This window comes from Sarcophilus harrisii, chromosome 6 (genome assembly GCF_902635505.1).
Source record: "Sarcophilus harrisii chromosome 6, mSarHar1.11, whole genome shotgun sequence".
In the NCBI taxonomy this organism is placed as follows: domain Eukaryota; kingdom Metazoa; phylum Chordata; class Mammalia; order Dasyuromorphia; family Dasyuridae; genus Sarcophilus; species Sarcophilus harrisii.
In genome coordinates, this window is record NC_045431.1 from 119,455,134 (window position 1) to 119,575,532 (window position 120,399).

The 120,399-nt window shown below is 36.2% G+C and overlaps 1 protein-coding gene across 2 annotated transcripts; it reads left to right on the forward strand.

Annotated features, from left to right (window-relative positions):
* Positions 1 to 38,771: 38,771 nt before the first annotated feature.
* Positions 38,772 to 107,238, forward strand: FAM149A (family with sequence similarity 149 member A). 2 transcript variants are annotated; one of them, XR_004230431.1, is made up of 15 exons: positions 38,772 to 40,186; positions 74,962 to 75,072; positions 77,726 to 77,864; positions 78,859 to 79,001; positions 81,272 to 81,397; positions 83,475 to 83,624; positions 84,488 to 84,678; positions 86,887 to 87,041; positions 94,214 to 94,317; positions 95,257 to 95,484; positions 101,033 to 101,153; positions 104,607 to 104,735; positions 105,127 to 105,205; positions 105,953 to 106,019; positions 106,755 to 106,838. XR_004230431.1 is itself a non-coding variant. In XM_012552067.3 (14 exons), exons 1-14 carry the CDS (start codon positions 38,976 to 38,978, stop codon positions 106,841 to 106,843), a joined length of 2,976 nt encoding a protein of 991 aa, XP_012407521.2. In that variant the 5' UTR covers positions 38,773 to 38,975; the 3' UTR covers positions 106,844 to 107,238. The 2 variants fall into 2 exon arrangements, 1 of the variants encoding a protein (XP_012407521.2); XM_012552067.3 differs by lacking the exon at positions 105,953 to 106,019 and having other exon boundaries at positions 38,773 to 40,186; positions 106,755 to 107,238.
* The last annotated feature ends 13,161 nt before the right edge of the window (positions 107,239 to 120,399 follow it).

A 120,399-nucleotide genomic window follows, 5' to 3' on the forward strand; every position in this document is an offset into this window, starting at 1 on the left:
CTATGTCAGTGCTTTAGAAACAACTGACTTTAGTGCCTAGTTATTTCTGTCTATGGCTTTTACCAATAGAAAACAACTTTAAAACTATTCTAGGTAAGTTGTGTTATCCATTGATGGATGAAATACTCACAATAATAAGGTTCCAGGCCCACTGGATAATTGAAGAAGTAGTTTTCTAAACTTAGTAGATACTTTAAAAAGAAATGACAAATAATTCAAAGTTTTGGGGTTTGATTTTATTTTTGAATTATTTGTGTTTTAATATAAAGGCTTGTGTTACTGATTACTTCTAGTAGCTGTATGTGTGTGTGTGTGTGTGTGTGTGTGTGTGTGTGTATTCTCTTTACCAATACAGGTCCTGACTTCCTGGTAACTTGATAGAAATACCTTAAGAGTTGTTGTGGCCTCTCAGGATCAGTCTGGTAATAAGCTTTTTCAAATTTAATGAGGTTTGTCTTTGCATAATAGACTAAATATAATAGACCAAAAAAAAAAAAATATATGAAGACTTGCCATCTTACAAAAATTTAGTATTCTTCCAAAGTCATAATTTTACCTATTTTACATATACCTGGCTTATCATTTTGTTGATAATTACTATGTTAAATGCAATTTAAAAAATAACCAAGAATAGGATTAAGAATGTCAATGGAACATCGAAAAGAAAACTAATAAAGTTAGGCTTGCCCTCTTTGACTTGAGAACAAATTAAATTATTATCCATTTTATCTATTTCTAGGCAATGGAATAGAAAGAAAGATGGATCTGGTAATGAGGAATGTTGTTCCAATTCTCTCTTGGCCTTAAATTTTTTTAAATCTAATATTGTTATGCCACAGTCTCCTTGAATTATCCTACCTCAGTTATTCTGCCTCAGTCCCCAAGATGCAATACCACCCTTCCCTCTTAATCATCAGCATGTTTCATAAGGATCAAGATCTTCTGGCCACATGTCCTCAGCACAAACTCTCCCTTTCAAATAAATTATTAAAATCTCTCTAATCTCTATCTTGCCTCAGTTTCTCCAGTATTACATTTTAGAGGCTTCCCAGTGAAATATGAGAGCAGGATTTGAGATTAGAGACCTTTGGCTCTCCACCTTGGGCCTCCGGGTAATTAAGGATCGGGGTTCTTGACCTAGAGAGGCTGTCCTTATGGATTTTTTTCCAGAGTCTCCCGGGAAAGAGAACAATTTTCAGTTGCAGCCAAGCCCGATGGTGGACACCTCCATTTTGTAGACTACCCAGTGAGAAACTGAAGCAAGACAGAGATTTTTTAATCTCTATAATTTATTTGAGAGGGAGAGATTGTATCAGGGACATGCTGCCCCCAGGGCTGATGTCCAAAGCATCCAGCAGCTAATGTGTGCTTCCCATAAAGTATATATACACGTGGCTCCAAGCTACCAGGGGGTAGACTGAGACAGGGGCAGAGTCAGAGCACTGAGAGCAGGAACACCTGACAGGGTCGGGGAGGCACCAGATATTCTGATAAAATGGGATCAAGAACAGTGGTATAGAACAATGACAGAATGGGGGGAGACACCAAACATTTTGATAAGTAGGGGAGTTCTGGGGTCATGATGTCTAAGATAGGTCTTTATCCTTATCTAACATATTGATGATTAAGAGGGGAGGGTGGTGTTGCAACCTGGGGATTGGGGCAGAATAACTGAGGTAAACATATATATATGTACACATATGTAAACATGTATACACATATATACCTACATATATGCACACACATATATAATGTATATATTTATATATACATATGTTTTATTTATGTTTATATATAATACTTAATAGTATTTTTCCAATTACATGTAAAGATAATTTTCAACAGTCATTTTAGTAAGATTTTGAATTCCAAATTTTTTTCTCCTTTCCTCTATTGAGGTGTAAGAGATCCCCAGGCCAGTATCACAGGTGTTTGTGAAAGAATTTATAGTCCTGAATGCAGGTGAGGTTTTTGCCCCCAAATGGGTTTATTACACTGAGAAACAACTTCTCAATGGGCTCTTCCAGAAGTAATTTAGCAAAGGTAGATTTTGGAAAAGATGAGTTTACACTGAGAAACAACTTCCCAGTGGACCAAATCTAGAAAGGAATTTTAGCATAGGTTTGGGGTACTCCTTTTGATTATATTAGCTTTTTATGGCCTGGGACTAAGAAGTGATCTCCAGATGAATATGAGGGACTAATTTTCAATTCAATAAAGGGTGGTAATTGTTTCTCAGACCAAAATGATTAACAGATCAATTGGGAGTGGGTGATTCCGATGAGAATCAGATAGCTTTCCCAAGGGATATTCAGGTGGGTAGGGATCATTTTCAGGAATTTCCCCAGGCCAGGTGGCCCACTCCTCACAAAAATCAGGGAGACACAGAATCCTCATTACAATCCCTCTTCTGTCCTGTATCCCCAAGACAGTAAATTATCTGATATAAGTTATACATGTACAATCATTTTAAACATACTTCCATATTATTCATATTGTGAAAGGAAAATCCAAACAAAAGGTAAAAACCTTGAGAAAGAATAAAACAAACAAAAGGTGAAAATAGTAAGGGATCCTATTATATTGTCAGTGAAATGGGGGATGATCTATCTAACTGAATGAAGTGAAATGTGAAAGCTGCCTCACAAGATGGAGACAGTGTTCTAAAGATTGAGTGAAGGTTGGCTGTACTCCACGGCCAGGTTTCTTTCTCCAGAGATCATGTGGTTTACAAAAAATGGGATCTTTTCTTTGTGAGACTAAATTGGGGCCACCATGGGATTGAAACTCCCATTTAAGTTAATTTAGTAATCCTAAAGATTTGGTTGGTTTGAAAGTTTTGAACTCCTATCATGCCCAAGTGAAGGGGGATATATGAAAAGATAGCAAGTAATTATTTGTTGATTGGTCAGGAATCTCTTGAATATTCAATATACTCATTTTAGCTCATTTGAACAATATTCTGATCGTTCTCCTTTGTGAATCCTTTTCAGGAGATCTCACAACAATTGGGATAGAAACAAAGGCCAAGGATTTCCCTTTTCCTTGCGATGGAGACAGATTGCTTCTACACCAACAAACCAAAACTGAAGTGGAGAAAGTGTTGGTGCATGATTTTTTGTTTATAGATTATTGTGCACTCAATGCAGCAAAGTATGGATTAAATCTCTGCATTGAGAAAACCCAGGCTCTCCACCAGCCATATGTGGAACCATCAGTTACAGCAAATGAAGACCTTTTGGATACCAAGGATAAGTTCACTAGCTTGGTAGTGTGCTTGCCAAGGATATTCACTTAGATGAGCTTGATGCATACATTGCCAAAGCTAGCTCAGTGTTTGGGAGACTTTGAAGGAAAGTGTGGGAGAAGACAGGTATTATAATGCCAAAGAAACTGAGCAAGACAGAGATTAGAGACCAATTCAATAATTTATTAAATGGAGGGAAATACTGGGACCAATGGATCCATGTTGATCCCAGGGCTAGACACTACCATCTCAGAGTCTAGCCCCGAGTATGGGGCAGCAAGCTTTTTATGGAATAACAAGAACATGACATTACTGATATTCTAATGACATCTGAAATGGATAAACCTTTATCTTGTCAAACATTAAGGAATGTCTATAAAACCTTTATCTCAAACATTAAGAGGGGACGATTATAACCTAAGGCAGAATTACGAAATAGGACAATTGGAGGAACTGGTCACCCCATTAAAAGGGAACTTTGGCATAACAGTATTAGCCTAACTACCTAGCTGAAAGAGCCATTGTGCTTGATGAGTTCTAGATATGGGTTACTTAAATGAAATTAAGGTTTAATTGAGGTCTAGTGGCAGTACTAGGGTACAGGAAGTCAACCCCTTTGGATTCGGCTCAAGGATACGGAGTTAAATGAAGTCTAGTAGCAGCACAAGAGTTCCCTATAAAATAATTTATAGGCCCAAAAAGCTATATTGATGAAAGAGGTTTATTATGGGGTTTGGAAGTAAGGTTAAAGTATAAGGAAATAGGGGAAGGTAGAGATAAGAGGGCACCAGAAACAGGATTCCAGTGGACAGAGATCCCTGGCATGCCAGGTATAAGGCTGGCATGTTTGGAACCTCTGCAAAGAGAGTGTCCCAGCTTGGCTCTTTTATAGAGATTTAGCTAAAGGGACTTGTAGGTGGAGTCCCAAGTTGGCTCAGATATGGGTGGGGCTGGGACAGGCCCATATCTTCTATTGGAATTGAAAAGGACCAGGATTTGTGAATCAAAAGGTCCTGGATTGATAATGCAGCAACTAGGAGGGGTTGGGAATCAGAAAGAAAGGAATCTTAAAGGGACCACACTCGCATCAGTGCTGACCTTCTTGTGTCATGATCTCCAGGTCGCAGGAAAAGTTGAAAATTTGCTATTAGTATAGGCTCATATATAGGGACCATATCCAGGAATTCCACCCAGAGGAAGACTGAGGAGGCGTGAGAAATTGCTCATGGATGTCTTTCATCCAGCCAGCCTTCTGTCAGATTCTCTCAGTGTGAATCTCGACCTTCTTTGAATTGTTAATATATATGCAGCAAGAGGCGTTGACCAGACCTCTAGGTGCCAGGAGATAATCTAAAGCCATTCAGTTATCTAAGACTATGTTAGCAAGAGAGTCCAGGAACTCTTGGATCTCCCTGAGAGAATGTGTAGTTTCTTTGGCAAACTGGTTGATTGTGGCTGTCAGATTGGAGAGAAAGCTTTCATGCTCTAAGTATCCAACCAAGGGAATTAGCATCTCAGTGCCTTTCTTTAAGTACTACAGAACATTTCCCGCAAATCCCAGCTTTTGTATCCTCTGAGGGGTGGGAGCAGTGTTTTAGGCATTGGCTTTGTATACAGTGAAAGGAGTGAAAGGAAAAGAGAGGGTAGGTTTTTATTTCCAGTTCCCCTGCATTACATTGCATAACAAGCAACATTGTGCAATTTAATCTTAATTTAGGGTCCAGAGACAGACCCATGAAAGCCTGAATATAGGGAACTTCAGTCCACTTTGTCTCCTGAAAAATAAGTCCAACTCTTTGATGGTACTGAAATTGATTGATTGAGCCATTCATTGGCCATGTCTTCCAGTTTCTAACTTATATTGAAGCCAGACAGTGTTGCAAAAATAAATGAGCTTTTTTGTTTTTAGGTCTTTCAAGCTGAATTTGTCTCTATATTTTAAGAGAGAGCTTACAGGAGAATCCTTAAGAATGGAGGAATGAAGCTGCCCCATTTGCCAGAAGCCTCAAGCTTTCCCAATTCTATTGCCTGTCATTCTCTATAGCGTCCCTACAGACAAAGATATGACAAAAGCTCTCCCCAGTAAGGGGGCTTCTTGTCATGTCACAGGAGTTTTCTGACCAAACATCCTCGGACAGAAGACTCTGCTTGGGCCCAGCGCCCCAGACAGCCCACAGTGTCCAGGGAATGTGAGCTGCCCTCACTATAGAAAGGGTTAGAGGAAAAGGGCTTATCTCACTCAGCTGGAGAATCTTTGTATGGGCCACCAGATGATGAGGTGGAGATGATGAGGTGGGAATGAATGAGAGAGGTACCTTTTGCTTGGAGACACAAGTTCACCAGTTCAAAGCGAAAAAATTTGCTAACTCTCAGAGGCTATGGCAAAAGAAAGCTTTATTAAAAAAACAAAAACAAAAACAAAACAAACAACAACAACAACAACAAAAAACAGCCAAGAGGTATTCTCTTAGCAAGCATGTCTTTCTCAATGGGGAGATAGATCTGCAAATAATCATTTTTGGAAGACCCATTTTATGTGTAAGTCTAGGGGAACTTTGATATTTTTCAATTGAATATGAAATCTTGCCTGGGATTGTGACTTCCTGACATGATCAATAGGAGCTTGATCTGCTCTTGAATGGCACAGCTTATCTATCATGCTCTGAGATCATTTGGAGGTATAGATCAAAGGCAACATAGTTTCTGTGATTTTACATAATTTTACAGAATTCACTCGGGTCATACAGAGTTCACTCATGTAAGGAGCAGGAAGGAAGAATAGAATTACATATTCAGATATGGGAAAATCGTTTTAGTATCTGAGTGGAGTATGGATTAGACCACAGAGAGAGTTGAAGTAGGAAAACCCAACAGAAGGCTATTTTACTAATTCAAAGTGAGGAAATGATTAGAAAGGAGAATTTGAGGAAGACAAAACAATAAGACTTGATACATTAGATTAGCTAATCTGGGGTAAATGAGTTCACATAAGGATGGAAGAGAAGAATAATTTCAGAAGGATGTAGGATAGGTAAAGAGTATAGACTTAGACCACCATAGATTAATTTACTGATACCAACAGAGGTATTTTAGCTACATCAATATGCTCTAGGGTCCATTCTGCAAAAAACAGTCCACTTCTTGTTCCTTGTCAATTGAAAGTTCCACCAGGGAATTTTGCCCATTTGCTAAGCATTATAATGAAACTTTGTCCCTTGACTTTAGAGATGATTTGAGTCTGTGAATTTATTCTGTACAACTACCCACCTGAATGTATTTTAATACATGGGATATAATCTTGTCAATGAACTTACAGGGAATTTTGCATTGGAAGAGAGAATGAAACTATAGATTGAAAATCAGAAATGCAATTTATCATGTATTTATTCTGTACAACTACCCACCTGAATGTATTTTAATACATGGGATATAATCTTTGGCCACAAAGAACTTGGGATTTTTATGGGGGAAGAGAGGGAATGAACATAGATGAAAATCAGAAAATGCAACAATCATGTATTTATCCAATTCTATCCTATCACCTTCAGCAGATTAGTTCTGTGTGCTTACAGATCAAGCACATATGGATCAGAAACTGTTAGCTAAATTAATTGAAGCCTTAAAGGTCTCAGTTTCCACTTCTCCAGAAGCATGTGATTTTAGATAAGGCCTGGACTACATTCCATTGTCCAAAAAATGGATACTGGTGAGGAAGCGATACCTCTACTACATTCTACTGACCAAATAGGGGAATAGAGACTTATGTGACTAATCACACTATATAGAGGGTGGGATTTGGGGGGTTCTTTGTCTGAAATGTATAAAAGCTGTGAGCATTGTCAAGGGAGTGGCTCTCTCCTGCTGTGAAATCCGGCTCACAGACCAGGATGGGGTCTGCTTCTTGAGATTCTAATAAATAACTCCACTTTTTATGAGTGATCTCTGAGTAGTCTATTTGGGTAGGTCTCTTCGTCCCAAATAGATCTATAATCATCCTTCTTATTCTCTAATTTTTAATTTTTCTCTCTATTGCTTCTTTTACTCCTGCTTGTGAACACTTTCAAATTATCTTCAACCTTAAAAACTTTCACTTGACCTGAGATAAATGAAAAGTCTAAGAGACAGACTTTTTAATAATTAAAAATCAATTTATTAATTAGTCTAGCAAATAATAAATTGGTGGTCAGTAATCTCAGTAACCAAAGATAGAACCATAGAGATTATCAAATGCTTAAATACTTTTGTAAAAGAGTGGGTGCCCCTGACTGGCAGAGATCTACCATCATTGATTAACAATTAATGATAAAGTGGACGAGGAAGTGGGTGAAAGTCCTCAGTTCCTCTAATTTGAAACTCAGATGCCTCTAGCTATGCACCAAAGAATCCATCTCCACTCAGACCATTCAAGTTGAACAAGTGGGGAAAGGGGAAGAGGGAAGGTGTTTCATAGTCATTTGCCAATTGTTTTTAGGGCTGGAACTCATGTAGTTTAAATTCCATTTACACTTTAATGAGAAGTAAACTCTCCTGGTTAAGTGGTATCCTCTCCAAGACTGAGTTTAAAGAGGATTAGGCCAATCTCATCATCCTTCCTGTCCTTCTGAGACTGACAAGGGCTAGTCCCTGAATACGGAAATAAATAAGGAAAGAAAATAGAAAACAATCTCAATCCTAATTTAATAATTGGTTATTAATTTTAAAAACAATTTCTCTCAGTATCAATCCATCAAGAATCACTATTACATTTCTCTCTTCCATAGGCAAATTCCCACTGTCTGCATTCAAGTGCTTCATTTCCTGTACTTGCATTTGATGAGGTGTGAGAATTGAGGATAAGATATCCCCTAACAGCAATGAGGTCCCCTTGGCCAGTGACAGGCTTTGCAAAGGAAATTTGCAAACCCCAATGAATACAGGCATGAGGTTTGTGGCAAAGAATGGGATTTATTTACACTAAGAAAACAACTTGCTAGGATGACAGCCTTCTTAGTGGGCAAGGTCCTGTTAGAAATATAACACTGAGAAGAAAATATCTTCAGCAGCGGGCAAGATCCTGTTAGGATTTCTGCAAAGATTCAGGCTTCAGAGTTGTCTTTTATTAGCCAGTCTGAGGCCTGGGGCTTCAATTCAATTCAAAATTGAATGAAATTACTTAACTGGGAGTTTGAGTCACTTAGTGGTGACAATGCTCCAGGCCAAAATTTGCATTTGAAAATAGATTACTTATTTTGGGAGTTTCCCTTATGGACAGAAGGATATGCCCCTCCTAGAGGAGAGTTTAAGACCTCAATCATCTTTCCTCCATGGATTAAAAGGGACACAGTTCACACCACGACCTCTCCAACCCATCCCCCCCAAAGGTCTCAATTTATATCATTTTATATCAAATTCATTTCTTAAACTTTTGTACATTGGCTTCCAACCTCATCATTAAATTGAAACTGATTTTTTAATTGCTAAATATAATGGTCTTTTCTCAAACCTCTTCCTTCTGGAGCTTTGTAATACTTGACATTATTGATCACACTCTTTTACTTTGGATACCCTTCTTTCTAGTTTTCACCACATTTCTCTTTCTTGGTTCTTGACCTATCTGATCACTCTTCAATTTCCCTTTTTGAATCATTAATTACACATATATGGTAATTGTAGGTATTCCACAAGGCTTTAGAATGAATCCTTTTTTCACCTCTGTAACTTTTGTCTCTTCTTGAATCCACTGATGTACTATAGCTTCTAGGGGAGACAGCAATAACCTTATGGGGCTTCTGTTCTACCTAAGTCAATGATTCCCAATCTTCTGGCTTTGGAGTCTGCAGGGAATTCCCACAGCCAATCTAAGAATAACAATCTGTCTAATTCTGAATAGAACGCCCTTCAGTTCTTTGCTGACTGTCAGAGAGCTTCTGGTCTCAGTTTAGTCCCACAGACTAAACTCCTGAGACAATAGTGATAATCTGTTGGTCAGTGAGAACCAAATTGCAGAGAACACTTCTTGGTCCTAACTCTATAAAATTAGTATATCTATAACATGAAGAACTAGATAAATTGTCTCCTTACTCCTGTTTCTTTACTAAAATTCTGTTGAAATTTAGTCTTGGAATTACTGCTTATAATGGCGTTACAATAACAACAAACTTTGCCCCTTGACCAGGAAATGGGTTGAAGCCTGCAAATTCTTTTGAGATACTTCATGACACCAATCTGCAACCCTAAACTTTTGGGGTTCCTTTCCCAACCTCAACACCACTAGCTCTCAATGCAGATGACTCCCAAATCTACACATTCAATCCAGTAACATCAACATCAACTTGAGATGTTCTATTAACATCTCAAGCTTAATATAGCTAAAACAAAACACATAATTTTCTCTTCTGAACTAAATTTTTTTTCTGTCTGAAGGACCACCTTCAGGGTTCATAACCCTGAAGTCATTCTAAATTCCTCATCCTCTCAAACCCTATTTAGCCCAAGGAGCTTTGGCCTTCCTCAAAGTAGTATGTAATCAACATCCCGTCTTCCCTGAAATAGTCAGTCCTGGGCCTCATCTCCAACATAGCCATATTTACTCTTCGTTCATTATCCTGAAATAACCTTCCACTCAATCCCCTTCCTTCCAAAATCTCTACCTCCCCTTCTAAACTGATACTTGCCCTTCAGAGAAGTAAAGCAATTATAACCCCACCACCACTTACACTGGTGCCATTGGAAAAATTCTCTCTCCCCTTAGCATATATAACCCTGTTGAGGTTAAGAAAGGGGACCCCAGACTATTGTCACAAGGTATCTCAAAAAAATTTGCAGCCTTGAACCCATCTCCTAGACAAGGGGCAAAGTTTATTAAAAGCAATGTGATGCCATTACTGAGCAGACTGAATTCTTTTTTTTTTTTTAATTATAGTTTTTTTTTTATTTACAAGATATATACATGGATAATTTTACAGCATTGACAATTGTCAAACCTTTTGCTCCAGTTTTTCCTCTCCTTTTCCCCACCCTCTCCCCCAGATGGCAGGTTGACCAAGACAGGTTAAATATGTTAAAGTATAAATTAAATACAATATAAGTATACATGTCCAAACAGTTATTTTGGTGTACCAAAAGAATCAGACTTTGAAATAGTGTACAATTAGCCTGTGAGGGAAATAAAAAATGCAGGCAGACAAAAATAGAGGGATTGGGAATTCTATGTAGTGGTTCATAGTCATCTCCCAGAGTTCTTTCGCTGAGTGTAGCTGGTTCAGTTCATTACTGCTCTATTGGAACTGATTTGGTTCATCTCATTGCTGAAGAGGGTCACGTCCATCAGAATTGATCATCATATGGTGTTGTTTAAATATATAATGATCTTCTGGTCCTCCTCATTTCACTCAGCATTAGTTCATGTAAGTCTCTCCAGGCCTTTCTGAAATCATCCTGTTGGTCATTTCTTACAGAACAATAATATTCCTTTCCTTAACAATTTATTCGCCATTCTCAATTGTGGGCATCAGTTTCAATTCTGGCCATTACAAAGAGGGCCACCACAAACATTCGTGCACATACAGGTCTTTTTCCCTTCTTTAAAATCTCTTTGGGATATAACCCCAGTAGTAACACTGCTGGATCAAAGGGTATGCACAGTTTGGTAACTTTTTGAGCATGGTTCCAGATGAGCAGACTGAATTCTAAGAAAATGCAGTAAAGAAACAGAACCAATTAGGATCATTTTATCCAACTTCTACCATAAATATGCTAACTCTATAGCATATAGAAAGGTGTGGTCTCTGGAAGGAGTGGTTCTCAGTTTTTCAGATTGTTACTGACAAGATTGTCAGTCAGTAATGTATTGAGGAATGGTCTTATTCATTATTGCCTCAGGAGTTTGATATGTGGGAGTTTCCTAAGGCCAGAAACTATCTGGCTCAGGAGTGATCAGAATCAGATAAATTGGTGTGCTCAGTTTCCTGAGACAGATTCCAAAGCCAGAAGACCTAGGATCACTGACCCATTAGAACAGAAGCCTAATCGTCGGGGACCCCAAAAATCACATTTCATGATCACTTCCTTCCTTCCTTCCTTCCTTCCTTCCTTCCTTCCTTCCTTCCTTCCTTCCTTCCTTTTCTTCCTTTCTTCCTTTCTTCCTTTCTTCCTTTCTTCCTTCCTTCCTTTCCTTCCTTCCTTTCTTCTTTCCTTTCTTTTTTTTTTTTTTTCCTTTCTTCCCTTCCTTTCTTCTTTCCCTTTCCCTTCCTTTTTTCCTTCCTTTTCCTTTTCCCTATAAGGGCCCTGGAAACATTGGAGGAGGATGAGATTCGAACAATTTGTTATTAATTTATTAAAAATTAAAAATTGATTATCAAAGCTTTTCTCAAATATTTTAAAGAATTTTTGGAAATTTAATAACCTTAAAAAGGTTAAGGAAGTTAACTGAAAATTTAAAGGACAATTTAGGAAACTTTGGGTTTTCCAAAGGACATTAAAAAGAACTGGTCAGGACATTAAAACTAACACTTCCTTCCTTCTTTCCTTCCTTCCTTCCTTCCTTCCTTCCTTCCTTCCCTTCCTTTCTTTCTTTCTTTCTTTCTTTCTTTCTTTCTTTTTTCTTTCTTTCTTTCTTTCTTCTTTCTTTTTTTTTCTCGTGGGTTTGTAGGGGAGAAGAAAGTTGATAATTTTTTAAATAAAGTTATAAATTCCTTTTCAAATTGTTCACTGTTCCATTTGTCTGATTGTCTGGCCTTTACCTGTTCACTTATTGTATTCTTCCAAACCTTTAAAACAGTAGTTTTCAAACATTTTTGATTTTGTACTCCATCAGTAAAAAAAAAAAAAAAAAAAAGCATGCACCTGCAATTTATGTATATTTACTTATTCATAAATTATATTTCTATATTATTATACTAATATATCATATATAATAAAACAGACAGAAGTATACATTCAGAAATGATGGTAAAGAAGATAAACATTAAAAATTTTTATTTCATTTTAACTTTTTTTTCTTTAAAATGAAAAATTTTTTCTCTTTCTTAAGATACACTTAAAATTTTAAGATTAAGGTTTTAATGAGAGAAATGTAAAAATATGCTCTATTATTTTAAGAAAAAAAATTTTTTGTATATCCTGAGGGTAGGGAGAAAGAAAGAAAGAAAGGAAGGAAGGAAGGAAGGAAGGAAGGAAGGAAGGAAGGAAGGAAGGAAGAAAAGAAGGAAGGAAGGAAAGAAGGAAGGAAGAAGGAAGAAAGAAGGAAGGAAGGAAGGAAGGAAGGAAGGAAGGAAGGAAGGAAGGAAGGAAGGAAGGAAGGAAGGAAGGAAGAAAGGAAAGGAGGAAAGAAAAAAAAGGAAAGAAAGAAGGAAAGAAGGAAAGAAAGCATTGATAAAGGAAGAAAGGAAAGAAAAAAGGAAGGAAGGAAAGAAGAGAAGAAAGGAAAAAGGAAAAGAAAAATTGAAGGGAGGAAGGAAGGGAGGGAAAGAAGGAAGGGAATAAACAGGGAGAAAGGAAGAAGAAAAGAAAGAAAGAATGGAAGGAAGGAAAAAGGAAAGGGGGAAGGAAAGAAGGGAGGGGAAAAAGAAGAGATGAAGGAAGGAAGAAAGAGTAGAAAGGACTAAAGGAAGGAAGATCACAGATATTCCTATGTATCACATAAACATAGCCAGATAAAACAAATTACCATTGTTCACATCCAAAAGCTCATTTCTCATTCTGTATATTAAAGATCTGTGTCTTCATAAGTGAATAATGTCATATAATAAAATGTTATTTTTCTTTTTCTGGAATCATAGTTAATCATTGAATTGATAAGAGATCTTTAGTCTTTCAAAATTGTTCATTTTTATAATATTGATGTTATAGTATAAATTGTTCTACTTCACTTACCGCATCAATTCATACAAATTTTCCCATGCCTCTTAGAAATTATCTATTTTCTCACTTCTTATAGCACAAAATATCTCATTGCATTCCTATAGTACATTTTTTTCAAGCATTCCCCAGAAACATCCTGAACAAAATTAAATTTAAACATATTTGTTTTTTAGGCAGTGGGGGTAGTTACTTATATAAGGAAATATTTTATTGGTAAATTTTACTCATAAAAGAATGCAAATTGAAGACTATTTGACCATTTACAAAAGAGGTAACTGAGTAATAACAGAGTTTTATTTGCAGGTGAACTGGGATTTGCTATTTCCAAACATGCAGCAATTGCTTGTGAAGCTTTCACCTCACATTTCTGTTTTGTTTTGTTTTTGTTTTTCAACTCAAATAATCTTCTGTAAGCAATGAAATGTAAAACTATGGATCTGTAGAGTTATACATGGTCAATATCATATGATCTTTCACATATGTAGCAATGTTGTCAATTGAAGTCAATTCTTGAATTTGAGGGACAGCCTAATAAGCATACATTTGTGTTGGTAGAGAAAGTTTCTCCCTACACCAATGAAACCATAAGTTTGGTCTAAGTAGTCCACAAAAGTATGAATGCTAATGTATTTATGTGAATGTATGAATATACATACATATGGAGTATATAAAGTGTGACAGTATAAATATTATATGTCTATATTCATATCTCTATATAATATAAATATAGTATATGAACCATATATTTAGAGGGAAAGAATTAGGATTCTCAGGACTGTCAGGAAGAATGAAGCACTGCTATTTACATGAGAAAACACCTTTCTTTCTTACTCTGGCAGAAGTCTAGGCATGATAAATAGACCTATAAAGTTAGATAGTACCTTCAAAGTCATTTATACTGACCTGTACCTAGTCAGCAGATTATGCAGGTGGCATAATCTGGAGTCAGGAAGACCTGAAGTTTATAAAATAGGTATGACTCAGGGCAAATCATTTAACTGTGTTTATCTCAGTTTCTTTATCTGTAAAATGAGCTGGAGAAGGAAATGGCAAACTTTTCCAATATTTTTACCAAGAAAATCCCAAATGGGGTCACAAAGAGTTGGACATGATAAGACTGAACAACAATTTTGGATCTAGCCATTAAACTGGTTCTGAATCCACTGAACTATGCTAACATTTAATTTTCATCTTTCCATCTGGTCCACAAGAATAGGATAATAAACTATCAGATGCTTTGCTAAAATAAAGGCAAATTATAGTCACAGAATTTTTCTAATCTAAAAGTCTAGCAACTTTTTTTTTTTTTTTAAAGAAGGAAATGAGGCTAACAAAACATGAACTGTTCTTAATGTAGTCATACTGGTTCTTCCTGATAATCACTTCCATTTTTCTACATGTTCACTAACCACTCTATTAACAATATATTCTGGAATTTTGCTAGGACTTAAAACCAATTATTTACATTCTTTCCTTTAAAAATAAAAGGAACACTTGCCCTTCTTCAATGCTTCTGTGTGGGGCAGCTAGCATAGGAAGAATTGATTATAATTTTATGTTGGAAAAGTCACTGAAGAAGATTAGTAAATAGTCAGATTGCTGCTTTTAGCAATAAAAAATAAAACATAGTGAAAGTCAGCTTGCCACAGAATATTATAGTCACAGAAAATTAATGCTTGTGGTAAACTGTATTTTCACATGAGAACAATGAAGGAGTGAAAGGAAATTGTGTTGAAGGTCTTGTTAAAACCCTTGCCTTGAGCCTCTTCTCCTGGTGTGGTCATCCAGATGTGTGCATTATTTACATTTATTTTTTAAAATTTTGTTTACTTGTCTCTTCTACACAGTGTATATGTGTAGAGTAGGCAAACTAATATCACTGAGGGGAGATCTCAGAGCACTGTGGGTAGAATCTTTGGCTAGAAGACAAAAGACATATGTGAAGGGGTACTGAATGATTCCTGCTAACTTAACAGAATCTTCTCTTTCTGGGAAAAAAGTAGAATCCAAAAGTGTTTTTGTCTTTGTGTCAAAGTGTTCTTGCCATCACATACTACATATCTTAACATTGCTAATTTACTCAATACCTTGACCATTTCCTTAGTCAAATCTGTCTCACATGTAGAAAAAACAAAACAAAACAAAACAAGGAAACTAGGATTTATTAGGCATCTACTATGTGTCAGATACTGTGCTAACTGTTTACAACTATTATTTGATCCTCAAAATGATTCTGGAAGATAGGTGCTTTTAATGCCCCCATTTCACAGTTGATATTGAGGCAAAGGTTAAGTGACTTGCTCAGGTAAATTTGAACTCAGAAATGCCAGCTTATTTTTAAGAGGTATGTGTGTGTATGGTGAGGGGGAGGGGGGATGTATGTGTGAGAGAGAGACAGAGAGAAAAACAGAGTGAGAAAGAGAGAGAGACAGAGACAAAGGGGAAAAGCAGAGACAGAAAGACAGAGAAACAGAATATGATAGACAAATAGATAGTTTTAAACTAAGTGACTTTTTTGTGTATTCCTCCATTCCTCTATAAATCTGCAAACTTAATAAATTCCATGACTTGCCATGGCCAAAAAAAAAAAAAAAAAAAAAAAAAAAAAAAAAAAATCAATGACTGCCTTTTTGATGAAAACCCTGAGAACTTAGCTAAGTTCTCATCTACTCTTCAGATGACAAAAATAGTCCAAGTCAGCATCATGGCCATCAAATGACATGATATTTCTTTTTTTTTTTTTAATTTAAATTTTAATTTTTTTCATTATTATAGATTTTTATTTACAAGATATATGCATGGATAATTTTTCAGCACTGACAACTGCAAAAGCTTTTGTTCCAATTTTTCCCTTCCTTCCCTCCCTCCCCGAGATGGCAGGTATTTAACATGTTAAATATGTTAAAGTATATGTTAAATGTAATAATACAGTTTATGTATACATATCCATACAGTTATTTTGTTGCATAAGAAGAATCGGACTTTGAAATATAATGTACAATTAACCTGTGAAAGAAATCAAAAATGTAGGTGGACAAAAATAGAGGGATTGGGAATTCTATGTAGTGTTTCACACTCATTTCCCAGAGTTCTTTCGCTGAGCGTAGCTGATTCTACTCACTGTTGAACAAATGGAACTGATCTGGTTCATCTCATTGTTGAAGAGAGCCACATCCATCAGAATTGATCATTATAATGATCAATAGTATAAGTGTCGTTGTTGAAGTATATAATGAACACTGATTCTGCTCATTTCACTTAGCATCAATTCATGTAAGTCTCTCCAAGTCTCTCTGTATTCCTCCTGTTGGTCATTTCTTACAAAACAATAATATTCCATAACATTCATATACCACAATTTACCCAACCATTCTCCAATTGAGACATATTTCATATCTGTGAGTAGTAAAATGAGTTGGCCTTAAGGTAAAATCAAATAGAATGCTGCCATTATGGGCATGTAGAAGTACAGTTCTTGTACTGGAAAGTTCTAAGGAAGAGAAAAAATAGAAACTATACATGGTAGTTAATAGACCGACCTGTTGTGTTGAATGGTGCCGCAAATTCAATTCTGTGATCTAAGGCTGAGGTTTAGCAAGAGCACAATTGAGAAAATAACAAAGTGGTTATGGATTCAAAAGAGCACACTGTAGAGTTGAATTGATTCACTAAGGGCTCAAAGAAAGTGCTTAGTAAAGGTGAGATGGTTTAGGAGAGAATTGAGGGATCAAGCAATTAAAGATCAAAGTAAGGTTGAGTGAATGGCAAGGGAAAGCAGAAGGAGAGGTAGAAAACCAATATTTTATAGTCAAATAAGGGTCTTTCCATATTCTTGTACATGGATTTAGCATATTTGAGGAGGTTGGCAAGATTACTTTTGAGCAGGATATGGGAAAAGAGTAGTTAAAGAAGGCCATTATTATAATTGTGAAAGATGAGAATTTTATGTTCAAAACAAAAACAATGCAGTTAAAATTAGGACAAATTTAACTAGGGAAAATCTTTGCACAATATGTCTATGATAAGAATCTTATATCCAAGATATATATATGGAAATGATTCAAACTTATAAAAATAAGAACAATTCCATAATAGATAGTCAAAGCAGTTTTCAGTGAAAATAAATCTATCAACAAATATATGAAAAATGTCTAAATCACTAATAATTAGAGGAATACTAATCAAAACAATATTGAGATTTCACTTCATACCCTATAATTAGCAAAAATGATCCTCCCCCCCAAAAAAGAGGAAAATGATAACTGTTGGATGTCTTAGGAAAAAACAGGCATACTAATACTGGATAATTAATAAAGCTGAATGAATCAAGGGAAGGTTCAGCAACAGTTGTTAGGCTACATTTCCCCTGGGGTTGCTTTCCAGAATTATAGTTGAGAATATAAACATTCTCCATGCTATCAGGTTCAGAGTCCTGAATTGTCTCCATTGAAGTGATAGCGGCTGCCTCACTTGCTTAGCACATACTACTTTCCCTTTCTATCAGGGTACTTTTGATGCTTTAGCTACGCTTGTCTACTAAACTAGGTCTTGCTACCAAGATAAGAATAATTAAATTTTTTAATCTCTACTTATGTGCAACACTCTGTTGAAGTATTACATGTTAATTTTGGAATTTCTGTTATTCTGGAGCAATTTTGCTTTTTGGTAGATACAAAGTAATTTGGGACAAAGAGGTAGCCGTTAGGCATCAGAAAAGATATCATGCATAAGATAATGGAACTGGGCTTTGATTTGAGTTAGGGAATTTAAAAGTCAGAATTGAAGCTACATTTCATGTATGAGGGATGAAATTAAGCAATGTGCTCAATTTGGCTAAATATTAAGTATATGAAGGCAAACAATGTATAAATATTTATCCTGGAGTGAAATCATGGAAAGCTTTAAATACCAAAAAAGAAAAGTTTGCTTTTTATTCTAGAAATAATAAGGAGGTGCTAGAGCATTTTTAATAGGACAGTTACTTATACAGGTCTAAACTTTAGGGATATCAATTTAATAGTTATGAGGAAGATAGAATGAAGAAGAGGAAAATCTATTAGAAGTCTACTTCTACAACCCATGAGAGACACAACGGTCTGAAGAAATGGAGGTATAAGGAGAGAGAAAGGAATAGATATATGATATGGTGGAATTAGGGTCTATGAGATGTAGAAAATGATTGGATATAGGGCTGAAAAGAGAATGAAAAGAGGAGAAAGACTATAAGATTTTCAAACTTGGGCAACTAAGAGGCTCATGGTAACTCAACAAAAATAGTGAGGTTTGTAAGAGAAGTGGTTTTGGGGAAGAGGTAATGAATTCTGTTTTAGACATGTTATGTTCCAGATACCTTTTATTAAGCCTGTGGCTAACTGTTTCCCATAAATAACTGTTGGGAGGCACAAGGAAATATACTAATAACAACTCTTTTAGAATGATGGTAAAGGAGACAGTAGAGTTGAATATTTCTCTCTTTTATAGTTTACAGACTTTTAATAGAAATTCTGCTACAGAAACAAGCAAAACTAAGTCTGCTTCCTTAAGATAACATCTGTTTCCTGAAACATTTGTGGTTACTTTGAGCCCCTAGTTCAATCTTGTTTAAGTTTTTTTTTTTAAGGCAGAGAAGCTATATACATATCACAAAACATACATATAAAGTACATATATATAATATATATAATGCATGTGTACATACATGTACATTTACATGGTGCCCAAAAGTCTTGTGGAAGTTTTAAACCTTAGTAGATTAAGTAATAATAAATAAAAGTAATTAAATAATAATAAATAATAGCAATTAATTCTTTAACATATGTGTGAAGATTGCGTATTTTAAAATTAGCCAGAGTCAGGAATTCAGGTTAGGGGAAAATCATCAGTCTTTATTCTCAGTGAAGAAGGATCGGAGGTGGAAGAGAATCGGCGATAGCAATGTGTGCAGCTGAGTCAAGAAGCTAGCTGGATCAGCAGCCACACGACCAGCAGCTAGGAGACTGGAACCCAGGCCCAATCTCTCCCAGCTTCTCTTCCTGTCTCTCTCTCTCTGCCTCCACCCACCAAAATCGTCATTTCCTATACAACACATCAGGACTTGCACGGAGAGTGGGCTGGGACCATTCTTTATCCAATCATGTATATTAATAGAGTATAGCCCAATTACTATTTAGTCTCACGTACTTGGGACCTCAGTGCATCAACTCAAACCTCAGCCCATTACACATATGGATTACATATATGTATGAAACTTTGCCTTAGGAAACTACTCATTTGATTTTTTAAAAAAAGTTAAACACTTGCAAAATTATTGAACTGTTTCAGGTCATGAAACTTCGAAGTGTAGCAGCAGTATAAAACCTTCAGTCAGAATGTCCAGAATTATATTGTAGAAGGCAGCAATCTAGTTTAGTTGTATCCCCCTGTTAAACAACCTGATTACTAAATAGCTCATCTCTTAGACAAGTTGTAAATATGTTCTAGATGCTGTCACCAGTGAAAGTGAAAGACTTCAGACAGCTTTCAGCAGGAAAAAGTAAAAGTGAAAGACTTGCCCTTTTGAAAGCTACAGGAAGAAATTTTCTCAGGTACTAGAATGAAACTGATAGATTTGAGAATTAAGGTCAAACAAATAAATATGAGAGTTGTGTGTTTTTCTCTCTCTACATTTAGCAGGACATGAGTAGGAGCAAAAGCAGAAAAATCATGCCAGGTTAAGACTTGGCAGACGCAATCAATAAAATAAGGAGGCAGGGACTCAAGAAAAGAGGCTAATGTAGTTTTGAATGCATTCACCAAGCAATTGAAATGGAGAAAAGAGGATAGAGTGGCTAGTGAAAAGGAGATGGCCTGGGAGAGAACTGAAGGATTGAAGGAATGGATGTCACTGAATGAATAGTAGGGTTTGATAAGGGCTGGCAGAGAGAGGAATGAGGTGAGCTAATAGATTATGGTCAGGTAAAGGTATTTTGAAATCCTTGGACTTGGAGGTGATGCATTTGTTCATGACAGCAATATTAAAGGTATGAACATCTTTTTGTGTAGCTGAGATAGAGTGTATGAGTAGGTCATGAGAAGTAAGTAGGTAGAGGAATTAAGTACTTTGATGTTTGAGGTAGAGTCAATATTGAAGCAACCTGTTATTAGGGCAGGACTTGGGAAGGGGAGACAAATTCTGATCTATTTACCAAATTCATTGAAGAAGGAAGGGGCATATAGATAATAGGTACTAGAATTTTGATTTGGTGGTAGATGTGAATAGCATGTATATCAAAGAGGACTAACATAATTTTGAATGTGAATGGAATGAACTCACCCATAAAACATAAAGCAAAATCAAACAATACATTTGCAAGAAATATAACGATTCACATTTAGATAAAATAAAAAGTTAGAGCAAAATCTATTATACCTGTTCTAAACACACACACACACACAACAGGGGAAAGAATTATGACTTCACACAAGGCTACAACAGAGCATAAACTTAATAAAAAGAAAAAAGCTAGAAAGTACCTTTTGCCAAAGGGTAATATGGACCATGAATCAATTTTAATACTTAATATATATGTACTTATAGCATACCTTCAAAATAATTGAAGAAAAAACTAAATGAATCATAAAGAGAAATAGATAATAATATTATAATGATAGAGTGCCTCAAGTTATTCCTATCAGTTCTAGATAAATCTAATAAACAAATGAACAAAAAATAAACTAAAGACCTGAATAGAATTTTAGAAAAATTAGATATGATAGATTTTTGGAAATTATTGAATAGAAATAAAGAGTATCCTATATCTTGACTATGCATGGCACTTCTTAAAATTGATTATACTTTAGGATATTATAAAATTCACAAACAAATACAGAAAAATCACAAATATTATACAGATTTTAAAACTGAAATTAAAACTGAAAACAATAAAATAAAATTATATTAAATAAAGACCCTCTGAAACATAGTAAAAGCTAATTAGAGACTAAATAAACTTAATTCTTAGAAATGATTTGGTCAAAAAAATTAATGGAAATAGATTTTGTTAAAAATACTGACAACAATGAGATAATAAAACCTGATGGAAAAATTGGATAGCTATATGGAAGAAGATGAATTTAGACCAACACTTTACATTTTCCATCAAGATAAGTTCAAAATGGGCATATAGACTAGATATAAAAGATCAGATTATAAACTAATTAGCGGAACCTGGAAAAAAAATAACATAAGAACATTTTATGACCAGTCAAGAAATCAAGAGGATTACAAAAGATTCAATAGATAATTTTGATTGCATAAAATTTAAAAGATTTTGTACACATATACAAAAAAAAAAAAGCTTATCTTGAAAGGAAAAATAGTAATTTGGGGTGGGGGAGTCTTTACACTAAGTTTCTGCCAATTGTGGATCTGTGATGACAGGATTTCCAAGACAGATGGTGGGAGGTGGTGGAAGTTGAGTCTCAGACTCCTACTAAGTGCTTTAAGCAGCATTATCCTGGTACCTCCTGGATCCTGTTCTACCCTAAGTCTTCGATTTTAATGTCTATATTTGGCCAGAGGCACAAATTTGTTCAATTTGTGGGGGAAAATCAGAAGAGCTGGAACTTAATAGTCTATTCTCAACCATCTTCCTAGAGTTCTCCAAAGCAGAATATTTTACAAAAGCCCCAAAATGGACTTTGCTGTCCAGAACTGTCTCCCTGAGGCCTTTGGGAGGAATGCTTGGGGAACATCTAGGAAGAAGTTTTGGATTGGGGGGCCAAGGCAGGATGGACTTTAGCAGTCCTCTTTGGAAGAGCACTGACTTTGCCAGAAAAGGTTGGGGTGGCTTCTTGGAGTCAAGAACCTTCTTCCTGGGGCCATTTGGAGGAGGGTTCAGGGACAATTTCAGGGAGTGTCTTGGATTCCATGGCCAGGACAGGATGAACTTTAGTGATCCTCTTTGAAGAAGTACCAGCTGGGGTGCTTCTGATGACAGGCTGGAGTGGCTTTCTGATGATGCTTGGGGAAAACGGGAGGGAATGATTCTACCAGTATTAGAGTCACTGCCAGGATCATAGAAGGAACTGCAAAAGCCAAACTTCTATTCCATGATGGGGTCCCAACGTCCTTTTCCTGCATTGTTGACTGCTATGGGCCAGAACTCTGAACTTAAAACAAAGGATTCTTACAAGGTACAAAACCAGTGAAATTGATAGAGATTGCTTCATAGATGGTGGTTAAATCTAATGGTTAAATCTAATTTAGCATTGATTTAATCTTACAACAAATAATGGTTTCCTAGTAATATAATGATTGGTTTATACTCAGTGTAGAGGATATAAGCGAGAAGCCTCAGCCAGGTAGATTCGAGGAAATTCAGAAGCTGGAAGAGGCAGAGAAGGCAAAGGCCTGGCAGCAGGAGCTCAACTCTCGGAACCAGGGAGAGAGATAGGCCTCTAAGAAAGCTAATCAGACCCCAGGAAAGGAGACAAGACTTTGAAAGAGATAATAAAGAATTTGGAATTTAATCCCTGGCTACTCATGTGGTGATTACTGAACTGAAATGAAGGCTGCTTCCAGAAACCCCAAGAAAATCAAAACAAAAGAACGTTACATTTTGGAGCCTGAACATGGGACCAAGAAATTAGGGTGAATACAAGAAGGAAACTTTGTAAAGGGCTAAAGTAGTATTCCAGTTAAAATGGGACAAATGTTTAGAAAGGAGATTTCTCCACTGAAAGAAAAATTTGTTGAAAGCTTGGTTGAACTCATTAAAAACCAAGGTTTGATTGTAACTTGGGAGCAGATCATTGAACTTTTAGAAACAGTACAGTACACATCTCCTTGGTTCTCTAAGAAAAAAGAATTGGATCCAGAAAAGTGGAAATTAGTAGGAGAGCAATATGTGAATACTACAATGACAATGAACCTGACTCAATTTCCAAAGAAACACTTTATACATATAAATTAATACAACTGACTTTAAGAAATTATATAAGTATTAGAATAAGGAAAAAGAAGAAAGAGCAGGAGAGGGAGGATCCAGACAAACTAGGTGAAAAGGATGAAGAATTAGACAAGAAAGGAGTTAAGTACAATTCTGAGTGTGGTGCTTCACAACAGAAGCCATTAGGACATTTCCCATTTCATGACCCTCCCCTCTCAAATAACCCTTCATGGGTGGAGGAAGAAGGAGGAGGGGGAGAGGCAGTGACACAATCAGCACCATCTATGAAGCAGCCTATGACAAGATTACAAAAGGCACTGGTTAAGGCTAAAAAAGAAGAACAAGATATATCTGATATGATAAATGCATACCTTGTAATTGAAGAGCTTGACTCTTCAGGTCAACAAAGGAGAAGATACATTCCTTTTGATCTGGAAAAAATTTAAGGATTTGAAAAAGGGTTGCACCCTTTATGGGACTACATCATCTTATGTTAAGATGTTACTAGAGAATTTGGCTTATGAAATCTTAATCCCTGGTGATTGGAAATCCATAGCAAGGACATGTTTAGAACCTGGACAAAACTTGTTGTGGCTTTCTGAATATAGTGAATTATGTAGGATACAAGCCCAACAAAACAGGCAAACTGGAGTCAATATACAAGTTACGACCTTTGACCAACTAGCCGATAAAGATCAGTATGCAGACACTTCAGTACAGATTAATTACCCTTTGATGGCATTTGAGCAAATTGCTACTGCTGCTATCAAAGCATGGGATACCCTCCCAGGAAAACAAGATAGAGGGGAAGGGTAGCATCTCCTTAAAGCTACCCTAACCTTGTAGCTCCCCTTTGAGCTACTCTTAATGCCTGTCCATCAATGGCACAGCTAGGCCACACTTACCCGTCTTCAGGCACCAATCTGAATAACATAGAGACAGACCACCCGGAGGTAGGGGTGAAGTGAAAGAGAACTTTATTCTTAGATAGCACATATTTATATCCTCCTGAGGATCTGAGGAAGGGGGAGGTCCTCTAGGAACCTGGTGTAATGGGATTGGCCTGAGAAGAGAGATGGAGGTGTGCTAGGCTTTGAGGACGCTAAGGAGGGAGTCATGGTACCTGGGGTCAGACACTGCCTCCTAGGGCTATGCCCCACCTCCACACTGGACTCACCAGCACCTCAGTTCCTCTCATCCCTCAGATCCTCCCACATGCCTTGAGCCAAATTCCTTGCTTCTAGAGGCTTTTTAACCTTTACATTTCCCCCTCTTTTATTAATAAGACTGAATATTCTCATGTTGATGAATGAGAAGCCCTTCCATAAGCATGTCTAAAGAATTTTTTTAAAGAATATGTATAAAGCATCCTAGCAAAGTATGCATAAGCAAAAGAAGCAACAATATAAAAATGACTACATAGAAAGGGATGGGAAAGGATGTGTATTGGATCCATTCACTAAGCCAATCTGGCCAGGGCAGTCATCTCTCTGCTATGGTGCTGTTTTGGGTGTCTCCTGGGTCATTTCCTTCTCTTCTTTTTCAGCCCTTATTTTAATAGGGGCAACTTTCCTTATTCTTTCTGGAATCCATCAGCCTTTTCCATCAGGACCTGCAAGACATAAATATCCCGGCTCTCTCCAAAGTACTAAGGATGAACCTTGCCAATGACCTTTCACATCCTTCCAAAGGACCTTTTGACTGTTCTCTGGCACTTGAAGCGCTGTTTTTGTGGAGCTTAGTTTTCTGTCCTGTCTATAAGATTGTGCCAAATGTATCATTCCTGGAGAGAGGCTGGCATCCCTATCCAGACACAAAAAATTCTAAGTATATAAGGTCTTATCCACATTTGCCTGTGTGGGCCATCAGGGATTCTATCTACTTCCTCCCCCTTTCTGTTTAATAAGGATCACCTTCTGAGTATGATGAGTCCGTTTCACTAGGCCCTGGCCCTGTGGATTATACGGAATCCCTGTAACATATTTAATGGCAAATGTGGCAAGGAAGATGGCCATTTGCTTAGAGGTATAAGCTGAACTATTGTCGGTCTTTATGGTTTTAAGAACTCTGTGAGAGGAGAAGCAACTATACAAATGTTTAATGATCAAAGGAATGTTCTCATGGAAGGCCACTATGGCCCAAATGAATCTAGAAAAGGTGTCAATACAGATGTGGATGGCCACACAGCCCACATGTGTCACAAACGGTTGCCACAAATCATTGGGGAATAAATCCTGGGGATTAACTCCTTTACTAAGTAGAGGAGGGAGAAACTGAACAAACTGAACACACTGCTTTTCTATCTGTCGAGCTTGTTCCCAGGTGAGGTCATAAAGGTGACATAGAGAATTAGCGGTCAAGTGTAGAAAATCATGGGCATGTTCAGGGGTGTAGCGACCTGTGTGTAGTGTGAGCACTGTAGGAGCATTGTAAAGCACAGTCCACTACCTCATTGTCAGCCAATATGCCTCCTGCACAGCATTGGTGAGAGTATCCAGGCAGGATGTAAATGAAATGCTTCCTAGTCTGTAAAATCAGCTGCAAGTCAGCAAGAAGGTCAGCAATTGAAGAATTCTGAGGCTGCAGGACAGCATCCTCAATGCCTCTGAGCACTCGGAGAGCATATAAGCTGTCTGATAGGATGTTTTTAAGATGTCATATAAAGAATGCATCAAAGAAATAGGAATAGGGGCATGAGCCCTTAACTATTGAATTTGTCCAACTAGTTTCTGAAATAGGTTCAGAGTATTTACCTTGTCTAATTGTAAGTTAGGTATCTGATTAGTAAGTGCAGAAGTCCCCATGCGGAGTCCCAGGTAAATGATGGGATACTTATGTTGGGGCTTTTCTGAGGCTACCATTAGTCCATGTGGAGTGAGAACGCTCATGGTCTCTTTAAGCAGGGCAGAGAGATCTTTCCCACTGCTTGTTGATAACAGTTTATCATCCATATAGTGCAGTATCATGGCATGAAGCCATGCCTTCCTTAATTGGTTCTAGCACTTGCGTAATATACACGACACAAAGCGGGACTACAACACATCCCTTGGGGGAGAATTTTCCATTGGTAGCTCAGATCAGGCCCCGCATTGTTTATAGAGGGAATGGTAAAAGGAAATCTTTTCTTATCCTCTAGAGCCAGAGGGATGGAGAAGAAACTATCTTGTATGTCTATTACTGTAACTGGCCAGCTGGTGGGTACTAGATTAGGAGATGGCATGTCAGGCTGTAGGGCTCCAGCCCTTATGTTCAATAGTAGCATTAACAGCCCTAAAGTCCACTAGCATTCTGAATTTTCCAGATTTTTTCTTTATAATAAATACAGGGCTATTCCATGGGCTGGACATTGGTTCTATATGTCCGGCTTTCAACTGTTGTTGCATAATTTCATGTAAGGTTTGGGCTTTAAAAACTGAGAAAGGCCATTGGGGTACCCAAACTGGGGTGTTAGATTTGCATATTAATGGTGTGGACGTGATATGAAAGGTGGTGCCCAAACCCCCAATGACTCCAATTAAAAATCCTATGGAGGTGGTATATAAACTGAGACCCCACAAGCCTTCAATATGTCCTTGCCCCATAGATTGTACCTGAGACCTGTGACCACCAGAGGCTGGAATACCCCCTGTTTGTCTGAAAACTTCCAGGGCAGGTCTTTTGCTGAAATCCTTTTAGATATAGCAGCCGCGAGGGCATCCATTTGAAAGGCACTGGAGCTGACATTTTCACATCTCTTTATCATCTCTTCCAGGTCAGCCTCCCCATCTACAGTAAGTATGGCCTTCTGGTAGTTAGGATTAGCATTCTACCCTGCCAATTTCTGTATAAGGAGGTTGGAGGTTTCTCCTCTGCCCACTGACCTCTCAACAGTCACCTGTAGGCAGGCCACAAAATCAGGAAAAGGTTCATCTGGTCTCTGTTTAATTTTAGTCATTGAGGGCTTCTGCTTTCCAGAAGCTTGAATTTTGCTAAATACTCATTGGGCACATTGGGACACAGCTGCATATACTGCTGCATCATATTGCATTTGATCCTCATTTCTTTTATCTTTTTCAGCTTTCTGTATTATTTGTTCTAGACTTGTCTGGGAATCTCCAAAACCTTCACAAAGGGGTGCAGAGGGAACAGACAGGAGACATATCTGCTCAGGGAGAGCAGGGGATGAAGAAGTACATGCCTTGAAGACAGAGGCAACCTTCCCTTTGTTTGCTTTTTCCCCCCTAGTCTTATCACCGTCTTTTTCCTCAAGGTCATATGTCTCTCTGTTTACTTTCTCATTACATTAAAGTCTCATGTCTGTAGACTTTCTCACATCTATAAGCTTCTTTCTATGGTACCTCCTGGTCTGGAACCCTAACAACAATTTGTCCCATTTTCCTAATTTTCTACTAACTCATTAGAGCAGAATTCTATCACTCTTCCTATCTCTAGGCCTGCTACAAGGTGAGGTCCTAGCCAAAATTGTCCCTATTTGGGTGCTACTTGTTACACCTCCTTTGGACTACTTTAACCTTTGAGATACTCTTAATGCCTGTCCATCGATGGCACAGCTAGGCCACACTTACCCATCTTCAGGCACCAACCCAGATAACATAGAGACAGATCACCAAGAGGTAGGGGTAAAGCGAAAGAGAACTTTATTCTTAGATAGCACATATTTATACCCCCCTGAGGATCTGGGGGAAGGGGGAGGTCCTCTAGGAACTTGGCATAATGGGATTGGCCTGAAAAGAGGGAGGAAGGTGTGCTAGGCTTTGAGAGTGCTAAGGAGTGAGACATGATACCTGGGGTCAGACACCGCCTCCTGGGGTTATGCCCCACCTCCACATAGTACTCACCTGTGTCTTGGTACCTCTCATCCCTCAGGTCCTTTCACATGCCTTGAGTCACATCCCTTGCTTCTAGAGGCTTTTTAATCCTTCACAAAAATAGAGCAAGGTCCCAACGAACCTTTTGCTGATTTTGTGGGATGTTTACAGACAGCTGTCACAAGAACCACTGGGGAAAATGCAGCTACAAGAATTATGATAAGGCTAAGGAAAATGCTAACGAGGTTTGCAGAAGAATTATATGGGGACTACACAAAGATGCTCCTTTAGAGGAGATCATAAGATGCTGTGCCACAGTGGGCACAAGGACTTATTATACCCAGATTATGATGAACATGGGAAGACAGGGTCCCTCTTAGCAAGGGATTTCTAGAGAGACTCACCAATGATTTCAATGTGGAAAAGTAGGACATCTGAGAGCCCATTATAGGCATAGAGATAGAGTAAGAAGACAGAGTGAGAAAAGACCCAAAACCCTGTGTCCAAAATGCAACTGAGGCTTCCACTGAGCCTCAGAATGTAGACTGACTCAGGGAAGTGAGAGACAGATCCAAGATCTCAATCAAAAGACAGGTGGGGCATGATGGCAGCCGAGGTTACACCTTTAGAAGTTATGGGCTCTGATATGATCCATATCTTATTTTGAAGTGAAGAAACAAAATGGGAACAAATACAATATTTAAAATGAAGTAAAGTTAAATCAACAAACTTACCAGTATTTCAATGGGAACTATGGGCCTGCTTTTGGCTAATGAGATGGTCAATGTCTGGTTCCATATTTGTCACTGCTAGTCATGACAAGTGATGCAAGTGTGTATCCGTTAGTCTTGATCTGGTTGGAGATTTCAAATGTTTCATTCTTGAAAATGCTGCCAAAGATGGTTGCCATTTTGAGTGCATGGTTCTTGAGATGAGGATACGTCTCAGAGGGGAGAGATGCATAGAAATTATGAAAGCTGTTTGACTTGAATGCGTCTTTCAAAGAGTCACAATTCTGCAGTTCAGCCAGTTCCATTTGGTAAATCGTATCCACATTTTCAATGTCAATAGAAAATGGGTTATGGAAAAGCTGTATGTCCTGTTCATGGAGAACTCCTTTTGCAATTTTTCCAGTGAATCCACATATGTTTTGTTTGGGAATGCAATCAGCGGTTTTCCACTAACAGATTTTGAGTTGTGGGGAGATGGCAGAAGTTTTCCTCCTTCACTTGTTTGATGAGGAGGCCTAATTTTACTTCAAATGCTTTGACATGTGATTGCATATCACAGATGAGCTTCCCCTTTCCTTGAAGTTGCATATTGAAATTGTTGAGTAGCTCTATTACATCTCTCAGAAAGGCAAGGTGCCATTTCAATTCCGCATCATTGAGCTCTGGTACTTCTTTGATTTTTGAAAGCAGAAAAGTTGTAATCTGTGGAAGTAAGTCAGAAACATTTCAAAACTCTCCCTTGACTCAGCCAATGGACTTTTGTGTGATATAGAACATCTTCATGCTCAACATTTAGCTCAAACAGAAATTCCTGAAATTGTCTGCGATTTAGTGCATTAGCAATAATGAAGTTAACACAATACCACGATTTCCATAACAGAAACCATAACATAACCACTTCAGTGATTTACTACACAGCGCTTGTTGATGGATGAGGCGGTGTATAGCTATTGGATGAGAATGGTTATGTTTGTCCATCTCGTGGTTAATGTGAGCAATTACTCCTGTCTTAGACCCCACCATGCTAGGAGCACCACCAGTTGTCACACTGGCTAGTTTAGCCCAGTCCAGCTTCAAACTATTCATAGTTTGGCAAACCTTTTCATAGATATCCTCTCCTGTAGTTGTTCCTTTGATGCTTTGCAGTGCAGCAAGCTCTTCTATGACTTCAAAATAATCATTCATCCCACAAATAAAAATTAGAAGTTGTGCAGAATCAAGAACATCATTGCTTTCATCGAGTGCCAAGGAAAAATATGAAAATTTTTCATGTAGTTTTGCAAATGATGATGCAGATTGTCTCCCATTTCTTCAATTCTCCATGTAATTGTAGGTCCTCAAAGACTCACTGTACTAAATAAATCGCCCTTCTCTGGACACATCTCTTTGATAAGAGAAAGAAGGTATTCTTTAACAAATTCTCCCTCCATGAATGGTCTGCCAGTGCATGCTATTAGCTTGGCAACTTGAAAACTTGCTTGCAGTGATCAAATATTTAGCTGCTTCTGCATCACAAAAGTATTTTGCTGAGTTGTCAATGTATTTTTCAGCTTTAATACTTTATCTTTCTCACTTCTCCAACCAAACAATCATATTTATCTTTATGTTGAGTTTCATAGTATCGACGCAAATTATATTCTTTGAACACAGACACTATATTCTGGCATATCAGACATATAGCTCTTTCCTTTTACTGCATGAAAAAGTAATCATAAGTCCACTGTTCTTTGAATATCCTACACTCCGAGTCAATTTTTCTTTTTCTTGACATCATTATTTCCTAGGGATTCCAAATTGCTATTAGTAAAATAATATATATATATATATATATATATATATATATATATATATATATACAGTGCTACAAAAACAATATACCAGCAATAACTTTGCCCACACAGAGACATACAGACTGCAATGCCCAACTTCCTCCAAGCTACCTCTGTGCTGTGATGCCTCCATTTCCCACACTCTCTCCCACTCTTCATGTTCTCACTTCTGACCTTCACTGCTGCAGTGAATTCTCCCTGCAGTGGCCATGACATCCGCAGCATGCACTGTACATCCCCCGCACCTGTCTGTTGTGGTGGCTGCCATTACTGTACAAGGCCACAGGTTGTCAGTTCTCTGTCTTCTGCATCTCTCTCCCTTCTCCACATCACACACCCCGGCCTGGGAACTCACCTCACCTTAGTATCGCCTCACATTCTTTCTCCACTGCCTCAGCCCAGTGCCGGAAGTGTGCGATGCTAATGCGAGTTTAAGTCAAGCGTCACTTCCCCTCTGATTTTGCCATAACCTGGCGGGCTGCATAAACGTCCTCAGCAGGCTGCATCTGGCCCACGGGCCATAGTTTGAGGACCCCTGGTGTAGAGCATATAAACTAGACACCTCAGCCAGGTAGATTCGGGGAGATTCAGAAGCTGGCAGAGGCTGAGAAGGCAAAGGACTGTAGGCAGGAGCTCAAGCTTTCAGAACCAAGGAGACAGATAGGCCTCTAAGAAAGCTAACTGGGTTGCAGGAAAGACAACAAGATTTTGAAAGAGATAATAGAGGATTTGGACTTTAACCCCTGGCTACTCATGTGAACTCACTGAATTGAAATGAAGGCTGCTTCCAGAGACCCAACAGAACCGAAACAAGAGACCATTATAGTTGACCTGGCAGAAATGATGCCCTCCTGGACCTGGAGGTCAAACAGTTGCTCATTGTTGCTTATTGACAAGAGGGCAATATGGTGAAGGGGTCCTCTGACAATAAGTGATTCTGCCTTCTGATATAGGCTCTTTTGCTGCTCCTGGACCAAGTCTGTGAATGAAAAAAGGACTATATGAGCAAAGGAGAAGGAAACAGGAAACAGATTGTCATAGGGAAGATTGAAGCAGCACAAGGTTTTTGATCTCCCAAGAGTAACACCTGGCCTTTAGAGGACAACTGGGCCCTTGTTAATGTGCTCTTGCATATGCTCTCCCTCATTGCATACTTGGCGGAAGCCCAAGAGACATCTTCATTACTTTCAATTTTTCTGGTAAACCACTTACTTGTACAAAGTTGTTTGTATGGAGTCACCCCTTTAGACTGGGAGCTTCTCCAGTCCAGGGCCTGGCTTGGGACTCTCTTTGTATCTTCCCAGTGCTTATCATGGAGCTTGGTCCACAGTAGATAATTAATAAATGTTTATTGACTGTGGCCTCCACTTATTCTCCCCTCTTTCTCTCTCTTGAAAACTCTCTGCACTCTGGTTTCTCACATTCTCATTCAGTTGAGTTTTCCTAATTGAAATGCAAAGTTACTATTATAACTTCCAAAGTACAAAAGTGAATGAAGTTTTTAAAATTTTCATTTATTTATTTAATATTTTATCCAAATTACATTCAAAAATTTTTCGTTTACATTTGTTTTTAAGATTTTTGCTTTGTAAGTTGATCAGTGGAATAGGTTAGGTTCACAAGACAAAATAGTCAAGTATAACAATCTAGTGTTTGGCAAACCCAAAGATCCTAACTTTGGGAATAAGAATTCATTATTTGACAAAACTGCTGGGAAAACTGGAAATTAGTATGGCAGAAATTAGGCATGGACCCACACTTAACACAGTATACCAAGATAAGATCAAAATGGGTCCATGATTTAGGCATAAAGAACGAGATTATAAATAAATTAGAGGAACATAGAATAGTTTATCTCTCAGATTTGTGGAGGTGGAAAGAAATTTGTGACCAAAGATGAACTAGAGATCCTTATTGACCACAAAATAGAAAATTTTGATTACATCAAATTAAAAGCCTTTAGCCTAAACAAAACTAATGCAAACAAGATTAGAAGGGAAGCAACAAAGTGGGAAAACATTTTCACAGTTAAAGGTTCTGATAAAGGCCTCATTTCCAAAATATGTAGAGAATTGACTCTAATTTATAAGAAATCAAGCCATTCGTCAAAGGATATGAACAGACAATTCTCAGACGAAGAAATTAAAACTATTTCTAGCCATGTGAAAATATGTTCCAAATCATTATTAATCAGAGAAATGCAAATTAAGACAACTCTGAGATACACTACACACCTGTCAGATTGGCTAGAATGACAGGGAAAGATAACGCGGAATGTTGGAGGGGATGTAGGAAAACAGGGACACTGATATATTGTTGGTGGAATTGTGAACACATCCAGCCATTCTGGAGAGCAATTTGGAACTATGCCCAAAAAGTTATCAAACTGTGCATACCCTTTGATCCAGCAGTGCTACTACTGGGCTTGTATCCCAAAGAGATACTAAAGAAGGGAAAGGGACCTGTGTGTGCCAAAATGTTTGTGGCAGCCCTGTTTGTAGTGGCTAGAAACTGGAAAATGAATGGATGCCCTTCAATTGGAGAATGGTTGGGTAAATTGTGGTATATGAATGTTATGGAATATTATTGTTCTGTAAGAAATGACCAGCAGGATGAATACAGAGAGACTTGGCGAGACTTACATGAACTGATGTTGAGTGAAATGAGCAGAACCAGGAGATCATTATATACTTCAACAACGATACTGTATGAGGATATATTCTGATGGAAGTGGATTTCTTCCACAAAAAGAAGATCTAACTCAGTTTCAATTGACCAAGGATGGACAGAAGCAGCTACACCTAAAGAAAGAACACTGGGAAATGAATGTAAACTGCTTGCATTTTTGTTTTTCTTCCCGGGTGATTTATACCTTCTGAATCCAATTCTCCCTGAGCAACAAGAGAACTGTTTGGTTCTGCACACATACATTGTATCTAAGATATACTGTAACCTATTTAACATGTATAGGACTGCTTGCCATCTGGGGGAGGTGGAGGGAGGGAGGGGAAAAATCGGAACAGAAGTGAGTGCAAAGGATAATGTTGTATGAAAGAGTATTCCAAATCACTATTGCTGTCTCCCCCTCATTTATTCTCTCTTTTCTCTCTGTCGCTTCTCAAAAGTGTTTAGCTACTGATCATTGACTCCCCCAAAATAATCTGTTCTTTCATCACCCCCCCCTTCCCATATTCCATTCTCCTCCTATTTTCCTGCAGGCAAAGATAGATTTCTGTACCCCTTCTCAGTATTTATAGCATCTCCTATTTGAGCCAATTCTGATGAGAGTAAGGTTCACTCAACCAACCTCTCATCACCCTCTGCCCCTCCAAGCTTTTTCTTGCCTCTTTTTCTTATGGCAGATAATTTGCACCATTCTATTTCTCCCTTTCCCTTTTCCTGTTACATTCCCATCTCACTCCTTTTCATTATTTTAAAAAAAAGATATTATCCCTTCATATTCACCTCATACCCCTTATCCTCTGGCTATGTATACTCCTTCTGATTTCCAGAATATTGAGACTATCCTAAACAGTTAAACATGTATCATGCTTCTATATCGCAATGTAAACAAATAAAGCTTAAACCACTTCCAGCTATATAGATTCTGCCTCAGTCTCTCTCTTGAGCTCTTCTCCCTAATTCTCACATAATATCTGTTGGACATTTTGACCCGATTTCCCAATTGCTCCTGAATCTCAATGTGTCCAAAACACAATCTGTTTTTTGTCCCCCATCCTCTGCCCCTCTTCTGAAATTCCATTTTCTTTCTCCAAGGTTTGCAGGCTCAGTCATCCACCACTCTTCCCTTTGCTTAGCCCACATATCATCCATTGAGGTAGGCATCTTTCAATTCCTTACTCAACAGTTTCCCCCAGAGGTTTTCTTTTCTTCTTTCCCATAGCTAACAATTTGGTCACCTTGTACACCTCTCTCCTAAACCATTCTGATAGCCTCATTATTCCATTAGGATTATGCCTTCTTGATGAGGTTTAGATTTGGGGTACCCAAATGAAATTAGGGTTTCTGGAGAAGTTAAATGAGGTCTAGTGGTGGTGCAAGAGTCCCCTGTAAAGGAATTTACAGACCCGAAAACCTAGCTTGATAAAAGAGGTTTATTACGGGGATTGGAAGTAAGATTAAAGCCTGGTTAAAGTCTAGTTAAGGAAATAGGTGAGGATAAAGAGAGGAGGGCACTGGAAACAGTATTCCAATGGGCAGAGAGAGGCCCTTGGCATGTCAAGTGTGGGGCTGCCATGTTTGGAATCTCTGCAAAGAGAGGATTTTAGTTTGGCTCTTTTATAATAGGGGGCTTTGGCTACAAGCTGAAGATGGCTTGTAGGTGGAGTCCCAGGTTGGCTCCTCGGTGGGTTTCAGCTAGGGCTAGAATTTGAATTGAATTAAATGGGTTTTGGGATTGAGCCAACCTCACCCCCTCCCCAAATAACAAAGATGAGACTGTTTGTGCTTGGGGTGGACTCCCCTCACTGAGGCAGAGTTGAAAGAGATGTTCTCCTTCAAGGATTTTCAGAGTTCCGGGGTCCCCTCTTCATTCTGATATTACTTATTTATACTGTATTTATCTGGCATATTCTAATTTATGTACTTTTGGTACTCCTTCTTAGAATGATTTTTTTTGGGTATCTTCCTCATTTAATATAGTGACTGATATAATAAAAACTATTACTTTATGTTTGTTGATTAATTGATTCTCATTGTGGGGAAATACACAAATTTTTTTCACTGTGTTGAATTTCAGGGATTTCCTAAGGGAAAAGAATGTCAACAAATAAATACTAAGCTTTGGTTTCAATAACTATCTTATCTTTCCAGTTAATGGAGTAGCAAGCAGCCCAAGAAGGCCCTAATAGCTCATGTTATGGACCTGTGAGGCTTACAGTCCATGGGCTTCCATCCATGCTTCTTCTTTCCCCAAAGAGTTCTCTCATATTTGTATTCTCTAATCCACAAGACCTAAAGGCAAAGTAATAACTACAGTGTGGGCCAGAATGAGAGGCCTGAAAGTCCTAACCTACACTTCTACCCTGGATAAACCTTTCTTAACTCTTTTCATGCCTTGAAGCACACCAGCTCTCTAAAAAGAAATGACAGATTGGCTACCCAAGTACACAGAGAAAAGGATTTTTCACACCTACATTGGATATCTACAGGTACAATAAACAACTGTGTCTGCCCTCTTCAATTAAAAAAAATGGAATAGATATGCATTCTGAAATTTCAGAGAATTTTTTTTATGAATTTAAAATATGGTTTGGAGAAAGGTGGGATAGACTTCAGTAATTGTCAGAAAAGGGTTAAGAACTTTGATGCTGCTCTGCCTTTGATGCTCTCTGGCTAAGGGGATTCACAAATCTCTGATAGTTCAGCTTAATCCCCCAATGGGGGGAAATGTTTGAATGCTCTAAGCAATGAGAATCCAGAGACAGTCTCAGGGTCACATCAGGGAGAGAGAAAGTGAGAGCAAATATATCTCTTCTGCACTGTACTTGGCAGCCTTTACCAATATACCATTTCATTTGATCCTTAAATCAACCCTGTGAGGAAACAGAAGTAAATAGGTAAAATGATTTGCCTCAAACACACTGACCGAATTTGAAACTCGGATCATTGTACTGGAATTGCCTTGGATCACTGAACCACTGAGAAGAACAAAGTCTTTCATAGTTTATCATGGCACTCATCATTTCTAATAGAACAAAAATATTCCATTATTCACATTAATATTCACATACCATAACTTATTCAGCCATTCCCCAATTGGTGAGCATCCACCCACTCAATTGCGACTACAAACAAACAAAAAAAAGCACCCAAAACCCCTGCTTTATGCATGCTTATACACATGAGTCTTCTTCCCTCTTTTATGATCTTTTTGAAATACAGACTCATACTGCTGGATCAAAGGGTATGCACAGTTTTATAGTCCTTTGGGAATAGTTCTAAATTGCTGTTGGATCAGGTCACAACTCCAGCCAATCATTATTGTATGTCATCAGTGTCCCAGTTTTCCCACATCTCTTCTGACAATTAATATTATCCTGTCATCTTAGCCAATCTGATAGATGTGAGGTGGTGCCTTAGAATTGTTTAAATTTGCTTTTTTCTAATCAATTGTGATCTGGAGCATATTTTCATATGAGTATAAATAGCTTTAATTACTTCATCTGAAAACTGTCTAGTCATGTCATTTGACCATTTATCAATTGGGGAATTACATTCCTATAAACTTGATTCAGTTCTCTATATATTTTAGAAATGATACTTTTATAAGAGACACTGTCATCCAATTTTCATATCTCAATTTGGCTTCACTCACCTCCATAAACCAGCCTTGACCAATTGTACATATTCTTAACATGAAAAGATTTGTATGAATTGATGCAGGGTGAAAAAGGCACTAACAGAAAAACAATTTATACTGCAACATCAAAATTATCAAAAAAAAATACTCTTGAGGACTATTATAAATTAAGTATAAAATGAAATTAGCAGAGTCAGGAGAATATTTTCTACTACCATAGAAACAAGAACTATGATCTGTATAATGATTATTCAGCATTTTGGAAGACTGATGATGTAACATCTCCTTAAAGAGTTGATGGATTTAGGGTGCAGAATGAAACATGTATTGTTGTCAACAGATATTAAATAAATTTGTTTTGCTTGATTATGAATATTTGATACAAGAAAATTTCTCTCTATCACTGTTTTTAGTGGTGTGGGAATTAGAAGGAAGAGAAAATAGATTTCTTGTTTTTTAAAAGAATTAACTGGGGAGGCAGCTAGGTGGTGCAGTGGACAGAACAAGTCAGGAGGATCTGAATTCAAAAGTGACTTCAGACACTTAACACTTCTAGAAGCCTGATCCTAGGCAAGTCATTTATGTCACCCCAATTGCCTGAGGGAGGGGGAAGAATTAATGGGAATATTCATGCATCCTAAGATGAAGTCACTGAATCATTAGTTTTATTTACTTATTTTGATTTGTTGTGAGAGACTTCTCATGAAATGAGAAAGCACATTAATAAAAAAAATAAATGAAGACTTTCCATTTGGCAGTTGGTGATGCAGTAATGGGGTTCAGGCAAGATAGACTATGGTTGAATATATTTTAATGTCCTCAGGGGAGAGGGGAAAGTCACATACAGATTCCTTTTCTTTATAGTCAGTTCCCAAATATTCAATTGGGTATTGCCCTATTTAATCCCTTCCAGGAGCTCAGTGTCCTAGCCAAGAAACTACATTGTTTCTTAAATTCTCCTTACAATTTCTAGTCTTTGGGCCTTTGCTCATGGTCCATACCCTGAAAATCCTTTCTCATTTAACTTATCACTAATCAGCCAAGAATTATTGTGCCATGTGCCTGGAACATGGTTGTTTCCTTCCATCCCAACCCTCCTCTTCCTTGTATATGAAATGACATTTTCCCTTACATCTTCTACCTGGAGGTAGAGTTAAGGACCTGAGAGAGGCTTCTGTCAATATTGTTTTAGGGTTATTGCCCTTTCAGAAAGAGTACTGCAACACTAAGGTTAAAGAGAGCACAGTAACACCCACTTGTTACTGAGGCTAGAGGTTGTAGAATTGAACAAAGAGGAAGAAATCCAGGGAGTTGAGTGAATCAACCCAACCAGCAGAGATGGGACGCTATAAAGACCCCATTGCAGAACAACCTGTTCACATCAGTTTGGCCTTTCCAAACTGGGAATCAAGGAAGAAGACAGCCTCTTTGGCATTATACTTCCAGGATAATCCAATACTTAGTGCTGAAACTCTGCTCTGCTTTCACATTGGGCCCTGTGACAGCTACAGCTCCCTGCTTCACCCCACCCAGCCAATCGAGCTCCTATCTAGAGTAAGGTTAGGACACTGGGGACGTTGATTACTATTTTTTTAAACTACACCAATCCAATTGGGAATCCTTTGCATCCACAGTGGACTGCAGGTCTGGTGCCTAATTAGCGGTGAGTTCAGTTTTTGTTTAGCTTAGCAACCGCCTTCCTTTTCCCTCTGCTGGGTGACACCTGTGGAGGCCCACAAAGGGAGCGGGGCAACAGCGACGGTGACGCCGGCGACTGCAGATGCCAGTCCCTCTGGGCACCTTCTCATCGCAGCCAGGACTTCCTGCAGCTCTGGCTGTGAGCTTTCACCTCCCAGGAAGGCTTTGCTGCCGTGGCGAGAGAGGCAGAGGCAGTTAACTGCGTCCCAGTCCTCCTTCGCTCAGTCAAGGACCTGATTGTGCCGCCGCCTTCTCACATTCGTGCTTTTCTCCTTTTGGAGAAAGAGGAGCTGGGGAGTACGTCAGTCCTGAAGTTGGGGGCACTTTTTGCAAAGATGTGAAGAGTTGATGAACCCATTAGGACGCACGCACCACTTTGTTCGGAGCGGGAGAAGTAACATGCACTGACTGGGGCGTCGCTAGTCCACTCGGCCTTTTTATCTGGAGTTGTCGCTGATCTCCCAGAATCCCCTCCCGGCTACGGAGGTGGATCGAGCTCAGCTGCCAAGGGGTAGGCTCTGCGCCTGTGATTTAACTGGACTTATTCGGGACACGTTTGCAGGGCTGAGATATGAAGATCGCAGTGTTGGACCTGGGATCTCTCTTTGCCAAAATCTTCAAAGCATCAGCACAGCCGCAGGCGGTCGCTTCCCCGGCAGCCTCTGCTTCCACCTGCAGCGCCTCAGCTGTGGCTGCGACTGGTCAGTCCGGCTCTAGCGTGAGCAGCGCAGGCAGCACCGCCAGCACCGGCCTCGGTGCTGCTCAGACCGTCACCCTCTTCCCCACGGTGGCTCCCAGATCCCCAACTGCCCCTAGGATACCCTCTGTTCCGCTCCCTTCCCCGAAAACTCTGCATCCTCTCCTTACTGCCTCCTATCCCAAGGTTTCCTCCGTGAGAAAAGTAACAGAAATAGTGGGAGCCCCATACTCCTTGCCCAGTAGCCCCAGGACAGACAGGTTTGAACCCCTGCCCCTGCCTCATCCCCTGTCCCAGTCTCAGACTCTACTATCATCCCCATCCCAGCTTTCATCCCAGCCCCAGTCCCAACCTCAGCTTCAACCCCTCTCACAGCCCCCTTCACAACCTCATCTTCAGCTTTTGTCCCATGACCAGCCGCAGGCCCTTCCCCAGTTTCCTTCTCAGTCTCATCTTCAGCCTTTGCCCCAATCCCAGCCACAGCCCCAGTTTCAGCCCCTCACCCAATCTCATCTTCATCTTCTATCCCGGTCCCTCCCTCTTCCCCTTCCCCAACCTCAGCACGAATTCCTGCCCCTTCCTCAATCCCAGCTCCAGCCTCTTTCCCAATCCCAGTCTGCAGCCCAGTTTCAGCTCTTATCCCATACCCAGTCTCAGCTCCAGCTGGCGTCTCAGCCTCCACCGCAATTTCTCCCCCAGCTCCAACCCCAGCCCCTGCCTCTTCCCCTTCTGCACTCTGCTGTCCAGACCCTGACCCGGCGAGGCAGTGGCGGCGGCGGCAGCTACAGCAACAGCAGCGGATCCAACTCTCCAGCTCTTTCTCTTCCTGTGGCTCTGTGGCGGCCGCCCCCGGGCTCGGGAGGAATTGGAGTGGTCCTGCAACCCATTACAGGCACCGGCGGTAGTAACAGCGGCTTATCTGCGAGTCCGGCTCGCTCTCCGCGCCAGCCTGGCCCAGGAGAACGAGAATCCAGTGGTTGGATAGTGTCTGGCCCCGGCCCTAAACCTCTCTTCTTCACCCTCCCGGACATCGGTGAGGAGTGGGGGACTGATAGTGAATCAGAGGATGACGGTAGCAATGAAACGTGAGTTACTTAACCTTTTTCATATCCCTCTCTCCTCTGCCACCCTTCCCAGAAATCTCCACCCCTCAAGTCTTTCAGGATCTACCGCGGCATCCATCCTTCCTTCCGCATCATCCAATAAACACGATATTTGGTCTTGCCTACCAAACTGAGCTAAAAGTCCTCCTTTTCCTATGCTTTCCTCAGTCTTAAGAGTTTGGTTGTACTTTCTTCAGACCTCTTCTCTTCCAGCTTATAAATACCTCCGCCTCCTATATTCTTTAAGGGAGGCAGAAAAGAAAAGGGAAGGGACAAGGAGGGACAAAAAGAGTTTTCATTTGTTCGTTTTTTGAAATTTTGACGTTCTTGTATTTGCACTTGCTATTTAAATTTATATTGTCTTCTTGTTTGCTTTGAGCCTTTTATCCAGAAGCTCCAGGCCTTGAGAAAGCCTTTCTCTTCCTTGAAAATTGGCAAGAGTGACTTTTACCCTGAGTAACCAAACACAAACACTGACAATGTTGAATTTTCTGCAAAACAAACAAAATTATCTTCAGATTAAAACAACAACAATAACAAAATACTTCTAGTTTTTACCCCAAATAAGCCAAGACTACGTTGGAAGTGTGCGTCTTTTTGACACTAGGACACAGAGAACTTCAAACTTTATAGCAGATATTAACACGTTCCCTCTTCTTCCTCCTCTCTATTAATGCTTTTTGCTTGACCTCATTTAGGAACATACTTCACAGATCAACGATCCCCATAATATTAAAAACGTTCTCATAGCTAAAAAATTAGGTTTTTTATAGTCATTTTGAAGGTCTAGAGTTGAATTTAATTTTTTTTTTACAGACAAAACATGTAAATCATTTAGTAAGTACAAGAACTTTCACTCCTCAAAAACTCGACAAGCAATTTGAAAAGCAAAGAGTACACTAGGTAGAATAGCTTTCATTTAGATGGAGATGCCCCTCTGAATCTAGAAAGACTATGAACAATAATTCCTAACAAATTAAGTTCACAATGGAGAAAACTGTATTCTTACAACTAAATGCCCTAGTGATTTGACTTCAAAATATGCCTTTAAAAATACTAATGCTATGTGTGCTTGAGCAATAGTATGCCCACTATATATGGAAGAATTTCACCAAAAGAGACAGAATCTTTTCTAAGACAATTCTATTTCACTTGAGTAAGTAGTTGGATGAGAGTCTCAGGAACAAGATCTTTGTTTTCTTCTACTGGTCCTTAGCCTTTATATTATTAATGTTTCATGAGTAAACAGAGCTATACACCTGCTTTAAACTCTGATCTGACTGTTCTTCATGAGAGATCCTGAATACTCAACAGGAGATTTGAAAAGAATTTGTGGAACAGGTGTTTTAGGGTTTTGTAATTTTGTGAATGGAGATTGTTTTCATCATCATCAACCAAGTTCTTTCCTTTCTCCCTCCTTTCTTTGGTGGTGAAGAGTTTTGAATATAAGGAATACTCTTCTCATGGAGTTTGTAAACTTTTCTGTGGAAGATATGATGTGCATTAATAAACATATACAAGTTCAAAGGTGAAAGTAATGTATGTTAGGAGATACAAAGTACTATGAGATCTAAGGGGAGGACTCCTAACATAGGGTTAGTCAGTAAATCAGTCAATTTGCATTTATTAAATGCCTACCATATACCATGTACTAATAGATATGTGTGTATGTATATGCACATATTATATATAATATTTTGATTTTTCCTTAATTACATGTTAAAACAATTTTAATATATTTATAAAAAGTTTTGAGTTCCAAATTCTACCACTCCCTCTCTCTGTTCCTCCCCTCTCCCTTCTCTGAGATGGTATACATGTGCAGTAATGTAAAACATTTCTGTAGTAGTCACTTTTTGTAAAAGAAAACTCAGGTAAAAAAAATTAGGAATGGAAATGAAAAATAGCATGCTTCAGTCTATAATCAAACAATATCAGTTATTTCTCTGGAGGCAGATAGTATGCTTCATCATTAATCCTTTGGAGTTATCATTGTATTGCTCAGAATAAGTCATTCACAGTTCTTCATCACACATTACTTTTACTGTATACAATGCTTTCTTAGTTCTATTCACTTCACTTTGCAATCAGTTCATGTAAATCTTTCCCGGTTTTTCTGAAATCATTCTGCTTGTCATTTCTTACATCAAAATAATATTTCATCATAATTTTATACTACAGCTTGTTTAGTCATTTCCCAGTTGATGTCTCTCTCTTTGATTTCCAGTTCTTAACCACCACAAAAAGAGCTGCTATGAATGTTTTTGTACAAATAGGCCCTTTCCTCTTTTGTGGGATGTCTTTGGCACATAGACCCAGCTGTGGCATTGCTGGATTAAAAGATATACACAGTTTTATAGCCTTTTGGACATGGTTTTGAAGTGCTCTCCAGAATAATTTGATCAGTTCACAACACCACCAACAAGACTGACTTGTTGAAGAAGGCTGTTTGAAGCAGTGAAAGAGCTGATCAAAGCTCTCAAATTGTAAGAAAACTCAGAGACCACCTCTTCCAATACTTTCATTTTACAGATAAGGAGACTAAGAAAAGTCTCATGTGGGTTTTAATTTGAACTTGTGTGCTATTAGTAGTTAAGCTTTTTGAGGTCAAGAACTGTTTGCTGCTTCATTTTCATGTGTCCAAGGCCTTGCATATACATGAACTTCAACTATGACATAACATCAAGACTACACTTTGGTGTTGTGCCTCCTACATAGAAGGTGGTACTTTTGAACTGAACTGAATTCTAAGTGAAAGAAAGTGAGCCTAGAGTAAGTAACTTATAGCATAGGAGTATAATAGAAAAACTCAGGGCAAGCTCAGCAAATAGTATATAATCCAATTTGCTTGAGATATCCAGGAGATAAACTGGAAAAATAAGTGGGATCCAATTATGAAAGACTTTGAATGCAAGAGAAAGGGAGGTTGAACTTTATTTAGTATTATTAGCCGAGCATGATGGAGAGCTTTAAGGTTTGCAAGGTACTTTATAAATATTGTCCCATGGGACAGTGGGGAATGGCTGAACAAGTTGTGGTATGTGAAAGTAATGGAATATTATTATTCTTTAAAAAAGGATAAACAAGTTGATTATAGAAAGGCACAGAAAGATTTACATGAACTGATGCTGAGTGAAACAAGTATTATTGTACACAATAGCAGCAAGAATGTGTGATGGTCTACTATGAAAGGTTTAGTTCTTCTCAGTAGTTCAGTGATCCAAAATAATCCCAATAGATTTTGGACAGAAAATGCCATATGCATCCAGAAAAAGAACTAAGGAGACAATGTAAATCAACACATGCTATATTCACTTTTTTTTCCTGTTTTTTTTTTTTTTTTTAATCTTTGTCATGGTTTTCCCCTTTGATTTTTCTCTCCCAAGATGATTCATGAATCAATGTGTAGTAAAAATAAATAAACTTACAACAATTAAAAAGAAAGGACAACCCCAAATGGAGTCACAGATTCAGATATGACTGAAAAATGACTGAACAACAGTAGAAATACTGGAGTCTAGAAGATCAGTTAGGAATGTATTACAGTAATCCAGGTGAGAGGTAACAGAGGTATTTGCCACTGGAAATTAAAAGGTGAGTTGATCACAGAGGTAGAATTAATACAATACAACAACTGATTGCTTGTCATGAATGGGGGAAGAAAGTTATAGAGAAAGGAGTGAGTGAAGATTCTAATATTTCTAATCTAAAGCATAGGGGAGAATAGTATTATTAATAGAAATAGGGAAGTCAGGAGGATGTCTTTAATTTGTAATACAAGTTACAAAACTGGGGGGGAAGCTATGATTTTGTTAGTGTAGGTTTTCTATTTACTGATATGCTGAGATAAATTGGGATTCCTCCATATCACTCCCCAATCAAAACAAAAAAAAAATTTAGTAGTTGGTTTTCATAAGTTATTATTAAAAAAGATCATCATCTGAGCGTCAGCCTTCTGATGAATTTTTCCTCCATTAAAAAGATGAATCTTTAGATGAGAGACCTACAATCCATCTTCAGCTCTGTATTCATTTCATCTTGCCTTGTCTCAAATTCCAGGGGTACAGTATTTGAGAATCAATGGCAACCTTCATTTTTGTGAAGGGTTTTGCAAACATAAAAGTGCTGTATAAAAAAAAAAGTTAGTATTAGTAAAAAACACTGAAATAGCCTGAAAATCTGTTGACTTTTCAGTACATAAGATCTCCCTGATTTTTGCCTCTAGAGTTGTAGATATTGTGACTTTTAACAGTAAAAATAACTAGCAATTAAATGCTTTTATAATTATTATTTCATTTGAACCTCACAAAAACCCTGGGAGGAGTTTACAGTTGAGGAAACTGAGAGCAGACTAAAGTTGAGTAACTTGCCCACTCATGCCCAGGGTCACATAGCCAGTAAATATCTGAGGTCATATTTGGACTCAGTTCTTCTTGACTACAGGCTCAGTGGTTTATCCCCTGTATCTTTTAGCTGCCTAATTATTATTATTATAATTATGAAAACAGATTTGAAAATCAGATTTGGAGGTTCTTAAGGCTTCTGTCTCAGACAGCTGAGAGACAGCTGTCTTGTAAATAAAACACTGTATTTCACATGTACATTTTTTCATAGAGATACCATAAACGGTGTTAGGAGTGAATATACAAACCTTCTACTTGTAACATTTACTTGGATATTTTGTTTGGAGCCAAGTTCATATAAAGGGAAAGCAGTAAGGTGTCCTAGACCACTGAACTGGAACATTGGAGTACTAGAGTTGGAACAGACAATCAAGTGCAAACTTATTTTACTGATTAGAAAACTGAGGAAGGTTAGTGATACTGAAACTGAGAGAGGTTAAGTGTCAAAGTCAAACAGGTAGTAAATGTTAGCATTAGAATTCAATTCCTCTTACTCAGGATTCAATTTTGTTTTTTAAATTGTATTTTCTAGGCTTACTATGAATCCCATCTCCAAGAACTCTTTTACTGGAGCAACTGATGAATGTCATAGTAAAGGAGCCCTACAGCTTCTTCAACAGTGAGGGACTAAGCTATGTACCCTTCTAAATAAAAAAAAAGAATGATCTTAAAGCTTTGCCATCTGTCCTGACTCTGTCTTTTTTAGACTAGTCAATGCCATCCATTCTACAGATGGTTCTTCCTACATGTATCATTCCTTGATTTTATTAGAAGGACTGATCTATAAAATCATCTCCAACACTTGGCATTTGGTTGATTTTTACATTCATTCATTTACAAAAGGTTTGGAGGGAAATATCTGGACAAAAACATTTATAAATTGTACTGGTTGGAAAGAGTACTTACTTGGATGAGATCATGACTTTATTATAATAATAAGTTATTAAAAGAATCCAATGCAATGACAGTTCCAAAGTAAGCACTCAGTTTTGGACTATTATTAATTTTCATCACTTCAAGACAAAATAAAAACAATAACAACAAAAAACCTGTCATGCCCAATAACTTTTCCTGAGCTTCCAGCTTGGAAGACAATAGGAGAGAAGCTCCAATCTAGTCAATGGGGGATCACTAAGGTACAGGTTGTCTAGGTCTTTGTTTTTTTTAATCTGTAAAATGAGAGAGGGTTAGACTAGATGGCCTACAGATTCTCTTTCAACTCTATATCCTTGGTCTTATAATGTGGGAACACATGCTCCTTGGCTCAGGGATATAAAAGGAATTTCCTTTTTTAAAAATTAAATTAAATTAAATTAAATTTTTGTAGTATATTATTATTTTCAATTACATATATAGTTTTCAACCTTAGCTTTTATAAGATTTTGAGTTCCATATTTTTCCCCTCCCTCACTTTACTCTCCCCTCTACAAGATGGCAAGCTATCTGATACAGGTTATACATTATAATCATATTAAATATATTTCCACATTACTCATGTTGTGAAAGAAGAATCAGAACAAAAGGGTAAAATATATGAGAAAGAAAAAAAATGTGAAAATAGTATGCTTCAATTTGTTTTCAGACTCCATAGTTCTTTTTCTGAATGTAGATAGCATATTCCATTGAGTCTTGAAATTGTCTTTATCATTGCTTTACTGAGGAAATATAAAAGCTGATCATTGTTCAATGTTGCTGTTTCTTGTATAATGTTCTACTGGTTCTTCTCTCTTCACTCAGCATCAGTTTATGTAACTCTTCCCAGGTTTTTGTGAAATTTGCCTGCTCATTATTACCTAGAGTACAATGGTATTCCATTACATTCATATACCACCTTTTCTTCAGCCATTCCTTAACTGATGAGCATTCCCTCAATTTCCGATTCTTTGCTACCACAAAAAGAGGTATTATAAATCTCTTTTCCACTTTTTATCTCTTTGAGCTGTAGACCTAATGTTGGATCAAAGAATATGTGCAGTTTAAAGTACTTTGAGCATAGCTCCAAATTGCTCTGAGAGGAATTTTCATCAAAAGTTCTTGCCTGGGAAGGGAAAATCATTTAAAGAGTAAGGATGCCCCATGTGTTTGAAGTGTCAAATTTGCAGTGTTTCATAAACCAAAAACTTGATATTTTGAGATTTAGAGGAAGTATTTTTTTTTGAAATTTTTATTTATCTTATTTTTAATTTATGGAATAAAGTGAGGACTTCTATAACAATATGATTTTTTTTATTGCACAAAAAACTGCAAATCTGTTATGTACAACTTATTCCTTTAAAATATAATAAAGTTATTGTGGACTTTCATTTTTTCTTTTTTTTCTTCCCTACAGATACTTACCATTAAACACATATAAATATAAGTAAAACACATATATGTAAAATCAGTCTATATATATATCTGATATGTATATATTCTATACATACTTTATCAGTTCTTTCTTTGGATACAGATAGTATCTTCCACCATATGTCTTTTGTAGTTAATTTGGATATTTATAATAATCAAAATGACATATTTACTAAAAATTATTCTTAAAATAATATTGCTTTTTAGACAATTCTGCAGTACCACTTCACACCTTTCAGATTGGCTAAGATGACAGGAAAAATGTCAGAGGGGATATGAGAAAACTGGGACATGGTTGGCATTGATGGTGGACTTGTGTACTGATCCAACCATTCTAGAGAGCAATTTGAAACTATGCCCAAAGGGCTATCAAACTGTACATATCCTTTGATTCAGTAGAGTCTCTTCTGGGTCTATATCCCAGAAATGAGAAAAAAGGGAAAAAGAACTACATGTGCAAAACTGTGGCTGTCTTTTTGTAGTGGTAAGGAAGTAGAAACTGATGCCCATCAGCTGGGAAATGGCTGAATACGTTATAGTATATGAAGGTAATAGAATAATATTATTATTCCATAAGAAATGATAAACAGGCTAATTTCAGAAAAGCCTGGAAAGACTTAACATGAATTGATGCTAAGTGAAGTGAGTAAAACAAAGAGAATATTGTACATAGCAATATGATCATGTGATGATCCACTGTGATGGACTTGGCTCTTTTCAACAATGAGGTGATTCAAGGCATTTCCAATAGATTTGAAAAAGAACCATCTGCACCCAGATAAAGAACTATGGAGATTTGAATGTGGATCAAAGTATAGCATTTCCATCTTTTTTTGTATGTGTGTGTGTGTGTGTTTTTTTCTTATGTTTTCCCCTCCTTTATTCTAATTTTTCTTGTGCAGCATGACAAATATGGAAAAGTTTGGAAGTATTGCACATGTTCAACCTATTTTTGGATTGCTTGCTGTCTATGGGAGTGGGTGAAAGGGAGGAAGGAAAAAATTGGAACACAAGGTTTTGCAAAGGTGAATATTGAAAACTATCTTTGTATGTATTTGGGGAAAAAAACAATTAAAATAAAAAAGAGAAAATAAAAGGGGAAAACAATATTGCTGTTATTGTATATAACATTCTCTTGGTTCTGTTTATTTGCTCTTCATTTTTACATGCAATTCTATCCATATTTTTCTAAGATCATTGAGTTCATAATTTTTCTCTTTTTTCATCTATGCCTAGTTTCCCTTTCCTTTTTTAATCATAATTTTTTAAACATTAATTTTTATATAAAATATTGTGTGAAATTTTGAGGAAAATATTCCATGAAGACTTAAGAACAACATAGCATAGTGTCCAGAAAACTAAACTCAAGAGACTCCAAGATATTGGTTCAAGTCTTACCTCTGTTATGTATTGGTTATGTGAACAAAACTCAACAAAAATCATTAAATTTCTCACTGGTGCAGGTTTCAGAACAGATGTTAGCAAAGGGCACTTCCTCATGGGGGTTCCTTAACTCAATGAAATCACAGGTCTAGTCTGGAATACTCAGAAGGGTCTATGTCGTAGTAAAAATTGAGTAGTCAATCAGATCTGAACAAAGAAGAAAAGGAGGATGATGAAAATCTCAACAGTGTAGAAAACATGATTCCTAGCCTTGAAATGCAAAGTCCTTTATGGAAACAGTATAAAATACTAAGTGGGAAAATTCTCTTTCCCCCCAGAATCCTCCTTTTTTCCTTTCTGATTACCTCAGGAAAACCCAAGAGCATTTTAAATCTCCCTTATCTCCCTAATTTATAACAATTGCTGTCTTGGGCTTTTTTTTTTTTGCTTTGTTACCAGGGAGACTTTCTGAATTTCTTGATGTTTTCTGCTGGGACCTTGTATTTCCATAGGGACCTGTTGGAGAGTGAGCTCACCCTAAGCATCATCATATGACTTTCCATTTATTGTTAAGGATAGAAATGACAAGGCTGTTGTGCTTTCAACAGGAGATAACAAGGTGATTTTTTTCTTTCTTGTCTTATATAAGAATTTCTCACTATTAAATCTCCCTTGTTTGGATTTGCTTATGAGTCTCATACTGCATATCTTGAAGCAAAACATAGATGAACTTGAAACCTTAATATGTTTCACAGCTGGCTAAATTTCAGCATTTTCAAAAAGTGAATCCACTTATATCAAACTAATACTTATACTTTTGAGTGCTGAGCAAGCATATATATGTCAGGTTGGTCATGGATAATAATGTCATTGAATAATATTTATCATTCTCAGCATAAGGGTCTTCCTATGTACCTAATTATTGGCTGTGATACATAAAAATTAGGTGGTTGCTACAAATAAGGGTGACAATACAAAGATTCTTACACATTGAGAGGCAGAATATATATAGTGGAGAGATTATTAGACTTGAAGGCAGAAAAATCCGATGTTTGTAAAACACTTTGTAAACCCTGAATTGCTATGTCAATGCTTGCTAGCTACTATTACTAAACGTATGATTTAGTGACCCATATTCCTACTAAGAACAGAGTAAAGTCATATCTTACTTCAGTTTCAACCCACAGAAAGTTTTTATAAGGCCCTAATGATCTAAAAGAACAGCACATACTATACAAACATATACGATGGGACATGATTCAATTAAGTATTAACACCAAATGGAAACAAATGATGTCTTGTTCCCTGTGGAAGACAGAAAAACTCTAAGGATTTAAAAAACAAACAAAAAAACAGAAGCTGCTGCCTCATAATGCCTAGTGACAGTGACATGATCTGAAAAGGCTTGCAAATACTTTTATTTGGTAAGGTTAGAGTTTAAGCATTTCTCAGGGTTCTCCCACACCCCTGTATCAGGGTCTAAAAGGAAGCCAAACATGTTCCTCCTCAGTGAGTTTAATGGTTTAATTATTTAGGCTTTAATGAACTCAATGAAGAAAAAAATTAAAGGGGCAGCTAAATAGACCACTGGCCCTGAAATTGGGAGGAACTGAGTTTAAATCTGGCTTTGGACACTTAACTAGCTGTGTGACCCTAAGCAAAGTCATTTAACCTCAACTGCCTCATTTCCCCTCCCCCCCAATTTTTTTTTTTTAAAGAATTGAACTAAAACAAATGAAATATCCTTTATTGCACTCTTTTTTGATGGCATTCATACAAACTTAGGGTTATTATTACTGATTACAATATACTTCCAAATTATAATGAAATCTCCTTGCAATACAATAAGTGGGTCTTCTTAACTTCTTAAACTTTTTTCCACTTGATTCCTTTTTGCCCAAGAAATTTTTATGCGAATCCAGCTATACAGGTATATAAAATAGGAAAACAAATTGGTTGGTTAGTTGGTTGATTGGTTGTTGTCTTTTGTTTTCAAAGACCAAAATGACATCACTATGTTAGAATCGAGTTACAGTGTCTTACTGCGGCTGATTAGATCAATACAAGCATAGAATACTTAGCCACAGGTTGGGCATAAACAATCCATGTGAACATTTAGGATGGATTTTGTAACTTTGAACTGCTCAGTTTTGCTTTATTCATAGAACACAATGCTTTCTTTTATGAGGATGTGCCATGTTGGGTGGTCCAGTGTCAGTATCTCCCATGTCATGCAATCAGTCATAGATTTACTGATAATAAATCATAATTTCACAACCTTCACATTTAGTCACAAGACCCCATATGACATCATGATGATAGTGAAGTTACAGAATAGAGCATCAGACTCTGGGGTGAAAAAAAACCCCAAAGATTAAAAACTATGCCTTCTCTAATAGAGAAAACAGTATGCAAAAAACTAGGTACCTACAGGATATGTAGGGAGCAGATAGAAAGTGCCTCAGAGGGAAAGTTACTTGGAGCTGAAGTGGGACTAGGCAAGACCTCCTGAAGACCAGAGGATTAGAAGGAATCTAGAGAACCAAAGAAGAGGCAGTGCTGTGGCTGTGTATGCATTCTTTTTATGGGAGATGATCAATGCAAAGGCTCTGAGAAGCAAGATGGAGTGTTGTGCTGGAGGACGAATAAATAGCCCTGCAGAGCTTTGTTGTAAAGTGCTTAGAGGGAAGAAAAGTATCAGAAGAATAGAAAGGTACCAGAAGAATGATAAGTTTTTACATGCCAAATGGAGCGTCTGATCCTGGAAGTACTAGAGAGCCAGTGCAGTCTCTTGAGTAAGGTCATCCATTTTAGGCAACTGAATAAAGGATGGAAGGGGGGAAGGGAAGGCGGGAGAAATGAGACAAGGTGAAGGCTATTAGAATACTCCTGAAGAGAGATAATAAAGGCCTGAATGAATATTGGTGGTTATATGAATGGAGAAAAGGGAAAACACAGGCCACATATTATAAAAAACAAGCTTTAGCAATGAATTAATGAGATTAATGTATTAAACTTTTATAACAGGTAATTGTGTTCAAAGGGAATTATTAGATTCAAAAGGTATATTTTTTTCAGGGGCTTGAGATGGGATAGTCTATAATTTCACTGGGGTAAGGAACTCCTTGTTTGGAAGTTCCTTCCTCTAATGAAGCTCAGCAACTTGTCTATTACGTATGATGCTATTCATCTAATAAAAATTTACTAATGTAAAATTTTCCAAAATTTTGTAAAATTTGTAAAATTATAAAAAAAAATTGTAAAAAGAGTATTTTAGCAATTTATGTTATGCAATTTAAATCCACTTCCCAACTAATATGTCAGAGGTATGCTGGCAAACGTTTAATAATCACACTTTTAAATTTAGCCTGCATTATTAACATTTGCTATAATACTTTCTTAAGTAATGAATCTGATTTGTAGTGTGTGGTTCAGACAGCATTTAATAAAAAGACTGGAGAAATATCTAGAAGCAAAGAAAAGTTTATTATACGTTCTCCTGAATCAGGCGTCCCACCCATTGAGCAGACAATCGAAGGGAGGAAGCACCGTAGGGGGCAGGGTCAACACTTTTTATCCCTAACGCAAATACCCCCTTCCCACCACTGACCCTCATCCTTATTGGCTGAGGATCTTACATTCTAAACGCGGGAACTACCCAAGAAATTGAACTTGACCAATAAGTACATAGTTGCCCATATTTGACCTAAACAGAAAGACACTGATGTCACAGGAGGATAACAAGGGGATTTAAGTATGCCCTTAGGGGATAGCAGGGAGGGAACTTAAGTGTGCCCTTGACTTGATGCTTAAAGTCCTTCAAGCCTACTCAAACTTTGAAATAGATGAAGCCTTACTCGATTTTCACAAAAGATTATTTGTCTATAGTAAAAGTGTTAAGTAGCCTAGAGTTTAGCCCTTTCATTCTTAATTTCCAGGAAAGCTAATTTCTCCTGGGGTTGGTATTAAAGGGTGTGGACTAAGAAGTCAGGGTAGGCAAGAGACCTATATCTCTAGTCAAAATCTCAAGGGGGCAGACATAGTAAAGTACTAGCTAATTAGGTTGGGAGGAGTCTAATATTTAAGAAGGGGAAAATCAGGAAAGGAGTGATGATTAAGCTGCATCTTAGAGGAGGAGAGGAATTCTATGATGAGGAGAAGATGCATACTGAGTGGGATAGCCAATGCCAAATTACTGAAGCTGGAAATGTAGTGCCTGACATGAAGAACACAGAGAAGGGCACTTTTGCTGAATTACAGAGAAAAAACGGGAATTATATGTAATAACCCTGGAAAAATAAGTGAGTGCTAAGATAGGAATTTGGTCCTAGAGACAGTAAGAAGCACTAGTGCTCATTGTTTGGCACTGTACTTTGCATCAAGATTGGAGGCAGGGAGAGTTAAGTCATAACTTGAGAGGGATACAGAGGTATCATGGAAGAAAAGGAAAGAGAGAAATATGGAAGGAGAAAGGGACAAATGAAAGAAAAAGAAAGGGTAAGTTTGTATTACTCCAATAACAATAACTTTTATATGGCACCTACTATGTGCCAGACACTGTGCTAAGTGCTTTACAATTATTGTGTCATTTGATCTTCACAACAGCCCTAGGAGGTAGGTGCTAGTATTATTATTTTACAAATAAGGAAACTGAGAACTGTTTGTTAATGGATTAAACTAGGGTCATATAGCTACTAAGTGTCTAAGGTTGGATCTGAACTCAGGACTTCCTGACTTCAGGTTCCACTCTGTCCAATGTGCCAACTATCTTCCCCCAAAGTCCTACAATTTCAAATCCTAGTTACTATTTTATACACACACACACACACACACATTTATATATGTATGTGTATAACATTGTATCTTATATATGACAGTATAAATTATATACTTAATGTGTATATGTAACCCATCATATTTGTGTCTATATAAATATATACATATATGTGCATCTATATTACATATAGATAGATCGATCAATAGGTAGATATAGATACACACATAAACACACAGAGCAATTAGTGTAGTTACAAGTTGAGAATCAATAGAACATAGTGGACAGCATATTAAGTTTTGAAGTTAAAAGATCCAGCTTCATGTCCTAGTACTAAAATTTACTATTTATGGGATCATAAACAAGCCATTTAACCAACTATTTAGTCAAGTAACTTTAGTTTCTTCATCTGTAAATTGGAGGTAATATCAGTAATATAGAATTCAATTTTGATAAGTTTGTTGAAAGATTTAAATGAAATTATGTATATAAATGCTTTGTGTGAATTTATATGCTTTGTAAATTTTAAAATTCTATGCAAATATTAGTTATATTTATTATAAGTAGCTAAGAGCAGATGAACTTTTCATAATCCTTCCTGGGTAGGATAATACTTTCTGAGCTGGAAGGGACCTTAGAGATCAGGTAATCTACTATCCTTTAATTACAAAAAAGAAAATTGTTTTTTTTTTTTTTTTACACTTTTAAATTTAATATGCTTTATTAACATCTCCATCATTTTCTTAAATTGAGACAACAAATCAAGCCAATTCATAGTGTTTGTGTGATTTCAAAAGTGTAAATGCTAGCCCTGAATATTAGTAATCTATTCTTCCTAGTTGGTTTGAATTGAATCTAACATAACCTTACATTTATTTCAATTAAATTTCATATTTTATCTGGCCCATTGATCTAGTTTGTTGAGAACTTTTTCATATCTTACAATTTCATGAATTCTGCAAATCTAGTAATGATGTTATCTTTTCTGTTGAGGCAATTGGGGTTAAGTGACTTGCCCCGAGTCAAATACAGCTAGGAAGTGGCTAAATGTCTGAAGTCATATTTGAACTCAGGTCCTCCTGATTTCTGGGCTGGTGCTCTATCCACTGCACCACCTAGCTGCCCCTGACATTTCTTTTCTAATTCTTTTTTCTGCCACTTTAAATTTACAACTAAGAAAATTGTTTTTTAAGAAATAAATGAGCTTCCTGTGATCCCATAAGTAGCAAATTGCTTAACCAAGATTCAAACTCAGGGTCTTTGACTCAAGTCAGCCCTCTTTTCATTGTTCCATTCTTTGGGACTTATCAGATAAGGGTGATTTCATGAAGATGGTTTCCCCAGGGTGAGGCTCATCCACAGGGTTGGCCCCTGTGATTTTTCCAAATGCGGCATGCAAGACTGAAGTGAAAGATTGGTGCATGACAGAGTGTAACAAAATATGGATTAATTCTCTCCTGGTTGTGCTAGTTTTAGCTTAACAATTAGCACCAAGAAAACATAGGTACCCCCTCAGCCAGCACTGCAACATCCATATGTAGAACTACCAACTAGTTACTGCAAATGGAGAAATTTTTAATATTATGGATAAGTTCACTTCCCTTTGCAATATACTTTTCAAGAAGTTCAAGTAGATGGTGAAGTTGATGCACACATTGCCAGAGGAGCTCAGTGTCTACCAGGCTGAAGGTCCACAGAGCTGCTATGCTGACCATGAGATTATTGTGAAACCTGGGCAGTATACCAGAGCCATGCCAGGAAACTGAATCACTTAGATTTTGAAGATCACCTGGCAGGATAAGGTACCAGACACTGAGGTTTTTTCTTGAACTAAATTGCCAAGTATTCAAACTCTATGGCAGAGAGAACAATTCTAATACTCTGGCCACGTTGTCAGATGCCAAATGCCCGTTTACTTAAATGACTGTTTTATGACAAACTCACCAAAGCAAGTGTTCACATGGTGGTCAGAAGAAGTGTTACATGGACACTTTCAAGGCCTATCTGAAGAAGTTTGGAATTGATTCTGAGATATGGGAGACACTAACAAAGGATTGCCTAGCATAGTGTGCCTGCATCAAAGAAGGTGACGTATTCCATGAATGAAGGAATTGCAATAGCTCAAAAGAAAGACAACATGCACAAATTTAGGGACATCTCCATTCCAAATGTCCATGGGGACTATTTGTGCCCACCCTCTGATAGAGCCATTTGAGTTCATATTGGTCTGACCAGCCACAGTGAAAAACACTATACTTTGACTCTGACATAGTGATATCATTTTAGTCCTATTCAAGAATAAAGGAAAACAACCAACCAGTTTTGGGAAGTGATAAAGAAAGTCTGTTTATAAGATTATAAAATATGATTCTAGACAATAGCATTTCTACTTAAAGCCTTTTAATAAACATCCTCCTTAGTAGTCTCTTGACTACAAGTTTTGTTTCAAATTATCTCTGTTTTTCTTAGCAACGGTGGTTAAGTTCCTTATTCAGTTTGTTTTGCCAGTGGTTTGTTTGAATGAATGTCTGAGTTTGGAGTATGAAAAACATAAATCAAGCTTCTTCAACCCAAAGTTATGCAATTTAATTTCTCTGCCTCCATAGAATAGAAAAGGCAAGGAAAATGCATTTATTAAAAGTCTGCTATATGCTGGGCTACTACTATGCTTAAATGCGTTTTAAAAATCTTCAAAACAACCCTGGGAGGTAGGTGCTATTATTATTCCATTTTATGATTGAGGTAGAAAGAGGGTAATTGATATAGATTACCCAGCTAGAAAATCCCTGAGGTCAAATTTGAACTCAGTTCTTCCTGATTTGTGGTCCATTTTTCTATTCATTGCATCACCTCTAGACATCTCTGACTGCCATATTTAAGAGCAGTTAATATAAATGTGAACTTGGTCTCCTAACAAAATATTTGCAAAAATTCTTGGAGGACAGGTTAGGTATATCTGTATTCTAGTCCCATCTTAGATATTAGCTTTGTGACTCTGGGCAAATCATTTAACCTCTTAATCTATTTTTCTTCCTGTAAAATAGGAATAATGAAAGCAACTACCTCAGAATAGAGATGATAATTAAATTCATGGGAGTTAATGAGATCCCTAAGTAAAATCATATAGACAGAGAATAGAATAGGATCCTGAACAGAACCCCCAGGGATACCTTTAGTTAGAGAATGTGATCTGGAAGAGGATTCAGCAAAGGAATAAGTGGTCAGATAGGTAGGAGGAAGACCAGGAGAAAGTAGTGTCCAAAGTCCTAGAGAGTAGAGTATTGAGGAGAGAGTGATCAATAGTATCAAAAGCTCCAAAAAAAAAAAAAAAAAAAAAAGGAAAATTAAGACTAAGGAAAAAGCTTTTGAAAGTCAAGTCAACAAGTATGTATTAAAGACTTACTATATACCTGGCATGAGCTTAGTGTAAAGAATTCAAATACAAATAGAAAAGTCATCCTTGCCATCAAGGAGCTTACATGCTTTTTTTTTTTTTTAAATTTTAGATAGTATTTTATGTTACAAATACATGTAAAGATAGTTTTCAACATTTGGTATTATTATTATTATTATTATTTTGCTGAGGCAATTGGGGTTAAGTGACTTGCCCAGGGTCACACAGCTAGGAAATGTTAAGTGTCTGAGGTCACATTTGAACACAGGTCCTTCTGATTTCAGGGCTAGTGCTCTATCCACTGTGCCACCTAGCTGCCCCTCAACATTTGTTTTTGTAAGACTATGTGTTCAAAATTTTTCTCTCTGCCTCTCTTAATTCCTTCTCCCCAAGACAGTAAGTAATCTGATATAGGTTAAACATGTACAATTTTTAAAACATATTTTCATATTTGTCATGTTGTGTAAGAAAAATCAGACCAAAAGAGAAAAACACATAAGAAAGAAAAAAACAAATAAGTGAAATACTATTCTTTGATCCATATTCATTCTACATAGTTCTCTCTGGATGCAGATGGCATTTTCTATCCTGTCTATTGGAATTGGCTTAAATCATGGCATTATTGAGAAGAGACAAGTCCATCATAATTAATCATCACATAATCTTGTCTCTGTGTACAATGTTCTCTTGGTTCTGAAGGAGTTTACTTTCTAATGTAATATTTGTGATTTCTCAATTGTTCACCATCTACAATAAAGATTATAATAATCTCTATACCTTCTATGGTAACTGATAGAAACACAAAATGTCAAACATCTAGCATTTCAGCTCAGTGGAATTCATTTGTTTGTTTAGATAAGCAATGGCTCCTGCAGTTTCTCAAGGCTATATGGTGGTTTCAAATGTTTTTTGCTTCACGAACACCTTACAACAATAATATAATTTGTTGCAAATCTACAGGATGATTTAATATACTGCTCATAATATTCTTTATAGTAATTTCCTGCTTACAATACCATTAAAAAAAATTTATTGTGATCCCTTTGGACCATCCTTTGCAAATCTCAAAGGGGATCATGAATCACTCAATTGGAACAAGGTTTAGCAAACAGAATATGTTGGATTTGAAGACAAGAAACTTTGGTTCAATACCAGATCTGCTACTTCCTACTTTTGTAAACTTGGGCCTCAGTTTCCTCATTTGAAAAGTGATCAGATTGCATAAGGTTATAGGTGTTCTTTTAACTATAAGTTCTGTGATCCTTTTAAAAAGAAAGATTAAATACTAAGTTTTACAAAGAATTTAGCTGCTACAGAGAAAGATGATTTCTTATCTCACGATTTTCAGTGCATCCATGATCTAAATTAGCTGATTAAAGGATAATAGTGATTGTCAGTTTTAGACTATTCAACAATATTTTTTAAAATCAGAAACTTTCTATATAAAAGATCTTGGTCTGTGACTATGCACACTAGGTATTTTGATCAACTTCAGAGTGTCAATAATTCCTGTTCCTTCAATTAATTTTTTTTTTTTTACTAATAAAAGTATTCTTTTTTTTTTCTCATTTCAGTTGCTTTTTCTTTTTTTCCTGATAACATCATGTGTTTGGTTAAGGAATAACACTATGAGACTTGAGAAAAGGAAAAACAACACAGCCCTAGTTTGAATGAGTTTACTTTGTAAGACAGAAAACAAAAAAACCCAAGTCAACATTGTCTGAGCTTGGTTCTTCACTCTTTTCTGTGTATTCTGAGTAATGAAAAGAAATCTATTGTGTCCTCTCTCTATCATCTCAATCATCTATACAAAACTTGTATTATGACTGGCTTGTAGTTTTCATTGTGGTATTGAAAAGAAGCTTTTTCTCCAAAAGTTTCCTAGATTCTTCCTTGGGAAAGGATAACAAAGACTTACAGGTACTGATAAAAAAAAAAAAAAAAAAAGGAACCTTGAATCCAGAGAGGGAGAATCTGCCAATAAAATGTACAAATGATGGCCCCATCATATATGTATTTCAAGGATATCTTTTAAAAGAAGGAATGTAATCAGAGCAAGCCAGAATGAAATAAATTGGGGATTTGTTTGGAGATGATGGGAGAGAGAAAGTTAAATCAAGGTGCTCCAATTTATCAATGCTTTTGTAAATTGTGGTGTCCAAACTGGGCATAATACTTCAGATATGGTCTGATCAGAACAGAATACAGAGGAATGATTACTTCCTCATTCCTGGAAGCTCAGCTTCTCTTAATGATTCATTTCTGGTTTTTTTTGTCTCTCAGAAGTGACTACTTATTGATAATATTTATAAAACTTATGTAATATATTGTATATTGCATTATTACGTAAAAATACAAGGTATAATATATGTTATAATGTGGGAGCTACCTGACAGTGGCTGCTGGGGATCCAACCCAGACTTGCAGAATGGATCTCCTCGAGTGAGAGGATGATGCAAGGAGACTGAGAGGCAGTTGCTGTTCTCTGATCTCTCTGACTGAGAGGCCGTTGTGTGGTCTGACCTCTCTCCTCTTGCCACTGCCTCCAATTTATTTCATTCCCAGTCTACAAGCAACACCTATGTCAGCAAAGGCTGCCCTGCAATTCCTTCAGATGCCATAGCATCTACAGCTGTGGAGACTCTTGGAGAATTGACCTGCCCCTTAACAATTTAAATTACATATATTAATATTTATATTGAATATTACATTGTCTAATATTGTATACAAAATATAGCATATACAGTCCCTTCCCTTCCCTGCTCTCTCTTTCCCTTATCTTTTTTTAACCTCCAGGACTTTGAACAGTACTTGGCACATAATAAATGCTTCATATATAGTTGTTGAACAAGAAATATAGCTAGACCAAAAGACTCTCAAACTGTATATGTCTCTACTGTATCTGTATCCCAAAGAGATCACAAAAAAGGGAAAAGGACTCATATGTGGAAAAACATTTGTAGCAGCCCTTTTGTAGTGGAAAGTGAGTAGATATCAGTCAGTTGGGGAATGACTGAATAAGTTATGGTATATGAAATATAATGGAATATTGCTATTCTATAAGAAATGATTAGCAGACTGATTTCAGAGTGAAGTGAGTAGAACCAAGAGAACATTTTACACATCAACAGAAAGATTATGTGATGATCAGTTGTGATGGACTTAGCTCTTTTCAGCACTGAGGTGATTCAGGCCAATTCCAATAGACATGATGCAAAGAGCCATCTGCATCCAGAAAGAGGACTAGAGGACTGAATGCATATCACAACTTAGTTTTTTCACTTTTTAATGTTGTTTGCTTCTTGTCGTTTTTTCATTTTTTTCCTTTTTGATCTGATCTTTCCTGTACAGCATGATAAACATAAAAATATATTTAGAAGAATTGAATATGTTTAACCTATATTGGATTACTTACTGTCTAGGAGACAGGGTGGAGGAAAGGGAGGGAGAAAAATTTGGAATGCAAGATTTTTCAAGGGTGAATATTAAAAACTATCATTGCATGTATTTTGAAAATAAAAAGCTATTGTTAAAAAAAGAAATATAGCTAGAAATTCATAGAAGTTGATAATGGAGAAAATGATGTTTTAAAATTTTAACACAATGAATGGATGACAAAGCAGAAACACATAAGTGCAATGAAGATTCTAATGCCATAAAATTCTAATTCCAAAAAAGTGGAATAGTGGAAAAAGCAACAGATTAGGAACCATAGACTCAGCACTCTTTGTTTTTATTAAATCTAAGATACATAAACAAAAGAGCTGCGCCCTCCTCCCCTTCAGAAAGCAAAGGTGGACACCTAGTGGTATTCTTACAGTATTGCATACATATGTGGTCTGTAGCAGACAATGGTGGAAGTACTGTCAAGAGTTTTGAATGACAAAATAAGGAATTTGAACTTTTGTAATTGGGGAACGATAGAAAAACTAATGAAAACCTCAATAGCAGGATGGAGCTTTTTAGTTGGAGCCGGGAAGACTTGAATTGCAATTCCAACTAGAATTTACTTAGCTGTGTGAATCTGGACAAGTTACTTCACTGCTCTTTGCTTCAGTTTTCTCCTTTGTAAAATGAGGATGATAATAACACATGCCTTCTGGGGAAGTTATGGGAATCACGTGAAATAATATGTATAAAGGACTTTGAAGCGTTAAAGTGCTACATAAAAGCTAGTTATTATATATACATACACATACATGTATATATAATATATATGAATGAGAGGAAGTCTGTTCACAAGACGGTAGTGAGGGCCTTTCCTAGGGTAGTGGCAATGGGAAAAGAGAGGGAGGGACTAATGAGAGATAACTCGGGGATCAGGACAACAGAATTTGTTAGGTTGGAATGCATGCTCCTTGAGAGTGGTGATCCCTTTACATTCTTCTACTTGTAACCCTCACATTTAATAAAGCCCAGCTTCTTAAACTGTGGTTTGCCCTGTATTGAGTTTATAAGTGGATGTGAGAGTTGCAAAGTTATTATTTATTACCAATAAATGTTTGATTTGTATATCTATTTTATGTACCTATATACCTCTGTATGGAAAATGTTTAAGAAGTCCTGTATTGGCAAATAAATGCTCTTGGAATGGTGGGGTGGAAGTGAGAGGAGAAAATAGGATAATAGGATTATAGAACTCAAACTGGAAGGGATTTTAAAGATCATTTAGTACAATTCCATCATTTGACAGATGAGGCAACTGAGGCCCAGGGAGGTTAAGTGATTTTCACAAACTCATACAACCTATAAGCATCTGAGGCAGAATTCGAACCTGGGTCTTTATGCCCTATTCATTCCCTTTCTCCCTCTTATGAATGGGGATAACAGATGTAACTGATATAAAGTAAAGAGTTAAAGAAAATGGTCCTGCCTTTGCATTGTGATTGAAGCATGTTCTAGAGTTCACCATGGAATGGATGTACATTACCCAGAAGGTTTCCAGAACCATCCTGTGACTGAGCATGTAAAATAGAGTAAGGCCTTCTGGTGGAGATCCAGAAACCTTTTGACCAGGAAACAGGGTACTCAGCTTCTAGTTCCAACTCCATCCTTGACTGATTGAGAAAGTCATTTGGTTCTCTCTGAGCCTTAATTTCATCAACTATAGAATGAGGGGATTGAAGAAAATGGCCTCCAATTTCTTCCTTCATGAACTCCATGATCCTAAGAATATATAACCTCTCCTAATGGCTTCAGTTTCCTCATTTAAAAAAAAAAAAAATATATATATATATATATATATAGAGAGAGAGAGAGAGAGAGAGAGAGAGGTTTAGATCAACAGTTTGCAAACTTGACCCCATAAAACTTGTTTGTGTGGATCATGTCTATAAAAATTTAGTTTCTCAGATTAAACCTGCTACATTCTAAAAATATGATTCATTTAAAAATAAAATTAATAAATCCATTACATGTTAACATAAGTAATATTTTTGAATGAAAAAATAACTATTCTCCAAAGCAAAAAAAAAAAAAAAAATATGGAGAAGAGAAGACAGGTCTCTGAATTCTCCTCTGTGCTTCTGCTTTCAATCTATTGAGATGATTTTAGTTGAAATATATGAGAACTATCTGGCCTCACACAGATATCTCATTGGGAAAAGGAAAAAGTATTATCTTGAAAATAATTTTGGACTTTAGAGTCCCCAGAAAAGCTCTTGAGTTCCCAGAGGAATCCAACAACCTCACTTTGGGAATCTAAGTGCTTTCCAGTTTCCTTTTGAATTCAACTTGAGAATGCTTTTTTCTTAAAGCTTCTTCCCTCCAAAATTTCCCTCCCCCCCCAACCTTTCATTAATTTTGTCTATTAGCGTGTCACTTATATGCCTATAAGCTTCCTTTCCTGTAGAATGTAAGCCCCTCCAGAGCAAGGACAATTTCATCCTCATCTTTCTTTGTCCAGAATAGTGATTGGCATACGATGCTTAAAGAAATCTTAATTTTATACTTTTGATCGAGTTTGATTTTCTTGCTGGGTGAGAGGCAGAAACAAGCGGGCTCCCTCTTCTAATTTAGAGAAAGAAAATCCAGAGGGAGGGGTGCTCCTGAATTAACATCCTCTTGAGGAAACTGGAGAGTAGGGATGCTTGCTCTTGGGATGCAAAAGATTGCTGGACTGGATTTGCTTCTTTGTTCTTTCCATTTTCCCATCCCGTATTGAGTGATTTATTATTACTCCGGGGCAGTACGCCGGTACCATAGAGGTAAAAGGAGTTCCGGAGTTTGTGGCCTGGGAATTTTGGGAGAGCAGGACTGGGCCAGGAAGTCTGACTGGGCCTCCTGGGGTTGGAGGTCGGAGCGCCTCCCTGTCACTTGACAATGAAATCTGGCATCTGCTTAGGGGAGGCTCCTCACCCTTTCCCCAGAGGGGAAAACTGGCGGATGTTTTCATCAACTCGAGTGTCCCTGGAAGGCAAGTGCTGCTAGCCGTGGAAGCTCCGGGGGAGAGTGGGAGCCAGAGGTGGAGTGGGGGATAAAGGAAAAGCCAGATCTACTGGTCATCCTGCCATCTGGGGGAGGGGTGGAGGGAAGGAGGGGAAAAATTGGAACAAAAGATTTGGCAATTGTCAATGCTGTAAAGTTACCCATACATATAACTTGTAAATAAAAAGCTATTAAAAAAAAAAAAAAGGAAAGGTCAGCTCTCCCCAGCTTAGCTAGGACTAGGGGCAGAGAAGTCTGGGAAACGCTGCGGAGCTGTCTAAGGAGAGAGAATCCAGGAAGAACATTCGGGTCATTGGCCGGCAGGAGGGAAGCTGGCTGGGTACAGGCGCCTTCCCACGCCCACCTAGGAAGGAGGAGAGACCGGGGCTATCCCGGGATAAAGGGCGGCTGCGAAGGACTAAGGGTCTTCCAGGGAACCCCTCAGGAGCCCATGGCCGGAGCTGACCAGCTCCGGGACTCCGGGCACTCCCTGACGGGAGACTCTGTCCGGCACGCATTCCCTTGGACCTAGTGGTGGAGGTCCATGCGCAGGGGCTAGCCAGCGTTGGATTCCTTAGGGGGACGGCCGCACGCCCCAGGGGGCGTAGGTCCTGGAAGCAGGGGGGTCGCGGAGTGGGCGCAGGGGAATCAGGAGATTGTAAGCCCCGAGCTCCCGTGGGGCAGGGGGAACCAGTTGCCTGCTTCATGCATGGGGGTCGTGGGGGCTGGCACCGCTCCCGGGCCTTGCACCCCAGCAGCGGTCGGCAGGTCCGGGACCCCGCGAGCAGCAGGAGCAGCAGCAACTGGAGCAGTTTCAGCAGCAAAAAAGGATTGATTGTCATTGGGTAAGTCCAAAGGGCAAGCCTTAGCTGTTTATCCTGGAGCTGGGGCGGGGCAGGAGATTAGAGGCCTCTAGGATTTTTTTCCTCCTCAGATTGCGTTTTAGGGTTTCGGGAGGGTGGATTACCTTTCTACATGGTTTGTAAACATGTAAATAGTCTCCTCAATACATTCGGTAGATATTTAATATAGGAATACAAATATTTGTTCTTAGAACGTTCTTCCTGAATGAAAAGATTTCTTCATTTGTCTAGAGCACAGCATTCTCTCCTTACAATGCAGTTATATTGTAAAAAGGAACTGGACCTGTGATTTCATTGGTATAGGGAGCTTCCTATTAGAAAAACTCATAACTATGCAGATCTCGCACCTTCCTTCCATTTTTATTGTCCCTTTTTAGAAGCATTGCCTTAGTTCTAGAGGAACTAAGATGTTTAGGGACTTTCTCTGGAGTACAGAAAGCCAGGGTAAGTCCAAGGTAGGACTTCAAACCAGATCTTCTTTCCAAATGAAGTCAACTTTTAACCACTGTATCAGCTGCTTATTTATACAGTTCAGGTAAATTAAAAATGCTCTGGATTAGATAGTATATCCTCTTTTATGGTGTCAGCTTTCAGATATCCACTGTGTATGGGAATTAGAGAATGAATCCAGAGAGATCAAAATCTAGATTAGAGCTGTCAGGGACCTTCAGGATCATCTAAATGCTTCATTTTACACCTGAAGAATTAAGGGAAATGATTTTCTCCAGCTCTGGAGGTAGTAAGTCGATAGTAAATGCTTCCTCTCATTTAATAGATGGTGAAACTCTTCTCTATAAGGAGGGAACTGAGGGAACAAACCAGTCCTGTTAGAGACAAAGGAAGCTGAAGCCCAAGATTTCACAACAATCTAGTTTTCCTGATTTTAGGCAGTGGAGGTGCAGGTTAGAACACTGGGTTTGAAGTCTGGAAGACCTGAGTTCAAATTTGAGGCTTCAGATCATTTGTAGACCATTTAATTGTGAGGAGAATGTGAAATATTTGTAAAGTAGTTAACATAGTACGGGGCATAGTTATGTAAATGTTAGCTATCATCAATTTGGTGTTCCTTTCACTGTGTTATATATGTAGAGAGTAGTAGTCCTGGGAAAGGAGTAATTAATTAAAGCATTTGATCTTTAAAGTTCTTAGAATCATAGGATTATAGATTTAGGGTAGGATGGATCTTAACAATTATATATTTCGAACCCCTTATTTTACAGATAAGGAAACTGAGATCTCTAGAGTATTTTGTCCAAAGTTAAAGTTACTAAGGAGGAGAGTCAAGTTTAAACCAGATGGTCTGACTTGAAATTTATCATGCTGCCTCATGTGTCATGTCATACTAATTGTATTTCTATATGATGAATGGGTAAGGCACGGTGCCCACTGGGGATAGAAAAAAAGAGGTAAAAGACAGTTCTTGGCCTCAGGATCTAGGAGGATCCAACTAACCACCTCCCCCTCCCTTACTCCACCCTGCCCCTCCCCTTGTATTGGGGTGGGGCATAATTCCTTTGAATAGCATTCCCAAGGTTGGCATTAATTGAGAAGTAAATGACTTTAATGAAAGTTCAAGTCCAGCTCTTCATTTTAATATTTATTCTCTTATTAACCAATCAGATTTGATTTTCATCTTTTTGAACAATCTAAGAAAATGATGGCTAAATGATCATCCTTTTACTACAATGTTGGCATTATTGATAAAATGATTAATTACCCCCAAATTACGTTTCTTGAACCTTTCTAAATGCTATGGACTCTCAATCTAAACTTATCACAACACAAATTCTAGCTATGTCAGCAAATAATAAATGTAAAAGCAACTAGATGGAAAGAGTGCTGGACCTGGAGTCAGAAGGACCTGAGTTCAGATCCAGAGTCAAGAAAATTAGTTGTGACCCTAGGCAAGTCACTTAATCTCAAAGCTTCCCCATTTTTAAAATGGGGATAATAAAAGCACTTGTCACTAAGGTTCATTGTGAATATAAAATATTTATAAAGCATTTTGCTCTAGTAAATGCTAGTGGTAGCGGGGATGATGATGGCGATGTTCTGGTTACTATTATAAAGTTAAGGTCAAGTGGTGGTTCTAGCTCACTTTGGAGAAGAATATTGCAAGATCCGTCTATGAAATAACTTTATGCCACTTAAAGATTGTTCATTGAAGTGTGGTAGGGCCGTGACCAGTGTTAGTGAAATCATAGCTTCTTTGTAGCCCTGGAGTGAGCCATGAATATATTTCAGCCTCAGCTTCACCCTGTTGACCTTGGATAGATCACTCACTCTCTTAAGTTACTATCTGGGCCCCAGTTTAGAATAGGTTCTTTGGATTGAAAGATATGGAGGATCATTGCCTTATTCTAGCAGCCCGTTCAGCTTGGTAAGATTAACCTTTTGTGGGCATAGTCTTTCAAACTCTTCTCTGCTTCTTAATGAGGTACAAGGGTACAACTTTTAGAGAAAAAATTTGCAGTTATATGATAATAATGGCCAGCCTTTACATAGCACTTTAACTTTTGCAAAGCATTTGATAAATATACATCTTCAATATTGAACATGCATAATGGCCCCTTGATATTTGTGAATGCATAAATAATAACAGGTGGCAGGACATATAGTGAGAGAGGGCCAGCCTTGGAATCAGGAAGACTTGGCTTCAGGTCTTGCCTGTGACATAGAATTCCCTTTGTGATCAGCAGCAAGACACTTAAATTCTTAGTGTCCCCAGGTACCTCTCCAAGATTAAGCAATAGAGGAGATGCTGATATTCGTCAAGAAAAGGTTTCGTTCCCAGAGATTCCTTCACTCCATGTTGACATTTCAAGTTGAGATTGTTATTAATAATATTAATATCAACAATAATATATTATCACTAATGTTAATAATTATTATTAAATGATAATAATATATTGAAATTATGATCTATCTGCATGATTAGCCATAATAAGAGCCAAGTGTTTTTTTCTAGCACTTAGATGCTAGGTTAAAAATAAAGAATTCATTACACTCTTCATAGATGTTTCCTAGAAACATTGAATTAATTCCTGTAACATGTGATCCAAAATTTCTTCCAACTTAATAATAGCTAGCATTTTTATAACACTCAAGATCTGTAGCATTTTACACATATGATTTTATTTGATCCTCATAACAAGCCAATAAGATAGGTGCTGCTATTATTCCCATTTTATAGATGGTGAAATTAAAGTAGAGGTTAAATGACTATCCCAGGTCATAGAGCTAGTAACTATTTGAATCTAGATTTGAACTCAGGGATTTGTAACTCTGGGTCCAGAGCATTGTGGTGATTTAGCTCTCTAGAAATGTCTTTCTACTAATTGATTAGTCAACAAGCATGTATTAAATATCTACTATGTGCCCAGCACTATTTTAAGCAATATGCATATGTATATACATACATATAAGTTTTATCTTATAAAAAGATATTAGCTTTAATAGATTAAACTACAGCCTTTATAACTTAAAAGATTTTTGAGACACTCTATATAAAATATATATATATATATAAATAAATAAGTAGTTTGGGAAGAAAGAAATGCTAATTTCAGGAACCAGGAAAGGCTTTATCATTACTATATAGTATTTAAATATTTGGTTGAATGTCCCATGTGTGCCATGTAAAAGCAGTTTAAATTCTGGCAATGTGAATTTATAATCTATAGTCAATAAAACAATATTCATTAATAAGTACACAAATATCTCCATATGGATTGTTGTGCAGCATATAGTTGTGCAACAATTAGAACCAGGAAGACCAAAAAATGGCAGTTTAAAAATGGTGCCAATCTCTAATAGTTATGTGAGATTTCATTTTTAATTCAAATTTTCATTATGATAAAAATAGAAAGAACCCTAGCTTGGAGTTAGGAGACTTGGCTAGTTTCCCAGTTGCCCTACAACAACAACAATAAACAATAACTCTGATCCTTGTAGATATCACTTTAGGTGACAATGAACTTCACCATAGAGACAATAAGTTAAGAAAAAACAAAGTCAAGCAATTTCTTTCTGATGATACTTTCTGCAGGAGGCTTGTATTGCTCCCCTTAGCTCCTAGTGTTTCCCCCTTATTAGCTTACTTTGAATGAAGTATAAAAAGTTTGAGAGACAAGTTTCTGGGTGATTAATCATTTTATTAATTATGCTAGTGGATAAAAGAGAGAATCCATTTCTACCTAGATCTATCTGATTAAAATATAATGGGCTGGAATCAGTTTACCTAACATTTCTTTATCTTATGATCAGATCTGAGTTTTCCAGTTGGGTTAATTTAGCCTAAGATTTCATTTCATTATGAGCCCTACACTTCAAAGACTGCCTGAATTACCTACCAGGGTGGTTTGTTTGTTTGTTTGTTTGTTTGTTTGTTTGTTTCTTTCTTTCTTTCTCTCTTTCTTTCTTTCTCTTTCTTTCTTTCTCTCTTTCTTTCTTTCTCTCTTTCTTTCTTTCTTTCTCTCTTTCTTTCTTTTCTTTCTTTCTTTCTTTCTTTCTTTCTTTCTTTCTTTCTTTCTTTCTTTCTTTCTTTCTTTCTTTCTTTCTTTCTTTCTTTCTTTCTTTCTTTCCTTCTTTCTTCTTTCTTTCTTTCGATTTCATTAGGATAAATAATTCTTTTATATATCTATATCTCTATATATCTATATATCTTTTTATTTACAAGTTATATACATGGGTAATTTTACCAGGGTGGTTTCTAAATGAAGAAAAGGAAGGGGAAAATCCTTAGTCCTAATTCAATAATTGGGCCTTAATACAGGAAAGAAATAATAATTTCTTTCACTTTTATCTACTTTGTATATTCTTATTTAATATACCTGTCATCTCTCTTATTGGAATGGAAATTCCTTGAGGGCAGGGACTGTTTTTGCTTTTACTTTTTATTTGCTGGACTTAATACACATAGAGATATTTTATTAGTGTAGGAATAAGTGCTATTAATATAGGAGCATATATTTAATTTTATTAGTAAAGGAAACTCCCAGGTAAGGAATCTAACTTGTCCAGCCAATGAAAGCTGGCACATTTCTTGCAATTTATAGTTTTGGAGGGCTGCCTAGAGCAAGTGATTAAAGCAAGAATGTGTCAAAGGGAGAACTGAAACCCAGGTTTTTCTGACCTGAAGGCCAGCTCTCTCTGTCCACAACACTACATGGTCTCTCCATAGATAAATGCTCCTTAATGAATACTCATTGATTCATTGCGAAATGTAGAGAGCATTTCCTAGAACATCTTCTATAACTGTTTAATTCCACAACTGTTTCTAAACTTTCAACTCTGAGATATTCAGTAATTAGCAGTGATTTACAAATATCATTAATAGTTTGTATTGCCTTGTTAAAGGATCATAGATTCAGAGCTGAAAAGAACTTTAGAATGAACTTCAGTTCTCTCATTTTATGGAGGAGTAAGTTTATCTAAGGTCACATAGATAGGAAGTGGCAGAATCAGGACCTTAAATCAAGTCCTTTGACTCCAAATCCAGTGGGTGTTTTTTCCATGCTCCCATTTTAATTCCCAATGAATTGAAGGTATAATATCCAAATCACTTTATTTTTAAATGACTTTTAATTTTTTAGTCTGTCAATCAGTAAATATGTATTAGTGCCAATTATGTGCCAGGCATTGTGCAAAGCTATGGAGGTATAAAAAGAGGCAAGACAGTTTAATGGATGAGAAAACAAGCAAACAAAGATATTCAAATAAGTTAATATAGAGGATAAATGGGAAACAATTAACAAAGGAAAGGAACTAAAATTAAGAGGGAGGTGGAAAAGACTTCCTATAGAAGATGGACTTTTACGTGGGAGTTAAGGAAAGCCAGGGCAGCTACATAGAGTGCTGGACATAGGGTAAAGAAGATTCATCTTTCTAAATTCAAATCTGTTTTCAGAAACTTACTAGCTTGTGTGACCCTGGGTAAATGACTTAAACCTATTTGTCTCAGTTTCCTTATCTGTAGAATGAGTTGGAGAAGGAAATGGGAAACCATTTTAGCATCTTTGCCAAGAGAACCCCAAATGAGATCACAAAAAGTCAGACATGAATGGAAAGGACTGAATAACAAGACAACAATAAAAAATAATGAAAACTAGAAAGTACAGATGAGGAGGGAGAGCATTTCAGGTGTGGAGGATCACCAGAAAAAAAGCTTGGAAAAACAGAAATGCAGCATCTTGTTCTTAATCTGGCACTGATTATAGATAATGTCTTATTTATGTTTTTATGTTTTATTTTACTTATGTTCTTTTTATTTGTTTTCTATTATATTCTTTTAGGCATGAGGTTTGCCTTAAATTGAAGTTTAAGCATTTATGTTTATTGAGGCAGCATACTGGTTATTAGGGATAGTATGTTTCAAGGCTCTTGCCAGAGACTTTTTACTTGTTTAAAGATAAGGACAAGCAAAGTGTACATGAAATAAACACAATGATTTGGGGGTGGGGCAGGAAATTAACAACTAGGGATCCAAAGAGATATGGCCCCTAAGCTGAGCCTTGAAAGGAGTTTCAGGTTCCAAGAGACTGAACGGAAGAGGCAGAATTGAAGCCATGAAGAACATAGCCTGTGGGAGAGCTTGAGGGTGAATGATGAAATGTCATGTGTGCAGAAAATCTAGTGAGTTTGGATGCAATGTAAAGTACACATTGGAAAGTACAACATATGTAAACATTCTAGCAAGGTAACCATGGAGCAAGACTGGGATGAGTTCTAACTGTTAAAGAGAAGAGTTTATATTTTATTCTAGACATGATGAATACCTGAAGGGTTGGGACTTAATTGGAACTGGGTTTTTAAAGGTGAGAAATGTGGCAGCTGTGTGGATACTGGGTTGAAGAATGGAGAGAAAATGGATGCAGGAAGAAAAAATTAGTAAGTTATTGCAATAGTTAAGGAGATAAATGAAGGGATTAGGCTGGCTTATTGGGAAAAGGAGAATAAAAACAATCCAGGTTGAGGATATTAATTCAATAGGACTTGGAAGCTAATTAGATATTGGGAATCAGGGAGAGTGAAAAGTCTAGAATGACCCCAAGGCTATGGACTCGGATGGTTAAAAGAATTATGATTTCTTCAACATAAATAGCGAGACTTGAAAGAAGGGTTGGTGAGTTTAGGGGGAAAGAAAACCAGTTCTTTCTCAAGGCTGTTGAGTTTGGTATCTCTAGGGGAGGAACATTGTGGTGGAGATGTCCAGCAGTCCACTGGAGATGACAAAGACAGAGCATGTACTTAGTAGTCCTCCAGATCAGAATTTCTTCAACTTTTTCCACTTTTGACTTCTTTTTTTTTGCCCCCCATATTTTTACATTACCCCCAATATATGGGTATAAAAATAGGTATACAAATCAAACACTGATAATAAATCATAATTCATGACTCTCACATTCATTTATGAGACCAGATTTAGGGTCACAAATCACAGTTTAAGAAACTGGGATCTATATTGTATGCATTTTATTTCCATGAAAAATCATAGACCTCCCATAGCATTGGAAACTATTAGTACACACTGACCAAGAATTTAACTGGAGTTAAATTGAAGTTTTCAGAAAGTTCAACAAAAGGACATTTAATAATTAACAATGAATGCATTACAGTGGACAAGTTCTTTATTCCATGACTTAAAAGGTATTTTTTTCGATGACCATTTTGTCTTAAATAATCGTATTTTTGTGGGTTAATAAAAAGGCAGCATGATGTAATGAGTAGAAAATTGGCCTCAATCAGAAAGACCTAGGTTCCAATCTTGCTTCTAACATATATTAACTGTGTGACTCTGAGAAAGTTATTTTCACCTAGTGTTTATCCCAAACTCATCTCTCAAGATTATAAATTAAGAAATAATGCTGACATTCATTGTTTGGACTTTATTCAAGGCACTTCCTTCCAAATTATAAACCTGGGCCTGAAGGAGACCCAAATTCACAGTCATGCAGTGAATAGGATTAGAGAAATTGCATCCTAAATTTGAATCCAATGACCAATTCCTGGATACCAGGTAGAAAGGAATTCTGGATTTATTGTAAGATTATGATATATTTGTCTTATTTGAGTTTACCTAAATAATCTTATAATTATATATGTGCATATTCATGTATCTGGATTCATAGAATTTTAAGAGCTGGAAGTATTTGCAGATCTAATCTAAGCCTTTCATTTTATAGACAAGGAAATTGAGACATCCAGAGAGGCTAAGCAACTGTTCAAAATCACACACAAAATTAATGAGGCTACTAAAATCTTAATCTAAGTTTAGAGTTGACCAGATTTTCCCCATTCCTACCTTGCAGAAAATTCCTCGTTACCTCTTTTTCCTCTCTCTTTCCTCTCTCTTCTCTCTCAATGGCAGTTGAGGTTAAGTGGCTTATCCAGAGTCCCATGACTAGAAAGTATTAAGTTTCTGAGGCTGTATTTGAATTTGGGTCCTCCTGACTTCAGGGCTGGTGCTCTGTACACCCTGCCATTGAGCTATCCTACTCCTTGTTACTTTTAAGGCCAAATATTTGGCATTTAAAGCCTTTTTTCCTTTTTTTCTTTCCAGTCTTGTTACATTTTATTCCCTGACACAACACTATTTGATTCAACTGCACTCATTGCTTCCTCTTCAGTGTGTTTGCACACTCCCCATGCCTGGAATACCCTCTTTCATCATCTCCACCTCCTAAGTGCTCTGACCTCCTTAAAGAGTTGCTTTAAAATCTACCTTTCACAGAATGCCTTTCATGATTTCCCTAGGTGCTAGTGCCTTCTCTGAGTTTGTTGTTGTTCAGTCATATCTGACTTTCTGTGAGCTTGTATGGGATTTTCTTGTCAAAGGTACTGGAGTAGTTTTACCATTTCCTGCTCCAGTGGATTAAGGCAAATAGAAATTAGTTGACTTGACCAGTGTTTGAGGGCACATTTGAACACAGGTCTTCCTGACTTTGGATCTGGCACTCTATTTATTTACTGAGCTACCTATTTGTCTTAATGAAATTACTATATGTTGTCTCCTGCATTAGAGTATGACCTCCTTCAATGTTTTTGCAGGGACGATGTTTTTGCCGTCTCTATTATTTAACCCAGTGCCAGTCAAGCAATTGATATATGTTTATGGATTAATTACTTGATTGACTGATTTCAACTACATTATGCTGGGAGTCCTGAAAAGTAATGGGAGAACATCTAGAGTCATGAAATCAGCTTCATACCTTTCCTAATGAAAGACTTATCAAGTTACTAACTCTGGAATGGGATGATGTAATGGATCAAACCCATCCTGGGAATACCACTTCAGTTTTTGATACTTAATGGAGACTCATATGTCTGAGGAACAAGACTTTTATTCTATTAGGTGTTAGTGTCTTGCTGAATATAAACTTCGCTGTTTTTTGTTCAAACATGCTTTTGATTTTGCTTGATAAAATATTCTTGTGGAATGATCACAGCAAGGCTCCTCATCCCAATGAAATTACTACAAAATTATTTTACCGAGTTAGAAAAAATAATTTAAAAAATCCATTTGGAAGAATAAAAGATCATGAATTTCTATGAAACTAATGAAAAATATCAAAGAAGGAGATTCAGTAATATTAGGCTTTAAATTAAATTATGTCATCTTATATCATCTTATATCAAAGCTATCTGATATAGGTTAAGAAATAGAAAGATAGATAAGTGGAACAGAATAGACATACAATTCACAATAGTAAAGGATTATAGTAACCTTGTGTGTGACAAATGAAAAGATTTACATTTTGGGGATAAGAAATCATTATTTGGTAAAAATTGTTGGGAAAGCATGAAAGCAGTTTGGCAAAAATTTGGCATAGACCATTATCTTAAACCATGTACTAAGTACAATAAGGACAAAATAGATATATAATATAGATAAAAGGAAGGTATCATAAGAAAATCAGAAGACTATGAAACATTACTTATCAGGCCTCATGGACAGAAGAATAATATATGAAGAAATAAGAGATGTAGAGAATTGAGGAATAAAATGAATGATTTCAGTATTAAGTTTAAAAGTTCTTATACAAATAAAACCAACTAAACTAGATTAGAAGTAGAGTAGAAAATTGGAGGAAAACTTCCACAGACAGCCTCTCAGATATGTAAAGAATTTTGTCAAATTTTTAAGAATAAAGGGCATTTTTCAATTGATAAATGGTCAAAGAATATGAAGAGGAAGTTTTTCAATGAAGAAATCAAAAATATATATAGTAATGTGAAAAAATACTATAAATAATTACTGATTAGAGAAATACAGATTAAAACTACTTTAAGATATTATCTTACTGATTCAGGTCTATTTCAATGATCTTGTGATGATGAAAGCCATCTGGGTGGATTACAACACAGCATTTCACTCTTTTTGTTGTGGTTTGCTTGACATATTTTCTTTCTCATTTTTTATCTGATTTTTCTTGTGCAGCAGGGTAATTGTATAAATATTTGGATTTAACATATATTTTTTTTACCATGTTTAACATATTTGGATTACATGCCATCTAGGGAAGGGAGGGAGAAGGGAAAGAAATTGGAACACAAGATTTTTCAAGAGTCAATGTTGAAAAAATTATCCTTGCTTATGTTTTGAAAATAAAAACTTCGATAAAAAATGATACATAGGAAAAAAAGAGATATCATCTTACATATATCAGATTGGCTAAAATGGTGGATGCCTTTTAGTTGGGGAATGGGTAAAAAGTTGTGGCATATGATTGTGATGGAATATAAGAAATGATGAGCTAGTTGTAGAAAAACATGACAATACTTGATAAAAGTGCAACAACAGAAAACAAACAAAAACTTAAATGGAAGGTTAGAAAAGTAGGTAGCCTCGAAAATGGTATGTAGTATTTATTTCATGGATTAAAAAACAGTTGGAATGGAAATTTGTTGATTTATATTAAATCCTCTATGTTCTGCTGTGTACATGGAAAAGTCCTTTTTTCTTCTCTCCTTTTGTATTTAAATTTAAAATTAACAAAAAGCAAGAGAAGCACCTGTATAAAGAAATGCTTCTCTGTCAGAATTTGTAAATTGATCACAAAATGAACAGTAATTAGATTTTCTGGAAATAAAGATTCTTGAGTATGGCAAATACATTAATGTCCATTTCCTCTTTTTTCTGTGTTTTGTTTTGTTTTTGTTTTTCCCAGAAAAGGACTGACTGAAGGACCTGGAGAGCAACATCTTACTGTGAAGAGCAAGGACCTTCTTCCTAAACATTTCACCAAAAATGTGCAGGAAGCCATTCATAATTATAAGTGGTAAGAATTAGCTTGTGATTTCTTATGGAATTCAGAATGGAGAAATGTGTGCTGACTATGTAGTAGGGAAAAATATTAGGTGGAAACCTTACATGTATAAAAGTAAAGCATCATAGAGTATTTTCTTAGTCTTTAGAAAATGTTATAAAGCTATTAAAGCAGAAAACCTTAACAACACTTTTAGGAAATCCTAGAAATATAAAAATAGTACAGTGTAGTGTAGTATAGAATAATATGGTAGGTACTCTACTATGGTGGTTGCATTATTTGTATAGTATAGCATAGCATAGCATAGTAGTATAATATAGTATAATATTAATTACTATAGTATAGTAATAATATAGTATACTATATATATTTGCATAAATGTGTATATTGTACACAAATGCTACATATATTGGATATGTGTATATATATACATATACAATATTTAAAATGTGTATATATAAATGAAATATCTAACCATGTATAATACAACCATGTGCATGCATATATATATATATATGTAGGTGGATATACACATTCACATATATACATGTAATATATGTGTATATGTATATGTACATATGTACATAGAAGACAGAGAGAGGGAGACATATTTGTGTATGATTTGTCATATTTGTGATTTCAATATCTGTTAAGGCAAGACTTAAGCCCTGTTCTTTCTGGCTCAGAGGCCATCTTTTTATTTTTTACGTCATATTGTCTCTCTGAAAATCATAGATAGATATTTGGAATGGACTTCAGAAATCAGCAAGTTCAGTAGCCTCATTTTTAAAATGAGAAAACTAGGACCTAGAAAGGTTATAGTCCCAAATTTAATTCTGTCTATAGGGACTAGAATGGTGATTTCATTGGTGAAAGGCTCTCCAAAGGAGAAGATACTATTTTGCCAAAGTAGGTTGGAATCTTCGTTGTAATCTATAGTCTTAGAGGGTTGCTTGGATCAATGAGAGCTAAGATGGCTTAGTCAGGATCACACAGTCAGTATTTATCAGAGGCAGATCTTTTTGGCTTTGAGGCCACTACTCTACCAATTAAACCACATAGCCTTTTAACTACAGACAAAATGAAGAACTAAATCTAGATAAGGAATCCTTAACCAGGAGTCAATGAACTTTTAAAAACAGCTTTCTAATTATATTTCAATGTAACTGCTTTCCTTTGTAATCCTATGGCTTTTTTTTTTTTTTTTTTTTTTTGTACATTTGAAAATGGTGTTCCAAAGGGGTATGTTTCACCAGGTTGCAGAAGGGGGTCAATGGCACAAAAAGATTAAGAACAAGTAACTTGTATTTCATTATAATTCTAGATCTGGAGGTATATGTGTAGATAGATAAGGATAATATAGTTATGGACTGATAAATATAAAAATATGAATATAGATATGTAGATATAGTCAAGATATAGATATGGATATAGATATAAGTCTAAGATTAGATATACATATTCAGGAATATAAAACAAGGATTGAACATTTAAAAATGTATTCCTTGGTAACTAGGTTATATATGAGCATTTAATCCTCCAGTATCAAATATAAAATATTTTTTGTTGTTGAAAGCCATAAACTAGTTCCCTTCTGTCTTTCCCTTCTGTTTACCCTTATTTCTCTGCCTGTACTCTTTGAGCCAGTGGTCCTGCCTTCATTGCTGCTTCTGGAACATGCCAAATGCCTCTTGACACCAAGAGTTTTCACTCACTCATCTCCAGGCCTGGAATGCTTTTTCTCTCATTTCTGTTTTTTAGATTACTGATTTCCTTCAAATTTCAGCTAAAGACTCAACTTCTACAGGAAGTCTTTCCTAATCCCCCTTAATTCTAATGCTTTCCTTCTTTGGATTATTTCAAGTTTATCCTGTCTAGCCAATGTATACAGTTTGTTTTTTTTTACACCACCTCCCAGTTTGTGAACCCCTTGGGGTTCACAAACTGGGAGGTTTTTGGGTTTTTTTGTTGTATTCTTGGGCACTTAGCAAGTGTTTGGTACATAATAGGTCCCCAATAAATGCTAATTGACTGATTATTGAGAAATATATAATCTCTACAATTTGGTATATGTACTCATACACATTCACATATATAATCTAATTATCAAGTAATCAATTTTTTAAATGCTCAACTTTTTTTGAATAACTGAATTTTTTAGAGTATCTGTGATACCTAATTTTACACACATATCCGTGTAAATAGCCACTCTCTGAGAATAGTTTCTTTCCCATGATGTTACTTTTTCATGGGTTGCTTGTGGCTGACAAGCCTTATTGACTGTGGGCTAGCCTTCTAATGATAACCTGTCCTAAAATTAACCAAAGTTGTTATCATTTCAGATAACAGACACACAGTAACTTTGTCATACTCATATTCATCATATCTGTTGCTTGCTAGAATATTGACAAAGATTGCCCTCTGTTGGTATGGATTTATAAGTTCACCTCCATATTATGATGAAGAATTGGATCTTTAAGTGGAAGATGGAAGAGAGTTACAATTCCAGATTGCAGATTGATATAGATATAGCTGATTTGATAGCTAAAGAGCTCATGTAAAGCCAAAAAGAAAAAAGAAATGAGCCGCAAAAAGAATAAAGCTATCCAATGCATTCCTTTTCTCTCTAAATGTTATTCTTGCCCATTTGCTTTAATTTCTCCAGTGAATCTGTTTCACCTCTTTTGTCGAGTGGGAACACCACCCCCACAGACTTGAATAATTCTTGGTCCGGAATACAGAGTGTTACTACTGAAAGAAGTGCATCTACTGAACGAAGCTCAGTCTCCTCTTGGACAGATGATGTATGTTGATCAGTATTTTGTAAACTTATCTAGAAAAAGTGAGGTAGTATAGTGCATTGACCCTGGAGGGAGGGAGGCTCCCAGATTCAGACCCTGGGTAGGTCATTTAACCTCTGTCTGCCTCAGTTTCCTCACCTGTAAGATGCTGGTGATAATAGCACCTATTTTACAGGATTATTATGAGGATCAAATGAGATAATATTTGTTGTGTAGCACCTAGTATAGTTTCTGGCACAAAATATGTGCTTGAAAAATGGTGGTTTCCTTTTAAAATTTTCATTTATGATCTGAATGCAGAATTTGAGGCAGCATGATACAGTGGGAAAAACATAAGCTCTGAAATTAGAGTAACTGGGTTTAAGCTCTGACACATACTACCTCTATTATATTGGCCAAGTCATCAAACTCCAGCTTCCTAAACTCAGTTTCCTTTTTTGTAACAGTTGCTACCATTTATATAGCAATTTAAGGTTTGCAAAAACCTTTACAAATATCATTTAATTTATCCTTGGATCAGCCATCCCTGGGAGGTAGGTGCTGTTTTATTCCAATTTTTCAAAGGAGGAAAATGAGGTACATGATAGTTAAGTGACTTGCCTAGGGTCACACAGTTAAATAGTTAATTGAAGTCAGATTTGAGTTCAGTTCAAACTTCAGGTTAAGTGTTCTGCCTCCAGTACCGTCTAGAAAATGAGAGTGATGCACTAAATGGTCTTCCTTCTGCTTCTGATCTAGAATCCTATGGCTAGATGACGTCCAAAATTCCTTCCATATCTCTATGCAAGACCCTAATTGTCCCAATCTACTTACAAATTTTAAAATAAACCTGTATCATTGGGATTTGTATTAGGAATTGGGTATACCCTTACGGGTGACTGTGGTATCTTTTAAGAAATTATTACCCCTACTAAATTAAAATACACTTTCAGATTATAAATACTTCTTTCCTAAGAAAATTTCAGCAAACAAACTTCCATTTGTGTTGCTGCTTTAGGAGTTTGACAAAGCCACAACAAAAAAAGTTGAGCAGTTATTCCGAGAGGTGGATGAAATGCTCTTTGAAGGGAAGATCAGTCCTCATTGCCAGAATCTGCAGGCAGAATGTGAAGAGTGGACTAAAAGGTCACTTCATCTCAGGTAAGAGAAATATTGAATATTATTTTCTGGAGTGGGTTCTTGGAAACATTAGTGAAAGAACCCTATCAGCTGGTAAATGACTCTAGAAATTGTTCCCTCTATTGCAAAACCTTAGGAAATATTGAAATATCTAAATAATTATGTATATTGTACTAATGTAGAGCATAATTATGTTTGTAGTATGCAGTGTACATTACAAATAATGTAGTGTATGTGTATGTTGAAGTAATGTAGAGCAGAGGTCTAATATGCTTCTAGCCATGTTACCAAGTGCATCTTAATTAAAATGCATTTGGCAAATATTTAACAAAATAAAATAAAATTCAAATAGAACATTTTGTTTTTTAGTCATTTCAGTCATGTCTGACTTCATAATTCCACTTGTGGTTTTTTTTGGCAATGATATCAGAATGGTTTACCATTTCCTTCTCCAGCTCATTTTACATATGAGGAAACTGAGGCAAACAGAGTTAAGTTACTTGCCCAAGGTCACATAGCTAGTAGGTGTCTGAGTCCAAATATGCACTCGGATCTTTCTGATTCTGGATCTGTCACTCTATCCACTTCACCACCAACTGTCTGTAACATAGAACATAGGTAAAGTTATTGTGTGGTTTTCTAAGTCAGTATGTCCCTGTAGTAATCCTTATTTATGGTTTAGTAGTCCCTTTCTTTTTGAGTTTGTCACCACTGATTTATACAGTTCACCTAATGTCTTGATTGGAAGGCATAGATCTATAACAAAAATTATATTTATCATAATAATGAATCTCCTACTTAAGAAGAGGTCAGTATGAACAAATAAACTGAAGTTAAAGAATATAGGAAGTTCACAAAGGGAGGCTTTTCTGCCCTCAGTTCTCAGATGGCTATGAATTTAATATTCTTCTAGCCCTACAGGGAAAATAAAGCTTAATCATCTGGAAATGTCTTCATTCTATATTACGATATATGGAAATCAATCAGCAAAACTTTATTAAGTACCTATTTTGTACTATGTACAGTGCAGGATACTGAGGATTCAGAAGTAAGAGAAAAACAATTCCTGCCTGTAGTGGGCTTGTAATATAGCAGGGAAAAAAAGCATTCCCATACAGGGATCTGTTTTATTAGTTGTATTTGAGTTCCCAGTACCTAGCACAGTGCCTGACACATAATAGATAATAAATAAATACTTAATGATGCTGATTAACAGATGCAAGATAACCATGGGGGGAAAAGCTGGGCCAAATTGGAAAGAAATGAATTTGCAAACTAATTTTCATTGTCCAGAATGCTATTTTTCTTTACCTAGATAGACAGATATTTGAATAGCCTATTTGTCTATGTATTAAGGTTCATATCTTTATACTATTATAAATCCGCTAACTACTACTCTGTCCCATGATAGCAATATGTAAAAGAACTCAGTAGATACTGATTGAATATGTTTATAATTACCCTATTCCATCCAGTGTGGTACATGGAATAGGTAGTGTGATTCCAAATAGGGAGATAAAAAGGGTCAATGAATGGATAAAGATATCTAGGTGGCACAATGGTTGGAACACTGGATCTAATGTCAGAAGAACTGAGTCCAAATCCTCCCTCAGATACTTGTTAGTTATGTGACTTAGGACAAGTCACTTAAGCTATGTCTCCCTCAGTTTCCCCGTCATACAAAAAAGACAATAATAACGGCACTGCCCTACCATAGTTGTTATGAGGTTCAAATGTGATATAAATGCTTTTGCAAATTTTAAAGTGATATCTGAGTGATAGTTGTAGTTACATGTTCTTTTTTTTTTAATTAAAGCTTTTTTTATTTTCAAAATATATATCTGGATAATGTAAATACATGTTAAAAAGTATGTGAGTTTTATGTATTTTCTTATATTTTCTTATTTTTAAATCTTACACTTGTACCAGTGCTTGGTGCAGGAAAAATTCTGGATTTAGAATGAGAGAATTTGAGTTCAGCTCTTGTCTCTGCTATATACTAGCTGTGTGACCATAAGTTAGTTAAGTTTCTTAACTCCTCATCTTTTTCAGATTAGGAAATTAAGGGACTTAACTAACTAGATGAACTGGATGAATGTAGATGAATTAGATGCCCTAGATGAACTCTAAAGTTTAGTTTAGTTCTAAATCTATAATCCTATGGAAAAAAGTTCTTTATTTTCAACATCTTTTCCACTATATAACCATGTACTCTATTTTTAAAAATTCAGAATGATAGTCTTATTGTGGTTATATTAATAGCTGTTATTATCTAATTTTTTATTTCACAGGGTTCTAGGAAAACAACTCATGCTTCCAACAGATGAAGGTTTTCAACATTTTCCAAGTAATACTGCTAGCTCTGTCCACACCAAGTCCTCACTTTATTTCTGTGAAAGCAATAACAATCTCAAAGAGTATGTCTTCTTTTTTTTTTTTTCTTTAAGTTTTATTGATGCCTTTTGAGTGGTCCTTGTGATTTTCAGATGTGGCTTCTCTACCCTGTCACAGAGTTGTCCTTTTTACTAAGTGAAGTACCTCTATAGACAATCTAAAAGGGTTGCATCTTATAGCAATTGCTCATCATTTCATCTCTGTAGTTGTTCATCTTGATACCAGTAAGAAAGAAATGTATTTCATCATCTATTTTCTGTGGTCAAAATTATAATTGTGATTATGTCAGTTTTGTGTTCATTCTATTATTGTAGTCTTTACACATACTATTATCCTAGTGTTCTGGACCGAGCCTGACTGAGGCCAGCTTCATGGTAGTTTGGGTTTGATGTTAGAATGACGTGAGTTACTCACAAATCAGTCAACATATAACAAAAGGAGATTTATTTAGTCAAGGGGGGAAGGAAAGTATATTAAACAAGGATATATATTGAGGACACATTGAGTTGATAAAGATGGATGATGTTCCCCTGTTTCTGAGTTGTCCATTGTTCTTTGCCAGCCAAGCATCAGAGGTCCTTTCTACTTAAATGAGCACAAAGTCATAACAATAGCCTAAGTCTTTAGTTACTTGAGCCAATCAAGTCTTGATGCTGATTTCATTACCTATAAAGAAAACTAAATGTGTATGGGATTGAGGGCTTGTAATTCTGTTTCTATCACATTACTTTTCTTCACTCTGTCATATGAGTTATTCTCAAAACTTTTTTCCCTTCATAATTATCATACTCATGATCATCTCTGTCAGTTCAGGAATCAAGGCTTGATTGACATTCAGTAACTATTGGTAGACTAACATATTGTACCAATGAGGAAAATTTTGATTTGGATGGAAGACAAGGAGAGAGCAGTTCCTCGAAAATTCCTTTGAATATGAATTAGGCTAGGGTGTGCAGTTAAATGACTTTGGTTTGAGTCCCTGCCTTAAAAATATCCTTAAAAATACTAGAGGAGAGTGTTCCTGGAAATGCTATAACTGGAAATTCTGGTGTTCAAGAAAAATTCATTTGAAGAGAATGGGGAAGAGATTAATTCATCTCAGTTAAGAGCATTTGTGCCTGGATAGGGAACTATCTCTCAGGGAGTCTCATCCTCAATCCTTAGAGTACTGATGAGAAGTAGTAGTAGTGTGTTAAAGACAAAAATTCTCTGACTTTGGAGTAAAAAGAGCTGTATTCAAATTCTACCTATAATACTTACTAACTATGATACTATACTTATTATCTTGGACAAGACACTTAACTCTCTGAACCTCTGTTTCCTCATCTGTAAAATAAGGAGATCAATTAGATGACCTTTTCCAACTATAATGATCCCTTATCACTTAACTTCCTGTCTCTTGATTCTTCTAATCATGAGAAGAGGAGGATAAAGTGAATCCATTAATGTTGAGGCTCTCATAGTGTGGTGTGTCCAGGTGAGATGACAAGTGCAGAGATTGTACAGAAATCCTGAGGATTGTGGTAAAAGAGAAATGCCCCTCCATTATATCAGTTTCCTGGAGCAAAACTCCAATTTTCTGCTCCAAGTTATAGAGCTTGGTTATCTGGTGAGGTAGTTACAGTGTTAGAGGAACCTCATAGTGCAGGGTGATATTGTAAAAGGTAAAGGTAGGAGTAAAGGATAAAATATGTCTGACAATCTATTTGTAGTCCATATTACTTTGAAAGGAAGGGACGGTATGGGTAGCTAATGTTTAAATAGAGTTCTCCTGCTTAGGAAAGAAAAACAATCTCATAGAGTGATTAGGGTTTATAAAAAGTCTCTTAAGGATTTTATTTTTGGGGGAGTGAAGTTTGGGTTTTATTTTATTTTTAAAGGTATATTCTTTTCTTCAAAATATACATTTATTAGTATATATTTCTTTTAAAATACATTTATTTATTAAAAATACATTTTGATTTGACTGATTTTTTTTCCTTTGGAATTATGTTATTTCAACAGAAGTTGAAGTTAGCCTTAATCATTTAGGTTCTGACCTGGAATTTTTGGAGCTCCTTACTGAATAAAATCAATGGTTATTATCTTTGGTGATTATAGGCTGTGTATCTCAGGCTCCAAGCTTGTCCCAGAAGATTTCACAAGGATTTCTTCTGTTGTTTCTGATGTAACTGCTTCATTTCTAGAAGAAGAGATCTATGATATGGATGGAGAAATTGAAGAGTATTTTGCTTTTGACAAAAAAGAACTGTAAGTAGAGCATTATATTAAGATACACAAAGTTTCAAAAGTGTTATTATTTAGCTTGAACTTAAGTCTTCAAATTTCTTTGCTTGGTTGGTTGATGCTATAATTCTCAAATTTCTAAGGTTCCTTTTTGAAACTCTCATGGATTTTAAGTCAAATTTTTATGCAAATGTCTTTCTTTCAAAGTAACAACACAAGGATATCACAAAGATCACATGCTAGAGTTGGAATATTGCCTCTCTGGTCAACAAACTGTGTGCCTTGAAAAATGTCAATTAGCTTCTGAACTTGATTTCTTCTTGTGTAAACTGAGGAGACTAAATGATTCCTGTAAGATCCCTTCCAACTGGATTATTTCATTGTGCTCAACAAATCAATTTATTAGGTTTAGCCAAATCCTAGAAAAAACAGTTTCTACTTTGAAGGAGCTTACATTCTAATGGGGGAAGAAAACATGCAAAGAGCTATGTACATATAAGATATATACAGGGTAAATTGGAGGGAGTCTCAGAAGAAAGGCAGTAGCATTACAGAGAGGAATAGTTCTAATTTGTTATGCTTAGAAATGAGATAGTGAAAGTTTTTAAAAATTATTATTATTACCTTATGATCTCTTTATTAACCCAGTAACTTAACACAAGAATATCACAAAGATCACATGCTAGATCTCTTTATTCACCCAGTTGATGTCCTACTTAATCATTAGATAACTAGTTTACCATCAATCTGTGATTTACACATAAGCAAATCAGTTGTGAAATAAATGCATGTTTGACCCTTTTAATAATAATTTTCATTAGGGAATTTTTTTATTAACAAAAATTGACTGAATTTAGTAACAAGAATTTCCTCATTTTTCTTTTAAGTGATAATGAAAGTGTGGAACCCAAGAATGCTATGGTCGGTCAACAAAGGAATAAACATGGTATCCCTCCCATTTCTCCTGAGGATTGTATCAAAGATGCTGCAGCTGCCGAAGCGTTTGATCATGCTTGGAGAAATGTGGTTGGGATGTTGGAAGATTTGGTTAGAAAAACATGGGAAACTAGCCCTCAAGGTATTTGAGAAATATCCTTTATGTAAGACTTTAAAACAACAGATAACAATCCACTAATACATACATATACGTATGTATGTATATGTATGTGTGTGTATACACACACAGATACATATATATTTCATATATATATATATATATGAAAACACTTTTAAAGAATATTTCCCAGCTCTGTCTAGTTTCTATTTTAGGCACATCCCATTATTATGTTACATAAGAAGGCATTATTTTTCCTCCAAATAAGCTAAGCTTACTTCCTAAGCTTTCTTAATGAGAGAAAATTTTATTTATTATTTTGTTCACTATCGTTGTTAGCACTGGAGGAGCTGTAATGAAACACAATTCAAGAAATGTATTTGTCAAAAAAGTCATGCCTGGCTTCCAGTGATATAAAAAATAATATGTTTGGTTGGCTGGCAAAAATTGACATGATGAAGAATTATAAATCATAGTAAAACTATTTTGATGACTAATTGTATATGATTAGTATCAAAAAATCTAATTTTCTCAATTTTCCCCTCCAGAAGGAGAAAAATAGACTCCCGCAAAGATAGGTTATGCATAATTTATGACCTCACCATACATCAAACCAAAAATGGTTTGTGGTTGCTCATATTCAATCATTTTCAGTCATGGACCCAATCTTTGTGACCCAATTTGGGTTTTTCTCGGCAGAGATCCTAGTGTGATTTGCCATTTCCTCCTTCAGTTCATTTTATAGATGAGGAAACTAAGGCAAACAGGATTGAGTGACTTGCCCAGAGTCAAATAACTTTTAAGTGTCCGAGACTAGTTATGAATTCATGAAGATGAATCTTCCTAGTTCTTTCCCCCCCAATTTCGTTAAGATAATTTTTAACATTCATTTTTACAAGATTTTTAATTCCATTTTTCTTCTCCTCCCCTCCCCTCCTGTCTTCCTAAAATGGGAGACAATGTGATATAGTTTATACATATGTTATCATGTAAACATATTTCCATATTAGTCACAGTTGTGAAAGGAGAAACAGATCAGAAGGGAAAAAACTACGAACAATAAAGTAATGAAAAAATGTTTCTATTTGCATTCTGAATCCATCAGTTCCTTATCTGGATGTGGATAGTATTTTCCTTTATGAATCCTTTGTACTTGTCTTGGATAAGTTTGTCATGGAGAAGAGCTGAGTCATTCATAGTTAATCATCACAGAATATTGCTGATACTATGTGCAAAGTTTTCTTGATTGTTTATTTCACTTCACATCAATTTGTACAAGTCTTCTAGGTTTTTCTGAAATCTTCCTGTTCATCATTTCTTATTGCCTAATAGTATTTCATTACATCCATATGCCACAATTTGTTCAGACATTCTCCAATTGATGTACATTCCCTCATTTTGCAATAATTTGACACTAAAAAAAGGTTGCTTATAAATATTTTTGTACATATAAGTTTCTTTCTCTTTTTATAATATCTTTGGGATTCAGACCTAGTAGTTGTATCATTGGATCAAAGAGCATGCACAGTTTGGATGCCTTTTGGGCATGGTTCTAAATTACTTTCCAGAATGGTTGGATCAGTAAAAAATCCCACCAACAGTGCATTAGTCTCACAATTTTCCCATATCTTCTCCAATTAAATAATCATTTCCCTTTTTTGTCATATTAACTAATCTAATAGGTATGAAGTGGTGCCTCAGAGCTGTTTTAATTTGCATTTATCTAATCAAAAATGATTTAGAACATTTTTTTATATGCCTATAGATAGCTTTGATTTTTTTCATCTGAAAACTGTCTCTTCCTATGCTTTGACTATTTATCAATTCCAGAATAATATTCCTGATTCTAAGCTGAGTGCTCTATCCACTGTGCCACCTAGCTGCCCTTGGAAATGAGTGAACAAAAGCACAATGGATCATTTTATTATGTGTCCGGTGCTTCACACGAAGTCTTATAGACAGCAGGTGCTTAATAAGTATTCATTGAATTGGACTTAATTGAATGCTCTTTGACTACTTTGGCACCTTTTCTCTTCTGACTGAGGAGGGGACTCATGCTGGTCCCCTTTGTGGTATCATGAATGAAAAATTTTAGTTTGATTCTTTACTGCTAAGAAAGAGAAAATTGACAATTCTCTCATAAAAGAACTTTAAAAATTACATAATTGCATTGCACATGTTGGATAAATGGTTGTGGTTTTGAATTGTTATTTACACTTAATGTTGTTACAGGAGGAAGTAAACAGAGAGAAAACTTGAAGACAACTGGAAATAAATTGGCAAAACTCCCAAGTTCTCGTATTCCACCCAATCCATCAAGTGTTCCCCCTTCCAGAGGTTCTGAAACCCACAGTATGTCACTGGGTTCTCATCTGGGTCCATTTCAGGTCAGATACTTTTCTGTTCAAATCTATTCTTCTGTCCTGAAAACTTCTCTTAGTTTCTTCAGTTAAGGTAATTTCTTTAGAATCATCTCCCAGAAGGATCAGATCTAAATATAGGATCTTACTGAACTCTGTCTATGTATATTTGAAAAACAATGGAAGAAATTTTCTTCTTGATTGAAGAATACAAAGACTATAGAGTTGCATATTTGAGAGATAGAAGAGACCATAGGGATCATTTAATCCAATTTGCAGATGAGGGATTAGAGGTTCAGAAAATTGTAGTGATTTGTCCAAAGTTATATAGCTAGTAGATCTGGGAGGAAAAAACATATTTCCTAATTTTAAGGTTTGCATTAAATAGCAATAATTACATGGTACTTTTGTAGAATTTTATCAAGTCTCACACCTTATCTTTGTGAGGTAGGAACTACAGGCATGATTTATTATTCCCATTTCCTAGATGAAGGAAACTGAGGCTCAGAGCATTGAAAGTTGTTGTTCATCCTTTGTTCTTGAAGAGGACCAATGATATCAAGAGGGTGATGTCTTGACTTGTAAGTGAATTGAATGTAAGTGAAGCAGCACTGTGCAAAGTATCAGCCTCAGTCTGTGCTCTAGTATCTTTGTAGTTTAGTGGCAAAACATAAGTCAGAACCACTGGTAATGAATTGCCCATGATCACAGTACCTTTAAATGTTGGTAGTAAAACTTAGGTCTTATTCCAGGGACAGTTACTATGCTATGTAGTCTCTCTGTTTCTCTTTCTTTGCTTTGGTTAGGGAGGGAGGTGGAAAATGATTTATTTTTATATTGACTTTGTATCATTTGGGAGTAATAAATATGTAAGAAAGGAATAAACATTTATATAAGTGCCTACTATGTGTCTGCTACCATGTCAAATGTTTTACAAGTATTTTCTCCTTTGATCATCACAAAAAGCCCTGGGAGGTAGGTGTTATTATGATTCCCATTTTTCAGTTGAGGAAACTAATCCAGGCAGAGGTTAAGTAATTTGCCCAGGATTAAACAGCTAGTGTCCAAGGCCAGATTTGAACTAACGTATTCTTCCTGACTCTAGAGAAGCAAAGCACCATTCTTTACTCTTGAGTCCCTTATTTCCATGTCCTTATGGTGTTTTTTCCTTGCTGCTTCTGATCCCTGAGATATAACATGTCTCTTCTGTTTTTCTTATCAAGAAACTAAATAGTACTTGAGGAAACCGTGCAATAATAATGTTCCATTATACATTTATGTTTTGTTATCTCATGTTGTCATTTTGTTATCATGCCTTTCCAAAGTCTATTGTTAATCTTGTTTTCTAGCTTCTATTTAAAACTTCAAATCTTAACTTCCATCTCCACCCTAATTTTTTTTAATTAGGTGATCTTACCTCCTATTTTACTAAGAAGATTGAAAGCATCTATTGTGAGCTCCTGTGTCTTCCATTTTTCTGCATTTCAAAATTCCTCTATATATCTTTTTCTATCTTTTCTTTAGCTTCAATATATGATCTGACTTCTTGTCAATTTTAACATCACACTTATGGCCAATATCTTCCAACTTTCTCCATGACTTTGCTATTAGCTCACAGTCTTCCTCCACTATCTTTTTTGGGAATTTCAACCTTCAAGTCCAACTCTATCCTAGGCCCTTTCCTTGTTCTCTTCTGTAATGGAAGTTCTTAACCTAAAATCTGTGAATTTGTTCTTAAAATTCTTTTTTAATAGGTATATTTAAGTGGAATTAGTTTCCCTTGTAATTCTATGTATTTTATTTTATGCATTTAAAAACATTACTCTGAGAAAGAATCCATAGAGTTCATCATACTTCTGTGAACGTCTATGATAAAAAATATTGAAAATTTCTACTTTGCACACTTTATCTCTTGGTGATCTTATCAGCTTCTATGTATTCAACTACTACATTTAACTATGCATGTGAATCTCACATTATTCAAAAGAGTTCTTTTTCTCCTGAGCTCCAGTAACATACTTCTAATGGTATTGTGCATTTCCATCACTATGTTCTACAGGCATTGCAAACCCAATATATCAAAGACAGAATGCATTCCATCCCCCACTCTTGACATCCCCCTAATTCTTTAAGGAGCACCACTTTTCTAGTTACCTAGGTTTACCACTTACAAGGCAACTCTAACTCTTCTCTCTCATTTAACTTCTCATATCCAATAATTTCCCAAGTCTTATCCGTTCTACCTTTTAAACATCTCTCATATTCATTCCCTTTTCTCTAATCACACCAAGCCACCCTAGTCATTGCTTGGACTGTTGTAATAGAATCCTAATTGGTATCCTTGCTTTCAGTGTCTTCTCCAAACAGCTCCTTAATTGATATTTCTAAAGCCTTTTCCAGTGTCATTTACTGGTATTTCTTTGCCTTTAATATAAAATCCAGACTTCTCTGGCTCTGCCAGCATTCCAAGTAGATTATACTTCTACAATTGCTTTTAATGTTTTTGTTTGTTTTACAACATGTTAATTCTCCTTTTTCCACTTCTTATATTCATCTCTTACACAGGCTATCCTCCCATGTTTGTAATACTCTTCCCTCCTGTTCCCTGTAACATGTAGATGTCTTCCATGTTCTAATGTGGAGGGTCTTATATGTTAAGCTGAAGAATTTGTATTTGATCCTAAAAGCAAGAAGGAATTAATAAAAATTATGGAAGGGGAAGTTATGCTTTAGCAAGAATTTTTATTTTTATTTTTTTATCTTTGGGAAGAATGGATTGGAGAAGGAAACTACTAGAAGCAGAGAGACTAATTAGGTGACTTTAACAATAGTCAAGGTGAAAGATGATAAGAACCTATGTCACTAGGCTGGTTGTTACAGGAGTGAAAAGAAAGGAAAGGAAAAGAATTAGATTACAGAGATAGAATGGACCTGTCTTAGGAGCTGATAGGATACATTGAGTTAGAGAGAGAGAAATGTCAAGAATGGTTGGGGTAAGAACCCAGGTTTTGAGAAATGCCATTGCTCTTGGCAGGAAAGTTTGGAGAAGGGCATTTTTAGAAAAATGATATTTTATTTTAGACAGTTGAGTTTGATATGTCGATGAGAAATCTAGTTAGAGAAAATCAGCAGGCAATTGGTCATGTGGGACTAGTGTTGAAAGTCTGGGTTTATAAATTAGGGAGTCATATGCACATAAATGATAATTGATCCCATGGGAGAAAATGAAATCACTAATTGAGAGTGTAAAGATAAACGAGGACCCAGAACAGAGTCTTAAGGTCAAACAAACTATACTTAGTGGGCAAGAGATAGAAGATTCAGCAAAAAAAAGTTTGTAAAGGAAAAGATATAAGGAAGGAGAAATGGTAGAGAATACTGTCATGGAAACCAAGTAGGCAGTAGAACATATAATCAACAGCATCACAATAATCTGCAGAAAAGATTGAGGAAAAAGCTATTGGTTTTGTAATATAAGAGCTCATTTGTAATCTAAAAGAGAGCAGTTTCTGTTAATTAGTAGGGTCAGAAACCTGACTGCAAGGAATTGAGAACTTAGTGGGTGGTGACAAAGGGAATATGGTGGGAATAAATAACTTGTTGGACTTTAGTCTGTGAGAAGAAGTAATAATTGACAATGACTGGAAGGGATGTCAAATGAAAATGTTTTAAAGATGAGGAAGACTATATAACATTTTTAGGTAGCAGGAAAACAGTGATTTAAAAGGGGGTGATGATAGAGGGAATGGTAGAAAGGCAAGCTCCCGGAAGAGATGAAAAAGGCTGAGTGGGATAGGGACAGCTGGATAATTCAATAGAGAGAACTCTAGACCTGAAATCAGGAGAACTAAATTTAAATCCAGTTTTAGCTTATTATTTATTATTTGGTTCAGTTTCCTCATTTGTATAATGGGGTAGATAATAACATCTATCTCAGAATTATTGTAGGAATAATATAAAATAATATTTTAAAATGCTTTCTAAACCTTGCAATATTCTATTAATTATTGTTATGTAAAGGATTGAAAGAGCTTTCTTGGAGATTGAGGAAAGAATAGAGTAAGTAAAGAATTGAGTGATTTTTGAGATATGGAATAAGTGATATGAGAGATAAAAAGCATAAAGAATAGCCTTAATTTTATCAGTTAAGTAGAAGGCAGTCATTTGCTGAAAAAGGTGGGTGAAGGAAGAATAGAGAGTATTGTGGAGTATATAGAAGTGAACCAGGGAAGAATTTTTAAAGGGATTGCCATATACCAGTGAGAGTGAAAGTGGATGTAAATAATCTGAATTATGTACTCATCAGCACAAATCTGTGACTTCCTCAGTAGTAGGGAGTAGGATGACAGCTGGTGAGTGACCAAGGTGGTCCAAACTTGAGAACTAGCCAAGCAATAAAAGCATTGTCATAAGAAAGCAAAGGTTTAGAGTTGCCCTAATTGTACTGCATTGTTATCTGCTTTGCTGCAAAATTAATATGAGGATCTAACAAATGAGGTTTAAAAACAGAATAGGGAAAGATCTGAAAACATTTGGTAGAGCAAGTAGACCTGAAGAAGATGGGAATTTAAAAGCAAAGTAAATAGCAATTATACAAATGTCTCATTCTGCCAATTCAGAATATTTCTGTAAATTATTTATATTTTGTACTTTTTAATTTTCTTTTGATGAAGATTGTGATTTTATCTCTGTTAAAAGAGTTCCCAGTTAGACTTAACAATATAGATTGGCACCTTTTCAGCAATTTATTCTTAACTTGGCAGTCTGGTGAAGCCTATGGACTCTTTTTAACAATAATGAATAAAATAAAATATATAGCATTACAATTACAAGAATTATATAGGATTACAATGAAAACCAATTTTATTGAAATATGAAAAAGAACATACACAGAAATATATAGAGAAAGTGATTGATTGATTGTTGCATATAAAAGCTCATGAACCTCAAGTTAAGAATGACTCTTTTATACAATTGTCTAGGATATGGAAAGGTTAAATAATTTATCTAGGGTTACAAAATCAATATGTGTCAGAAGTGGGATTTGAACCCCTGTCAGTCAATCAGTCAGCCAATAAACAATTATTAGATACCTGTTGTCTTCCTAAGCACTAGAATGTCTTCCTATCTTTGAGATCTGCTCTCTATCTAGTCTGCCACATTACTGTCTTTATATAGCAAATATTGTTGCAGGAGATGAGTATTGAGACAGTGGACCTGGACACATCCACTCCTTGATGTAGGAAACTCCCACTAGTAATACAAATCAGTAACTCCTTTTCAACTTACATTCTTTAAATGTTGTCCAAAATTCTAAAACTTACAGTGACTTGCATAGGAATACATAACTAGTCTATTAAAGCAGATTCAGATTTCCTAGTTCCCCAGCCAGCTCTTTATTAACTACAGAAGTGTTGTTAAAGTAGGACTCATAACAGTTCTAAAACAGCCCAAAATAGATTAAAATGTGCCTTCTTAGTGATTTTAATGTGTTAATAAAAAAAAAGAAATAATTGACCATATGTGGTTTTCTAAGTCCAACTGCAATTTGCAGCCTTATTATGTATGGTTTAATGGTTCCCATTTCTGGTTAAGTTTGACACCATTGGACTATATAATGTTGCCTCCTCCCAGAAAATAATTGATCTTAAAAATATGCAAAATGATATGTGCATATATAATGTATGTATATATATATATTATATACATTTATGCATATAGACAGACATATATATACACATACATTCATACACACATATACATCTGTTTTTGTTTAATTGTTTTAGCCATATTCAACTTTTTGTGACTCCATTTGGTGTTTTCTTGACAAAGATAGGGGAGTGGTTTGCCATTCCCTTTTTCCAGAGACAACTGAGATAAACAGGGTTAGGTGACTTGGCCAGCTTTACTCATCTAGTAAGTTTTCTGAGGTCAGATTTGTTTGAACTCAGTTCTCTCTGACTCCAGGTCTGGCACATGAATGATCAGGGATTGATCAAATGCAAAGTAGTTCTAATTTTAGTTTTTATCAATTAATTCTTTTGCATATGGAGTGAGAGTTAGATGTCATAGAATGGAAATATTAAAATGACCCCACAGTACTTTGTGAGGATCAAATGAGATATTTGCAAAGTACATTACAAACTTTCAAGAAGTATATTATATTTATTCTTTTTTATTTTAACTATAAGTGATCTATTAAAAACTGAATGTTGAACTTCAATAGAATCATCTGTACTGTATTTGCAATTAAGCTAATTTTTTTCAAACAATTAAATCTGATTTTTTAAAATGTCTATTATTGCTAACCTAAACTCTTATTTTCCCTTTGCACAGACATCCAACATAGAATAGTTGCATTGATCCTTGAACTAAAATAGAATGTTAAGAAATCCTGTTATATCTCTATTAAATTCTTCTGATAATTTTATGGAAAAGGCCTATTGTAGCAAAGAATAAGTGTAAGTTTGGGAGCAGAAATCAAGAAAACATGTTCCTGAGTTCAAATCAAATTTTGGATACTTCCTAAGTGCTGGGCAACCTTGGGAATGTCACTTAACCCTGTTTGCTTCAGGTTCCTCAATTGTAAAATGAGTTGGAAAAGGAAAAAAACAAAATCTACTTCAGTAATTTTGCCAGGAAAACCTAAAATAGGGTCATGAAGAGTCTGACATAACTGAAAAAAAACTGAACAACAAATGGTATAATTTGTTCATCCCTACATTATTGTGAAAGTCTTTTGATACTTGGACGTATCTAAGATTTCATCAGTTTTCATACTGATTGGAACTGATGTCCCATTGTGTTTGATTCTTGTCCAATCTCACTCCCCCTTTTCCATATCCTACTTTCAAATAACCCATACCATGCCCACTAGAGTCCCTTTTCTTGAAGTTTTAGATTTTGGGGAAGTCTACCTCCACTAAATATCTACTCTTATCCTGGATCATGGTGTATAGGACCCTAGTTCTCTAAAAGACTAGATCTTCAGAGCAAAAACTCTAGCATGTTCCCTTGAGATAGAAAGGCTACAAGGAAAATCCAGCAATGGACTGTTTGTTATCTAAGGATGAGTCTGATTAAATGTAGAATGGCTCTTCACTACCAGGGGAATAGACTATTCTTACCTTTGCTCATATCAATTTAAGAAACTGACAAATAATGACTACAATGACTTTCATTTTTACATTTTTCTTTAGAGCCATCGCTTATCCAGTAGTTTTTACAACGATTTAAATGGTGTGATGACAATTCAAGCAAAACCTCTTCAACAACGACATACCCATTCTGGAGACAGGACACTGTGAGTATGGAAAAATGATCCAGTTTCAATTCTCCTGTGCCTAAGGCTTTTGGGGATAGGAAGACTGTGAGAGATACTATTTAGTGGTAAACAAATATGCCTAATTTCCTAGTTGAAAGAAACATAGCCTGGGGCATTGTAAAGTACTGGAAACGTAGGTCAGAGTGTGTTTCCTTGTTACTAAGGCCAAAGAGGTATAGAATGTCAGAGTTAGACAGAATTTGAAAAACCATTTAGTCCAAACCCCTTAACTATACAGATCAGGAAAATTGAAATCAGGGAAGTTTGGAGAGTTGCTTATTTAGTGATAGGACCAGAACCCAAACTCAGATTTTTTCATAACCTCATAAAATTTGTTGGAGAGAATCTTAGAGAAATTGCCTAGTCCAGGGATAATGAATGTCACAGGATCTAGGAATTTGGATAGGGAAAAAAAATGCATCCTTATTTCAATATAATGTTTCCTTTGTAATGCTACAATGTATGTTTTGCATTTAATAACATTTAGAGAAGGAGTCCACAGGGTTAAATTAAAAAAGGAGTCCATAGCATTAAAGAAAGCTTAACCTCAGGTCTAGTCTAACCCTACCATCCAATTCTCTTCTTTTCACTTGTATTCTGTTACCTCCTAACCTCTATTCTCACTGCTCTAAATCCATGGCTACCCTTATGGAATTCAGTTTTATAACGTAAAATAATAAACCTGTGTCAGGGAAGAATGGGCCAGTAATAGTGGAGGCTTGGGGGCTATCTCCCATGAAACCCGTATGGAAAAAATGAAGAAGGTAATATGGAACACATACCCTTTAACTTAACCCTTTGGGTACTGGTTTTTGTTGTTGTTCTTGTTTATTTGTAAACAATAAAAATCATAGCACATTTCTACAAGGGTTCTTTGATCTAGATGGGAGCAGTATATAATTTGAGTTTCTTTCCTAGGCACGATCAAGAGGACAGACTGATGGTTATAGGGTCCAGTGTTCTCTCCTCAACCCGGCAACGGTTGGGACAAATCTCAGATCACAGTGTTCTCTCCTCTTCTCGAGCACTCTCTATATCTGCAAGGAAGACACCTGCTCACAGGAGGCTGCCATCTCTCTCTTCAGATCTGCATCAATCAAAAACCTCCAATGTGCACAGTGATAAAGTTCTCAAGGGCACTAAGCTGTAAGTCTTGTTTCCTTATTGTTAAACTGAATATCAATCTGGACAGAACTTTTTTTTTTTTCCAATCAGGGTTGAAGAAAGAAAAAATTGAGATGTTATCTTGAAGGAGTTGATATCTTAAGTGATTTCTTTCTAAGATTAATTCCATTTTTTCCTATATATATTTTGTTTGTACATTGTTGTTTGCATGTTGTCTTCTCCATAAGGCTGTGAGCTACTTGCAAGCAGGGATTGTTTTTTGCCTTTCTTTGCATCCCTGATGTGTAACACTGTACTTGGCACATAATAGATTTTTAATAAATGCTTCTTGATTGTTTTTGTTCAGTTTTTAAGTCATGTCCAATTGTGACCATAGACACCAAGCCATTTTGTCCTCCATTATTTGCTTGATGATACTCTATCCAGTTCTTCCTCTGCCATCCTCTTCTTTTGCCTTCAATCTTTCAGTCTTTTCCAATGAGCCATATCTTCTCATTATATGGCCAAAATATTTAAGCTTTAGTTTCAGTATTTATTCTTTCAATAAATAATCAAAGTTAATTTCTTTAAGTATTGAATGATTTGATTTTCTTGTCCTTGTCCCAAGGGACTCTCAAAAGTTTTTGCAGCACGATTTGAAGGCATCAATTTCTTTTAAGTTTCTTTACAAGCCAACTTTCATTGTCATATTTTATTACTGGGAAAAAACATACCTTTTACTATATGCATCTTTATCAGCAAGGTGAAAACTCTGATTTTTAATAGGTCATCCAAATTTGGAGCAAGAATTTTTTAATTTCATGACTGTAGTCACTGTCTACAGTGATCTTTAAGCTCAAGAATATAAAATCTGACACTGTTTTTATTTCTTCTCCCTTTATTTGTCAGGAAGTGATGGAAGCAAAGGCCATGAGTTTAGTTTTTTTTTTTTTCATCTTTAACTCCAAGCAAACTCCTCTTTTACTTTCATTAAAAGACTTCTTAATTCCTCTTCACTGTCTATCTATCAGAGTGGTATCATCAGCTTATCTGAAATGGTTAACATTTTTCCTAAGCAGCCTTGATCCTGGCTTTTGATTCATCCAGCCAGACATTTTGCATGATGGATTCTGCTTATAAGATAAATAACTAATATGACAATATACAACCTTGACATTCTCCCTTCTCAATCTTGAAACAATCAATTGTTACATGTTTGGTTTTTACAGTTGCTTCTTGACCCTTATTAGGGGTTTTTCAATAACGATCTGCTAATTCCATCTCTTGGAGGATTTGACACAATTTGTTGTGATCCACACAGAGACTTTAGTCTAATCAGTGAGAGAGAAGTAGATGTTTTTCTGGAACTCCTGTTTTTTCTACAATTCAAAGAATGTTGGCAGTTTGCTTTCTAGTTCATCTCCCTCTTTGAAAACCAGATTGTTCTTCTGCTAATTTTCTTGTCATATATTACTGAAGACTAGCTCACAGAATCTTAAGCAAAACTTTGTTGCTGTATTGAAATGAGCATAATTGTTTGATAATTCAAACATGCTTTGTCATTGTCCTTCTTTAGGACTGGGACATAAACTGACCTTTTCCAATCTAGTAGCCACTGTTGAAATTTCCAAATTTGACAGCATGAGTGCAACATTTTAACAGTTTCAGCTTTTTGGATTTTAAACAGTTCAGCTAGAACTCTGTTATTTCCACTAGCCTTATTGTTAATATTGCTTCATAAGGTCCATTTGACTTTACCATCTAGGGTGTCTGGCTTCAGGTCAGTAACCATATCACTGTGGTTATCAGTAATATTAAGATCCTTCTTGTATAGTTCTTTTGTATATTCTTGATATGTCTTCTTAATCTCTTCTACTTTTTCTGTGTCCCTACCATTTTTATCTTTTATCATGCCCATTTTTTAGCATGAAACATTTCCTTGATAACTCCAATTTTTTAGAAGAGATCTCATCTTTCTCATTCTATTGTTTTCTATTATTTTTTGAGCTTCTCATTAAAAAAAAATACGTGTTTCTCCTTACTTTTTTATGGAATTCTGCATTCAGAATACCTTCCCTTTTTCCTTTGCCTTTTGCTTTCCTTCTTCTTTCAGCTAGTCATAAAGCCTTATTAGAAAGCTTTTTTGGTCTTTTTCTTTGGGTTATTTTTGTTACTGCCTCCTGTACTGTAGTCAACCTTTGTCCATATATCTACCAGATCTAATCCTTTAAATCTTTTCATCACTTTTACCATGTATTCCAAAGGAATGTTATTTAGATCATACCTTTCAGATCTGATGGCTTTCCCTTATTTTCCTCAATTTAAGTCTAAATTTTACCACAAGAATTTCATGATCTGAGTCACAGATAGCTCCAGGTCTTGTTCTAATGGACTAGATAGGGCTTTTCTACCTTTGGCTGCCAAGTATATAACCAATCTGATTTGGGCTTTATGCATGTATATGAGTATGTGTGTCATCTCTACTGGTCTCTGTCCAACTTCATTTTATACTCTAAGGACAAACATCTGCCATTCCAATTATCTTTTGATTTTCTTGAATTAAATTCACCCTTCCTGAACATTTAAGTTTATTGGCACCCAAGATTTTGATATTTAACCTTTTAATCTCCTTTTCTGACCATATTCACTTTACCTTGGCTTATAGGTCTTAAATATTTCAGGTTCCTATACAATATGATCTTTACAGCATTGGATTTTCCTTTCTTCACTAGACACACTTGCAGCTGAATTACCTTTTGGTTTTAGCGCAGCTGTTTCATTCTTTTTGGAGATACCTGTAGTCACCATATACTCTTCCCAATAATGTATTGTGCACCTTCCAACCTCAAGGGCATATCTTCCAAGGTAATGTCTTTTAACATTTTAATAGTGTCCATTAAGTTTTCTTGCCAGAGATACTGGTGTGGTTTGCCATTTCCTTTCCTAGTGGATAATCTTTTGTTGGAACTCTCCAATTTGATCTGGTCATCTTGGGTAGTTTCACTGAGCTATGCAAGTCCCTCCACCATGACAAGGCAGTGATCCAGGAGGGGCTCCTAGATTAACAATCTCTAAATCATGGTTTCTTGGGGTATGTGTGTGTGTGTGTGTGTGTGTGTGTGTGTGATGGACTCCTTTGGAAGTCTAGTAAAATCTGTGAACTGCTCATGTTTTTAAATCATAAGATGAAAAAAAGTAGAATTACTAAGGAAATCGAAATTTACTGAAAATGATGATGAATTTTATTTCTTTATTCAAGTTCATGTACTCATTAAAATGTATTTATAGATTCCCTGGGGTTTATGGTTTCTAGGATTATAATTTCCATTAAGTAAGTAGTGAACATTTTGAATATTTGACATTTATCATAGAAAAGAACATGGAAACAAGCAAGGACTACTTCCAGGATCATTCATCATGTGATCAAAGATTTATAACTTAAAAGGATCTTAGAGGGCATTCTATTACATTCCACTACATTTTAATACCAGTCCTCTCATGATGAAACCAAAGCATAGAGAGGGTACAATAACTTCTTCAGGATAATATCTAATAGTGTTTGAGCTAAGTTTGGAACTTGGGCAACTTAATTTGAAATGTACTTTCGTATTAAGACATGAGCATCTAGGAAAAAAATGCAAGAAAAATGGATAACGTTTTCCTGATAACCTCTGTTATACCTTTTCCCCCTTAAATTCAACATTGCTTATAATGCAATGTATTCACAGTCACCATACACCTGTCCCTTGTTGTCTGAATGAATTTTCATTTCATCAGAATAATATGTGATAGGAAAAAAGAGGACTTTTCATGTGATGAGGAACCATAGAAGGATAGTCACGGTGCCCAAGTGGCATCTTTATGATGTCAAGAGAACCCGAAGAAGACCTTTATAGTGGATGCATTCTGGGAGGACGTGGGAATATATAGACAAGAATCACCTGAGATATTTAGGCATGGGCAGGTTAGATTCTGTACATCTGGGGAAACTCTCGAATTAATGCCATCACAGATCCATTTGTGATCTTTATTAACAATGGGCTTGGAGAACTTTGAGTGGCAAGGAAATGGAATGTTCATCATTTAAAATGAATTTTCTTTTGGTTTTCTATGCCTTCACTTTCTAATATACATTATTTAATGTTAATTGTATACAAAGAGCTTTTCCTCAGTTCTCTCCAAATTTTTTTTCTGCCAGCCCTTCTTAAAGCTTATTTTCTAAGATCTTTGGGGAAAAAAAAATTCAGATTTCTCTAATCACCAGTATTTGGAGGCAATCTTTCCACAAGGTTTTTTCTTTTTATTTTATGCCTGCATAATTTGGATTATGTGACAATTGAATAATAATTACATAGTTATTCCTTGAACATAGTAGAAGCTTCATCCTGATTTCAGAGTAAAAGATTGTTCCAGAGATGATGAAAACAGAGGCCAAGAGAAATTAAGTCCATGGTCACACAGGTATTCAGTGAAAGAGATGAGATTTGAACTAGGGATCCTTGACTCTCAGTATCATGCTCTCCTTGGTGCCTTTACTTATTTTATTCTGTTGTTCTGGATTTCCTTCTTTCTTTTTCCTTTTGATCCACATTCTATATGTGCCACAATTTAACTCACAAAGAAAGGCCCATGATGCTACCCTGAGTTGAGCCTTTTTTTTTTCTCTTCAGCAATATTTCTTTCTGTTTTCTATCTATGGTCCATAAACTTTATATATACATTCATTGTACACATATATCTTCTCCTTTTATATATTTATGATATATGTGAGAATATATACATATACACATTTATTAATATGTATGTAATATATGATATATGTGATATATGATATTTAAGTATGTATGAGTATGTGTGTATATTCCAATGTTAATGTTTTTCTTTGGAATTTCATGTATTTTATTTTAAATATTTTAAAACTTTTAGACTTTACCAGACTTTCATAGGGGTTGATGACACACAAAAAGTTTCAAAACCCCTGATTTACATCATGTTAACATGACCTTAATCTTATGATTTAGGACTAAATTACATTACATAATGTCTTCCTTCTCTAAATCTTTTCTGTATGGTTAGTCTTGTTTCCCAAATGAAGTGCCAATTCTTTACTGTTAAAGGTCTTCCTTATTTCCTACAGAATCTAGCAACATTGAGGTCATAGAGAACACTAAATATGTGTTTCATTTGATCGGAAGCCTGGACTCATTAGTGTTGTGCTCTTTAAAGACTAGCAAAAAAAAAAAAAACAAAAAAAAAAACTTTTCCTAATGGAGGTCAATAATTTTAAATAGTTATAAAACATATCAAGTGATATTTTTAAAATATTATTTTGATGACAAAAGCTGATCTTGATAAAGTAAGTCATCTCTTTTAGGTCTGTGTATCTTATGTCTCTGTTTCCTTATCACTTCATACAATGAAGAATGAATAAAGCCCAAATTTAGTCCATATTACTAGGTGCAGAGCAATGGAAAGGTAAGTCAGCCCCTACTCTTAAGAAATTCATAATCTACTGTAAACACAAAACATTATAAGACTTTGTATACAGTAGGCATTTAATAAGTCTTTATTTGTTTCTTTGTTTTTACAGGCAAATTAGTTCAGACTGCTTGTCTTCTCCATCTGTTCAAGTGCCTCGAAACAGGCTACCACCCATAAGCTCAGAGTCTGGTGAACAGAATGTTGCTACTCCTGGATCTCGCCAAGCCTTTGTAAGGCTTACTTTATTGTAAGCTATTAAGAGACAGTAGGGCATAGAAGAAAATGGGCCATCCTCATTGAGAAGACTGGGGCTTAATTCCAACCTCTGAAACAAATTGTGTTACCTGGGGCAAGTTAACTATTCTTTACTACTCCCAGGTAACTCTATTAAGATACTCTAAAATGCAGGTGAGCTGTGTGTTTACATCAATGGAAGTCATTTCCACATTGTGAATTCCTGCTGCAGTCACAAGTTCAGACCACCAGAAAAAATGTAGCTATTAACTGAGCACTAGAAGAAATTTAATATTTATAACAGAAATCATAGTAGAATAAAATACTCATCATAATGGTCTCTACTTGAAATCATTTCTATGAGCTTTTCAGGAGGGCATCATATAAATTAATTAAAGCTAATTATATACCATTTTATAAATGGAAGAAAATACTGGTTTAGGCCAATGGAAGCATGGAATTGAGTTAACATATTCAGATGACAAACGAAGATTCATTTTATAAAGCTACAGATTTAACTGGAAGTAGCAGAAGTATTTCTGCTTCCAGCAGAAAGAAAGTTGGTTTTAGGATAAAAAGACCTGCGTTTGAGGAGTTTGGGTTCAAATCACTTAATCTTCCCATACCTCAGTTTCCAGTTCTGTAAAATGACAGGATTGGACTAGATAAATTTCCAGTTCTAGAGCCTTGATTCTCTGGGCTAGTTCTTCAGGAGAGATATTCAGTGGAGAGACTTTATTGTCACACAGTCCCACAACTATTCCAAAAAGGCTAGAATTATAGGTTCCTTGAAAGGAACCAAGCCAAATAATCCAATCTCCTCAATTTTTCATATTAGTAAACTGAGACCCAAAGAAGTTAAATAATATGCTCATGATTACATTGGTAGCAAGCATGAAAGGTCAGATTTAAACTCAGATCCTCTGACCAGGAACCAGAGATCTTTCCACTGTATTGCACAGTCTGAGACTGTTAGCTTATTAAACTTCATCTTTTTTTCCTCCAAATTATATACTTAGACTAATGCTATATATCTCAAGTACAACCAGCCATGTCACTTGTTTTTTTTTTTTTTTTTTTTTTTTTTAATTTTTTTTATTTAATAGCCTTTTATTTACAGGATATATACATAGGTAACTTTACAGCATTAACAATTGCCAAACCTCTTGTTCCAATTTTTCACCTCTTACCCCCCCCACCCCCTCCCCTAAATGTCAGGATGACCAGTAGATGTTAAAATATATTAAAATATAACTTAGATACACAATAAGTATACATGACCAAAACATTATTTTGCTGTACAAAAAGAATCAGACTCTGAATTATTGTACAATTAGCTTGTGAAGGAAATCAGAAATGCATGTGTGCATAAATATAGGGATTGGGAATTTAATGTAATGGTTTTTAGTCATCTCCCAGAGTTATTTTTCTGGGCATAGCTAGTTCAGTTCATTACTGCTCCATTAGAAATGATTTGGTTGATCTCGTTGCTGAGGATGGCCTGATCCATCAGAACTGGTCATCATCTAGTATTGTTGTAGAAGTATATAATGATCTCCTGGTCCTGCTCATTTCACTCAGCATCAGTTCGTGTAAGTCTCTCCAGGCCTTTCTGAAATCATCATGTCACTTGTAATGTTGAAAAAGAAAGCTGTTTGATCACTGATCAGATGGTTCTAAAGTGAAAAGGACAGGAGTCTTAAGGTAGAGGGGTTTATGCTCAGTGGAATATTTAGCTTATTAAATTTCATCCTTTTTCCCAAAAATTATATCCTTAGACTAGAGCTATATAGTTCGAGTACAATCATCCAATATCATTTGTATTACTCAAAAAGAAAGCCATTTGATCAGTGGCCAAAAGCTTCCAGGACTAGCGAAAAAGACAGAAGCCTAAAGATGAAGGAATTGAGTTAACATAGTTAACATATCCAGATGTCAAAGGAAGATTCATTTTATAAAGCTACAGATTTAACTGGAAGTAGTATGGTCCAGCAGAAAGAAAGTTGGTTTTAGGATATATTATTCTCAGTGGAACATATTACTTACTGAACATAGACAACAGTTGCAAAGCTTGTTTGTTATGACTCTGTGGAATAAGATGATATGATGGAAGGAGGTGAGGGAAGGCTACGAGAAGGTAGAAAACCCCAGAAGAAAATCTGGGTTCAAATCCAGCCTCAGATGCTTATTAATTGTGTGATGATATACCTAAATTTTCTTATCTGTAAAATGGTACTAACAAAAGCATCTATTTTGTAGGATCATTGAGGATCTAATGGAATAATCTCAAAGGGTTTACTATGTGCTTAGCACATAGTAAGTATTATATAAATATTAGATATTCTTCTCAAAATGCAAGGCATCTAACATGGTTTTTATGTGTATATTATTTTTTAAATCAGCTTAAACATTTCTTTTACCCCATTCTTTAGAGAGATTGAGGACAATGGTATGGAACACTGCATATAATATTAGATTTTTTTCATATGTAATTTTGTCTTAGTAAACTGTTGCTCTTCCCTTTTTATTTATGTTGTGTGCTCTTTTTTGCTCTTTTTTTGTTTTTATTTTAAAACTAAATTCATTTCAATTTAAAATTTAAATTCAAAATAAAAAAATTAAAGACATTAAAAATGTCTCCCTGAGTGGGAGAAGGGAGAGCATCTATGCTGGAAAAGTTATCAATAAACTAAATATAATAAACTAAAAATAAATAAGATTGCCCTTCAAATTTTGAAATTTTAATCATTAAATAATTAAGGTTCTTTGGCATCTTATCAGAGTTAACACTTGGTTAAATAAATTATAACTTTACAAATAAGCCTCTCTGAGAAAAAAAAAACACCTCCCCATATTGTTTTGCAGGTGTAGTATGTGCAAATGCAAAATATTTCATGTAATATCAATGGGTTTTTAAAACTATTGATCAACTTTGCTGACTTCATTTTTTTCCTTCTTCCTTTTTTTTTTCTTTGTTATTGTTGTTTTTAATTCTTTTTTAATAGAAGATTGCTCTGTGGGAAGAGAAGAAAGGAAAGAATGTAGGAGAAATATTGATATTAAAAAATAAGAATAAAAATTTATTTAAAAGATTAAGTAAGCCTATCATTATAGTTAATGTGTCCTATGCTGCTCCTTAATAGCAGCACCATCAGATCATAGGATTCTGAATTTTGAGGAGTCTCAGAGAACATACATTTCTGCACCCTCATTTTATAGATGAGAAAAATTGAGGTCCAGGGAGGTGAAGGTGAGTATTATGTCCCAGAATTAAACCCAAGTTTTTCACTCCAAGCCTATTTATGACTCATATATTAAGGGTTCAGTAAATATTTGTGAAATGAATAAAATGAATGAATTAAGTGACTCTCAGGATTATTCATTTAACCATGCTAATATTGAAATTTGTTATAAACTTGGATTGACTGCTTGTGTGTTTTTAACTTAAGCACAGAGGAAGATATCCTCAAAACCGAGTGTTAAGTGCTGTGCCTGGCAATATTGAAAGACCACCTCTTCGGGAAAGGACTGTTATCTCCGAGCAATTTTCAAGGCCTAATACCACTCACACTTTCAGGGTAGGTTCTGCTCTGTTCAGAGATTTCTTTTATTTTTTTTTTTTTTAATTTCAATAGTATTTTATTTTTCCAATTACATATAAAGATAGTTTTCAAAATTCATTTTTGTAAGATTTTGAGTTCCAAAATTTTTTCTCTCTTCCTCCCTTGTCTTAGGAGACAGCAGGCAATATGATATAGGTTATACATATTTCCATATGAGTGATGTTGTGAAAGAAAAATCAAAACAAAAGGAAAAAACCATGAGAAACAAGTTGAAAATAATGTGCTTTGATCTGTATTCAGTCTCTATAGTTCTTTCTCTGGTTGCAGATGGCATCTTCTAAGACATTTTATTTTGGAAGAATTTGAAACATCCTAAACATTTCTTCCCCCACTTTTCTCCCAATAGTCTGACACTCCTCACAAAAGGTCATTGACACCAATGGAATTTGTAAACCACACATGGACAGGTCAAGGTTTCTTAACAGGTGAGTAAAGTTTTATAATTTAACACATTTCAGAATACTCAGATTAGTTGTGAATGGTTAAAAAAAATTTTTTTTTCTTAACCTAGTGCTACCTAAAATTTTTTTTTTTTTGGTAGGGCAAGAAGAACCAGTGTCAATTAGTAGAAAGGACCATTTATTTTGGGAGTAAAATTGTCCTGTTGAGATATTTTAGTAGTCCTGCTTAATCATCATCATAAATGAGAAACTATTGCCTCCAACAGGAAAATAACAATGGCACACATTTTCCTTTGTAACAAGTCTTTGATTTTATTGCTTTCTATCACCATATTTACTGAACTGAACCCTGATTTCTTGTCAGAACAACTAGAGAGATAACATGTATCTAGCTAGAGAAGGAATCATAAGCCATCTGTTCAGAGCCTAGCTCTGTTACCTATTTACTTCCAGTGTAAAATTTTTCTGGTGGTTGAACATCTTTAAGTGTTAATACTATTGATATTTAAGCTATTCAGCATGGAAGTCTTTCTAAAGATGTATAACAGACTTTTAGCCTTAATAAATATAATGATAAACACAAAATTCAATATTTAAGTTATAATGTAGGGAGCAGCTAATAGCATAATGGGTGGGGTATTAGACCTAAGATCAGGAAACCCTAATTTCAGACCCTAATTAACTGTGTTACCCAAGGCAAATCATTTAATCTCTGTTTGCCTCAGTTTCCTCAATTGTAAAATAAAGATAATAATAGTATCTACCTCACAGGGCTTTTGTAAAGGTCAAATGAGATCATATTGTTATCACAGTGCCTCCAGGATCTGGAAAAATCCAGGTAAAATTTTTTTGTTCCTACTCTTAGAGAAAAACACAATTATAATGAACTTACTTGAACATTTTACTTGAAATGTGGCATAATTTTGCATTGCCAATAAAGCATAATTCAAACATATAAAGATATAAATGGACTTATAAGGTTAAATGTCTTATCAGAGACAATACTGGAGTCCAAATGTGCCTGGTTCAGAGGTTGGCCTTCTGTTTACAATGACATACTTCTTTCATTCCTTGTAATAAAGATTAAAAAAGAAGGAAAAAAACCCAAAAATTTCAGCAAAACTAACCAATAAATGACTATGTGATGGCAGACCATTATCTTATCTATCACATACAGTTCTCCAAGCAACTTTTTAAGTCTTTGAGTTTTGAGCTAATATGGTGATGCAGGCAGTTTCAACAATAGAAGTTTCCCACTGTCAAGCAGTCAATATGCATTTATTAAGTGCCTGTTATGTGACAGGTCTGCAATATTATGTATTGATGAAATTAGAAGTCAGGACTTTAAAAAAATTTTTTTTAAAATTTTTAAATTTTTAAATTTTTAAAAAATTTTAAAAAAAATTAAAAAAAATAATTGACTATATTATCACAATTCTTTTCTTAAAGTGTTAATTATATTAAATCATGACTTTTTGTGACAAAATCCAAAATATCTACATAGACTTTAGTTTATCTCTTTTTTTGAGATAATTTTCTTTACTTATACTTTTCTTCATATTTGTAATTTCAGGTTCACAACATCTATCTAAATCGTATCAAAGAAATACCTCAACTTCAAGAAGGAGATTTCCAGTGGCTTCCTACTCCAACTTTGGCTGATTGGTCACTGTACTAAGAAGTGAAATCTGCCAAGTGTCAACTTATTCTTTATTACTTGAGAAATAACAGCAAGTATTATGCTATCTTTATGTGTCCCTTTGTTTCCTGGTCCTAAAGACAGGACTCTTAAAGAAAACCAATCATAATAAACATGTTCATTTTTAACTGGAATGTGCTATAACTTTGCATCATTTGCATCTGAACATATACACAAACTTTCACATCTGTATGGGGCTACTTCTTATGCTTAAAGAGATATCTATGTGAACTTGGGCAACTCACTTAATCCCTCTGACAGTGATCCATCACTTTAGAGCTGTTGGTTGTCCTGTATTCTACTTCCTATATAAAATTTGTGATTTTTAAAAAGACAACAAACCAGCTTTGCGAATTTTTTTATCACAATATCCTTTCTATTTTCTCATTGCAATACAATTCTACTAAATTTTAGTAGACTACTACTAATTCTACTAAAATTTTATAGCATTTTTCTCTTTAAAAAAACTTTATTTATCTTTGATGAATTTTAGAGATTTATGACCTCATCAGTATGTGTTTCCCACAAGTATGAATCAGAATGATTACTTATTCTAGTGCATGGTCTTAGTGAGTCACTTTGGTTGCAAATCGTCATCTCCTGGTGGCCAACTATCTAGTAAAGAATCCTTTTGAAATCAGTCAAGCAAATTCTTAGATGATCAATTCAGTTTCTGCCAGCAGATCTAATCTCAAAACCTTTCCAGATTAGAAGAACCTGCCAGAGTTTACCCTCTAATGCATTCAAAAATTACACGTCCCTAGTTTACGACTGTGAACCCTGAAAAGAGGATTTCAGCAGTGACCACGTGTGACATGTGATATAATATGAATAAAACCCTCTTTTTTAAATCCAACATTCTAAGTTTCTTTAAAAAAAAAAAAACAGACTCAAAATATGTATCAATTTTCTAAAAAATGGCAATAGCTAGTTTTAAAACAATGTTTATGCTTTAATTTGGCGATGACACTGGTAGCAATACTTTTAGAAGAAAAAATAATGATTCTTAAATAAAGAAAATAATTATCAAAATGAAAGTCTCCTGGGAATTTCCAAAGGTCTTAGAGTCAAAAGGTTATGGATTTCATTCCCATTTCTGTTATATATCACATACTGGATGTATGACCCTAGACAAATCCCTTCACCCATCATTAGCTCAGAAAACTCACTACATAAATTCTTTGCCTTTTTTTTTTTTTCTTTTTTTTTGATGTGTGTAATTGATCCCTTTGGCATTCTGGAAAACCCTATGGACTTTTTAGAAGAATAACCTCAGGTTGTAAATGGATTATTGTTCGCAAAGTGTCTTACACATACACATATACACACATATTTAAATAACTGAACAAAATAATGAAATTTTATTTATAGATTGGTTTAAAAAAAGGCATCATTTTTTATCCATCCAACTTTACAAATCCCCTGAAATTTACACATAGACATCTTTTTTTTGGTAAAGAAACTAGACTTTTAGAAATTCAAATGTCAGTCTTCATTGGTAGGGAAAATGCCCTTCCTGGGAACTCTGAACAGAGATGAAATCAGAGGGCCAGAACCTCCCCTTCTCCCCTCTCCCCCCCCCCCCCACAATATATAATGAGACAAAAAAATCTGGTTCATAGAAGTTATTTCTAAGATATTAGCTTAATAGTGCTGTATGTATTGTTATAATCCTCTTTCTCTCAGAGAACCTTGGACTACCCTAGATTCTCTTGGTGAGGCTCTTCCTCTTTTCCAAAGGTTTCACTTCAATGAATTTATATTTTTAAAATATTTTTAATTAATACTGCTATCTTTCTTTTTACATCATTAAGACTTCCCAATGAGTAATGCTTTCCCAATAAAACTTTCTCTTGTAATAAATATGCACAATCAGACAAAACAATTCAGTATAATAATCCCTATCAGAAATCATTTTGTTTCTATTGTCTACCACATCAGACAGGAAACATGCTTCCCCACCAAGTCCTCCATAGTCACTTTGTTCAGAGTTTTGAAGCCTATCAATGGTGTTTATGTTTGCATAAATTGTGGGGGGTAATATAATTTGTTCTTCTGGTTCTGATTATTCTCCTCTACATCAATTTATATGAACCTTCTCAAATTTGTCAAATTTTTCATATGTGGTATTTCTTATATAATGTGCTGTAAATTTCTTATATAATGTGCTGTAGCACATTATATATAACTAATTAGCTCGGTGGTCAAGATGGGTCCAAGGTCAGAAAGAACTGAGTTAAAATTTGGCTTCAGACATTCACTAATTGTGTGATCCTGGACAAGCCACTTAACCTCTATTTGCCTTAAACCACTGGAAAAGAAAATGGCAAAGTCTTTTAGTATTTTTGCCAAGAAAACCCTATATGAAGTCATAAACAGTTGGATATGACTGAACAACAACAATAGCATGATAATATTCCTTATGGCCTCTATGTAGTTCAGTGGATAAAATCCTGCATGTCGTGTCAAAAAGACTCATTTTTGTGAGTTCAAATCTTACCTCATATATTAACTATCTGTGTGACCCTGGACAAGTCACTTAACCCTGTTTGCCTCACTTTTTTCATCTGAAAAAGAATCTGGAGAAGAAATTTAGAAACCACTCCAGTATCTCTGTCAAGAAAACCTCAAATGAGGTCACAGAGAGTCAAAAGGACTGAAAAATGATTTAACAACAATAATAATGTTCTTAGATTCATTTATCACACTTTGGAGAAAATATGAATTCAAATTATAGCTCAGGCTCTTTAAAATGCCTAATGCCAAATGAGTAACAATTTTAAAATATTAACTACTTTTAATAGTTAATTTTAAAACTATGTATATTAGGCATTTTGTAAAAATAAAAAAAAAGTATTTTCAAAGATGAAATAAAGATTTAAGACTTTGAAGACCTGCCAGTCTTTGACAAATGAAGTTACAACCTATTGAAGTCCAGCTCCATTAGTGAATAAAGGGCGTGGAATGCAAGGACCAGGTGGAGAGAATTAGAGAATAACTCTTCAAATTTTATTGATCAGACAGACAAATATATATACTTCCAATTCTTATAGGTTTGATACAAAATACACCCTCTGATGTCCCAATAACTTTCCTAAAAAGCAAGATCTAGTGAGAAGTGAGAAAGCCTTCATCTTGGTTACTTAGACAGAGATGTAAATAGTTGAGATATGCATCAGAGTAAACAATGTCCTCAAGTACCTTTCTCCCAAATGCCTTTAGTCTCCATTGTGGGCTGTTTTTCCCGTCCTACATCAAAGGTAAGCCTTTGATCCATTGTATAGTAGTTTTATATTTTGCTTCAGTCCTAAATATATATTAAACAAGTATGTCTTTGCTATTTCATATGAAAAGGGAGGTTGGTTAGCCAAGTTACTGTAAGATTCAAGACTTGGAATGGATTCTTACCTCCAGGCCCTCTACGACAATCTTCTAGCTGTTCAATTGTTTCCTACTTATATAAAAGAGACATGTCTTTACCCAGGGTCCTAATGTGCCATGAGATTGAAAGATAAGTGAGCTAATGTTTGTATGAAATTGGACTCCTTGGAACAAGGATATCCTGTAAACACCAATCAGAGGAATGTTGTACACAGTAATAGCAATATTGTTCAATAAAGAATTGTCCATGATTTAGCTATTCTCAGCAATACAGTGATCCAAGTCACTCCCCAAGGATTAATGATGAAGCATACTATCTGCCTCCAGAAAAAGAATTGATATTGACTGAATGCAGACTGAACATGCTATTTTTACTTTCCTTTTTTCCCCCATTTACTTGAGTATTCTTGAACAAAAATGACTAATATAGATATCTGATTGCTTATCATCCCAGGTATGGTGGGATGAGGAATGAGAGATAGAATTTGGAACTTAAAACTTTAAATAAAAGGTTAAATTTTTTTAAGAAGAAAAGAAGACACTTGGGACAGGTTCATAAATCAGTTACTTTTACAAATCAGCAATTTTTCCCAAGGGATTTTTATTCTAAGGAAATTGTCAATATGTTTTTAATTCTTCTTAATATAGTTTTATGTTTCAATTACTAACTATATTGTATAACTTCCATTGTTTTATCTCAGAAGAAAAGAGAAGGCTTTTGGACATAATCACTGATCAACAGCAGGAGTAGGGGAGAAGATAGAAGGGAAATAAAATAATGAAATGTTATCATGAACACACTGTATTCTTTTCCAAGGAAAATAATTATGTCGACCAATTTTGAAGTCAAATGAGGCAGTTATACAGTTTGTATAATATAATTTTCAAAGTTTTCTGATAAGCAGAAATTGATAAGGACATCTAGTTTTGGGGGTTCCTGGTTAGGGAACCAAAAATATGAGGTCTAGATTTAGGGAACCAAAATGAGATTAGGGTTTCTGATGGCCAGGGAGTTTAAATGATATGGTCTAGTAGAAGGTTTAGGATTCAGGGAACCAAATGGAGAGGTTTGGCTCCCTTGTACCCTCATGGAATTTGGCATAAGGGTAGGAAGTTTTAGGGAACCCCTTTCTAGGAGCGCAGGGATTCTCTGTAAAGGAATTTACAAAGCCAAAAACCTAGACTGATAAAAGAGGTTTATTATTGGCATTGGAAGTCAGCCTTTACTATGCAACAATAGAAGGGCTAAATTCCTTAGAGACAAAGTTTGACAGAAGTTAAATCTAGAGAAATCCCAACAGAGGGGCATAAGGTCTCCTTAGGGAAATAGGTGAGGGTCAAAGAGAGGGTAGCACTGGAAAAGAATATTATTCCAGTGGGTAGAGGCTTCCTTGACATAGTATGGCATAGCCTGGCATGTCAGGACCTCTTCAAAGAGAGGATTTTAGATTGGCTTTTTTATAACGGGGGTTTTGGCTACAAGCTGGGTTTCAGCTTGAACTGAATTTGAATAGAATTGAATGAGTTTCTTTAATTGAATAGGGTTGGAATTTTTTTAGCTCCGGACTGAACCAACCCCATCTAGATAACAGAATGAAGCCCTTTATCTTGTTTTCCCTCAGGGTGGGGTCCCTCACTGAGGCAGAGTTGAAGGAGATTTTTTCCTTTAAGGATTTTTGAGTTTCAGGGTCTCTTCTTCAAAATCATTGGCAGTTGTTTTTGTTCCTAATTTTTTCTCTAACAAATTAGATTGGAAGATTCTAACAAAGAAGGGAAAGACAGAGCTTGCAAAGCCAGTGAACTTTTAAAACAATGTCCTCTTTGCTTTCATCATGTCTATGAGATCTGGATACATTTATTATATGATATGGGAGACACTGGCACAGGACCATCCAGCATGGCATGCCCTCATCAGAGAAGAGCAAAGCATAATTGAATTAGCTCAGAAAAAATGTGAGATGAGCAAAGCTGGAGAAGCCACCCCAAATGTTTTTAGGGATTATCTGTGTCCGATCTGTGGCAGAGCATTCCAAGCTTATATTATTCTGATTACTCACAGTTCAGACACACTGTACTAGACTGTCACGTAGTGATGTCATTTTGCTCCTCTTTGAGAAGGATAATGACTAACTGCTTGATCAAGGTTGGTCCCTAGTAAGTTTAGGTTCAATAATTAGAATAAAATGAAGCACTCTTAGGTTATTCAACACTTAACAAAAGGAGATTTACTTAGCCACAGAAGGAGAAAGATCTCTAACAAAGATATGACTAATGGAAGGCACAGTGAATTGATTCACCTGAATAAAGCTCCCTAACGTCTAAGTTGCCCCTTATAGTCCAACAGCCAAGCTTCAGAGAAAGACTGTAGATCATATGATTTATACTCAACCAATCACATAATGACATTAATAACTAGAACTTTTTAATCCACTGAGCTAATCAAATTTCAAGTACAGCTTTAATACTTTTAAGGAAAAGCTAAACTAACTTGCATGGGGGACAAAGGTTAGGATATTCCTGGAACTATATGTGGCTAGATGGCTCTCCTAGTAATCCCCAAGTTCTTCACCGATTTTTCGTTTAAGAATCTTCAAGTATATTAGATAGGCTGATGAAGATAGAAAAAACATTAAGCATATGTAGATATGCTATAGCCTCAGGTCAATACTAACATTGGGAAGGTTGCCAGAATAACTGGTTTAGCTTTTTTTCTTCACTGGGAATAAATGAAAAACTGTTCTTTGCTTATTATAAGGAATAGCCATTATTTTTAGATACTCTTAGCAGAGTGTGACTATGAGTGACTCTAAATTGAACTGAAATCTATCTTATCTATGCTTCTGTCTTTGTTTTTCTCAGAAGCTTTTATTGATGCTAAAAAACAAACAAACAAACAAACAAAAAAAACAACATTATTATTGGGGCAGCTAGGTGGCTCAGTGGATCTGAAATCCTGAATCCAGGAGGACCTGAGTTCAAATATGACCTCAGACATTTAATGCTTCCTAGCTGTGTAACCCTGGGCAAGTCACTTGACCCCAATGACCTCAGCAAAAACAAAAACAAAACAAACAAAAAAAATTACTATCTCTTCCTAATACTCACTCCTCACTCCTCAGTAGAAATCTCCCTTATAATTGTAGTACTCTGAGGCTACTTTTCCAACTTCCACTCACAATAGGGATCTGGGATTGTAAGGGGCCAAGGAGTTTCTAGTACATGTTGCAATCTTTACAAAGTGTTAAGCCATTGGAGTTGATTTGATCTTAGAAGAAGATATTTTGGGCCAGAACTTGAAACTAGGTCTAAGTGATACTGATGGAAACAATGCTTGTGTTCACACCTCTAGAGAGCTCATAAGTATCTAAGTACTCAATGGAGGTCACAATTTGGGAGATTCAGGGTCTAGAAAGAGATATCTGAATTCACACCTTCCTTAGGGCCAGAGAGCATGCTGGGAGATATCCCACAATCCCACTCTCGGAGAAGTAGCATAAATAGAGCATTCTGGGAGATACAGGAGGGTACTCGCCTCAGTTGGAGATTGAGAAGCCACAAGTCGGAGTTGAGCTGGAGGCTGAAGAAAGCAGAGGCAGAAGCCAAGGACAAAGCTGCAAGATCTCTTGGAGCCAGGCAGAGAGATAGGTCTCAACTAACCGGGCTAATTTGGAAGGAGAAATAAACGTTTACATTTTTACCAGCTGGCTGCAATTTTGGAGTAATTATTTATTTCAACTGAAACTAAGGTTGCCTCCAGAAAACCTCCACAAGTACATAGTTAACTTTTGATTAGATAAAATCTCAATGCTCAGGGCTTCATATTTTTGCCTCGCCTGTTATTGCTGCTTCCTTTTGCTTTAGTCACTCATCTTGCACCTTTTTCCATGGAGCAGAGAAAGATCTATTAATTTGACTTTAAAATTCCTCTCTCCCAAACCCTTACTGCAAAATATTATCTCTATGTTAAATATGGCTTTAATGAAAAGTTTTCAGTTTGAAAATTGCTAAAATAAATCTGTTAATTTCAATCTATTTCCTGGGAATCCCTTTTGCCAGGGTTATAGAATTGAAGCTAAAAAGAAATTTTAGAAGCCATTGAATCCAATTACACATTTTTTCAGATTAAGAAACTGAGGCACAAAAGGGAGGCATCAGTTTACACAGTTAGCCAGCATTGAGGAGGGGGTAGATTTGAGCTACCACATTCTGTTGCTTCTCAGAGTGATTAGAAATACTTTTTACTAGGAGGTGAAAATTTTCTTAAGCTATTAACAGTCTTTTACAAGTGTAATTTTATAACCCAAGGGAGATCTCCATTAGAAGGAGGTTACAGAAGGAAGGGAGATCTGAAAGGCACTTCAGAAATCTTGACTCTGGAGAGAAGAGTGGGGAGGTGTGGTGTCCTACTTTTCAGTTTTGCCTATAGCTGGTTCCAATTGGATGGATAATTGAAAATGATCATTAGTCTTTGGCCCAGTGTGCATCTTGTTTCTGGCTTTGCAGGTCTTGAATCAGGAAGAGACATAGCAGCTGGAATGATTCCTCCTACTTCCCATCAATGCTGCTCAGTATTGTATATCTTTGGTTTTAGTCTTGGAGAAGCAAGGCCAGTTCTTTTTGGCTAGGTCTGCCTCATAGTGGTTTATATTTGATATTGGGACAAATTAGACATTCATAGCAGTTAACAAAAGGAGATTTAGCCATAAGAGCAGAACATTCAATAGGTATAGGTATTGAGGACACCTTGAATTGATTTGGCTGAGTGAGTTCCTTTGCTCTAGCTAGTCACTGTGATCTGCCCGCCCAGCATCAGAGAGGATGCTTGGATTACCTCAGGGTTGCTTTATACTTGGGAAAACCAGGAAGTGATATCAACAGCCAGAGCCAACCAAGTCATGGGGATGGTCTCAACACTTTTTTAAAGGAAAAAATAATGTAGCTTGGAAGGAGTCAAGGATTGGAATATTGTGCTTATCTTGCTCCTACAAAGGACACAGTAATATAGAGAAGTCTACTCCTGCTTTAAAGTGGGAGTCAGAAAAGCTGAATTGTTAAACAAAAAACAAGAGCACAGATGGTTTCTGCTTCTCGCCTCAGGTTCACTCAATCTACTTGGCACTAAATGAAATGAATTTTTGAAAAAGGATTTGGTTGGTTGATCTGCTCAATACAGAAAATAGAACTACATAGTTTGTAGAAAAGTCAGTTGTAGGAACACTGCAGCAACTGGAAGTTTATAAAAGGATGGGACCAAAAAAAGGCATTTTGAGGGTGTTAGCTAGAGAAGTTTCCTATAAAGTATTTTGCTTGAAAGACTAGTATTTTGAAGTGTTCATATTCTATATAGTGGTTTTCAAAGTAAGACAGGTGTTCTGGGCTGACTGGGGCATTCCCCAGAGAAATTGTCATTTGACCCTAAGAAGGTCAACGAATCAGGTCACAAATTCTACCCAGATGTTATAACCAATCCTGAGGTTTATTTGCAACACTTACCCAATCTAACCCCTTCCTCTGCTGTGTAACCTCCTAACCACCCCCCCACCCCCCACCCTTTGCAGGTGGTAACCCTCGCAGCACAGTTATAACCTAAATTATCTGCTACCCACAGTAGTTGCACAAGTGTCCTTGGGGAAATTCTGCTCTCCTTCAGTCCTTTTTATCACTTCTGAAGGCATCCCTTCACTGAGTTAGTAGTAGGTGAACAAAAATCTCACCTCTTTTTATTTTGGGTGGGACAGAGTGATAACACAGGATAAACAAAATTGGGAGGGCTGTGACCTACATGAAGATCTCATTACATTATTTCCTTTCATCTCCCTTGTCCAAAAAAACATTTCTTCCAAACTTATCTATTACTGCCAAGGCAGAAAGGAGAGAAGACACAGCATTTTATCTACTGCAATATCACTTGGATCACCAGCATCTTCCAACATCCAGGGTAACCTTAATGTTAAGACTCCTCACTCCCTGCACCCCCATATCCAAATCATTGGTTTTATATCCACATCTCTCACATGCGTGTCCATCTCTTTACTCACATTGCCAAAATCCTTCTTTAGGTCCCCATAGTAGTTTGTACTGATGCAGTATACTCCTAGAGTGTAGGTCTGAACAAGTCAGTCATCTAGATAAATTCCAATGGCTTCCTATCTTCCCTAGGATCATAATGTGCTATCCTTAGCTCATCATTTAAAATTTCTATATTTGTGTTTAAGTTGTATAATTTATGTTATTATTAGTACTTAGTATGTGCATATAATTTATCGATAAAAAATATATACATATGGGGAAGTTTTTTTAAAGGATAAGCATGAAAAGTGCCATTAAACCACATTATAAGGATCCCTGAATGCATTTTGGCTCAGAACACTATTTGTTAACATTATCTATGTTCTATTGTATTATTGTTAAATATTTCCCATTATATTTTAATGTGTTTGGGCTAATATGACAGTTTTATGGTCTGATATTTGTATCTTTGACATCTCCAGTCTTTAGTAATGCTTCTCAATCTTTTCAAGTATGAAGATCCCCTTGATATATTAAAAGCAAAAACCCTCTAAAAAATAAAAACTGTATGATTAATATTCATTGACTGAGAAAATATAGAGTACCAAAAAGCTATTATGAATTGAAATAAAAATTTATTTAAAAAATCTATTAATCACATCTATATCAATCAATGAAGAATTTATTGTGTGCCATATACATCAGGCACTTTGCTAAGTTATAGAAAAATAAAGAAAAAGGAAACAATAGCTCTTACTTTCAAGAAATTTACATTCTAAGGGGGAAATCACCTCTATAAATCAGTGCATCAATAAATAATTGAAAAATGATAATATGTCTATATGTATAAGACATTATTCAGTGTCCAAAAAAGATTTTTTTTTTTTCTGGGAAAAAGCTTTCACTTGTGAAATTTAAAAAAGCTTGAAGACATAATTTCTGGGTAATTTAACAATTTTATTAATAATGTCAGAATTTTAATAATAATCCTCTCTCTCTTACTTCAAAGATAATCATGGTATGGGGGCTTAAGACCTAAATGTCCTTTTAGAAAAAGGTTCTCTCCCTTATGACAATCAACTCTAATTGACTAACAATTAATGAGAGAATGAATATTACAATGAGGGACTGGACCTGAATTTTAATTAAGTCATTTAGTTCTAACAACCTTAGCCTTGGGCAATCTGTTCAAAGACTTTATCCCCATCCAAACCAGAGTGAAACACAATGGCTGCCCCAATTGAATAGGGTCTGGATAAAGGTTAGCTTAACCTTCAGACACTGAGGTCTTGAAATGAGGATAAAAGAAAAAGGGGGAAATTTGATCCTCCCTAAATCATTGGTTATTAATAACCATTTCTCTCATACTAAACAATGTGTATGGCATAATGGAAAAAATTCTGGATTTGATGTGAAACAAATAAATAAACAAATTGGGCTTAAATTTTGGATCTGATATTGATGTAAATTCTGTCCCTTTTAGCCTTTGGGGGGGGGGTCCCTGGATGTAAACTGTATCTCCTTTGAGGGGGGGGGAAGATTCCTGATTCTCAAACCCTGGGAGAACCACATCTTTCCCATACAATTCTCATTCAATTGGAAATCTCAGTCTGGGGCATAGTCAAACATCCTTTTCAGTGGCTCAAACGGTTCCCCAGCTGCAGGCCAACACTGACCCAATATAACCAGGGGTTTGTCAACCTATTTTTGCAAAAATCATCCTAACAGGATTCTTTGTCCACTAAGAAAGCTGTCTTTTTAGCAAGCTGTCTTCTTAGTGTAAATAAATACCCTTTTGCCATGAACTTCGGGTTTGTGAATTCTTTCACAAGGAATCTGTGACATCGACCAGAGGGGATTTCTTACTCTCAATCCTCCCACCTCATTATTTATTGGCCCAGTTCAGGGATTGCTGAGATTCTGGTGGAGGTAAAGCCTTTTGTTTATAACTAGGACACCCCCAAATTTCTGGGAAAATAATTGGATTGTTGGAGCTCCATGCTTGAGCAGAATTCTCTTAGGGATGCCTGAAATGGTAATTCCTGAATTTTCTGACAAAAGAGTCCCTTTAATCAGGAAGTAATTTGTTATTGTTGAGGTGTAGACCAAATGTTGAGGTCTAGATTTGGGTACCTAAATGAAATTAGGGTTTAGTTAAGGTCTAGTGGCAGTTTTGGGGTACAGGAAATCAAGCAAAGCTCCCCTGTAACCCCCTTGGATTCGGCACAAGGATATGGTGGTAAATGAGGTCTAGTAGCGACGAGTCCCCAATAAAAGCATTTATTGGCCCGGAGAGCTAGATTGATAAAAGAGGTTTATTATTGAGTAGGAAATAGGTGAAGGTAGAGATAAGGAGGGCACTGGACAGAGGGTCCAGTGGACAGAGGGTCCTCACATGGCTACCATGTTTGGAATCTCTGCAAAGAGGGGTTCCCAGCGTGACCCTTTTGTAATAGGAGACTTAGCTCGAGGGGCTTTTGGGTGTAGCCCCAAAGTTGGCTCAGATTCGGGTGGGGCTGGGACAGGTCCAGATCTTCTATTGGAATTCAAAGGGACCAGGATTTGTGAGTCAAAGGGTAATTTACATTAACTAGGGGAGGTTGGGAATCAAAGATTGGAATCTTTCCCACATCATTATCTCTTCCTCTCTAGGGACATCTAAGAGAAGGACAAGGCACTATATAATTAAGGAAATCTAAGACTTGTGGCAAAATGGGACAATCTACCTCTATCCCTAAGGATAAAAATAGAGACAAATTCGACTTAAAAGATCTCAAAACTAAAAAGTTTAAATTAAAACAGCACTGCAGGACGCTGCTTAGATTTGCTAGAGAGAAATCAAACTCTCTCCATCCTGCTCCTGTAGGGACATAGGATCCCTCCTTTACATCCCTATGCAGTCCTTATCAGGAGACTTATGAATCCCTTCCAGAACAAGACCTTATGTCTGACAATATTTCTTTAAATCCCCCTCACTTCCTGAACCAGATCCTGAGAATTCCCAGACCCCCACTCCTCCATTCCTCTGATACTAGGATGACACCCCTTTTTCTCCTCCTCAGGATACTGATTTTAACCTCTGCCCCCTGGGAGAAGCAACAGACTCTCAGGGAGAGACATTCAGAACAGAGGTGCCTCTTTCAATGTCAAATCTCTCCCAGACTAAGGAAAAATCTGGCCATTACTCTGAGGACCCCACTCAGCTTTTTGAGGGGTCCAAGGCCAATGCCCTCCTTGATCTTTCCTGGGAAAATGTTAATATTAAACAATCTGTCCCAAATATATGAAGGAAGCTGCAGAATCCAGTACTGGGCCCTCAAATTTCTCCTTCTCTGCTGTTAGAAACAGCTGATGGAGTCTGTAATAATAGGGATCAAACTACAGCAGAAGAAAAAGACCACAGAATTAAAGTGAGATATGGAGAGCAATCCCTACTTTTAGCTGCTGACATTTCCGGGAATCACAGAGATTTGTGCTTTAGGTGTCATGGAAACTGTGAGGAAACTCCCCAGTTCTTGCCCTAAGAGACACTGGAGGAGAGACTTCCTACAAAGGACAAACTGCCCCTCCCACCCATGCCCTGCCCTCTGGCTGGAGTTTGGGGCTTGGTCAAGCTCACCCTTGCTCCACCACAACAGCCCAAAACTCCACAGCTCAATACCCCATAGCTCAACACTCCACAGCTCAATACCCCACAGCCCAATACCTAGATGTGGCCCATAAGACCATTGAATTTTTTTTTTTTTTTGCTATGGGGGGGACTTCTCCTTCCCTCTCCCTCTGGCACTCTGGTCTCACTTGCCCTTCCCCCATAGAGTGGGGATTGCAGGGGAAACTTAAGAATTGTTTGAAAAAAAAATTGTTTGGAGATTTTTCCTCTCTCTTGCCAGTTTGGTGACCTGTTATTTAAACACTCATTTCTTATTATTCCCTCCTATCCTGCTCCCTTATTGGAGTGTGATTTAATGGTGAAACTGGGGACCCAATTTTCTCTTCTCAGACCTCCAGATAGTCTTTTTGTGCTGCTCCCAACATCTTCCCATATTCCCTTTGAAATCTGGGAGGAAATAGATCCCTCTGTTTGGACCACTCCAGCCTTAGTCAGGATTGAAAAATTTCTTAAGCACAA

What these genes read in the sequence shown, in the direction of transcription:
- FAM149A (XM_012552067.3), top strand. Translation starts at nt 38,976, where the DNA reads ATGAAGATCGCAGTGTTGGACCTGGGATCTCTCTTTGCCAAAATCTTC. An exon ending in AAAAGGTCACTTCATCTCAG is followed by an intron (nt 79,002 to 81,271) that starts GTAAGAGAAATA and finishes TTTATTTCACAG; the next exon opens with GGTTCTAGGAAAACAACTCA. An exon ending in ATACCACTCACACTTTCAGG is followed by an intron (nt 104,736 to 105,126) that starts GTAGGTTCTGCT and finishes TTCTCCCAATAG; the next exon opens with TCTGACACTCCTCACAAAAG.